Source organism: Cynocephalus volans, chromosome X (genome assembly GCF_027409185.1).
Source record: "Cynocephalus volans isolate mCynVol1 chromosome X, mCynVol1.pri, whole genome shotgun sequence".
Taxonomy (NCBI): Eukaryota; Metazoa; Chordata; class Mammalia; order Dermoptera; family Cynocephalidae; genus Cynocephalus; species Cynocephalus volans.
In genome coordinates, this window is record NC_084478.1 from 12,463,180 (window position 1) to 12,587,815 (window position 124,636).

The 124,636-nt window shown below is 44.7% G+C and overlaps 1 protein-coding gene across 1 annotated transcript; it reads right to left on the minus strand.

Annotated features, from left to right (window-relative positions):
* Window positions 1-51,430: 51,430 nt before the first annotated feature.
* LOC134366637 (H(+)/Cl(-) exchange transporter 4-like) lies at window positions 51,431-102,466 on the minus strand. The gene is made up of 11 exons (XM_063082990.1): window positions 102,326-102,466; window positions 99,666-99,765; window positions 93,789-93,976; window positions 90,954-91,076; window positions 83,937-84,143; window positions 83,737-83,817; window positions 82,112-82,657; window positions 79,256-79,442; window positions 77,899-78,297; window positions 70,624-70,840; window positions 51,431-51,521 (listed from the first exon to the last, which is right to left on the minus strand). Exons 1-11 carry the CDS (start codon window positions 102,449-102,451, stop codon window positions 51,431-51,433), a joined length of 2,265 nt encoding a protein of 754 aa, XP_062939060.1. The 5' UTR covers window positions 102,452-102,466.
* Between the last annotated feature and the right edge of the window lie 22,170 nt (window positions 102,467-124,636).

A 124,636-nucleotide genomic window follows, 5' to 3' on the forward strand; every position in this document is an offset into this window, starting at 1 on the left:
GCCAAGTTTATACATTAATTTAGGGATCATTTACATATTTATAATATTGAGTCTTCTTATTCAAGAACATGGGATGTCTTTCCCTTTGTTGAAGTCTAATTTTGCAGTTGAAGGAAAGCTTTAGGTAGTTTTCTTTGCATTGGGTTGTTTCCAGTACAGGGCAATTATCCATAAATCTATTTGATACATTTGCATTTGGGTTTATGCATGACTACAGGTTTTCATTTCTCTTGGGTAGATATCTTGGAGTAGGATTGCTGGGGAGTGTGGCAAATCTAATGTATTCTTAGACTTTCAACACATGCAGAGTGTTACTTTTTCCATTCTGCATTTATAGTTGTGGGGAGGAGGAGTTAAATACTTCCTCTCTTCTGGTGATTATCAATGGAACCGTTACAATGGTTTTGTTGTGTTTTATTTTTTAACTTCTACTAGGAGTATAGGTCTTGTTTATACAAATTTAGGTCACTGTTCCCAGGACCCCACTCAACAGGTGTGCCTTTTGTGGGCTGTGGAGTGCTTTTTTATCCCAAACTTCATGGGTGGCCTAACTAGCTCTGAGGGTAACTTCTAAGCCCCCAATTGTCCTTATTTCATTCCACTGCAAATCCATGCCTAAGGCCAGCCCTGGGGGGACAGTCAACTTCAGCTTTTTCTCTTGCCGATTAAGTCCTTCAGCGAACATCAATGTATTTCATGTGAGAAGTGCCACCAAACATTCAACCAAAAGCTATGGGGACATAACATATTCCTTCTTCTTGTGCGACTTGATTGCCCACAGCTTTTCAGGTGTATAAAAGGCCTCAATCAAGAATAAATAAATGGCCGAAAATGTAAGGGATTCATAGGTTAAACATTAGACATACTGTTATCTCAGATTTCCACACACCAAATGGTACTATTGAGTCCACAGAAGAGAGATCAAAAGGCAAACCTGGAATGTTCGTCTTCTCAAAGAATATTTATCTAAGTCTTGGAGAGCATTTTAAAATTGGTTCCCCCTGTGAAATGTCAGTCTATCAGCTATGAATGCATGCTCCACAAACACTGCCTAGGAACCCAGCTGGGTGGGTTTGCTCATATAACGTCAAACAAATCTTTTGCCTCTGGGCTTTGTGTTCTGATTTGTGCACAAGGAATTCCCCCTTTCCGATGGAGATTTTGTAGAGTATTTTTAAATTCATTTTTTAATTGAAACATAATTGATTATACATATTTCTGGAGTACAGAGTTGACTATCAACTTACTCCATTATTTAAGGAAAAAGCAAAGAGAGTGTGTCCTGTGTATTTCCTGTTCGTGCAACACACACCAAAGGGTGCTGGAAAGGCTGGTGGCATTTCTTTCATTCTTTCTCCCCACAAGAGAGCCTTCTAGGGTATCTGGGAGCCATAAGGGTGGTGTATGGCATTTGGGCTGGAGGCGAGAGCTGAAAGGTGCCAGTGAGGGGCGGGCCAAGCTCGGCGTTGGCAACCCCTTCCTCCCCCACAATCTGATACAATATTTGGAGATTGAATAAATATTGTTTGCATGCTTATCATTACAATTCATAATTATTCTTTGTGTCCCTTACCCAATTTATGTCTTTCCCCTCCACCTCCCCCTTTCCCACCTCTAGTAACACTAGGTCTGTTCTCTCCTGAAAATTCAATGTATTATGGTGGTCTTTCTTTCTTTTTCTTTCTTTGCTTCCACTTATGAGAGAGAATGTGTGGCATTTCTCTTTCTGTGCCTGGCTTATTTCACTTAACTTAATATTCTCCAAGCTCATCCATATTGCTGCAAATGGCAGAAGTTCATCCTTTTTTATGGCTAAGAGATTTTGTAAAATTTTGATAGCATTCTTTAGTAAATGTGCTTCTCCTGGTGACTGTAATTTGTACAATATCCTCAGCTCTCAAGCATTGGGAACTAGAAGGGAATCACACCCTTTTGCATTTAGTTAGAATTCTTGGGTTCCTTCCCCTTTGAAAGGAGCTGGATGGTGAGTCTGAATCCCACTCAGGCCTTCAGGGCTAGTCTTGGAGAGATTCTCATGTGTTCTCCATGTAAATACAAGAATGGCTTCTAAAATGGTTCCTAGGTAAACCTCACGTTTCCCCAACAAAATCTTTCCCTACAGTAGGTCTAATTAAGGCTAACCTTACATGAAGGAGCTTTGACAAATGATTCATGTAAGTTAAGTGAATCAAAATCACATGCTACTTGGAAAACAGAAACTTGAAGACAGGTTTATGAGGAACGGCTACTCTGAGCAGCTCTCGCTTGAACCAGCTCCCCATCTGCCACCTGGTGGTCACAGGGGGAAGTTGACTTCGCTCAGGGTGGGGGAAGTGGTCCCTTGACCCTCCTCTTCTGCCTTCGGTCTCAACAGAGAGCAAGACACCGTGGCATGCTTTGCTTTGGGAGAGCAGGGTAAAAGGAAGAAAGGAAAAACGGAGTCTCAAGACCTTTTGAACTAAAGATTCTTTTCTCCATTATTTACAAGAAAAAGCAAAGAGAGTGTGTCCTGTGTATTTCCAGTCGGCACAACACACACCAAAGTGTGCTAGAATGGCTGGTGGCATTTCTTTCATTCTTTCTTCCCACTAGAGAGCCTTCTAAAGTATCTGGGAGCCGCGAGGTTGCTGTATGGCCTTCGGGCTTGTTGGGAGAATATAGGAAAATGGTCAGGGTCCCTCAGTTGTTCAGAATCTTGCTGAGCATTTGATATAAATAGGCACGTGTGCTCAGTGTTCCTTGGTTATTGTCTAGTGTAATTGTGCTTGTGCACCCAGGTGTCCTGGGTGATGGACTTAAGTATAAAGGATGAGTGGCTCTGATCCAGGCTGCCTCCCAGTCACAGGATGCCCTGGGGCGGGTGCCATGGGGAGGCCACTGCTGCTGTTGGAGGTTGCTGCTGCTAGTGCCCCCGGGACCCTATGCAAGGCCACTGCCACCGCCAGACCTGTCAGCTACCATGCCAGTAACCTGCTGCTGCTGAAGAAGCTGAGGACTGAGCTCATGTCATCTGCCAACAGCTCGTGGTATCTAGAATCTTTCCCAATTGGGAATCTTTTCCAATTAACTAGCATAGACCTGCATGTGAGGGGTCTGGTGACCCAGTCTGTACAATGGGTTTGAAGGGTCTGAGCCCTAGCTCTAACATTGTAAATGGAGACTTAGTATAACTAACATAATAACTAAAAAAATGAAACATTTTGGCTTTAGTTATGATTTGCCTTGCTGTACAGGCCTGAAGGCGACAGTTGAACGGAGCCAGTGAGGGGTGGGCCCAGCTTGGAGTTGGCAACCCCTTCCTGCCCCACAATCTCATTCTCAGTCCCACACCAGACTCTGAGGGAACACCAGGAGGTGACCGTCACCCTTATACCCAATGAGCTGAGTGCTTTGTGCTTCGTGAACAGCTTCCACCTTCCACATCGTGGGCAACCCGTTGGCAGCCCCAGGGAAGGGACCAGATTGGCCTGTGTGCTGGGAAGTATCATATTCCTGTGGTGAGGAACAGGACGCAGGGCAGGTGTCTCCTGTCCTTTACAAGAAGGAATAAAATGTAGAGATTCTAAGTGACTTGTCACCAGTCAGAGGTGGAGCTGAGATGAAAGTCCTGGTCTTCACACGCAGAGGCCTTATCGGTTCTCGGCGACATTACCAGTGTCACCTGTACCCAGGGTGATGGAGATGGAGACCAAAAGTATTCCTCAAAGCCCATCTTTCCTGAGCAAATGAGAGGCCCAGAATGGGTTAATTCCAGAAGATGACTTCTTCAAGACAGAAGCATTCCTTGGAAAAAAAATAAATAAATAAACCAAACTAGGTTTTTTCTCACTTTTTGTTGTCTAGCCAAGAAAGTTACAGAAAAGAACACAGGTGGTTAATCAGTCACAGAGAGAACATAAACAAACTGGCTACATAATTTTCATTAAAGCAGGTGCAACTTGAAAAAGGTTTAAGCAATTTACCATCAAAGGAATCATAAAACTGAGCTATGTGACATGCAAAAGAACCAATGAGATAATCGTTATGGCAACACTTAGTTCCCTAGGAAGGTGAAATGTGGAACCAACCACTAATTGGGAGAGTAGCCTTTAAGCTTTTAACTCACATACTCTTTCATAAGTAGGTTTAGCTGCACCAAGGGCATCTTGGCCTTAGAGCAAGCACTTTTGCTTTGTTACAATTTTCATATCCACACCAGAGACTTTTCAGTCCTGTGCAAGTTTTCTGTTTTTTTCCCAAGCTTAGCATTTCTATGTGCAATACTAAAAGGTTAGGTTATTCTTCAAACTACAAGGCTTTGGCCTTGCTAAAACTAAGGACTGTGGTCCTACTATGCTCCAGCCTAAACGAAAGGGCTTTGCCCCTTCTAACAGCTAAGGACTGTTGCCCTACTAAGATAAAGATCCTACTAACCTACACCCTGACCAAAGTACTGTGGTCCTTCTAATCTAAGGGCTGTGGCCCTCTTGGGTTCTTCCTCTAAAGGTGTAGAGAAAACTATTTTTTAGCCTAAAAGACTCCATCTGTCTGTCTTTCCTAGAGTTCTCTTGTTTCCTCTTCTAAGAGGAAGGCTGCCCCAACAGAGAAAACCAGGGGAAGCGGCAATGTTGTGTGTGGTTTCTCCATGAAATGTCAAAAGCCCAGCTAGACTCCCACTTTGCCGCAGTCCGTTCAGAAATCTATTTCTGCGAAGCACAATCTTCCAACCTTTGATTGCAAACACCGAATTAAGAAGAAAGCATATGCCTTATTTTTAAAATACCAAAAAATTCCTCCCTGTCATAGCACCAAACCAGAGACATCCCAGTGTTTTTCAACAGAAGGACAAACGCACAGATTGGGCCGTGCAGAGCACAGAATGCAGTGCGACGGTACCAGTGAGCCGGGTGATGCTACACTCAACAGTACAGATGAAATTCAAAAGCGTTATGTTGAGTGAAAGAAACCAGACACCAAAGATACAATACACATGCTTCCATTTATATGATGTTCAAAAACATGCAGATGTAATTTGTGAGAAGAGGAGTCCGGATAGTGGTTAGATCTGGGTGAGGGCAGGAAGTGGTGGCTAAGGACTGGCAAGAAGCAGGAGGGAAGTTTTTAGGAGACAGAATACCCCGTATCTTGAGGTGACAGGGGTGTCTGCCCATGTGAAAATTCATCGACCTGTGCACTGCAGATTTGTATATTTTATTCTTTGTAAATTTTACCCTAAGTATAATCTAAAAAAAAAAGGAATAAAATATAAAAACAAAAACACAAACTGCAGGTTTCTCTCTCTTTGTTATCTCCCATCTGCCCTTTTCTCTCCTCTCTGCCACTTTTATTCCAGTGTACTTTGACTCCGTGCTTAGTGTGTGAGTTTCTGGCATTTTGGCCACAGTACGTATTAAATTAAAACTGTATACATCTACACCCTTAAGCATCATCAGATGGCCACAATATTGAAAGTTAAATACAGAGGGGGAAGAATGGGATCTATCATTGCAACCCAAACAAAACAAAATCACACGAGTGTCTTAAGAGTTTCAGACCATCAATATCTAACCACGGTTCCTTGTTTAAGGAAACCTAAGGAAGGTGCGTGCCAGGTGACCCTGACTATTCTAGCAAAGCCCTCTGGCCCCTGTCACAGAACATTTTTCAATCCAGTGTGGGTCTTCCTATGGTTTTCCAACTTATGACACACAAATTGCAATGACCTTTTGATCCAGGACCTAAAAATAATAATAATAACAGCAATCATAAAAATAAATATTCTGTTCTAGAAAGACTTCTCAAATTCAAGGTGATATCAGACGACTCTGCACTTTTTATGTGTCCCTATTGTAACATTCCCACACCAGCCCTGGTGGTCATGGCGACATGAGAATGTTTGCATTTTCTTCCGTGACAACTGGAGAGTTACTGCCACTTGTACTTCTGAGAAGCCCACCTCCTCACTTTTTTTATTTGGTGGGAAAGACCATCACGGTTTATCATTTTGTCCAAGTTAAGGAGATCCTTGAGACTTCCCGGGAGTCACTTTAGATTAATCATCTCATCGTCTCCGTGAAGAAGTTCAAGGTCTTCACTGGATCGTCCCACAAAAACAGGTCAGCCCAGGCCACCTGGATTTTGCTTTAAATGACTATCATCACAATTCCAGCATGATCTTCTAGACTCTGTGCTCTTGGCGTTTTTAACTGAGGCCGCCTGAGTGTCACTAGGAATGTAAATGATAACTCACAGCTCTGGGTAGTGTCATCTCCATCATCACTGCTCACTTTACATGACAGCAGTCATGCGACTGAGTGTGAGTGTGGGAAAGTCAATGGTTGATTCGTGTCTGAGAAACACAGTGATAGTATCGCCAACCACAGGGTGTCATTCCTCTAAACCTGAATGCATATTCTCTCTTTATATGGTATCTGCTTTTGTGTGATACTTTTTATTGTGGAAAACATACATAACACAGAACTTACCATCTTACCCATGTTTAGGTGTACACATCAGTGGCATTAAGTACATTTATTGGCTGTGCAACCATCACCTCCATCACCTCCAGAACTTTTTCATCTTCCCCAGCTAAAACTCTGTCCCCAATTCCTGCCTCCTGCAGTCCCTGGCAACACCCATTCAACTTACAGTCTCCATAGATCTGACTCCTCTGGGTACCTCATATGGGTGCAATCAGACAGTATTTGTCCTTTTGTGCCTGGCTCATCTCACTCAACATAATGTCCTCAAGGTTCATCCTCCTTGTAGCGTGATCAGAATCTCCTTCCTTGTAAGGCTGAGTAACACTCCATCGCATGTATGTTTAGACCGCTTTTGTTAGCCAGTCATACATCGATGGGCATTTGGTTGGACCCACATTTTGGCTTTTGTAAATAGTGCAGTGAGCCCGGGGGTGCACACAGCTCCTCAGGGCCAACTGCAGCTCTCTGTGCTGTGCACCAGCAGTGCGGTTGCTGGGTCATGTGCTGCCTCTAGGTTTCAGCCTTTGAGGAATTGCTGGACCTTTCACCACAGTAGCTGAACCATCTCACATTCCCACCAGCAGTGCACAGCAACCTCTGCATCCTCACTAACATTTATATATGTGCATATATATTCATTATAATTATGATTATTTTAAATAAAAGTACTAGTTTTTAAAAGGTCTTCAGTCAAATGGATAGAGGAGACAAGGAGGCAAGTGTGCATTTGCACTTTCTCATATGCTGCTATCATTTGAGGGTCACTTTTATCTTTTTACAGGACACAGAGAGGGCCACAGATGGCTCTTATTACAATTGACATGGGATTTCTCTATTTTGTGATACTCTTTTGATGTGAATAAATGCCATCCACTATGGAGAGGGCCAGGAAGCACTGCGTCTGCCAGTGAGGACTTGGGAGTCTAGCTATGCCATGTTCATCTGGGCTCAGCTCCCTCGTCTATAAAATGGGGATCACAATTGTACATGTATCAGTGGGCTGTCATGAGAACTGAAGGTACTAGAACTCAGAAAATGTTTAGAATGGGGCCTGATCTATACAAAGCACAGGGCAAACATGGAAACAACATCTTGTGAGAGCCAGGGATTTGTTGGCCGGTGTTCAGAGCCCGAACTCTCCCTAACAGTCCCTCTTTCACTACAGAGGGCTCATTTCTTTCTTTGGAGACATTTTTCCTCCCGGTTCAAAATTTCCTACTGCTATGAAGACTATTTACTAATCTTCTGAATGTGTGAATTCTTGTACAAGGCTCAAGGGTAAACGTTGTAAATAAGGTATATGAGTCTCTCAAATTTGGTCTTCAGGAAAAACATATCCACACCCACCCCACTGCTTTCCACATGGACAGCACAATAGCGTCCCTGAGCTGGCACCTTTTGCTGCCGACTACAGCATCCCCATCCTGATACCTCCATCAAAGCTCACTGATCCTGTGGGCACTCCCTCAGACCTCCACTGGCAAGGAAGTCCTCCTAGATAGTGAGTTAGTAACCCTGCAGTCAAGCTCAAACCCACTGTGCTAGCGTGACTTCCTGAGAGGCAAAACTGCTGCCTTCATGCAATTAGAAAGGAGACTGGGGGACAGTGGAATACGGTGTTAGAAATATCAGGCTTCCCAGCAAGGAGATACAGTTTGGAGGCCCCTGAGGTCTTCCGCATGGGCAGCTGCCTACATTCTCCACACACCTGGTGACTGAGCAGATCTCACCCGACTCCTTTCTGCAGAGCAACATGGGGAAGCTCCAGGGTTATAATCTTCTGATTGTCTGTGCCACTTACTGCCAAAAATTCCAATAGACAAGAGATCCAAATAAGTTGGTTCACGATGTAAATTTTGCTTCATAGAAGATATTTGCTTTATGTAAAATACATCAGGATATTTTAAAGTTGCATTCTGGCCGGACGGCTCAGTTGGTTAGAGCCTGGTGTTGATAAAGGTCAAGGGTTCAGATGCCTGTGACCAGCCACACACACAAAAAAAAAGTTGCACCCCAAAGAAGCCAATATCTAAAAGAGAAATTGTGAGCAAGTGATGGGTAAGAAATGTAAACAGGCATGGTTTGTTGTGCTTAACATGTAGATCTCCAAGGTCAAGTTCATTCCATTTTTAATTATAATACTATTTTTTGCCTTTCATTAAAAACATACAAATTATAGAGAAATATGCAAATAAGAATGAAAGTTGTCACACTACCCAAATGAACTCCCTAGAATTACACATTTTGTATGCATCTTCTAAACTTCTAAAAAAAAAGCACATCCATATCTATTTGTATAGATCAAAAAAATCAGATGTGTTTTCTTTTGTCACAAATGGTCATACCTTATGTGTTATTGTTTTTCTTTGTTGATATAATACAAAGGTTTCTTCAGACAGTTCATATAGATTAACACATTCTTGGCGATAGCCGTGTAATATTCCACTGTAATCTTGCATGTCCCATCATTTATTTAGGCTTTCCTCTACTCATAGACACTTGTTATTTCCAATTTTCCCTATTGCAAATGGTGCTGCAACTAATATCTGTTTACATTTGTCTTTGCAAACGTATACATATCTTAGTACTAAGTCCTGGAATTGAAACTGCTGAATAAGAAATATGAACATTTCAACTTTTGAAAGATGTTGTCATATTGTACTCCAAAAACTGTCTTACAAATTGATATTGCCACCATGGTCATGGATTGTTTTATTGTTATCTAAAATATTTAGAACACTATTTGAAGGCCAATACTTGTTAGAATACTTAAATACACTTTCAGACAAGAAGGAAGACACAAATATTTAGCACTCTAAACCGTTGCTGATACAATCTATTTTTGTTCCCTCCTGGGTGTTCCTGGCTTGACTTCATGATGACTCTGCCTCCTCTTCAGTCTCTGAGATGAAGCAGCTGCACTACAAACTGATTGGCCTCCTTTTCAGCTTTGCGTCATGGGTTTTTGGTATAATCCTACCAAAAATCAGATCCTGGCGCATACGGGAATTCGACAACAAGGTTGTTCCCGTTGTGTTCATTGGACTTTGGGATGCTTTTTATTTTCAAATACTTAACATCTCTGGTTCAGTAACTGATGTGCAAGTGCACAGCACTCTCAACTCGAACTGGACCATTTCAAGTGAAATTGAGTATGGGCGGACCCTGATATTGTTGGCTAGTATGATAAAGTCAACAGTCCTGCTGTTCAGCTCCACAGCCTTTTGGTTCAGCCGCACCCAGGACCCGTACCAATATTTTATCCAGTCCTGTTACAACATCTCTGCCTTCTTTCTTTTCGTTAGCTCTGTTTGTACGGTTAGTTCAGTGACCTGGAATTTTGCCATGGAATTTTGCGGCCAAACCACCCTTGACTTTCCACCTAACTTTCCGGTAGGAAAAGAAATGCTGAAAAAGAAACGCTGCACCTATGTGTTTCCACTAGGAATCATGACTGCCACCCTCTCAGTCCTCAGAGCCTGCTTGTTTATATGAGGCATGTTTAACAAAATGTCTGAATCAAGAGAGACACATGGTGATGTCCAAATGTTCAAAATCAGAGATCTGATAGGAGGTCTTTTACTTTTTGGAAAGGCTGCCAATAGCTTTTTGAAGAAATTTGGTACCTACACATAATATTATTTTCATCATCTACTCATTTGGAATAAAACATATTCATTTGGTGTCTCAGGGCGTGTCTAAAACTTATTCTCGTATTCTCCTCTTCTGCTCCAATTTACAAATCTATTCCTTTCATTGAAGCTTTTTACTTGCTGAAATCTGGAGGCGAATATCTTCTATACACACACTGTCAAAAACCAGAGGCAGGGAAAGTACTGGTATAATTCAGGTACGCATCAAGAAACACAACCAACTCCAAGATGAATGAAAGTTTAGAATAAGCTCACATGTACACACAGGAAAATGTTATAGTCATGTTTAGGGCTTAGAGATCTTTAAGACCTTATTTTTGGTTAGGTCGGAGCATGGTTCCTTAACCTCAGGGCTATGGACGTCTTGGGCTGAGTTCTTCCGGGGGTAGGGAGGCTGTACGGGGCACTGGAGGATGTTTGCAGCATCAGTGGCCTCTACCCACTGGATGACAGTAGCATCCCCTCTCCTCTCAGTGGCGACAACCAGAAATGTTCAGACTTTTCCACGTGGCCTTTTCCAAAATTGCCCCCCATTGAGAACCACTGGGCTAAATGTAGTCAATGACCCAGACTAATGGATGTTATGGTATGTTGAGAGGATTGTGAGAAAAACTTAGCAACTAAAACTGAACAAGCTCAATACAGCACAGCATTTATATGCCTGGGTCAGTGGCCGCCTTTAACTCAGTGGCCTAGTGGAGGTGATTTTGCTTCGTCTCCTAGGGGACATGTGGCAATGTCAATGTCAATGAAAAATGGAATCTCCAAAGTGCTGAAAGAAAGTAATAATAGATCAGTAATTTCTATATCTACTAACCGATCACTCAAGAATAAGGACAAAATGAAGGCAGTTTCACATCAAGAACTTACAGAAAAGAGACACCTGGAAAAGAAAATAATTGAATCGGGAATGAGGTTGGATCCAGAAGCAACGATGAGCAAAGAAACTGATATGCAGGTGGGTAAATCTAAACCAGCACTGATTATAATTTGTAAGTGTCTGTGTTCCGTGTGCACATATAATGTGTAAAGTAGGAGAAGGATAATGAGGGCCAAAGCTTTTTAATGCTTTTGCTTATTGTGGGCCATTCATCATCTTTAGATTTTAAGTGAATAAATATGTTAAAAATTGAAGGGTAACCACTAAACAGACACAAAGAGAATGAGAAGAAATTGAAGGAGGAAGGACGAAAAGGAAGAAGCAAAACGATAATTTCTCAAAGGCAACACGATTTTCTCTGTAGAAAACCCACGAGAAGACTCCAGAGTCATGATCCCCTTTCTAAGAATCTTCTAGAAAAGGCAGCACGACACAGACAGAAACAGAGCAGTGATGGCCTGGTGCTGGGAGTGGAGGGAGCAGTGAGCTCGAGGGGGCACTAGGAGGCATTTAGGGGGATGGGCACGTTCTACAGCTGGAATGTGGTCGGGGTCCCACGATAATGCAGTTTTCTAAAACTCTTCAAACCGTTACGTCAAGAGACACCTGCGCTCCCATGTTCACTGCAGCATTGTTCACAATAGTCGAGATATGGAAACAACAGAAGCATCCATCAGCAGAGGAACGGACCAGGAAAACGTGGTGTACACACACGATGGGCTACTAGTCAGCCTGAAAGACAGAAGCGAATCCTGTCATTTGCAACAACGCGGATAAACTGAAGACGTTATGTGAAGTGAAATAAGCCAGGTACAGAAAGACAAATTCTGCACGATCTCACTCATCTGTGGAATCTAACAAAGTGGAACTCATGGAAGTGGAGAGTAGAATGGTGGTCACCAGAGGCCGGGGAGTCGGGGTGGGGATGTTGGTCAAAGAGCACAAGAATTCGGTTAGGATGAATCAGTTCAAGACATCTTTCTACTGTACAACGCGGTGACTATAGTTAATAACAACGGGTTGTATTCTTAAATATCACTGACATGGGGTGGGCCAGTTAGCTCAGCTGCTTAGAGCTGGGTGTTACAACACCAAGGTCAAGGGTTGGATGCCCGTGCCCGCCAGCCGCAAAAAAAGAAAAAGGAAAATCACTGAGAGTAGATTTTGGGTTCTCACCACACAGAAAAAGTGATAAATATGTGAGGTGATGCATATGTTAATTACCTGCTGTTAGCCATCCCACAAGTTATACATACTTCAAAACAACATGTTATATACTATAAATATATAAAATTTTTGTCAGTTAAAATAAATAACGAAAGAATGACTCGGAATTGAACACACACACACACAGCCCTTGAATTCCACCTCGCAGATATATCCACTCTTAAAAAATTCTTCTCCATTCTTTTTAACATATACACACGTGCACATTTTTACAGAAATGAGATCACAGCATGCAAATAATTATGCACTTAATCCTATATCACACACACACACACACACTCTGCACATTTTCCTGTTAGTTCATATATTTTCATTTGATGCGTATTAACAGCTGAGTGGAACTCCAGTGCGCTTGGTTCCCAGTGGGCTTGGGATCAAACTGGCCGTGTTCAAATGCTGGCTCTGCCACAGTGGAAACAGAAACAGTAAATGTAAAAACGTTTGGCTTCAGCCTTGGCTTAGAGCAGGTCTTTCAACCTTGGTAATATTGACAGTTGGGGCCAGAGAAATATCATGGGGGCTGTCTTGTGCCTGATGGGATGTTTAGCAGCTTCCCTGATCCCCACGAACTAGATGCCAGTAGCACCCCCCCAAGTTGTGATAACCAAAAAGGTCTCCAGACATTGTTCAATGTCCCGTCGGGTGGCGTGGGGACAAAGTCGCCCCTCGTTGAGAACCAATGCCTTAGAGTCAAAGGGGCTGCAAGTCACAGAGCTGTTTGAGAAAGCCTCGGAGAGAAGCAATATTATGCTGAGTGTTTGAAGTCAGGGCGGGAATCTGAAGAACTGTCACATGTCAGGGACAGAAGGACCTCCCTGGGAATGGAGTTATTTAGATATACCGCGTACACGGCGCTCTCTGTTCTGATACAGAAATGCTTCCCAAGTTGGGCCCAGGTTTCTCCCAAACTGTGCAAGACGGAGGTCTTGCTGGGGTCGTCATTCCATGCTAAATTCAGAGGTCCTGGGATGTAAACTTCTAGTTTGGAAGCCACAGAAAACATTCAGGGCTTATTTGTATAGTATACGGTAGAAAATGGAAATCCCACGTTAGGGAGGGAGGGAAGGGTTAGGGAAGGGATAGGTCGGGCAAAGGGCATAAAGAAATATCACGATTTGTAAGAATGAATACGCTAATAATAAATATTAAAAAAAGAAATCCCACGTTAATGTTGTAAATGAAGCGTAGCAAGCAGACCCACGGTTATATAACCTGCAAAACCCTCGGACAAGCAGCGGTGGCCCGCACCCCAGCGCCACCCGCGGCCTGGGTCTGTGGTGTTTCCTGCTGGCACGTGCATGAAGTGAAAGGGCACCAGACCCCGACATAGGGCGGAGCTTGGGATCTTCAACTGCCACAAACGTGTCCTCTTGGCTGCTTAATTCTGTCCCTGGCTTTCTCCATTTGCAGTACTGGAGTAGTAATTGTTTTGTCTGCATAAGATTGTTGAGAGACTAAATGAAATAACACGTAAAGTTCTTCAACACTTCTTGGCACACGCGAATCTCCCGACGCATTTTTGTTGGTGCTACTGCCACCCTCGCCACTGCTGCCACCTGGACTGTTACCATCATTTATATTACCCAACCTTCTATCCATAGATTTTACTTCTCCTTCATGAATAATGCTGGCCGAGCATCCTTTTATTTCACCTGCAAAATGTTAGGATATGATAATAGATACACAATGTATGTAGTCCTAGAACCATAGCAATCCTCAGGATCCTACATGAATATTCTAGGAACAATCTAGCTAATGAGGTTTTACTTCTCCTTTAATGTACCTGCTGCTTAGCAGGACTGGCATTGCAGGCAGAGGGAGCTGCAAGGCATTCTGGGGTGTGATGACTGTACCGCTGGGGAGAAGGGAGGAGATCAGCCCCAGCAGAGTGAGGGCTGGGGGTAGGGTGCAGTCCCCAAGGCCAGCTTCGGTGGAGTCGGCAGAATTCTGTGAGGTCACTCTGTTCACCCAACAACGCAGGCCTGCGGCTGGGCCAGAAAAGGAACCCCCGGGAAGAAGCCTGTCACCGCACAGGGAGGCATGGCAGGGCCGTGGATGGCTGCAAGGCTGCCTCGGGCCCTACTGGCAGTGGCAGAAGCTGCCCTGTGAGTCCCCGTAATAGGACTCGCTTCCGCTTTCAGAGCAGCAGCCCTTGATCCTGCTTGAGAATCATGACCCCTCGGATCCTCGACAGGAACTGCTCTGAATGTCACCCTCAGACCGAAATATGGCTGGAGTGTTTTAGATGGAAAAGTTACTGCCCAGCCAATTTTGAGACCCTCCTGAGTAAGAGAATCGTGTCTCCCAGAATCTCTAGGGCATGCGAGGGCCGTTGAGACTCTTAATTACAAATAAGCCAAACCAACTTGAGTTAGGCTGTCAGTGGTTCTCAACTGGAATGATTTTTTGTCCCCCCAGGGGACATCTGGCAATGTCTGCAGACATTTTTTGTTGCTACCGCTTAGGGGGTGGGGTTGCTACAGGCGTCTAGTGCACGGGGGCCAGGGATGTTACTAAACAAATTCTGAAAGGACAGGCTAAGGACAGCTCCCACCACTAAGAATTATCTAGCCCAAAATGCCAACAGTGCCTGTTTGAGAAACCCTGGCCTAAGCCAGAGAAGTAAACAAACAAATTGGCACCTATTACAGGAGTCCTGGGGTACTTCACAGAACATAAGGAGAAGTCGAATCAGTCTCTGTAGTGGATTGAATTATGTCCCCCCAAAACTCGATGCAGCTTGAATTGTGCCCCCTAAGTTTTATGTATTAGAAACTTAGCCCCCACTGTAACTGGTAAGAGGGTGGGAAATCCTTTTATGGTTATTGGAAGGTGGAGCCTTGAAGAGGTGACTGGATTGGAGGACCGTGCAGTGGTGGATGGATTAAAAGTGGTGGTCAGGGGTGTGTTTCTGAGGGCTTGATTTAAAAGAAGAGAGAGGAAAGTCTGTCTTTCTTTCTCTGTATTCTCTCTACTTCCACCATCTTGTAGTGTGAGATCCCTGGGTCACTTTCGCCACCACCAGACGGACTTTGGACTTCCCAGCCTCACAAACTGTAAGCAATAAATTTCATTTTCTTTAGAAATCACCCAGTTGGGCTGGCCCATGGCTCAATTGGGAGAGCATGGGTTAAGTCAAGGGTTAAGATCCCCTTACTGGTCATCTTTAAAATAAATAAATAAATAAATAAAATAAATCACCCAGTTAAGTGTACTTTGTTATAAGCAACAAAAACAGACTAATAAAAAAATATTTTAAAAAAACCAACAGACTAATACAGTCTCCAAAAAAGAATATTTTTTTAAAAAATTTTATTTTGTCGATATACATTGTGGCTGATTATTGCTCCCCATCACCAAAACCTCCCTCCCTTCTCCCTCCCCCTCTCCCCCCCAACAATGTCCTTTCTGTTTGCTTGTCGTATCAACTTCAAATACTTGTGGTTGTTATATCTTCTTCGCCCCCGTTTTTTTTTTTTTTTGTGTGTGTGTGTGTGTGTGTGAATTTATATATTAATTTTTAGCTCCCACCAATAAGTGAGAACATGTGGTATTTCTCTTTCTGTGCCTGACTTGTTTCACTTAATATAATTCTCTCAAGGTCCATCCATGTTGTTGCAAATGGCAGTATTTCATTCGTTTTTATAGCTGAGTAGTATTCCATTGTGTAGATGTACCACAGTTTCCGTATCCACTCATCTGATGATGGGCATTTGGGCTGGTTCCAACTCTTGGCTATTGTAAGGAGGGCTGGGATAAACATTGGGAAATAGGTATACCTTCGACTTGATGATTTCCATTCCTCTGGGTATATTCCCAACAGTGGGATAGCTGGGTCGTATGGTAGATCTATCTGCAATTGTTTGAGGAACCTCCATACCATTTTCCATAGAGGCTGCACCATTTTGCAGTCCCACCAACAATGCATGAGAGTTCCTTTTTCTCCGCAGCCTCACCAGCATTTATCGTTCATAGTCTTTTGGATTTTAGCCATCCTAACTGGGGTTAGATGGTATCTCAATGTGGTTTTGATTTGCATTTCCCGGATGCTGAGTGATGTTGAGCATTTTTTCATATGTCTGTTGGCCATTTGGATATCTTCCTTAGAGAAATGCCCATTTAGCTCTTTTGCCCATTTTTTAATTGGGTTGCTTGTTTTCTCCTTGTAAAGTTGTTTGAGTTCCTTATATATTCTGGAAATTAATTCTTTGTCAGATATATATTTTGCAAATATTTTCTCCCACTCTGTTGGTTGTCTTTTAACTCTGTTAACTGTTTCTTTTGCTGTGCAGAAGCTTTTTAGTTTGATATAATCCCATTTGTTTATTTTTCCTTTGGTTGCCCGTGCTTTTGGGGTCATATTCATGAAGTCTGGGTCCAGTCCTATTTCCTGAAGTGTTTCTCCTATGTTTTCTTTAAGAAGTTTTATTGTTTAAGGGTGAATATTTAAATCCTTAATCCATTTTGAGTTGATTTTAGTATACGGCGAGAGATAAGGATCTAGTTTCATTCTCCTGCATATGGATATCCAGTTATCCCAGCACCATTTGCTGCAGAGGCCGTCCCTTTGCCAGTGAATAGGCTTGGTGCCTTTGTCAAAGATCAGCTGGCAGTAAGTGTGTGGGTTGATTTCTGGATTCTCTATTCTATTCCATTTGTCAGTGTGTCTGTTTTTATGCCAGTACCATACTGTTTTGGTTATTATAGCTTTGTAGTATAGCTTAAAGTCAGGTAGTGTTATGCCTCCAGCTTTATTTTTTTTGCTCAGCATTGCTTTGGCTATGCGTGGTCTTTTATTGTTCCATATAAATATCTGGATAGTTTTTTCAATTTCTGATAAAAATGTCTTTGGAATTTTGATGGGGATTGCATTGAATTTGTATATCACTTTGGGTAGTATGGACATTTTCACTATGTTGATTCTTCCAATCCAAGAGCATGTGATATCTTTCCATCTTCTTGTATCCTCTCTAATTTCTCTCAGCAGTGGTTTGTAGTTCTCATTATAGAAATATTTCACATCCATGGTTAACTCAATTCCTAAGCATTTTATTTTTTTGGTTGCTATTGTACATGGGCAGGCTTTCTTGATTTCTCGTTCTGCATGTTCACTATTGGAGAAAAGAAATGCTACTGATTTTTGTGTGTTGATTTTGTATCCTGCTACTGTGCTGAAATCATTTATCAATTCCAACAGTTTTTTTTGTAGAGGTTTTAGGCTGTTCGATATATAGGATCATGTCATCTGCAAACAGGGACAGTTTGACTTCATCTTTTCCAATCTGGATGCCCTTTATTTCCTTCTCTTCTCTGAATGCTCTGGCTAGTACTTCCAACACTATGTTGAATAGGAGTGGTGAGAGTGGGCATCCTTGTCTAGTGCCTGTTCTTAAAGGAAAAGCTTTCAGCTTTTCCCCATTCAGGATGATATTGGCTGTAGGTTTGGCATATATGGCTTTAATTATGTTGATATACTTTCCCTCTATACCTAACTTATAGAGGGTCTTTGTCATGAATGAGTGCTGAACTTTATCAAATGCTTTTTCAGCATCTATAGATATGATCATATGGTCCTTGTGTTTGAGTTTATTAATATGGTGTATTACATTTATTGATTTGCGTATGTTGAACCAACCTTGCATCCCTGGGATGAATCCCACTTGATCGTGATGAATAATTTTACGTATGTGTTGCTGTATTCTGTTTGCTAGTATTTTAGCGAGGATTTTTGCATCTATATTCATCAAGGATATTGGCCTGTAGTTTTCTTTTTTGGTTATATCTTTACCTGGTTTTGGTATCAGGATGATGTTTGCTTCATAGAATGAGTTTGGGAGATTTGCGTCCGTTTCAATCTTTTGGAATAGTTTGTAAAGAATCGGTGTCAATTCCTCTTTGAATGTTTGGTAAAATTCTGCTGTGAATCCATCTGGTCCTGGGCTTTTCTTTGTTGGGAGCCTTCTGATAACAGCTTCAATCTCCTTTATTGTTATTGGTCTGTTCAAACTTTCTACGTCTTCACGGTTCAGTTTTGGGAGCTTGTGTGTGTCCAGAAATTTATCCATTTCCTCGAGATTTTCAAATTTGTTGGCATATAGTTGTTTATAGTAGTCTCGAATGATTCCTTGTATTTCAGATGAATCAGTTGTAATATAGCCTTTTTCATTTCTAATTTTGGTTATTTGAGTCTTCTCTCTTCTTTTTTTTGTTAGCCATGCTAATGGTTTGTCAATTTTATTTATCTTTTCAAAAAACCAACTTTTTGATTCGTTGATCTTTTGAATTGTTTTTTGGTTTTCCATTTCATTCAGTTCTGCTCTGATCTTAATGATTTCTTTCCGTCTGCTAACTTTAGGTTTGGATTGTTCTTGTTTTTCTAGTTCTTTAAGGTGAAGTGTTAGGTTGTTCACTTGCCATCTTTCTATTATTCTGAAGTGAGCGTTTAATGCAATAAATTTTCCCCTCAATACTGCTTTTGCAGTATCCCACAGGTTTTGGTATGATGTATCATTGTTTTCATTAGTTTCAATAAATTTTTTGATTTTCTGCTTGATTTCTTCTTGGACCCATATGTCATTATGTAGACTGCTGTTTAATTTCCATGTGTTTGTATAGTTTCCAGAGTTTCATTTGTTATTGATTTCTAGTTTAATCCATTGTGGTCTGAGAAAATACATGGGATAATTCCAATTTTTTTGAATTTATTGAGAGTTGATTTGTGACCTAATATGTGATCTATCCTGGAGAATGATCCATGTGCTGATGAGAAGAATGAATATTCTGAGGTTGTTGGATGGAATGTTCTGTAGATATCTGCCAATTCCAATTGGTCTAGAGTCTTGTTTATATGTTGTGTTTTTCTACTGATTCTTTGCCTAGATGATCTGTCTAATTTGACAGTGGGGTGTTCAGGTCCCCTGCTATTATGGTATTAGTGTCTATTTCCTTCTTTAGGCCTAATAGAGTTTGTTTTATAAATCTGGCTGCTCCAACATTGGGTGCATACATATTTATGATTGTTATGTCTTCTTGATGGATCAGTCCTTTTATCATTAAGTAGTGTCCCTCATTGTCTCTTTTTATGGTTTTTAGTTTAAAGTCTATTCTGTCAGATATAAGAATAGCTACTCCAGCTCGTTTTCCTTTTCTGTTTGCATGGTAAATCTTTTTTCATCTTTCACTTTTAGTCTATGTGAATCTTTATGGGTGATGTTGTCTCTTGTAGGCAGCATATAGTTGGGTCCTCCTTTTTAATCCAGTCAGCCAGTCTGTGTCTTTTGATTGGGGAATTTAAGCCTTTTTCATTAAGGGTTTTTATTAAAAGGTGTTGATTTATTCCTAGCATTTTATTGGTTGTTTGGTTGTCTTAGGTGTCTTGTGTTCCTTGCTTTCTGATTTACTGTTTGGTTTCTCTGTTTGTTGGTTCCTTAGGTTTTGGATAGCGTTTTTGTTTGCTTGTTTTCTCTTCATGAATGCCATTTTTATTATAGTAGTGGGTTTTGATTTTTCTTGGGTTTTTATGGCAGTGGTAGTTATTTTTCAGGAACCAACCCAGTACTCCCTTGAGGATTTCTCGTAAGGGGGTCATCTGGTAGTGAACTCCCGCAGTTTTTGTTTGTCTGAGAAATATACTATTTGCCCTTCATTTCAGAAGTATAGCCTTGTAGAGGAGAGTATTCTAGGCTAGCAATCTTTGTCTTTTAGTATTTTGAATATATCATCCCATTCCTTTCTAGCTTTTAGGGTTTGTGATGAAAAGTCTGATGTTAGCCTGATTGGGGCTCCCTTATAGGTGATTTGACGCTTCTCTCTTGCAGCTTTTAAGATTCTCTCTTTGTCTCTGAGTTTTGCCAATTTGACTATGACATGTCTTGGAGAAGGCCTTTTTGGGTTGAATATGTTTGGAGATCGTTGAGCTTTCTGGATCTGAAGATCTGTGATTTTTCCTATACCTGGGAAGTTTCCTGCCACTATTTTGTTGAATATGTTTTCAATGGAATCTCCATTTTCCTCCTCTTCTGGAATACCCATGACTTGGATATTTGAGTGTTTAAGGTTATCTGATATCTCTCTCAGATTTTCTTCAATGTCCTTGATTCTTTTTTCTTTCTTTTTGTCTGCTTGTGTTATTTCAAACAGCCCATCTTCAAGTTCAGAGGTTCTCTCTTCAACTTCGACAAGCCTGCTGGTTAAACTCTCCGTTGTGTTTTTTATTTCGCTGAATAACTTCTTCAGTTCAGCAAGTTCTGCTACATTTTTTTTCAGGACATTGATTTCCTTGTACATTTCCTCTTTCAGGTCCTGTATACTTTTCCTCATTTCATCATGATGTCTAGCGGAGTTTTCTTCTATCTCATTCAGTTTCCTTAGACTTACCACTCAAAATTCCTTGTCAGTCATTTCAAGGGCTTCTTGTTCTATCGGATCTAGAGTTTGAGATTTATTAACTTTTGGTGGTGTACTTTCTTGATTTTTTGTATTTCTGGTATTTTTTTTTTATGTTTATTCATTGTGGCAGGGGGTTTCACAGTCCACCGGTTTGAGACTATTGACTAACTAAGATGTTGCTGTGGTTGCCAATTTCGTATGGCTACCTCCGTGGCTGCTCAGTTGGCCTCTCGTGCCTTGTGTGTATGGTTGCCTCGGATCTTGGGCCTCTCGGGGGAGCCACCTTTCTGGTCAGCTTGGACTCTGCTGGGCTGCTGGATCACGTACAACAGGGTGTGTGATCCCTCTTGAGCTTTCACTTCCCCTGCAGGACTTCTCCCTGTTCCGTGTGCTCTGGCCCAGGCTGTTGGATCGTGCAGTGGCGACCGCACAGGGTGTGTGGTTTCTGTCGAGTCTCCGCCTCCCTGGCCGCACGTCTCCCCACTCTGTGTGCACTGGGCTGGGCTGGAATGTGTCTTCTGCAACGCTCGTTTATCAGCTGGGCTTTCAAGACCCTGCGCGGCACCGCCTCTCCCAGGAATTCTACCAGATTTCTGGTAGGCACAGATGACCGGTCGCTCTGGGTGCCTTTGTAGCACTCTGTAGATCTTTCTCAGGATTTATTCACCTTTGTATCCCCCCAGTATGGATCGAGTCTAGCTCCCGCCTGCAGCCAGCTCTCCGGCAGGTTCAAGCGAACTTGGGAACTCTCCTACCATACTGTTCCCAACCAGAAATTGGGTAGGCGTTTTTCTGAACAGGTGGATGCAGAGATGGTATCTGCCTCACAGTAACAGGGAGTTTACCGGTGACGGAGTCTACGGTGTGGTGAAGTGACAGTCGGCCCGCCCATACTTCCTTGCCCTCCCAACACTGGCCGGGGACGCCCCACGCCACCAGCCCCACCAGAGAACCACGGAGAGATTCAGAAGGGGAGCAGGCCCACAGGCCCCCGGAAGCCCCGCGCCAGGCCAAGCAAGTGGGAAGACTCAGTGAAGAACCAAGCAGAGCCGGGCCGGATCTGCCAGCACCTGGGAAAATGGAGGCGGCCCTGGGGCGGTGAGTGAACCGGTGATGCAGGCAGAAGCTGGGTGGGCGTCAGCCCCCCGAGCAGGGCTGGGCCAGGGGTCACTCACAGGTCTGTGCCAAGTCGGGCGCTCACTCTCTGCCTCTGGTTTGTCACCTTCCCTGTTCTCGGCCACTGCTGCCTTGGGCTGTTCTGTCGGTCCCACAGCGTGGCTTGGGCGTTCCCAGAAACCTTCTTTTATGCCGACCTGAAACCTCGAATCCTGAATAGGCAGCTGGTCGCCTTCAGCGCAGCCCCCACCTCCGGGACCCTGTCTGCATCCGCAGCAGCCCTGGCGCCATGTTCCCTGTTTAGATACTCGCTTTTGCAGCTAAGAAACAGTTTTTTTCCTTCTCCAAACTTCAAAGCTGTTGCCTGTAAGTGAGGCAGCCTCTTCGGCCGAGGGCAAAGTCTAAATTTGTGTTTTTTTAAGCCACTCAATTTGTGGCAATTTGTTACAGCATCAGTAGGAAACTAACATACCCCCATGCATTGTTTTCCCAGTGAGCATGGAAGCATCTGGTCAGTTTCTTGTCATTGATAACAGCTGCAACAGCTGACCTTACATGCCTAGGCAGGTACTGTGCTCAGCATTTTACATCCATTTTCTCTCCCTGGCTGCTCACAGTACCACTAGTGGGTCCTCATTTCTTGTGGACTGAGCATGCAGAATCACTTCCGCTGGGACTCATGTCACATGCGACACACGGAGTCACAGCTGATGAGTTCACCAAATACGGGTGTTGCGCAGGTTGGATTTCTGAGAGAAGAAGCCAGTTGCAAACTACTGGAGGTTTTCTTGGATGGTGATGGGCCTGACCTGGAGAGATGAGGGGTGCTAGGGCTAGAAAAGGCAGGGACAGCCTCAGGGAAATCGTGAAGGAAACGAGAGGTGCGGAGGACTTAACCAATGCTTGGACGCAGGCAGGTGGGATCAGGACAGGGTTAAAGGGACCTTGCTAACACCTTCGGAGTAGCTGAGACACACCGGGGCCACCCGGAAGGCCTTCGAGGGACCCCACTCAGAGGTCTTCGTTGTTTGTTGTTGTTGTTTTGTGTGTTCAATAACTTGGTTACATAGAGAAACATGTTGAGTTATTCAAGTTACTGTATTGCTGATGGGCAGTGTTCTAAAAGGAATCCAAAGCAGCAAAGTGTTACTTTAGACCAGGGTTTCTCAACCTCAGCACTGGTGATTTTGGGGGCAACGTAATTCCTTATTGTGGGGACTGTTCTGTGTGGCATGGGGTGTTTAGCTGCTTCCCTGGCCTCTGCCTACTCGATCTAGAGGCAGGTAGCAACTCCCCCCTCCCCCTGCCAAGTTCTGACAATCAAAAATGACTCCAGACTTTGCCAAATGTCCCCTGGGGGCAGTATTTCCTGATTGAGAATCTCTGAGCTACCTCTGTCTACCTGGGTACGATGATTGATCTTTAGCAGCCAAATTTGTGTCAAGCAGATTGTCAGCTTCTGAGATACTGCGCAACAGAGGGCAAGACGATGGAGGCAGCATTGCTGTGTTTCCATGAAGAATGGACGTTAAATATGCTCACATGAAAAGCCCTGAACCACTATGTGAAACTGGGACCATATATTAGTGCAAATGCATTCTTCAGTTCCTAGCATACCATTGATTAATAGGCACTTACTGACTGTCAAGAGTGTCTACATGTGCAGTGGAACAGGAGCAGCACACTTCAGCCATCTGCAGCAGCCTAGACAGCTGGCCCGGCCTTCTGAATGCATGCACAGGAGGTGTCAGGCTGCTTGAGATGCCCCTAGCCTTTTGAGGATTGCTCCTGCCTCTGCTCAGAAAGTCTAGAAATCCGGAGCAAGGAAATCTGGAAAGGCCGATAATGGTGCTGTGTGATCTCCAGCACTTTCCATTCGGGGAGTATTCTTTTTATTTCTTTAAAGTGGAAGCGGCGAAGGGAGAGTGGGAAGGAGGAGGGGCAATGTTGATGTTGAGGATGAGGAGGGGGAGCTGGCTGTGCCAACCTGCAGGCGACCAGCCTTGCGGTGTCCCTGGGTGGGTCTTTGAGGCAGGTGGGAGATGTCCGAGCAGCTCCTGTGCACCAGACTCAGGGCCAGCAGGAGAGACAGCACTTGCCACCACGGACGTGGCCTTTGTGGGCCTCCCGGAACACGGCCAGGAAAGCACAGAGCCACAGCAGGAGACGTGCTTTTCTGCCACTTCCTCTCGGAGTGTGGCGTCAACTGGATTTGCCCTGAAAGTTATCCCTGTCTTAAAAAATTGAGATATCATTCATGTACTATAAAATTTACCATTTAAGGGTGTACACTTTAGTGGGTTTTGGTATATTTCCCAGGTTGTGTGACCATCAGCACTGTCTAATTTTCATCATCCCTGAAAGAAATTCCCTGTCCATCAGCACTCATTCCCCATCTCCTCCCCGGCCCCTAGCAGCCACTCATCTGCTTTCCATCTCTATAGATTTGCCAAATCTGGAAATGTCCCAGGGACCTGTCTGTATATTTCTTTACAACTTCCACTGAATCTAAAATTATTTCAGAATAAAAAGTTTTTAAAAAGGAAATTGGAGAATGAGGGAGCCAAGCAGACATCCGGTTATTAGTAAGTTTTTAAAATTTAGCATGGTGCTGGTAACCCGAAGGTCAGGGTTTCGATCCCCCTATGGGCCAGCTGCCACACAAACAAACAAAATTTAAGTCATCTCCTTTCCTTGCACTCATTTGGATTTTATTCTTTGTCTACACAGTACCTCTCATAGAGTAGGTCCCCAATAAATGTTTCCTGAATGTAATTATGTGTGTAGAGACAGGTTTTATTTCTTGATAATGATCATTTTGTATTTCTGTATTTCACTGAATTTTTTAAAATATTTTCTACAGTTCTCAAGAGCAGTCCCTCCTTGCAAGCCGTCAGAGTCCCCATTTTGTTGGGGTGGCCACTCCTTGTTTTGACTCAAGGGATGTGACCCTTTCTGTACGTCCTGTTGAAGTCTTGGTTGCTCTATGCCAGTGGGTCTCAACTGGGGTGGGTGTGTGGATTTTGCCCGCCAGAAGGTATTTGGCAACATTGGGAGATATTTCGTGTTGTTACAAGTGGGGGCTGGCTCTCTCGGCATCTAGTACACAGAGGCCATAGGTGCTGCTAATTGTTCTACAATGTACAGGACAGCCCCACCACAGCGAAGAAAGATTGTGGCATGTAGCATGTAGGCCTGCAATTAGCTAAGGCAGGAGCACGTGACCCAGAGCTGTCCCATGAGCTGAGAGGGGAGGTGTGTGTGTCAGGCATGGTTGGGGAGAAGCCTCCTTGTCCCCGTAGACCTGCATGGAAGGTAGTCCTTCTGCTAATTAATGTCCTGTCTCCACGTAAACCTGGAGCTGGGCAGCCTTGTCGCTGCTCCAAACACCAGGAGCGAGCTGGCTGAGAAGCCGAGGGTGGCAGAGTGGAAAGACTGTATCTTTAAAACAGTGGATGGATGGATGCATTAAGCTTCTGGAGCTGTCTGCCCTCAGCACGTTTTTTTTTTTTTTTATGTGAAATGAGAAATAACATGTCCTTATCCTTTTAAGCCGTTGAATTGGAGTTCTGTTATTTGCAGCCAGCGAAGACATCACCCCGCAGTGTTCATCATTAGCGTTCTCATTGGGGGCGTAGGCTGCCACTGAGCAGATATATTATCGCTTATTAAATATTCCTCTACTTAGATTGCCCCCTGATATTTATGATTAAATATGTATTATAGTTATAATGCTGCTTATATCCAATTAATTTGTCTGTAGTCTTTTGTGTTTTGGGTTCTTTTGGCGGCTGTCCCGTACAGGGATCAAACCCTTCACCTTGGTGTTATCAGCCCCACTCTCTAACCAGCTGAGCTCACTGGCCAGCCCAGTTTTATTTTTTTTCATTTTTGTCTTAGGAGATTGTTCTAGGCATGGGGTGAATGCAACCCAATACCTTTTATTTATTTGTGTTAATACACTTCTGTTTTGGAATGTTTTAGAGTAACAGAAAAGTTGCAAAGATTGGACAGTTTCCCCATTGTTAACATCTCACATCAGCATAGTATATTTGTCAAAACCAAGAAGCCAACCTTGATACATTACTATTAACCAAACTCTAGAGGTTTGGGTGTCACTAGTTTTTCTTCTAATGTTCTTTTTCTGTTCCAGTGGTGCTTAGAACTGTTAAATTGGTGATATTTGCACAGTTCAACCCAATATCTGTAAGTGTGTCCTCCATCTGTGTTTTGTGAGTATTTTTTAATACAGTTGACAACCTTGTTAGACTTGCTCCGAGGCTTCACTGTAGAGTGCAGGGATTCTACAGGATTTTGGAATCACAGACCCTGGGAAATCTGACACAAGGTAGGGATTCTGTGTTTGGAAAATGGTGTCAACACGTGGAAGCTTTCAGGAGGTTTACAGAGCTCTGGAAGCCCACTTGTGGTTCTGAGAATAATGGAGGCTTGATTTCAAATGGGCAGACACCCCCAGAGATGCCTGCCCCACATTCGCTCTATAAGTGTCACTGAGTGAGTGAATGCACGCTCATGTATTTTACTATCACTAGCCTAGGTACGTCATAAAGGATTCATTCAACAGTGATTCATGAGGAACCTTCCATACTTTCTTCAACTCCACCTGGTCTCATAACCGTCCAAGTGCGGGTGGACCTGACTTAAGACATGAGCCTTCAGTCTGACTCCTGGCTCTGCCATTTGCTGTGTGCTCCAAGGCATGTTTTTTTGTTTTTTTTTTAATTTATTTTATTTATTTATTTATTTATTTTTTTAAATTTTACTTTGTCGATATACATTGTGGCTGATTATTGCTCCCCATCACCAAAACCTCCCTCCCTTATCCCTCCCCCCCTCCCCCCCCTCAAGGCATGTTATTTGTGTTCTGTGAGCCTCAGTTTTTTCTTGGATAAAATGGGAACAAAATATTTGCCTTTGACATTGTTTGGAAGACTCAATAAGACGAGGTAAAGCACTTAGGGCAGTGTCTAGTGCAGAATGGGCATTCACATTTTAAGCTCTCGTCATCATGTTACATAGTCAGTCAGTTTTGTGATTCTTCAATGTCTTTACTCTTCTGCCTATCAAAATGTTCTCCCTCCATCATGACACTTCTGTTCTGAGTTGCTTCCTTATTTTCCACATGGTTGGGTAGCATTGGAGGTTCACCAGTGTCAGAAGTGCTCAGAATTTGTGGTAACTTTTTCCTCTCTACTTGTTCTTTGCATTGTCTTGGTTTTGTGGCTGGGTGAGTGAAGTTGCTGGAAATGAAATGTTGTGAAAGAGAGAGAACTGGTTAGAACAAAGCCATGGAGCTTTTTCTGTCAAAGGCCAGCTAGCAAATATCTTAGGCTTCGCAGGCTGTAGGATCTCTGTTGCATCTGCTCCACTCTGCCCTTGTAGCACAGGGGCAGCCATAGACAACATGTAAGTGAATGGGCCTTGCTGTGTACCAATAAAACTTCATTTACAAAGACAGGAGGCAGGCCAGATTTGGCCTGAGGGCAGTTTACCACTCCAGGATCGATGTCATTCCTGTTTGTTTAACATGTTAATACAGCCGAAGCTTTGGTGTCATAAACTTTCTTTATTCTTGCATATGCTTGGCTACAAATCTGAAAATACCCTGAATGTGTACAGAATTATTAATTTGCAGGTGTGAATGCCATCATGTTCTGGAACTTGGAATTCGTAGCATTCAGTGATGTTAGAGACTTAAAAAAAATTTACGTCATATGATTAGATGTTGTTCCGTAACTGATAGTTCCTTAATATTGGACAGATACTAAGAATATGTGAAGTAGATTCAAGGTCAAGATCTTCAGCCACATCTTCTCGGCACCCTTGTACGATATTCTACAAGGCAGTTTTCAAATGTGTCTGAAAAGCTTTTGGATGTATGTTCAGATGCTCGGATGAACTTACTTATGGGATGAAATGACGTTGGCCCAGATCACTGTGATGTTTGCAGTCCAAGAGTTTCCTTCCAAGACCCAGAATCGAGGGAGGCACGGGCGGCCTGTCCATAGTGACCCCTTGGAGAGTCCCCGCCATTGTGGGGCTCACGTGCCAGTGGTGGGAGATGGGAAAGTGGGTGAAAGGGGGTTAGAGAGCGGCAGCAGAAAACAGTTAACAGTTAACTTCAACATCAGCTTAGGTGTTTTCCCAGCAGCATTCAACTGAAGCTGTAAAAGATCTTCCCACCGTTAGGCTCACTAATTCCACTAAAATAGTCATGGTTCCCAGCTCGAGGCAATTTAGTTCCACAGGGGACATGTGGCAGTGTCTGGAGACATTTCTGGCCATCCCTCCTTGGGGATTTGGGAGTGTGTGCTAAGGGCATCTTGTGGGTAGAGATCAGAGCTGCTGCTAAACGTTCTTCAGTGCACAGCCTGGCCTCTGATGCTGGAGAATGAGCCGGCCCCAGTGTCAGTAGTGCTGAGGCTCTGGGGTTCCAACAGTGAACCATGCTTGGACAGCCCTTGCCCACGTGGGGCTTCCATTGCAAAGGTGGCAGATAGCCATAACTCAGCATGCCAGTGCCAGATAGGGCCAAATGCTGGCAGGATGAGGCTGATGGGGTGTGGGCTGGGGTGTGGGTGGCTGTTTTGTGGAGGGTGTCAGGTTGCCTTTGGGCCGATGGCTGCAGGGGGTACGGAGGGAGCCTAAGGTATCCAGGGATGGGGGCTGTCTGGGAGAAGGAACAACAGGTGCTGAGGTGAGAGTGACGAGGTGGCCTTGGAGGACTTTGCAGGCCTTTTCAGGGACTCAGATTGTGATTCTGAATGAGACAGGGAGCCATTCTATTGGGAAGACAACTTTGTATTGCAGTCTCTCTGACTGCTGTGGGGGTCTAGAGGGTGGAAGCTGAAGCAAGAAGACTGGTCAGGAGATGGCTGCTGTCCCCAGGGCCAGGTGATGGTGGCTCAGGCTGAGGAGGAGCAGCAGGGGCACCCCAGACCTTGACGTAGTTTCTCAGGGCCCTGGACACTGTGTCTTGGTCCTCATCTGATTCAACGTTGCTCTTGAGGCCTCCCCTCAGGATCCTTGCTGGCTTGGGGATGAAGTGTCCTGCCAGAGTGGCTACCAAGGCTGTGTGCTTGGGTCAGCACAGAGCAGCCGGGGTCGTTTGCCTGCCCTCTGCTGAGCTTTGCTGCTGGGGCTGCAGCAATTCCGTGGAACAGGATGCGCTATGCAGCGCACGCGGAATGTTCTTGTCATTTGAGCAGTTGGCTGGGTACCTAAAGACGGCGTCTTTGAAGATTTATATATGCCTTTTGAATGCCCATTTAATGTTATGAGTTCCTGTGTTGAAACAGGTATTTTATTATTACTTTTAAAAAAAGTAGTGATCAGTGATCAGTTACATTCTATACTTGATCTTAGCCAAAAGGCTGAGAAATGATGTGATAAGTTACTTTCTGATGGCTGGGGTGGATTAGAATCTAAAATGGTAGGGCTCAAGTCCATGGGGGCCAACTCTACAGAGCTTTTCACATTTTCCCCCAGGAAAGCATTGTGAATGGTCTTCAGAAGTCCTATGGCACTGTTTTGTTTGCTGTTGATATACTGATTCAAAAAGCATCCCGGATAAATCAATCTGTTACTGATGTGGCCCAGGTTGACCCAAGATTGTCTGTTGTTAATCTCAGTATTAAAATCCAAGGCCCGAGAAACCAAACCTCTCCCCGCCAACATGCATCATAAACCTCCAAAATGTCGCCATGTACATGGCATATTGACAAAAATGTCAAGGATGACCAAGAATAGCTTCTTGCACTCACATGTATTCACAAGAGAAGGACAGAGTAGCTTTTGCATTTCAAATGCCACTGCAGTGGCCAGAACTGCAGTTGCTGTTTGAATAACACTCAATGCTCAGCTTTACCAGGAACTTTAGACCTACTTACTTTCAAGTTGGAAATAAGAACACACGTGCTCATTATACCTTCAAACTGATAGAGAAAATTCTTTTTGTTATGCCATTTGTCACCCAGCTCCTTTTAAAACATAGATGACTATAAAGTTTTACATAAACATGTGACTGATAATATACTTGTTTTTCCTGAGTCATTGTCAGTGTCTCAGCTTTAAACCTAGTGCCAGCTCAGTAAATATTTGACGGAATTCAAAGTCTGCATTTCCCTCAGATGGGCTAATTTTTCGCTTGTTATGTAAAATGGAGAAACACGTCACTTTTTCCCACCCACTTAGAACTGGTTAGTAGCCCTCTTTCATCAGTTGGAGTGGACGCAGTCCCTTTATTGCACCAGTGAAAATAACACCCTGACATTTCACTTCGGGGACAAGTGCTACTTTTGTCTCATTTTCAGAGTTATAAAGCCTTGTGGGTTAATCTCAACCAAGTGGTGGGGAGCAAGAGCTCAGCTGTTTCTTGCACCCGCATGAGCTGTGTGACTGGTTTGTGGGAGAACGCTCTGCAAACCCATGGCTAGTTCAGACAGCCTGGACTCTGCGGGGGCTCTTCATTGTCAGTGCCGAGGTCTTCATTGATGGTGTAGTGGAAAAAGCCAGCACGCCTCTGTGTCTTTCCTCTTTTCCGTGGTCTTTCTTATGTCTCACTGCTGTTGGCTTGTTTTACCTCTCCAACCGGAATTAAAGGTGCCAAGGCATATTCCAAACTACTGAAATAAATGAAAATCAGGAAATTTTCCATGAAGCAAACCAATGACATAAGCATATGAGTTACTGGAATTGGTTTTGTAGAGTGGTTGGCTGATAATGTTTGCAAAGCTGGGGTGTGTAAGAAGAAGTGGAAAATTAAGTTTTTAAAATTTTTTTATTTTTAATTTATTTTTTATTGAATCATAATTGATTATACATACTTGGGGTGTTCAATGTTGACATATGTTGATTAAATCTATATTGCTAGCATATATTTTGTTACAAATTGTACTTATTCTTTATGTCCCTTGTCCAATCTCTCCTCATCCTCCTCTCCTTCCCCCCTCCCCTCTCTAGTTACCCTAGATTTCTTCTCTCCCTCTAAAAGACTAATGGTTCCTCTGTTGATTTGTTGCCTACAGGATCTGTCCAATGCTGAGTGTCGTGTTCAGGTCCCCCAATATTATCATAGAGCAGATGCTCCTTCTGTCACTCTGGAATGGGCTTTGTGGCAAGAGACATCCTCTTCTTTTCTTTGGTCTCTGCTGGTGACTCTCCTTGTGTCAATGCACTCCTGTGGCTGGTGGACCATCTGTGTGGTGGTTGTGGTGTTTAGCCGCTTTCACAGCAGCCTTGGTTACTCTGGTGGCTGTGGCGGGCCACCCACATGGAGGTGATGTGTTTGGTATGCTCCTTATCTCTGGCAGTGTGCCTTGTTGTCGGGGGTTCCAGTCCCTGGCTCTGTGCCTCAGGAGCCCGGGTGGGCCCCGAGGTACTGGTGGTGTGCCTGGTTGGGGGGGTGGGTCTGGTCCCTGGTTCCATGCCTAGGCCAGAACTAATTTTTATCCTTTGCTTACTTCTAAAATGGGGGATCTTCCTGTGGGAACCAGTACTTGAGCTGTGTTGTTGAGGTAAATTGCTGCTTTGCTGCTGATTCCCTAGGGAAGTCTTTTTGTGCAGGTCCAGTTTTAATGGTTGACCTTATAGGTACTTCTGCCTCTCCAGAGACTGGGTGCACCTGGCTTGTGTAGAAACTCTGATCTGGGCCTGAGTCTTTACATCAAACTACACTCCTTGTAATCCTATATTCCTGATCAGTCTTCTCTGAGTGGTCCTATGCTGATTGGGGGGCAGATCAGCTGTCCTTGCTGTGCCCCAGTGTTCCCCTGATGGGCCCGTCTCCCCCACCAGCAGTGCTGCAAACACTTCCCATGGGATGGGCCCTGCACTGGTCCCTTGCGGTGACACACTCGTCTCTGAGTGTCTCCTTTTTTTCAGTTGTTCTGGTTCCTCACTCCTGTGTGGGTCCACAGGAACCCCGTTAGTGGTCCTGCTGTCCTCGGGGCCACCAAGGCCCTCTTCTCCCCTGCCACCTCCAAGCAACTCCCTCCGAAGGGCACAGCTGCAATTTTTGCAGGCTCCTGCTCTGTGAACTCAGCAGCTCCATCTTTAAAGCGGCCGCAGCACGAAATGGTCAGAGTGGTTTTTTCTTACTCTTGTCGTGGCTTCTGCCACCTTCATGCACTCCGTAGGTCTCTCCTCCTCTTCCCCTAAGCTCTAGCGGACCCAGCTTGGCTGTTGTTGCTTTTTTATAGTTGTAGATTGGTTGGTTTGTGGGAGAGAGTGACAATGGGGACTGTCTATTCTGCCATCTTGACCAGAAGCCTCTATTTTTACCTTTAAATCCATCCCTAATTATTTTTCCACTCTGCCACAACCTTAGCTCAAGTTCTGATAATTCGTTGCCTTGATTTCCACTTTGGGATTCTCAATATAATCCAGTTTCCTCTAATTCTTTTCATTTCTGAGATATCAGACATCCTGCCCTTTATTACAGGTCCATGAAACCTCCTTAATATTTTTAATGAAATGGCTAAAGAAAGGCAACCTGTCACCTACCTTACTCAGAGAAGGATGTTGAAGGATGCCAGAAGGTTAAGTCATTGTGCTCACTTTTATACAAAACAGTTAAATCCATTTTTAATTCAGAATTAGCCCACTCTCTCCACTGAAAGGAATTTATACATGTCCCGTCTCTATTCCAGTTAAATACCAATTGCAGCAAACGACCCAGCAAACAGAGGTTAACAGACCAGTTGGATTAAGACAGAAAATAATAACGTCATAAAAACCATTCCTGATATACCCAGGACGGATGCTCCTTGACTTACCGTGGAGTTACATCCTGATAAGCCCATCGTAAGTTGAAAATAACATATGAAACATCATAGCTTAGCCTAGCCCGTCTTGTATGTACTCAGAACACTTACATTAGCCTACATTTGAGCAAAATCGTATAACACAAAGCCTGTATTTTAATAAAGTGTAGAACATACCATGTAATTGATTGAATACTGTATTGAAAGTGAAAAACAAAATGGACATATGGGTACTCTAAGTAGAGTTTCTACTGAATGCGTGTCACTTTCACACCGTTGTAAGGTCGAGCCATCCTAGGTTGGGTGCCATCTGTATATTGAATAAGCTGCACTTGGGGACGGGGGGCCATGGTGAAAAACAACTTTATTGGTTTCCACCAATGAATCTGCAGATCCTGGAGCCCGGTAGAGCCTAAAAGCAAAGCTAAAATGGCTCATCCAATTCAACGATGACAACAGTCTCAAAGCATGCACCTGACTCAGACTAGGAAGCTTGTAGAAGGGGGTGGGGCATGGTTGGCTTCTTTAATTTTTCTCCAGTTTTTCTCCTACTTTCAGTCCCCTACGCCTGCTGCTTCTGGCTACTCCAGGGTGGGTAGGAGCGAAGCAGAAGCGTTCAGGAGGGTAAAGGCCTTACTTGGCTGTGTACTTGCATTGTGGTGGTATAGCAGGTACACAAAGCTGGCTCATTCTCTCACAGGATGCCTTGCTGTGTATTTCAGTGACCCACTGTCTTAGTCCATTTGTGCTGCTATGACAATATACCTGAGACTGGGTAATTTATGAACAACAGAAATTTATTTTTCACAGTTCTGGAGGCTTGGAAGTTCAAGATCAAGGTTCAGTGTCTGGTGAGGTCTGGGTCTCTATTTCCAAGATGGCACCTTGAACATTGTGTCCCCACATGAGGGAAGGGATGGAAGGAAAGGACTTGTCCTCTCAAGCCCTTTTGTAAGCACTAATCCCATTTATGAAGACTCCACTCACGATTTAATCACCTCCTAAAGGCCCCACCACTTAATACTATCACAATGATGATTAAGTTGCAACATATGAATTTGGGGGCCTTTTTCATTCAGACCACAGCACCAGCCCTCCTTTGGTAACTTCCCACTTCTCCCTCCCTTGCTTTGGGGATACAATCTCCAGAAGCCACCTGCCACCTCATCACCCCTTGCAGAATGCTTTTGCCTGGACCCTCTCTCCTAGGCAGGCAGTCTTCCTGAGAGGGGTCCCTACCTAAGTACTCAATCCAGCCACCAGAAATCTGCCTCTTAGCTGAGCAGAACTTCAAACTTCAAACCACTCCTCTGGCAACCCTCTCTCTTCTCTTCCCTCACAGAAATTGCCAATTTCCAGAGTTTAGACATGTCCAGGCAAGTGTCAGACAGCAATCTGTGTGCCGTCTGAACTCTGGGAATCCTTTCCCAGATTTTCCATGGACTTTCACTCTGGTCCCATGGCTATAGCTGGATGACGTGTTTCTACCTCCAATCAAGCATCCAGAGGTGGTTGTGAGGTAGAGGTAAGCTCCACCCACCACTCAGCCTCTTCAGTTTCTTCAGTCCAACTTCAGCCTCCTTCACAGACTTTTGAGGTTAGTGACAGGCTAAAGGCCCCTGGACAAACATATTACCCTATATACCTGATATAGTCCTCTCTCTAGAATGGGGGAACTTGCTACATATTCTCAGTGTTGAGGCCTCAGCTGAAATGGGAAAGAAGAAATGTCTCATTTAATGTTGTATTACACCAGATTAAGGAGTGAATCAGGCTGCCAGCATTCGTCTGGGCATAGTAGAGACATCAAACAACCTTAATGCAGCAATAAAGATTCTGTACTTCAGAAAAACTTTGTTCAATCACAGGAGCAAGAAAGCATCCATGCCCGATACAGAATGGAATGGGTCAAGACCAGTTTGGGGCTCAGTCGGAAGAGCAGCACACTGATGTGCAATGGGCTCCCACATGAAAACCACTCTGGTAATATTACCTGTTTGTTAATATTCCCAGCTATATATGCAGCACCAGGCAAACAGCAAGTGCTTCTATAAGTAGTTTAGAAATGGAGGGATGGATAGGTGATAAGCAAACCCTGAATCCAACACGCTGGGTCCCTTGGTCAAACAAAAAAACCAAATGCTCTTATCAGCTCCTTAAGAAGTAACTGGAAGTTATAATAGAACCCCACAGTATATTCCTTGGAACTTGTAGTAAATATTTAGTCAACTTAATATTAAAATGGGTGTGGTTCTCTTTCCACAGCACAGTTCATCTTCTCTCAGCTAATCCTTCTGTTATCTTCAAAAATCCCAGGTTAAAGAACCCCTCTGTCTATGTTATACATTGACATATGAAGTGAATGATCTTTACCTGACTATTGAAATCAAAATAGGTATACCCAGAGTGTGGGACAAAACAGGTAAGCAACAGCCCTTGCATATTTTGTCTTCACTGGGTTTCTTTCTGTCCAGGTGTGCTCCATTTCACATCTATTCTTCCTAGCGCAGGGCCATCTCAGCTAGTTGTACCTGCAGGTCATCACGTTGTCTATAGTGAGTGTTAAATTATTTCTCAAGAAAAGAACACTTTCTACGAGCAATACAAACAGTGTTTCAAATGCAACTTGATTGAGATTTACCTACAGGTAGTGGTTTCTGACCACTGCATACCCCTGAGAATAATAGTCTTTCTCAGACTTCTTTGAAAGCCATGTTTCTACTTTCATGACTTCAAACAAAACAATGAACAATCCCAAGGGAGACTTTACAGTTCTTTCCTTAACCAATCAGAACTTCACACCTACGATTCCTCCTGATTCAATTATCTCTTGCTGTGTGACAAACTACTCCAAAACTTAGTGGCTTAAGCCAGCAACAATTAGGGGGTATTTTTGTGATTCTGTGAGTTGATTCAGCTGGAAGGTTCTCCTGATCCATTTGGTATTAGGAGTCAACCACCCAGCTGTATTCAGCTGGCATCTGTGCTGAGCAGAAATGTGCAAGAATGTTGCACTTACATTTGGTGCGTAAGTGCTTCTCCACGTGGGTTCTCCACCTAATAGGCTCGGGCTCTCTCATAGCATGGTGGTCTCAGGATAGTCAGAATTCTTATATGGCAGCTGGCTTCTAAGAGGGAGGATGTCAAAGCAGCCATTCCTCTTAAAGCCTAGGCTGAAAAGTCCCAGAATGTCATATTCTCCACATTTTATTGGTCAAAGCAAGTCATAAGGCCAGTCCAGACACCAGAGGAGGGGAAACAAACTATGCCTTGATGGGTGGAGAAACATGCACGTGCAAGAGAGGAATTGATAGTGACCATCTTTGGAGACTATCTACCCCACTTCCTAATATGGACCAAATCCCTCTTTTTGTCTAAGGTTGTCAAGTTACACCATTAAAATAATTTCAGTATGGGCTGAGCCCAAGGCGCACTCAGGAGAGCGCTGCACTGGGAGCACAGTGACGCTTCCGCCGCGGGTTCGGATCCTATATAGGAATGGCCGGTCCATTCACTGGCTGGGTACCAGTCATGAAAAAGCCAAAAAAGAAAAAAAGAAAAAATAATAATTTCAGTACTGTGTGACAGGTTACATAAGAGAGGTAAAGATTTGTTACCATGTTGTCAGAAAAGAGGAAATAATACTACCTTTGGAAGGATGTATCTGGAAATTCTTCATAAAGGTGGTAACGCTTTGTTGTAACCCTCAAACCCTTGAGCTTTGCAGACGTATTTAGGGTACGTAAAGAATTGCTTCATACAGTGCACATCTCTTAGAAAAGAATAAACTGTGATTGGCTAAGAGGTCTGTATGAGTCAGGGCAGGTTAACTAATGCAGCCAACAAACACCTCCCAAACCTCAGTGGTCTCACACTTTAAAGGCTTATTTCTTACACATATCACAGTTCAATGCAGGCCATAAGGTAGGCTCTGCTCCACACAGTCATTCAAGGACCCAGGCTCCTTCCATCTAAATCGCTCTAAATCCCTGGGGGCTGTCTCCACTAAAAGATCTGCATTAGGGCATCCCTCAAGGAAAGAGAAAGAATATGGAGAATCACATGGAGACTGTTGATGGGCCAGGCCTGGAGATAGCATACAACACATTCCCTACCTAACTGTAAGGAATTCTGGGAAATGTAGTCAAGATGTATGCCCTAGAAAGAGAGGAAAGTAGTCAGACCCTGCCATAATCTCTTACAAATGCATCCCTACTTTTCTAAAATGTAAATATCCTCTATTACAAAAAAAAAAATGCTTAATTTGTACTTAAAGCCTGCTAGCAGCTATTTGAGAAGAATTGGATACAAGATAGAATTCAGAAGAAATATCTGAGCAGGGTCTTATGAAGAGCTTTAGCTCTGAAAGATGTGGAAAACTTTATCCACATTCAACTCCCTTCCCAATGTCAACCTAAATAAAAACAATACTGAGTCCCCCAAAATGTAAGGAAGCCCAACCAATTTCTGATTTTTCCCATGGTTATTGGTTTGTTGTTTTTTCAAAATATTTAATACCCTCCAGAATGATTTGTGTGTGTGTGCACACATAGTTTTCCTATGAGATAATCAGATCTAGCCCAGTACCTAAAGAACAATTGCGACAAGATAAAAGGACAATAATTCAGAAAACTATGGTGAATGCACAATTTTCCATAAAGCCGTCCATTTCCACCTCTACCAAAGATACTCCTCAACACTGTCTTTAGGCTAACTCTGACCCCTCTTGTAAATAATATGCTTGAAGAGATAGTGCTCCACAGTTCTGCATTGACAAATTACATAACTTCTGGTATTCTGTGTAGTTTGGAAGAGGAGACTATTTGAGCAGAAAACTTGGGATTCTATTTGCTTGTTTGTTTCTGTTTAGTTCAAGTCCTAAAGGAGACTAACCAAATTGTTTCTCCACCTAGTCTATTCTGATACTTCAGATACTGAGTCTGAGATCTCCTTATCTTTAATAGATTTGTAATCCATTCACAGAGAAGGCAGTGTGTATTTTTACAAAAATGTGGAAATAAGTTGTAGTCAGCACAGGATTGGCTATGCTACAGTAACAAAAATCACAAAGGCTTCACACAACATCTTTGTTTCTCACTTACAGGAAATCTGGTGCAAGTTGGCAAGAGCTTGCCTGCATCTGGTGACTCAAGGACTGAAGCTTCCTCCATCTGCTGAGGCTGCCTTCTCAATATGTAAATTCCCAGGTTGCCATGGTTGGGAAAGAGGGGGATAGAGAAAGCACTCCAGCTCTTCACTTCCTCGGCTCATAAGTGACACATGCCATTTCCATGCAGAATTTATTCAGTAGAAGTTGTCAGATGGCCTCCACTTCCCTTTGAAGGAAGTGGGGAAATATAGGGAAGCACGTTGTAAATCTGATGAGTATTAACCACCTTTGCCTTCTAAGGGAAATAAGATTACCTTCAGGACGTTAAACAGGCAACATTCATATACCATGGATAAAATGAGAAAGCCAGGAGAATGTGTGTAAATGCGTGATGAGAGTCTGATATAGACATCCAGCCCTCCACGAACACCATGCTGCTCTAGAAAATCATTGGCTAATCTAGAGATTAACAGGCATGGACCCTCGGGTCGCTGGCAGTGTGTCAATTTTTCCTTCTCCCTGGAAAGAAGGGATACTTTTATTTAAGGGATACTTTATTATTGTGAGGTGCTGCAAGACTCTTACTTCAACCCAAAATGTAATTTAGGCAGTCTATGGCAAGGAAAGAGAACTGGAGATAGAAGTAGAGAATTACGGAGATAAAGCTTCCTCTGTCCCAAAGTTATGACTTGCTATCTAAAGTATGTTATTAGAGAAAGGGAGGAGGAGGCCGGCCTTTCGGTGCTTCCAATGAGGAGAGTAGTCACAGGCAGATACCACCAACTCCCATCATTTCTACCCCAGGTGAAACAAAGTCACTGGGTCATGCCAGCCATTCGTCCAGCCCTCCATCTCAGAATGGGCACCCTCTGCTCCAACATTGAAAAGATAAAGAAAAATCTCACCAATAGGGGGCTAAAGAACCCAATGTGATTAATATGTGATTATTACCCGATACTGCCATAGGAAAAATAAAAGAAACTGTAGAAAATCTTCTCCTGTGTTTGCCTGCCTCTTGGTAGCTTTAAATATCCATCCAAACATTTTCAAAAACCAATGAGATAATTAGGACTGTCAAGGAGAGCAAGTTATCCCTGATCTTGGTAAGATCCAGAATTACACTAGCGTCATCTTAGAGAAGGAAGCCTAGAAAGTGACTGTAAACTATTTCATTGTGTTATATTTTTTTCTAAAGAAAGGCTTTTTTTTTTCTTACAGGTGAGATAATGTTGGTCTCCGTGGGGCTTGGAAAAATGTGTTAATCTAGGAGAGAGGCAGGCCCTGACTCTGACAAATATGAATATTCTATTCCTTAGAGATAGATATCACTGAGACAGTTGTGTGATTTATAAGGAGTCACCATGGCCTGGACAGAGTAGCCCTTGGTACCATCTATCACCCGAATTCTAGTTTTGTGCTCTCCACCCAGTCTTCTCATTTCTAAGCCAAATTCCCAAACGTCTGGACACCAGGACAGAAGGCTTCGAGGTAGCTGACAACAACACGCCACTCCTGCACAACATCAGTGCTTACATTTGTGTTTCGTGTTATCCCTCAGTCTTTTAGGTGTTTGACTAGCTTGGGTCCATTCCCAAGAGCTCGATATTTCTGATGACATGAACAAAATTGGCTTTCTGTTCTGGAAAACCCAAAACCTAGTAACAACCCCTGCATTACCCAAATGGCCCACCACCTCATCTCGGCTTCCCCATCTCTCTAACTGCACCCAGATGCACCCACACTCTCTCACAGCCACGGGGACATTCTATTTCTAAAAAAAGAAATAGCCTTTCCTTAGAAAAAATATAACACGATGGAATAGTTTACAATCATTTTTGTAGATGTGCCTCTCTAAGATGACGCTGGGGTAATTCTGTGTCTTACCAAGATTAGTACAACTTTTACATAAGCTAAAATCATACAGATTTGTTGTGGTTTGTGATTGAACAGGAATGGACACAAAATGAGCTCAATTCCTTAAACTACCAAGTAGCAATCATATAACCCTTTGCTTGTTAAATTTATCTAGCTTCAAACATGATTGTAACAGTGTTTGCCTTAAATTTGCCCCTGAGGACCACGGGAAAAGTTGTATGACACTGCCGATCATGTATACTGGATTTCCAGGCTGACGGTACCACAGAAAACCATTATTATTGTATTCACATCAAATCTCAGAGATCAGAAGTCACATTGCTGAACTAGGACGTCTGTTTTGCTCCCTTGCATGTAGGACACAAGAAGTCACTGTGGGAATGCATTCAGATTCCTGTCCGCTCAGAAGAATAAGGATTTTGTTCATCTGTGTTTGCCTGCCAGGGAAAATAAGAGCAATTTCAGCTAATTTTCTTCATATCATATGATTTGGAATTTATGCCTTTTACTTGGTTAGCTTATGATGGCCATTTATAGACCTATAATTTTATGTGCCACTTTTGCATAAAACTCACTCCCAATTTGTAAACCCAAGGCCAGTGATGCACAAACCAGGGTTTTGGAGACACATTACACACAATAGTATCCAAGAAATGAGAACATTCATGTCTATGTCGATAGTGTGTTTCCTTACCCTTCCTCGGACCTGTATTTCCACTTGAGTAAGAATAACCCCCACACAAAGGAGCTCCATTCCCTTCCCTAACGTGCCTGCTGGCAAAGGCGTCCTGTATGGAGGGAAGTCTTTGGAATTCATGTAGTTCTCCATGAGGTAATGCCCAAGGTCTATGAGAAGTGGCCTTGCCTGCATCTGGGCTGGCCCAGGGAGTGTGTTCTCTGGATTTATCTCCCTGATTATGTAGCCCACTGTCTTAGGACAGTGCAGTCCAGGCCCTGCAGCTGATATGACATCACAACCTGATGGCCTACATTTCATATGTTAAGTCTGCCTTTAATTTCTCGGGCCACTCTCAGTGCTGTAGGGAGGCCACATTGGGAAGTGGTTCTGAAGAGAAGGACCAGAGAAGAGGCCATTGGATGTTCTTTGCAGTACCCGCTCAAAACTTGGCATTTTCTCCTTTCTCCTCCCTTCCTTCATCTTTCAAGTTCTCTTATCCCTTGAGAAAGAACCGGGTTACTTCATCTGCCTGAGTGCCGGTTGGGTTCTCCAGGGAACCGGCACTGAGATGGAGTTACGAATGCAGCAGGTGGACTGGAGAGTAGCAACTGCAAAAGAAAAGGACGGAAGAAAGATTGGGCCGAGGAAGCTTCCAAACTGTGATGCTGACCTGGCAATTTCTCTATCAGCCCAACAGAAAGCTCCAGAACAAAGATGGCCGTTAGAAGAGGGAAGGAATAGCTAGAGCCTTTGTAGCATTGCCTTGTTCAGTCCTGGCCGGGACTGCTCTAAGAGGAGTTTGACCTTGGCTCTAAGGCTAAGGCTGTTGACCAAACATACTCCTCGAAGCTCGGCTACAAGTTTTTTCTGGAAGCTTGAAGGAGGATCTGAGCGGCACATCTTCGCGTCTGCCACAGATAGCCACTCTTTCATTTGGAAATAGCCCCACTCCCAGTTGCATGTAATTCTAGCTTGGCAAAGAGACAAGACCCCTTGCTTTTCTGGTCACAGGATGAGCATATGTCCCAAGGAGGGACCACGAGAATCAATTTTGAACATTAAGCATGGGGTGGCCAGAATCTCTCTTTCTCTGTGATGATGAACTCTAAAGACCATATGAGGGGTCCTCAAGAAGATTATGGAAAGATCCATATTATCTTTTAATTCCATTTTTCCATGAAGTTTTTGAAGTAGCCTCGTATAAGCTTGGAACTTCCTGGGGATGTCTTGTCACCATGTGGATAAAGCCGTATGAGAATCACGCAGAGGCGTGAAGACTCAAGAGATGGAGCCAGAGACATGCTGATGATAGATAAGACAGCTTTATGGCCACTTCAGATCCTCTTGGCTTCTGCCCTTACTCCGCCCACTGCTGCTAAGATCAGTTCCGTGCAGGCTTTGGCCAGCCTCTCACACGTGCACCTGGCAGCGTGTTCCACCCTCCCTAAGACTTCTGTGAGGCTGCCATTGTTCGCTCTCCACCCTGAGACTTCTCTCTTGTGAGACGCCTGTGGAAGCTGCTCAGCACTCACATGCACAACCAATCACTGTGGGGGACATCAACAGCCACAACCACACTTGACGAACAGGGGACAGAGCTGATGAGCAAATGCTTCCTCATTTCATCTCCTGAGATGCGTTCCATAGGCTCTCCTGAAGATGCCCCAGCAGCGTGATCCAGTTTCCCCTGGTGCCAGCCAACTCATTTTCGCACCCTTCTCTTAACTCTCCCACATCCCCTTCCCAGTGTGACTCCCAAATAAACTGCCCATGGACAATCCTTCGTCTCAGCCTCCTTTATGGAGGAACCTAGTCAGTGACAGACAGCACCATTTCAACACCTGGATCCAGCCGTTTCTGAAACTACTTCCTTCAACTTTTTAGTTCTTTGACCCAATAAAATTACAGTCTCTTTTTTCCTTTTCTTTTCTGTGTGTGTGTGTGTGTGTGTGTGTGTGTGTGAGTGTGTGTGTGTGTACGTGTCTGTGTAAGGTGGTTTGAGTTGGGACTTTGTGATCTGCAACCAAAAACCTCACCAACACAATCCCATTTTCCTCCTCTAAGTGGCCACTGCGCCCCGTCACCAGCGCCACCAGCTCTGTCTTCCCAGCACCTCTCTACCTCCCTGTCAGCCTCAGGAAGATGACGCGTCATCACTGGCTTCTCGTCATCCATCTCCTCCCACATGGATGGGCTGCCAAATCTCCATGTAGATACCAAATCTTTCAACCTATCGGTGTCTTTGAACTTGCAGCTCGTCTCTTGTAGACAGCACACTGAGCCTGAAATGTCTGAGGGACCTTCCACTGCATCCAAACAGCAGATGAGAGAAGCCAGCCTGGAGTTCTGGGACAGAGAACAAGGCTAGAGATTGGGGAGTGATGTTCAAAATCGAGAGTTTCTAGCGACGAGAAGGCCAAGCCTGGAGCCCTGCAAGCCCCGTATTTATGGGGGGGAGGACATCGCTCATTGTTACTCTCCCCAAAGTTACAGGCATGTCACAGAGGCCCGGAAGAAACATCAGCAGCAGAATTTCAGCTGCTACTGAAGGTGAAGAAGGATCCAGAAGGTGGCAGGACCCTCACTGCGTGCCCCTTTCCGCACCCACAGACTCCCTCTGCCTCGCACTGGCAAGGAGCTGGATCTGGGGGGCCAGTGGGTCACTTTAGCACCTTCTGCCACATCTCTGAGTGTCAAGCTCTGGGATATTCTCTTCTGAGATATTTCCATTGTCAGCACCAATCGCATCACTGAAGGCTCTTATTGACTGAGGCAGGAACCTGGGTGTGGAGGTCTGAAAACCAATTTCTGCCCTCTTTCCTAGACTCGGATCTCTCATTTGTTACCTTAGATTTCCCATTTTTCCATTCAAAACCTCTATTTCTGGTGGTTATTGGTCACTTTTATGGCAGAGCAGCAGACCTGACATTTTCATCTAGTTCTGAATTTGTGCACTATTAAGGACTCGGGAAAGGTTCCCCAGGATTTAAGATCCTGCTCAAGCTGCACCAGGAGGGACTTTAAAGGGGAGGGGCAAGAGCTGGCATTCCACAAACCTCATCTAACGTGGCTCAGCACGGACTGCAAGGTGGGCATCCAAAGGAGGATATATGAGGTTAGCTGGAAAAAAAAAAAGGAAGATAACAGCTGGTTTTTGAGAATGCATTTTAATGCTCCTGCAATGTCTGCAGCATTAAAATGAAGTTTCTAAGCAAGGAAAGAATACTTGCTGACAGACAGCAGTCACTACTGTGCCCCCAGAATATTTTCTGGGGCAATGACTCAGAAGACATGCTGTCTTAACCAGTGCGTCCATATTGCAAGTGCCAAAGCGTGGTGCCTGCAGCACACGGTTCATGACATTAGATTGGAGTTTGCTGCTCTTTTCTTCTTCTCAAACATACTGCTTCTAACATGTCTTCAAGGATGACATAGTAAAAGACAAGAAACATCAGTTTGCCAAAACTAAACCATATATCGCAAGTACAAATAGAATCTGATCCCTGGAACCTGCATTTTTGCGGGATTATATACTGCACTAAGATGGTTGGGGGTGTGGAAGGAGGAGAGGAGCTAAACTTCAAAATGCAAAGGGCAAGAACAGTCCTTTCAGCTCCCTGATGCTGGGTGTTTCTTTGGCCCGCATATTAATTTGCAAAGAGAAGCTTTGTAGCCCCCATTTTTCTAAGCCTCAATATATTATCAATAAAAACCTACAGACTAACTTAGCACAGGGGTGTCAGATGGTTCTTACTGCTTTCAACACGGCGCTTTTGCAAATGAGACGGGCAGTTTGTCAAGCCAAAAAGGACTAATTGGGCACTTTGTTATATGGTCAAACCAGGGACTGGCAAACTATGGCCCGCAGGCCATATCCAGCCACCACCAGTGTTTGTACGGCCCGCAGACATTGCTGGAGCAGGTTGGCACTGTGGGACATGAGACCAGCCATGACATCGCCCTTCACCTCTGTTTTCCCCTCTGCTCCCACAACCTGCCTCCTGAGACAGTGGCCGCTGCTGAGGGCCCATACTGGTAGCCACCTACACACTGTAGCCTCTTCTGTCGGCAAGTACTGGGGGCCAAGCAGTCCAGGACCCTCCAGCCAGCTGCCCAACTTGAGGTAGCCCAGCTCCCCAGGAGGGTGAGAGGGTGTGCTAGGACCTGGGTGTCACAGGGGCAGAGTAAATCTCATCAAGCGGTGAGCCTCACCCTACCCCACCCCTCCATCCCCTCCCCGACCTCCTGCCCCCCTTCCTGGAGCCAGGCCCCAACCTATACCGGGAAATCAGAAATTCTTAATATGCCCTTAGGAGAGAGATATACACTGTATATTCATGTACCTGAACCCACACACTTCTGGAAGTTGCATTTATTTCTTTTCTTTTGGGTTATCTGCACATCAGTCTTGGTAATAAGCGGTATTTGAATGCCACCTACTGGGCACAGGTGGCCTTCTCTCACTCGCGTCAATCGTTCCCACTCCAGAAAAAAGGAGGTGACAGCTGCCATTTGATGACATTGCTTGCACTGGGTCGCACAGCACGCCACAGCTGGCTGACGGGCTTGCAGTACAGTGAGAGGTGTTGTCTGCTGCAGTCAAATTTCTCACTCATGGCAGAGCAGCATTTTCCAGCCTCTTTGTTAGGTGGCTGTCCTGTGCACTGAAGAATGTTTGTCAACATCCTAGCTCCACTCATGTAGCAGGTTGAATAGTGTCCCCCCAAAATATACGTTCAAATCCTAATTCTTAGTACCTGTGAATGTGACCTTGTTTGGAATAGCATCCGTCTTTGCAGATGGAACTAAGTTAATCTCAGGGCGAGATCATCCTGGATTTATGGTGGGCCCTAAGTCCAATAACAGGTGTCCATACCATAGAAATGAGAGGGAATTTTAAGCCGCAGGGACATGGAGGGGAAGGCAATGTGAAGTCAGAGGCAGAAATGGGAGCGATGCTGGCACAAGCCATTGAATGTCAAGGATCGCCAGCAGCCACCAGAACCTGGGAGAGAGGCACGGAAAGAAGACTCCAGAAGGGCCCAACCCTGCTGACACCTTGATTTTGGACTTCTGGCCTCCGAAACTGAGAGAGAACACACCTGTTATTTTAAGCACTAAGTCTATGGTAGTTTGATATATGCAGCAACATCAGGAAACTAATATAACCCACTAGATGCCGTAGCATCCTTCCCCCATTTGGACAATCAAAATGTCTCCAGATATTGCCAGATATCCCCCGAGGAGCAAAATGACCCCTGGTTGAGAACCACTGTGTTAGCATGATGCCCTCCACTATGAAGGGAAGGAATCCCTGAGCGTTGTAAAGGCCGCCCAGCCTCACACAGACACAACAGCACACGAAGGCCGTCGACATGCAGGACAAATGAGGAACGCAACTGAATGAGGTAGAAATGCAGAAATAAGCAGCAACGTTCTTTTTCGTTTTGTTCTTGTTTGTTAGACATTCACTCTACACCACCATCGGACACAAGCGGGAGCACTTTTTAATCCATTTTGATCCCTGACAACAAAAGAATTATAATCTTTGTTTCTTTGAAAGGTGGAAGTGAGGTCCCGCTTCCTGGAATTAGAAAGGAGCCCAGCGACCATCACACACACAGGAAGTCCCTGCTGTCACAGAGCCATGTGACCAGGACAGAGTCCAGCAGTGAACAAAGGGGCTGTTCTTGCCTCCTGACTCTCGGCCTCTTCCACTACCAGTTAAAGTGAGATGCCAACTTCAGCTCTACTTCTGGGAACAAACTTGGGCCATTTCCAAAAACAGTGGATGGTGTCGTCGCTGGTTGGAAGCATGGGCTTGAGAAGCAGGCCGCCTGGTTTGGGAGTAGAGCTCTGCCGTGCACTTCCTGTGGGAGCTTCCTCAAGCCCCCACACCTGTCCAGCCCTCATGTAAGTCCACGGTGGAATCAGCTCCGAGTGAGCATTCAGAGACACAATGAACATAAAACGTGCGCGGCCTAGATCTTGCTTGGCATAGTAAGGTGTGGAGAAGTCTTCACTGTTATGATTCGGATTGAAGCGCATTCGGCAATTAGTCAGTGCACTTGCTGAGAACATAGAAGTTACTGGGCTTTGAAGGCACTACTAGAGGAGCAGAGATGCAAAATCTTAGGATTTCAGTTGCCCAAAAACACAGAGTGTTTGGGCAGAAAATTTTCAATTATCTGGATGAAGGATTACCCACAAAAAATAGCGTGGGTAATCAAAAACAGCAGTTAATCCAGAAATAACTGGACTGCCATCAGCAAGGGTCATAGGAATAGAAAATTTTGTTGAATGAAAGGATGTTAAAAATGAATGAATGTTAGACAACTACCCAAGCCGTGCCCCGCAGCAGCCTCACACACAGCAGACACGCAGATGGCCTGGGGACAACGGTCCTACCCCATCCATGGAAATTTAATTTTTATTTGGTCGTCGCCCAGCCAGTCAAGAACAAGGGATTTGATATCAACCAAGTCGACAGCACATTCTGTGCAACAGTCTTAAGGATGGGTCTTCAACTTTCCTGAATACTTGAGCAAAGTCACCAGGACCAGTTTTCCAGAGGTTCTGTGGGGTAGAAACATATTGTGAAATCAGTATCTCTTCTATTTACAACATGCTTGTTGAGGACTCTGTGCTTATTTTATTTTTTAAAATAGAGTTCAAACATTTAACTTTTAATAAGATGCCAATGTTTACACAGAGTGTTAGGATTTAAAAAAACAAGTTGCTATGTGGTCACTCCAACACCAAATGCGAATATGTCTCATAAAAGTCTCACGTAGGCTCGTTCCCAGCACACCTAGGATGGCCAATAAATAGTTATTACCGTGCCAGTGAAAATGGGGTCTGGTTAATGTTTCCCAAGTCGTACACAGACTTTCTCCTCATGCAGCTCAGTTCAAAGGTTATAAGCTGAGTCTGATAAAACGCTGCCCATGTGAAATTAAAATGAAAGCATAGTATGACTACTCCGTGGTAATCCAATAGTTGTCCTCCTTTGGTTTCTCATCTTTTCCAACTCAGCATCTGATAATGAACACTGAGCAGAATTTCCACCTGTTGATAATTCAAAGTAATCAGTTCTCACCCAAGTGAAACAAACTAACGTTTTCAGTTTCTGTGACTTATTAGGATTCAAAATATAGCTATTTCCATGTCTTCTCCTTTGTGAGGTCTTTAGGAAGCACCGAATAGAGAACTTTGAGGCTGTCTGGTTCTAAGTAACAGCAAGTGCAGAGTATTTCCTGACTTACCTCCAGAGCATTTACATTTCCCTAAAAGCCACACAAACATTTGCATTCCCAGGGGATGCACTGAAAAAACACTGAGAAGAAATGCACTCATCACTTTCAGTATACCCTTTATTTGGTGTCTTCCTGCCACACAGTTGTTTAGTAATAACAGAGGGAGGGTAAGAGTTGATGCGCATCGTTACAGAACACTGTTTCCACTATGCATTTATGGTTTTTTACGTTAAAAACTGATTCAGAAACTTTCCAGCAAGTTCTGCAAATGTCTAAAGCCTTTGGTTCTGGAAAAGAAGGGGAAAAAAACCAAACATTATTCCTGAAAGACGATTATTTCCCCTCCACATCCCACTTCTGCTCATCAGATCAACAGGTAAAATGGATTGAAGCTGTGCATTTGGACACAGCAAATACCCTCAGACTCTCTACCCGCGCACTCTCAGGAGGATGAGGGGCAGTTTGCAGCCGTAAGTTCCCCACGGAGTCGGTCTGAGCCCCTGCCAGTGCTTCTCATGCTTCTGCTCTCAGTGCTTCTCCATGGCTTCAGCTGGATTACAAGAAAAGTCTGTGGTTTCACTGACCTTTGACTATCTTTTCACTGTTTCGTGTTCCCTTTTGAAGCTACTTGTTTCAGCTGGAAGGACTTTCTGGATTCCATAGAGCCAGGCTATGACCAGCACTCTTCCATTACAGGCCCACGTGGGAACAAGAGAGAACTGCAGGAAGCGATCTTTAAGGCTTAAAGTCCAGGAGACTCCAACTTCACTTGCAAATACTCCGTGGAAACCCCGACAACACTAACAACAGGATCTGTTACTCAATACTTAAGTGCTGTGAATGAGACAATGAATTTCATTCTATTAAAGGATCAAAGATTAAATTCTCTACTATTGACCGGATATTTCCACACAGAAGTGCTATGTGAGGTTACTTTGGAGGGGGCTAATTAAACACAGAAACAAATTTTCCATAGCAAGTCAGCATGATCTGACTTAATATATTTTCCCACATTAACTAGAAGTTTCACAGAAACCCACTTGTAGCTATATTTTTATCCAAAATGAAAATTCTTATTAGGGTAAAGGAATGATGGATTCTACCAACTAAAAAAATGGGCAAAGGAGTTGAATAGACATTTCTCAAAGGAAGACATACAAATGGCCAACAGGTATAAGAAAAAATGCTCAGCATCACTAATCATCAGGGAAATGTAAATCCAAACCACTTTAAGGTATCACCTCACCCCAGTCAGACTGGCAATTATAAAAAGACAGAGAATAACAAATGCTGATGAGGATGTGGAGAAAGAGGAACCCTCCTGCACTGTTGGTGGGCATGTAAATTAGTGCAGTGCTTACGGAGAACAGTATGGCCATTCCTCAAACTACAGATAGAACTGCCATAGAATCCAGCAATCTCACAACTGGGGATATATCCAGAGGATTGGAAATCATCAGGTTGAAGGGATACCTGCACTCCCATGTTTATTGTAGCTCTATTTACAACAGCTAGGTGATGGAACCAACCTAAATGTCCATTGATGGATGACTGGATAAGGACATTGTGGTACATATACACAATGGAATACTACTCAGCCATTAAAGAGAATGAAATTCTGCCATTTGCAGCAATGTGGATGATCCTGGAGAAAATTGTTCTAAGTGAAACAACCCAGGTACAGAAAAAGAAATACCACATATTCTCACTCATAACTGGGAGGAATCCATAAATAAACAATTAAAAATAAAGAGAGACAGAGAAAGAGAAAAAGAAACAACCATCACAGTAATACACTGAACTTTTAGAGAGAAAAGGACCGTGGTTAATAGAGGGCGAAAAGGGGAGGGGAGGCAGGGGAGGCTAACAAAGAATTGATTAATGGACCCAAAGAATAATTGTGTATTGTTATGATGAATAAGCTAACTAAACTGATCTAACCATCACACAATGTGCACAATTATTGAAAATCAAACATTTGAGAAATTTAGAAGGGTGCCACACCCATCACAGGCCCTGAGGCCTAGAAGGACTTAGTTATCTTGGAGGACATACCTGGGGCACAGTTGCCCTCAGGATCCTGCTCACTGCATCCCAGCTGCTCCAGCTGGTAAGGCTCCAAGTGTGGTTCATGCCACAGCCCTGGAGAGTAGAGGCCTGAAACCTCGGTGTGTCCACGTTGTGTTAAGTGTGCAGGCCAGCAGGACATGTGAGCAGTGGAGGCGTGGCAGCCTCCACCTAGATTCCAGAGGGTGTATGGAAAAGCCTGGGGGCCCAGACAGAGACCTGCTGCAGGGGCAAAGCCACTGCAGAGGCCATTGATTAGAGCAATGCCGAACAGGAAAGTGGGGTTGGAGCCCTCACGGAGAGCCCCCACCAGGGAAATGTCTAGTAGAGCCAAGGCAGCGGGACTACCATGGAGACCCCAGACTTATGGAGCTACCAGAGTGGAACTCCAGCCTGGAAAAGTTGCAGGCACCAGTGTAGCCCACTGGGCTGCACCTGGCAGAGCTGTGGGAATGAGGCTGCCTAATGCTGTGGGGGCCCAGATGCCCAAATGTGCCCAGAATGCAGGACTTGGAGTCAAAGAACATTATTTTGGGGCTTGAAGACATAATGTCTGCCCTGCTGGGTTTCAGAATTGTTTGGGGCCGGTTTCTCCTTTCTTCCGGCCTATTCCTCCCTTTTGTAATGGAAATGTATACCCAATGTCTGTTCTACCATTGTATCTTGGCAATAGATAAATTTCGTTTTGTTTTTCAGGTTCACAGCTGGAAGGACTTTTGCTTTTGGTCTCAGATGAGACTTTGGACTTTGGACTTTTAAGTTGGTGCTGGAGCATGCTAAGACTTTTGGGACTGTTGGGACAGAATGATTGTATTTTTTATGTGAGAGTGACATGAGCTTTGGGCGGCCAGGTGCAGAACGATGGAGTTTGTATATGTTGTCCCCTCCAAAACTCATGTGACAGTGTTGGAAACTGATTGGGTCATGGCGGCATATCCCTCAGGAATGGATTACTGCTCCCTCTGGGGGAGGAAAGATTAATGAGTGAATTCTCGCTCTACTGGTTCCTGCAAGAGCTCGTTGTTTGAAAAGACCCTGGCACCTCCTCTTTCCCTCTCTTGCTTCCTGTCTCCATGTGATCTCCTTGTACCTGCCGGCTGCCTGCCACTTTTCCACCAGGAGTAGAAGCAGCCTGAGGCTCATGCCAGATGCAGCTGTCCCAGCACTGTAAGCCAAATAAACCTCTTTCCTTTATAAATTACCCAGTTTCAGGTATTCTGTTATAGCAACACAAAATGCACTAAAACACCCATGGTGCTAGTCTTGCGTGGAGAAATGATTTCTTCACACTCATCATGGTGGGTGCCCTGATTTTGGTTCAGAAACTGATTGATAAGCAAAATAACAGTCTAAAACTAGGAGCAAGAGATGGGCTGGTTGTAAGTGGACCACTGGCATACTCCCAGTTTTCACTGGGTTCAAATTTAGTTTCTTTTTCTTTTCCAAGAAAGCAAGTGCAAATGTCTTTATTATGATGCAGTAACACAGCAGAAAAAACTTCGGGAACCAATAAGCAAGGACACTGACTTGCCAACACCCCTTTGCCTTTTGGACTCAAAGCTTCACGTGCTTTCCTAAGTGACAAACATCAGCCTCGAGCAGAAGGGGTGAACGTTTCTCGGTTTGGCATTGGTGTTCCATGTCCTTGTACAAACCACATCAGTTACACCCACCCACATGCCCCCACAGCAGTTAGTAAACTCATTAAGAAACACAGCTTGAAATGCATACAGGGTTAAAGCTATAAAATACCTACTCACTGTTTTGTTTTTAAAAAAGGATTCATCCTTCTTGCCCTCCTTTCAAATAAAGCTTTTGTTTCAGCTGCCCCCAGTCCATGCACGATCTTTTCCTGGGATAATAATGTATCATTTATTTATTTATTTTAAAATAATACAGTCAGTGTTTTTCTCAAAATAATTGCCACCTTGTTGCTAATTAAACATGATGGATTCGGGGTCCCGGTTTGCCATCTGGGCCATATGTCTCAGCACGTCCTTTTTTGTGATGATGCCCAGAAGTCTTCTGCAGAAGAAACAAAATAGAGAAAAAAGGTCAGCCTTGCAATATTGACTCAACCCTGTCCCTAAACCCCAGTGCCTTTCCACCTGGGTGCAGTGATAGACAATGTTTCCGAGCCTCCTTTGCAGTTGGGCAGCCCAATGCAGTGAGCTCTGGCCGATGGCCTGTTGCTTTAGATGACAGACACCACTCCCAGGTCTCTGCACATTTCCCCACTCTCTCTCCTCATCTGGCAGTCAGAGGCAGAGGAGCTAGTGAAGGACTCTGAGTAACAGAAGACTGACATGGGAGCCACCAGATTCAAAGACCTGGATCCCTGAATGACTGTGTGGTCTACAGCCCACGCCCGCTGTATCCCACACTGGATGAGATGTGTATGAAAAATAAACCTTTATTATTTTAAGCCACTGAGATTGCAAGCTTGTTTATTATGGCAGCAAACCTACAATGACTAAAATACTCTCTTAAATTTCAAGACTATAGTCAATTAAAAAAGGGCTTACAAAAGCCATTGTCAGAAACTCGATCACACCACAGAAATTTCAAGCATAAGGTATTTTAAGTATAAAGAATTTTAAATATAAGATAAAAATTGATTCTATTTTTGATCCTATCTTACTGGAGGGGTAAAGTTTGACATTCCTCTCTGACCATATCTGTAGATTAAATTGCCTCCCCTTTCAAAATTCCATTGTTTTCAACTTATAAAAACAAGGTCCAAGGTCAAGGGTTCAGATCCCCATACTGGCCAGCAACCAAAAAAAAAAAAAAGTTAACATCCAAAAATATATATATATGTAATAACAGCAAGGTCAGTCAAGGGTTTGGATTCCCATTCTGGCGAGCTGCCAAAAAAACCCAAAAAACAAACATCAATGCCCCTTATCAAGGTTCTTTGCATAGGTCCTCCTAGACTATACATTACAGAACTCCAAGAAACACTGTTCACAAATACTACAGTGTAAACAGTGCTTCCTGTGGATTGATTTGTGTCCCACAAAGTCCCATGTATTAGAAACTTAATCCTCATTGTGACAGTGTTAAGAGGGTAGGAAATCCTATTATGGTCATTGAAAGATGGGACCTTTGGGAGGTGATTAGATTGTGAGGACCATGCCCTAGTGAATGTATTAATCTGTTGATCGTTTAAGGATGATCATCGGCATGGTCCTGACGGCTTTAAAAGGAGAGCCAGTGAGGAGCTTAGTCTCTCTCTTACTCCTGCCATATCCACCATGTCATATCTTGCTTTGCAGTAGAGTCACCACCAAGAACAATGTCCTCACCAGATGTGTTCCCTGGACTTTGGACTTCCCAGCCTCCCAAATGGTAAGCAATAAATATTGTTTCTTTTATAAATTATCCAGTCTCGGGTATTTCTGTCATAAGCAACAGAAACAGACTAAAAGAGTGCCCCTTGGATTGTGCAGTGAACATCTGCACAACTGTTCACAGAAACCCTCACTTCATCATTTTATTGAATAATTAGATTACCACCTGTGGGAATAAATCATGCCCTCTGGGTAAAACGGAAGGTTTGAAAGAAGGGGACATGCACGACTTCTTTGCGAAAAAAGTTCCATTGCCAAATAAGTTTACAAAATACTGATCACTATATCTCCATCTTACCCAAGAAGAGGGAAATGGGAAGAAAACTATGGCAGTCTCACACGGGAATAATGTATAGCTATTAAAATAACAGGTTTCTACTCTGTGTTTATGTAAAATGATGCCATACCAAAAACAACAACAATCAGAAAACACCACTGTAATACACTGCTGTTTATTTAATTAAAGCCAAATTAGCCAAACACATCTCTTACTAATAGATAGTGAATAAGAAGAGGGCATGCAGGTATTCAAATCAGTTACATTTGGTGAAATGGACACTGATCAGTGAAACTATCAGACCAGAATTCTAACTTTTTTATCTCTGACCACACTGCACCTTAAAAATCCTTGAAAAATGTCATTTATTTCTTGCGTTAGTTTCCCCATCTATCACACCCGGGGAGACAGCAAATATGCCCCTTTCCCTCCATCTCACAGGAACATCTTCAGGAAAGAGAAAAATAGCAAAAGGGGCCTTTAAAAGCATTCTAAACAAAAATAATAATGATGACATGGATTACAAAAACACGGAAAGAAAATGTCATGACTCTATAGTGATGAAAACAAACAAACAAAACACTGGAGAGGAACACTTGATAAATCTAGGAAGCAGGATAGAATTAGATAGTCAGCATTTTGCAAGCCCCAATGTAATAATTAGTTTAGTCAATAATTATCAATGGATAGCAAAGCCATTGGGTAAATGTTGCTTGAAAACAGAAAATTCACATGGTCTCAAGTACTGTTCTACTGATTATGTGCAAGGATCACAATGTCCCTTTACAACAGAAGACTCTGATCATCACCACTTCATCCAGGTGATGAGCTTAACATCAACCAAGTCAGAAAAGGTGATTTTACAGCATCACCTGTGTTGGAATGCTGCCAAACACTACTGAAACTAAATTGAATCATGAGGAAGGAATCAGGTAAATCTAAAATGTGAAACTACTGGTCTGGACTTGTCAAAGGAAATCCATGCCATAAAAAACAAACAAACAAACAAACAAGGCAGGGAACTGTTCTAGACAAAAGACCAAAGAGGAAAAACAACCAAATACAATGTGTGAACCTTGATGGGATTCTGGATTGAAATTTGAATATGGACTGGATATTGAATGATATATTGAATTATTGTTAAATATTTACGGTTTGATGATTTTGTAAAAGAATACCCTTATCCTTAGAGGATGTATGTTTCATGCTTCATTCCTAATTGCCAAAACTTGGAAGCAAGCAACATGTCTTTCAATAGGTGAATGAATAAACCGTGGTACATCCATACAATGGAATACTACTCATCAATAAAAAGAAACGAGCTCTCAAGTCACAAAAAGACACAGAAGAACCTTAAATGCCTACGGCTAAATGAAAGAAGCCAGTGTGAAAAAGCTACATACTGTCTGATTCCAAGTATGTGACACTCTGGAAAAGGCAAAACTATGGAGACAGTGAAAAGATCTTTGTTTTCCAGGAGGTGGGAAGAGAGTGAGAGAGATGCATACGGGGCAGTGAACCTATTCCATATGACACTATCATGGTGGATACATGACATTATGCATTTGTCAAAATCCATAGAAATGTACAATACAGAGAGTGTACCCTAATGTAAACTATGGACTTCAGTTCATAAGCATGTATCAGTATTGCTCCAGCAACAAATAGAACACACTAATGCAAGACGTTACCAATAGGGAAAACGGGAGGGACGAGGAGGGGGTATATGGCAACTCTGTACTTTTTGCTCAATTTTTCTGTAAACCTAAAACTTCTCTAAAAATAGTCTATTAATTAAAAGAAACAAGCAAACAAACAAAAACAGAACCTTGGGGGGAAAAGTGGTTGCCTGAAAGGAGAGGCGGGGTGGTGACGAGGGATACAGCTGGAACTGTTGTTCACTCAAGCTGTTTAGGACCACTCGACTTTCACCATGTTCGTGTACTACTTTAAATACTTCTGGGAAACTTATCAAAGTGCAGTAAAATTAAAGATGCCCCATAAAACAAGATGCTGCTCTTCTAAATCTGCCAAGTCCTTGTATTGGTTGGCTTGGGCTGCCTTAACAAAATACCACAGACTGGGGGGCTTAAACAACAGCTATTTTCTTCTCATAGTTCTGGAGGCTGGAAGTCCAAGATCAGTGTGTGGGCAGGGCTGGTTTCTCCTGAGACATCTCCTTGGTTTGCAGATGGCCGCCTTCTCCCTGAGTGCTCACATGGCCTTTCCTCTGTGAGTATATGTCCCTGATGTCTCTTCCTCTTCTTATAAGGACACCAGTTCTATAGGATGAGGGCCCCACCCTTCTGACCTCATTTAACCTTAATTACCTCCTTAAAGGCCCTATCTCCAAATACAGTCACATTGGGGGTTAGGGCTTCAGCACAGAAATTTGGATGGGGCCATGTTTCAGTCCATAACAATCCTTCAAGTTCCTCTCCACTGAACAGTTGTAGTAAAGTAATCCCCTCTGAATGCTTTCCTTCCTACACCATGTGGAATTCTAAAATTGATAACAAGGTGTATGGAACTGATGTAGGTCCACCTGGCTTGTGCTGGTTCAATCCTGAATCAAGACACCCAAAGGAAACAAACATCCTCTCTCTTCCTTGTACACGATGCTGGGTTCTCCGGGAAAAGCCATGTGTAAGTATCACCCTGGCTGATGGGATCAGAACCCAACAAGGGCTCCCAACACAGGAATGGTACTGGTCCAGCTGGCAGCTCCTGGAACCCCTTCTTTCCATCCTGATTTGTCTTAGGAGCTTGGGGGTCGACTGCCATAACAAAGGCCCATTGCATTCACTTGATTAAAGGTAAACATTTCCTCAAGGGCACTATTACCCACTGCTTTGCCAAATCACCCTGCTTCTACAGTCACAGAAGCTTCAGTGAGCCCCTGTCTTATCCATGTCAGAGGCTTGGCGGCCCAGGTAAGAAAAGGAGGTTTCCTCCTGGGGTCAGGTCACTTTCCTTCTAGCTCTGATGATTCTAATTAATTTCAAGGGATGACAAGGAGAGGTGGCTTTGTCACTGGGAGGGGCCACTATATAAGGGCAGGAAGGAGTCCTCAGTGAGTCCCCCTCCTGTGCAGTAGCAGCCATATGAGTCCCAGTCTGGGTCTCCAGGTCTCCCTCTGCTCCTCCATGCCCCACGAAGGCTTTACTCAGGGTTTCTCCTCGTTGGCACTAGTGACATTTAAGGCTGGATAATTCTTTGTCGTGGGGGACCTGTTTTATGCACTGTAGAACATAAAGCTGCATCCCAGGCCTCTACCCGCTAGATGCCAGTAGCTCCAATCCCACCACCACCCTCATGCCCCCCTCATTGTGACAATCAAAAATGTCTCTAGGCCTTGCCAAATGTCAAATGTCTGAGGATGGGAGGCAAAAATGCCCCTGCTGGAGAGCCACTGCCCAGATGGAAAAGTAGTAAATATTTCTAGACCAGTTGGTTTATAGCTGCTGAGCTGGACACCCTGAAATGTCTCCGTTGCCCTTGTGTTACTTCTAGAACCCCACTTATCTCCTCTCAACTCATAACTAAAGGGTTAATATCTGGCAGCAGCTCTAAAATACTTGCAATATCACTCCTGCCTGGGAGTTTTCAAGCAAGAGTGGACCTCTGTAGGTGAATGTATAATGCACCGTCAGCATGGAACATGGAAATCCCACTACCTGGCCCCACATGCTCAGTATTTTATTGACCAGATATTCCAATATTCCAATTATCTTGAATATTGAAGGCGCTGCTGCATATTTCCAACTGCCCCCAGGTCCACTCCCCATTGTTGTTGACCCGCAAAGCTGCTGATGAAGGGCACTGATGTCCTCTGGGGTCAGGGTCAGCTGGCAGGGTCCTCTACCAAATTCCCTTGATGGCACCGTCTCTGCACAGCTTTGCCCCAGTGCCTGGTAGCTCACGGTGCCTCAGGAAATAGGATACCTGTAAGCAGCCCTGGTAGGACTGGCTGTGCAACTGATTCCCTTCAAGCTTGAGCAAAGTGTTTTAACGCTTAACGTCCCATATCCTCATTTGAAAAATAAAGAGAAGCCAAATGTCCATCACCTAATGAAATGATCAACAAAATGTGGTCTATCCATACAACGGAGAATTGTTTAGCCAGAAAAAGAAATGAAGTACTGACACTTGCTACAACATGGATGAACCTTGAAAACATTGTGCTAAGTGAAAGAAACCAATCACAAAAGGCCACATATTGTATGATTCCATTTATATAAAGTGTCCAGAATAGGCAAATCCCAAGAGACAGAAAGTAGATTAGTGATTGCCTTAGGGCTGTGGTATAGCTAAGGGGTGTGGAGTTTCTTTTTGGGATACTAAAATATTCTAAAACTGTTGAGATGGATGCACAATTCATTTTCTACTAAAAATCACCGAATTGTATATTTTAAGGGTATGAATTGTACAGTATGTGAGTTCTGATAAAACTATTAAATAAATAGACAGCCAGATAGATAAATAAATGCATATGTGATGCAAAGTCCCACTCACCACTCAGATGCCAAGAATCCACAGCTAGGAGTGAAGGGCAGGTGAGGAATTCTCTCACTGACCTCTCCCTCAGAAAGTATCATTGTAAAACAGAGGGCAAAGGAACAGGAGATGGAAGTTTTTTTAAAATGAGCATTTGTAAGTGTTGGGATTCCAACTATCCATTCATAATGAAAAAGGAATAGTTGTAAGGCCAGCAGCATTTACCTGTAATAGCCCACGAGGAAAGCCCTGATCAGAAGGAAGATGAGAGCAGGTGTGAGCAGTTCCGTCCACCCGGGCAGGACACCTAAAGGGGCTCTCATGCACTGGGCAAGGGCTCTGCTGCTGACGATCACCCACTAGCGACAGTCCCTCAACTTAACCAGCTGTCATCCTCTGACATTTATTTTCTACCGGAAAGCCTAGTTCAGGACGTTCCCCTCTAGAACTCCTGCCTTGGGTAACAGCACTTAAACTGGATTACGTCCGTGTTCCTTAGTGCATGACAAGCTCCTCGGCTTTTTTTTTTTTTTAAACACTTTTTGAGCTTTCTCCAGTTCTCAGCCAAAATGCTCATAAGATGCTCAGTAAGATGTTGATTAAACCAATGTTGCATTGAAAAAAATGTGACTTGTTAGTGTTTGCAATGTGATGAGAACTCCAGTATACTACACACACACACACACACACACACACACACACACACACACACACACACAAACCCCTCCCATATCTATAAAGCCTGGTCTTTGTTTCCTTATCTTCACCCAGGAGACAGTATCAAAAGATCAGGCACTTGCAGTTCTGGAAACCTCCTCTTAAAAAGCCCGTGACTGGCAAAAGCGAGTCTCGAAACAGGGAACACTGCACCAGGGCTGCTGTGGATGCAGCCAGGATCCCGGAGGCCGGGGCTGCGCTGAAGGCGGCCAGCTGTCCTATTCAGAATTCGAGGTTTCAGGCCGGCATTAAAGAAGATTCCTGGGAGCGCCCGAACCACGCCGCGTCTGAACAGCCCGAGGCTGCAGCAGCCGAGAACTGGGAAAGGCGGCAAACCAGAGACAGAGAGCGAGCACCCGACCTGGCACAGCACTGTGAGTGACCCCTGGCACAGCTCTGTTCGGGGGGTGGGTGCCCACATGGCTCCCGCCTGCACCACCAGGTCACTCACCGCCCGGTGCTGCCTCAATTTTCCCAGGTGCGGGCAGCTCCGCCCTGCTCGGCCATCACTGAGCCCTCCCACTTGCTTGGCCTGGCGCCGGGCTTTCCAGAGACTGCGGACTGGCCTCCGGTCCCACTCCCTCTGTGGTTCTCTGGCGAGGGTGGTGGAGGGGGGCGTCCCCGGCCAGTGTCGGGAGGGCAAGGAAGTACAGGCGGGCTGACTGTCACTCCACCATACCCTGGACTCCGGCCCCAGGTAAAGTCCCTGTTACTGGGAGGCAGATACCATCTCTGCGGCCACCAGTTTGGAAAAAAGCCTAACGAATTTCTGGTTGGGAAGAGTGTGGTAGGAGAGTTCCCAGGTCCGCTTGAACCTGCCGGAGACCAGGCTGCATGTGGGCACTAGGCACGGTTTATACTGGGGGGATACAAAGGTGAACAAGACCCAAGAAAGATCTACATAGTGCTACAAAGGCACCCAGAGAGACCGGTCGTCTGTGCCTAGCAGAAACCTGGTAGACTTCCTGGGCGAGGCGGTGCCGAGCAGGGTCTTCAAGGCCCAGCTGATAGACGAGGGGTGCAGAAGACACGCCCCAGCCCAGCACAGTGCACACAGAGTGGGGAGACGTGCGGCCAGGGAGGCGGAGACTCGACAGAAACCACACACCCGGTGGGGTCACCACTGCACGATCTAACAGCCTGGGTCAGAGCACACAGGACAGGGAGAAGCCCTGCACAGGAAGTGAAAGCTCAACAGAGATCACACACCCTGTGGTACGTGATCCACCAGCCCAGCAGAGTCCAAGCTGACCAGAAAGGTGGCTTCCCGGAGAAGCCCAAGACCCGAGGCAACCACACACACAAGGCACTAGAGGCCAACTGAGCAGTCACGGAGGGAGCCATACGAAATTGGCAACCACAGCAACACCCTAGTTAGTCATTAGTCTCAAACCGGTGGACTGTGAAACCCCGTGCCATAATGAATAAACACCAAAAAAAAGACACCAGAAATACAAAAAATCAAGAAAGTACACCACCAAAAGTTAATAAATCTCAAACTCTAGATCCTATAGAACAAGAAGCCCTTGAAATGACTAACAAGGAATTTCGAGTGATAATTCTAAGGAAACTGAATGAGATACAAGAAAACTCAGCTAGACATCATGATGAAATGAGGAAAAGTATACAGGATCTCAAAGAGGAAATGTACAAGGAAATCGATGTCCTGAAAACAAATGAAGCAGAACTTGTTGAACTGAAGAAGTTATTCAACGAAATAAAAAACACAACGGAGAGTTTAACCAGCAGGCTTGTCGAAGTTGAAGAGAGAACCTCTGAACTTGAAGATGGGCTGTTTGAAATAACACAAGCAGACAAAAAGAAAGAAAAAACAATCAAAGACATTGAAGAAAATCTGAGAGAGATATCAGACAACCTTAAGTGCTGAAATATCCAAGTCATGGGTATTCCAGAAGGGGAGGAAAATGGATATTCCATTGAAAACATATTCAACAAAATAGTGGCAGAAAACTTCCCAGGTATAGGGAAAATCACAGATCTTCAGATCCAGGAAGCTCAAAGATCTCCAAATGTATTCAACCCAAAAAGACCTTCTCCAAGACATGTCATGGTCAAATTGGCAAAACTCAGAGATAAAGAGAGAATCTTAAAAGCTGCAAGAGAGAAGCGTCAAATCACCTATAAGGGAGCCCGAATCAGGTTAACATCAGACTTTTCATCACAAACCCTAAAAGCTAGAAAGGAATGGGATGATATTTTCAAAATACTAAAAGACAAAGATTGCCAGCCAAGAATACTCTACCCTGCAAGGCTATCCTTCCGAAATGAGGGGTAAATACTATATTTCTCAGACAAACAAAAACTGCGGGAGTTCACTACCACAAGACCACCCTTACAAGAAATCCTCAAGGGAGTACTGGGTTTGGTTCCTGAAAAATAACTACCACTGCCATAAAAACCCAAGAAAAATCTAAACCCGCTAGTATTATAAAAATGGCATTCATGAAGAGAGAACAAGCTAACAAAAACACTGTCTACAACCTAAGGAACCAACAAACACTGAATACAAACAGTAAATCAGAAAGGAAGGAACAAAAGACACCTAAGACGACCAAACAACCAATAAAATGCTAGGAATAAATCAACACCTTTCAATAACAACTCTTAATGTAAAAGGCTTAAATTCCCCAATTAAAAGACACAGACTGGCTGACTGGATCAAAAAGCAGGACCCAACTATATGCTGCCTACAAGAGACCCACCTCACCCATAAAGATTCACACAGACTAAGAGTGAAAGGATGGAAAAAGATTTACCATGCAAATAGAAAAGAAAAACGAGCTGGAGTAGCTATTCTTATATCTGACAAAATAGACTTTAAACTAAAAACCATAAAAACAGACAATGAGGGACACTACTTAATGATAAAAGGACTGATACATCAAGAAGACATAACAATCATAAATATGTATGCACCCAATGTTGGAGCAGCCAGATTTATAAAACAAACTCTATTAGACCTAAAGAAGGAAATAGACACTAATACCATAATAGCAGGGGACCTGAACACCCCACTGTCAATATTAGACAGATCATCTAGGCAAAGAATCAGTAGAGAAACACAAGATCTAAACAAGACTCTAGACCAATTGGAATTGGCAGATATCTACAGAACATTCCAGCCAACAACCTCAGAATATTCATTTTTCTCATCAGCGCATGGATCATTCTCCAGGATAGATCACATATTACGTCACAAATCAAGTCTCAATAAATTCAAAAAAATTGGAATTATCCCATGTATCTTCTCAGACCACAATGGATTAAAACTAGAAATTAATAACAAACAAAACTCTGGAAACTATACAAACACATGGAAATTAAACAGCATTCTACTTAATGACATATGGGTCCAAGAAGAAATCAAGCAGGAAATCAAAAAGTTTATTGAAACTAATGAAAACAATGATACATCATACCAAAACCTGTGGGATACTGCAAAAGCAGTATTGAGGGGAAAATTTATTGCATTAAATGCTCACTTCAGAAGAATGGAAAGATGGCAAGTGAACAACCTAACACTTCACCTTAAAGAACTAGAAAAACAAGAACAATCCAATCCTAAAGTTAGCAGACGGAAAGAAATCATTAAGATCAGAGCAGAACTGAATGAAATGGAAAACCAAAAAACAATTCAAAAGATCAACGAATCAAAAAGTTGGTTTTTTGAAAAGATAAATAAAATTGACAAACCATTAGCATGGCTAACAAAAAAAAGAAGAGAGAAGACTCAAATAACAAAAATTAGAAATGAAAAAGGCGATATTACAACTGATTCATCTGAAATACAAGGAATCATTCGAGACTACTATAAACAACTATACGCCAACAAATTTGAAAATCTGGAGGAAATGGATAAATTTCTGGACACACACAAGCTCCCAAAACTGAACCGTGAAGACGTAGAAAATTTGAGCAGACCAATAACAATAAAGGAGATTGAAGCTGTTATCAGAAGGCTCCCAACAAAGAAAAGCCCAGGACCAGATGGATTCACAGCAGAATTTTACCAAACATTCAAAGAAGAATTGACACCGATTCTCTACAAACTATTCCAAAAGATTGAAATGGACGCAAATCTCCCAAACTCATTCTATGAAGCAAACATCATCCTGATACCAAAACCAGGTAAAGATATAACCAAAAAAGAAAACTACAGGCCGATATCCTTGATGAATATAGATGCAAAAATCCTCACTAAAATACTAGCAAACAGAATACAGCAACATATACGAAAAATTATTCATCACGATCAAGTGGGATTCATCCCAGGGATGCAAGGTTGGTTCAACATACGCAAATCAATAAATGTGATACACCATATTAATAAACTCAAACACAAGGACCATATGATCATCTCTATAGATGCTGAGAAAGCATTTGATAAAGTTCAGCACTCATTCATGACAAAGACCCTCTATAAGTTAGGTATAGAGGGAAACTATCTCAACATAATTAAAGCCATATATGACAAACCCACTGCCAATATCATCCTGAATGGGGAAAAGCTGAAAGCTTTTCCTTTAAGAACAGGCACTAGACAAGGATGCCCACTCTCACCACTCCTATTCAACATAGTGTTGGAAGTACTAGCCAGAGCAATCAGAGAAGAGAAGGAAATAAAGGGCATCCAGATTGGAAAAGATGAAGTCAAACTGTCCCTGTTTGCAGATGACATGATCCTATATATCGAACAGCCCAAAACCTCTACAAAAAAACTGTTGGAATTGATAAATGATTTCAGCACAGTAGCAGGATACAAAATCAACACACAAAAATCAGTAGCATTTCTTTTCTCCAATAGTGAACATGCAGAAGGAGAAATCAAGAAAGCCTGCCCATTTACAATAGCCACCAAAAAAATAAAATACTTAGGAATTGAGTTAACCAAGGATGTGAAAAATCTCTATAATGAGAACTACAAACCACTGCTGAGAGAAATTAGAGAGGATACAAGAAGATGGAAAGATATTCCATGCTCTTGGATTGGAAGAATCAACATAGTGAAAATGTCCATACTACCCAAAGTGATATACAAATTCAATGCAATCCCCATCAAAATTCCAAAGACATTTTTCTCAGAAATGGAAAAAACTATTCAGACATTTATATGGAACAATAAAAGACCACGAATAGCCAAAGCAATGCTGAGCAAAAAAAATAAAGCTGGAGGCATAACACTACCTGACTTTAAGCTATACTACAAAGCTATAATAACCAAAACAGTATGGTACTGGCATAAAAACAGACACACTGACCAATGGAATAGAATAGAGAATCCAGAAATCAACCCACACACTTACTGCCATCTGATCTTTGACAAAGGCACCAAGCCTATTCACTGGGGAAGGGACTGCCTCTTCAGCAAGTGGTGCTGGGATAACTGGATATTGATATGCAGGAGAATGAAACTAGATCCATACCTCTCACCGTATACTAAAATCAACTCAAAATGGATTAAGGATTTAAATATACACCCTGAGACAATAAAACTTCTTAAAGAAAACATAGGGGAAACACTTCAGGAAATAGGAGTGGGCACAGACTTCATGAATACGACCCCAAAAGCACGGGCAACCAAAGGAAAAATAAACAAATGGGATTATATCAAACTAAAAAGCTTCTGCACAGCAAAAGAAACAATTAAAAGAGTTAAAAGACAACCAACAGAGTGGGAGAAAATATTTGCAAAATATACATCTGACAAAGGATTAATATCCAGAATATATAAGGAACTCAAACAACTCTACAAGAAGAAAACAAGCAACCCAATTAAAAAATGGGCAAAAGAGCTAAGTAGGCATTTCTCTAAGGAAGATATCCAAATGGCCAACAGACATATGAAAAAATGCTCAACATCACTCAGCATCCGGGAAATGCAAATCAAAACCACATTGAGATACCATCTAACCCCAGTTAGGATGGCTAAAATCCAAAAGACTATGAACGATAAATGCTGGCGAGGCTGCGGAGAAAAAGGAACTCTCATACATTGTTGGTGGGACTGCAAAATGGTGCAGCCTCTATGGAAAATGGTATGGAGGTTCCTTAAACAATTGCAAATAGATCTACCATACGACCCAGCCATCCCACTGTTGGGAATATACCCAGAGGAATGGAAATCATCAAGTCGAAGGTATACCTGTTCCCCAATGTTCATCGCAGCACTCTTTACAATAGCCAAGAGTTGGAACCAGCCCAAATGCCCATCATCAGATGAGTGGATACGGAAAATGTGGTACATCTACACAATGGAATACTACTCAGCTATAAAAACGAATGAAATACTGCCATTTGCAACAACATGGATGGACCTTGAGAGAATTATATTAAGTGAAACAAGTCAGGCACAGAAAGAGAAATACCACATGTTCTCACTTATTGGAGGGAGCTAAAAATTAATATATAAATTCACACACACACACACACAAACTGGGGGGAGGGAAGAAGATATAACAACCACAATTATTTGAAGTTGATACAACAAACAAACAGAAAGGACATTGTTGGGGGGGAGGGGGGAGGGAAAAGGGAGGGAGGTTTTGGTGATGGGGAGCATTAATCAGCTACAATGTATATCAAAAAAAAATAAATAAATAAAATAAAATGTGGAAAAAAAAAAATGAAATACAAGGACTCATTCGAGACTACTATAAACAACTATACGCCCACAAATTTGAAAATCTGGAGGAAATGGATAAATTTCTGGACACACACAAGCTCCCAAAACTGAACCGTGAAGACGTAGAAAATTTGAACAGAACAATAACAATAAAGGAGATTGAAGCTGTTATCAGAAGGCTCCCAACAAAGAAAAGCCCAGGACCAGATGGATTCACAGCAGAATTTTAACACACATTCAAACAGGAATTGACACCGATTCTTTACAAACTATTCCAAAAGATTGAAACGGACGCAACTCTCCCAAACTCATTCTATGAAGCAAACATCATCCTGATACCAAAACCAGGTAAATATATAACCAAAAAAGAAAACTACAGGCAGATATCCTTGATGAATATAGATGCAAAAATCCTCAATAAAATACTAGCAAACAGAATACAGCAACACATACGTAAAATTATTCATCACGATCAAGTGGGATTCCTTCCAGGGATGCAAGGTTGGTTCAACATACGCAAATCAATAAATGTAATACACCATATTAATAAACTCCAACACAAGGACCATATGATCATCTCTATAGATGCTGAAAAAGCATTTGATAAAGTTCAGCACTCATTCATGACAAAGACCTTCTAGAAGTTAGGTATAGAGGGAAAGTATCTCAACATAATTAAAGCCATATATGCCAAACCCACAGCCAATATCATCCTGAATGGGGAAAAGCTGAAAGCTTTTCCTTTAAGAACAGGAACTACACAAGGATGCCCATTCTCACCACTCCTATTCAACATAGTGTTGGAAGTACTAGCCAGAGCAATCAGAGAAGAGAAGGACATAAAGGGCATCCAGATCGGAAAAGATGAAGTCAAACTGTCCCTGTTTGCAGATGACATGATCCTATATATTGAACCGCCTAAAACCTCTACAAAAAAACTGTTGGAATTGATAAATGATTTCAGCACAGTAGCAGGATACAAAATCAACACAGAAAAATCAATAGCATTTCTTTTCTCCAATAGTGAACATGCAGAAAGAGAAATCAAGAAAGCCTGCCCATTTACAATAGCCACCAAAAAAATAAAATACTAAGGAATTGAGTTAACCAAGGATGTGAAAAATCTCTATAATGAGAACTACAAACCACTGCTGAGAGAAATTAGAGAGGATACAAGATGATGGAAAGATATCCCATGCTCTTGGATTGGAAGAATCAACATAGTGAAAATGTCCATACCACCCAAAGTGATATACAAATTCAATGCAATCCCCATCAAAATTCCAAAGACATTTTTCTCAGAAATGGAAAAAACTATACAGACATTTATATGGAACAATAAAAGACCACGCATAGCCAAAGCAATGCTGAGCAAAAAAAATAAAGCTGGAGGCATAACACTACCTGACTTTAAGCTATACTACAAATATATAATAACCAAAACAGTATGGTACTGGCATGAAAACAGACACACTGACCAATGGAATAGAATAGAGAATCCAGAAACCAACCCACACACTTACTGCCAGCTGATCTTTGACAAAGGCACCAAGCCTATTCAGTGGTGAAGGGACTGCCTCTTCAGCAAATGGTGCTGGGATAACTGGATATCCATATGGAGGAGAATGAAACTAGATCCATACCTCTCACCGTATACTAAAATCAACTCAAAATGGATTAAGGATTTAAATATACACCCTGAAACAATAAAACTTCTTATAGAAAACATAGGAGAAACACTTCAGGAAATAGGACTGGGCACAGACTTCATGAATACGACCCCAAAAGCATGGGCAACCAAAGGAAAAATAAACAAATGGGATTATATCAAACTAAAAAGCTTCTGCACAGCAAAAGAAACAATTAAAAGAGTTAAAAGACAACCAACAGAGTGGGAGAAAATATTTGCAAAATATATATCTGACAAAGGATTAATATCCAGAATATATAAGGAACTCAAACAACTCTACAAGAAGAAAACAAGCAACCCAATTAAAAAATGGGCAAAAGAGCTAAATAGGCATTTCTCTATGGAAGATATCCAAATGGCCAACAGACATATGAAAAATGCTCAACATCACTCAGCATCCGGGAAATGCAAATCAAAACCACATTGAGATACCATCTAACCCCAGTTAGGATGGCTAAAATCCAAAAGACTATGAACGATAAATGCTGGCGAGGCTGCGGAGAAAAAGGAACTCTCATACATTGTTGGTGGGACTGCAAAATGGTGCAGCCTCTATGGAAAATGGTATGGAGGTTCCTCAAACAATTGCAGATAGATCTACCATACGACCCAGCTATCCCACTGTTGGGAATATACCCAGAGGAATGGAAATCATCAAGTCGAAGGTATACCTGTTTCCCAATGTTTATCGCAGCACTCTTTACAATAGCCAAGAGTTGGAACCAGCCCAAATGCCCATCATCAGATGAGTGGATACGGAAAATGTGGTACATATACACAATGGAATACTACTCAGCTATAAAAACGAATGAAATTCTGCCATTTGCAACAACATGGATGGACCTTGAAAGAATTATATTAAGTGAAACAAGTCAGGCACAGAAAGAGAAATACCACATGTTCTCACTTATTGGTGGGAGCTAAAAATTAATATATAAATTCACACACACACACACACACAAACCGGGGGGGGGGGGAAGAAGATATAACAACCACAATTATTTGAAGTTGACACGACAAGCAAACAGAAAGGACATTGTTGCGGGGGAGGAGGGCAGGGAGAAGGAAGGGAGGTTTTGGCGATGGGGAGCAATAAGCAGCCAAAATGTATATCGACAAAATAAAATTAAAAAAAAAAAAAAAGCCCGTGACTGTAAAAGTTAAGTTGATTCCAATGGCGCTGGGGAAATAGTTCAGGAGCTGCCTTGAGTTCACGCATACACTGAAAGAAAGCTGAACATCAGCCCAGAAGGAGACGACATCAAATCCAGCAGGCTTCATTAGTGGCACGAAATGTCCTATTTGATTTAAATCAAGGTTTTGAACTTCCAGCCCCTTTGGGTAGCAGTTTGAGTGAATCTAGTGAATTATAAATGGCCAGATCTATGCAAGAACATAACTCAGATTCGAGCAGCTGGGCTCTTCTGAGAAAGCTGCCTCGGCCAGGTCCCTGTGAACCAGCCTAGCAGGCCTTGGAGGAAATCTAACACCATCTCCCATACTCACATTTCTTTTCTAGAACCTTCCTAGGGAAAAATCTCACTCTTAGCCTACAGAGGCTTCCTAGATTCTGGCATCCTGGGGACAAAGACTTCTACAGTTCCTGGTCTGGTTTCAAGGTTACCTTGGGCCCCAGGCCCTGAGGAATCCTGCAGATGATCCAGGTGGGCAGGACGGGCTCGGCTCCCGCCGTTTCAAGCCAGGCAGGCACATGGCAGGGGCGCGCACCAGAAACACGAGCCAGCTTGAGACGCCTGCCCTGGCTGCGAGCCCAAGGAGATGAAACGCCCCGCAAACAAGGATCCCTTGCCAGCACCAACGTATCAGCATCTGTGTTTGTTTAAAACATGTAGAGCGAGAGAGAGTGCGATTTTGTTTTCTCGCAGAACATTCAGAGCCAATTTTGGCACCCAGATCTTCACAGGAAAATCTCATGGGGCTCCATGAGGTGTGAGCGGGCGTTAAGGGCAGAATTTCCTGCCTGGACTGGAAATTCTGATGATAAACGACATTGGATTATTGTTTTAAAGGAAAGGAGAAACTGTTATATACTTGAAACGACACGGGTGATCACAGTGGTATTTGTGCCAAGCACTGGAAACTCAAGTGCATAAGCTGACTTCAGGGGTTCTCAAAGTGGGGTCCCCCGAGCAGCAGCAGGAGCCTCACTGGGAGCTTGCTAGAAACGTACACTCTCAGGCCTCGCCCCAGCCCTCAGGAATCAGTAGCTCTGTGGTGGGTTTTAACCTGGAGGTTTAACCCTCTGGGGCACTCTGATGCACACTCAAGTTTGAGAAGCCACTGAGCTCCTTTAAAATTCAGCAGCAGAAATGATCTCTATCCTCAAACACAGAATTCATTGATTTGTTCCCTGCTGACTGCACCTCCCATGTGCAAGACACACCTCTGGCTGCAGTCAGACCTAAGGAGGACGCTCATCCTGCTGGCTGAGTTCTCTGAGTATATGTGCAAATCTAACCCTTTGCAGAGACTGTGTCCCTGTTAGCAGGACAGCAGGAGGAAAGACAAATGAATAGAATTGCTCATCTGGCTATACATGGACATCCAGTCCAGGGTCACTCGACTGCAGGACCAGTGACATTTTGGGTCAAATGTTTTGTTGTGGGGGCTGTTCTGTACATTGCAGGATGTTAAGCATCAGCCCTGGCCTCCAGTTGTGACACCCCAAATGGATTCTGTTAAGGCCTAAACTACATCGGGTACCAATGTCTCCACAACTCATCCCCCACCTCCTACCCCAGCATATAAAGGAATAAAATGGACAGATCAGCCTAGGTTCCAGTCCACCCTGACTGAGCAAGTTCCCTCCTCTACCCAAGCTTCTGAGCCATGGAACCTGGGGCACACCTCAGAGCACAAAGAATGACCTTCAGGGAACTGCAACTGTGGTACTGTCATGGACCCTTGATCTTTGTGTCACTGGTTTCCTGGTTTGTGATGACACAAAGCAAAAGTAATATGGCGGCAGAGACAATGCCATGGGGTTGGCAAACCTCTCAATTCTCTGACGATGTTTGTTTGGAATACCTGAAGTTGTTGCAGACACTGATATATTAAGGAACAGTCGGAGCATAATATGAATACCACCTCACTTATGCAAGATTTTATCCACAAGAAACTCCAGGTGAATGCAGAAAACTGCACCTAGGTGAACCCAGTGGCACTAGAATATGCAAATGCGCACACACGCACCCCTCAAACATCTATGAGCTACTCCAGCTGATGGGTCCACACCTACTGGGACAGCCTCCCCTCCGATTTCAGAGAGCTCTTCTGCCACCCCTTCACTGTGACACAGGCTGCAGCCTTTCTGACGCCCACACCTCGGCCAACTTCAGGTCTTCTCAAGAAGTGACATATTTATTGGCATATTCATGTATTTCTTGACCATTTAATATGTATAAAATGGCACTACCATTTGTATTATGTTTCCATCGCTTCTTTAAACGTGTCACTGATGAAGTTTTTGAGTGTTGTGCGCCTAACCCCATTTTCCCCATAAGTCCTGTGGTCTTCACTGCTCATTTATGCAGAGCGCTGTGATTTTGAGGAACTCCTATGTTGCGTTAGGACAGAATTGGCCATACTTTCTCCCTGAGCCAAGTACCATCCGGGTGATAGAAAAGCAGCACCAAGCCCCTCTCCTCTGGCTCCTCCCGTTTTTGATTCCACCCTCAGACTCGGCCCAGACAGGAGTGCAGCCTGCAAGCGTCTCCCGCCTTCCTGGGCTGCACTGGCCATCCCGGCTCCAGGTCCCAAAGCTCCTTGTACATTGCCTTCTCAATACACTCACCACGACTCCCTGACATCACCTGGCAAGCACTGGTCCACCCCAGCAGACCGTGAGTTCCCTAAGGGCTGACGATGCATCTTTTTCTCCCGAGTCCAGCCACAGTACACATTCTGTCCACACTTGTCCCGCCACTCACCCACTCCGTTTCACCAGGCACTGCCGGAGCCCTAGTTGCCGGAAGATGTCCACCACCATCTCCATGGGGGTGTGGTCCGTGACCGTGAAAGGGCTGAGGTTGAGGATGCGCCGCAGCTTCAGGGGGTGTGGGCTGTTGGCCGGCAGCTCAGGGGGCTCCTCTGTGAAGTACGTGATGGAATTGCTCACGATGCCCTCCTGCCTCTGTCTGGCATTCTCTAGAACGGGGACAAGCAGGAACAATAAGCCACAAAAAAATTCTGGCCGAGAAACTCCACCCTATAGCCCCACACGGCATCCTCGAATCCTACAGAAAAGGGGTTTAGAGGACAAACTACACATTTTTAATGAGGGGCTTCAGCCAAAGATCTGTGAAACTGGCATCTCTCTTAAGCTATGCTATGCCAGGGTCCCCCTGCTGTGACCAGATCGTTGGTTGCCAAAGTCTTGCAAAATGGGCCTGATCAAGATGGCTCCTTTGGGGATATTCATTGCTTCCCCCCTGCAATCCAGGGCACCCCTAATGGCTGAGGGCCCTCCACTCTTGCTTTCCTAACACTCCTCCATCTGCTCAGAGGCTGAAGTTTGACGGGACAAGAAACCTCACTTAGCTGCCCAATAACCTTAATACATTGGTTTTTTTCATTTTTCTTTTTTAATAAAATCAGTCATAACTGGCCCAAATGGCATTAAGAATCTTAAGAGGAAGAAGGAACCAATAAGACCAGCCCAGGCTCACAGCCCAGAAATGCAGCTCAATCCCAAATATGGCCCTTGGGTGCAAAGAAACGACCTCAGAAAAGCTACATCCCCCCACCCCTTGGATCTCCTGTCTTAAAAATGGGCCATTTTGTGCATTTCTCAAAGAAAGATAGTAAAACTGTTATGGTAGCAATTAGCCTGTTTCTGTCTGTAGGCAAGGCCATGTGAAAGAAAGCTGAAGAAGAGTAGGGTAACAGGAACTCATTAGAAACACAGCTTAATGCAGTGCTAGAAACCCGGGCTATTTTAAATCACGCATGAAATAAATCCATCGGTCTCAAGATATTTCTCCAAGGCGATTTTCCTTCTGTTGGAATTTTAATCTTTCTTTGTTCATGAGAAAAGCTTAGGGAAAGTGTACAGCAAGGCTAGCCTTAGAATGGATCCTGGTTTCTGTAATACCATTTCTTGCCTTCTCAAGACTACGATTCACCTATATTGTTCTTTCAAAAATAAAACTCTAACTGCCTCCTCTAACAATAGAGTACTTTAAAGGAAATCTGGCAGTGTTTGGGGTCAGGCTGAGTCTGAAAGGGGGTCTCTGTTTAAAAGCAGAACAGTGGGCCTGCTGGGCAAATGCCTGCACATTATATGGGTCAGGTGAAATCCAGTTACATCAAATGGAATATGATTCAACCACAAACACCAGACGACACTGATGCACAACATGTTTTCAAATGTAGATCGTGCATGATACACACTGTGTACCTCTCTCCTAAACCAAGATGCTTCCATCTATAAGCACTACGGCAGGGAGGCAGCGGTCAACACATACTTGCTCATTTTTGTAGACCACTGACTCCCATAATGTCCCACATAAGAAGATTTCCATCTATTTTAACAGGTTGAATGTCAGGATTGAATCAAGCCACAGACCCCAATTAAGAACTGATCACATGGATATGCCGAACACTTATAAAACCCAATATGACTTAGTGAACCATCAATCCACTTCTTAAAATAAATAACAAGCTTATATTTCCTCTGAATTTACTGATTGGGTTTAAAGCTCTGATTCTAACAGCCACTACTTCAATGAACTCATGCTCTCAAGTGCACTCCCAGTGCCTGGACAATGCCTAGCACACAGTAGATACAAAACAGATATTTGCTAAATGCACGCATAAATGAATGGTAGGTCTACCAAATGACAATGTATCTGGTGCTACCTGCCATGTAGAACAGAGCCTATTTCACGTGGGAGGCATTAGGAAGGAAAGCCCATGAGCTATTCACTGCCAAGCAAGAATCGTAGGCATCGGCTAGGGTCCGAGCCAGAGATCTGAGCTTGTGCTCCAACACCGGCAACTGCTGCTCTCTCCAGAAGGGCTCTGCTAGGCCACTTTGGAACTCTATTATAAGCACGTATATTAACTTTGGGGTTAGAGGTGCTATGTATAGGCCAAAAGCTGGTGAATGGAAGAAGAACCGGCAAGAAAGCTTTTTGCAACTCTCTACTAGAGTGAACCACCTACTCCCAGTTTGGACCAGAAATCTTTGTCAGTCACCAAAATGCCTGCAACAAAACTATAGCACATAAGTTCACAGAGGACAGAGACTGTGTATTGTCATCCACGGACCCACCGCTCCTAGGATACACAACACATGGTGGATGCTCAAGAAATATTTCTGTATGAAAGAATAAACCAACTCCTCACCCAGGGGATGACCTAGTGGTAGGAAAGAATAGACTCACAGGCCCCAGGGACTCTTGGGAGCCCATGTTGGGAAAGAAACCAAAAATATATAGCCCAAAATGAACATATTTTATAAGAGCCAGGTAGGAAATGCTCTAAATGCAGTAAATATTAACCATGTCCTTGTATGGTGATAAGAAAGTGGATGCCTTTTTAAATTTTTCCTTTTTTTTTCTAATTTCCCCAATATTCTATGAGTGTGTATTAATTTTACTTTTTTTTTTTTTTTTTTGGTGGATATTAAGCTTTTTCTTTTTTCTTTTTTCTTTTTTTTTTTAATTTTATTTTGTCGATATACATTGTGGCTGATTACTGCTCCCCATCACCAAAACCTTCCTCCCTTCTCCCTCCCCCCCTCCTCCCCAAAAATGTCCTTTCTGTTTGCTTGTCATATCAACTTCAAGTGATTGTGGTTGTTATATCTTCTTCCCCCCCTCCCGGTTTTTTTTTGTGTGTGTGTGTATGTGTGTGAATTTATATATTAATTTTTAGCTCCCACCAATAAGTGAGAACATGTGGTATTTCTCTTTCTGTGCCTGACTTGTTTCACTTAATATAATTCTCTCAAGGTCCATCCATGTTGTTGCCAATGGCAGTATTTCATTCATTTTTATAGCTGAGTAGTATTCCATTGTGTATATGTACCACATTTTCCGTATCCACTCATCTGATGATGGACATTTGGGCTGGTGCCAACTCTTGGCTATTGTAAAGAGTGCTGCGATGAACATTGGGGAACAGGTATAACTTCGACTTGATGATTTCCATTCCTCTGGGTATATTCCAAACAGTGGGATAGCCGGGTCGTATGGTAGATCTATCTGCAATTGTTTGAGGAACCTCCATACCATTTTCCATAGAGGCTGCACCATTTTGCAGTCCTACCAACAATGTATGAGAGTTCCTTTTTCTCTGCAACCTCACCAGCATTTCTCGTTCAGAGTCTTTTGGATTTTAGCCATCCTAACTGGGGTTAGATGGTATCTCAATGTGGTTTTGATTTGCATTTCCTGGATGCTGAGTTATGTTGAGCATTTTTTCATATGTCTGTTGGCCATTTTTATATCTTCCTTAGAGAAATGCCTACTTCGCTCTCTTGCCCATTTTTTAATTGGGTTGCTTGTTTTCTTCTTGTAAAGTTGTTTCAGTTCTTTATATATTTGGGATATTAGTTTAATTTTACTTTTTAAAAAACCTAATAGTCCTTATTGTTAAATGTTTTAAAGTTAAAGTAGTTAAACTTTTTTATAACTGTCTTTAACATAGGAGGTTTGTCATATATTCCACTAGAGCTACTCTCAGTGACCACAGCCCCTGAAATATGATGTACATTTTATGAGCAGCCGCTGAGGTTATTCAACTTGACATTCTACTTTCTAGCAGCAATATAAGGATACTTCAAAAGTTCATGGAAAGATTCATACAACCTTTAATTCTATTTTCCCATGAACTTTTTGAAGTACCCTTGTACACAGAGGGCGTAATCCATAGCATTTGTAAGATGAATTTTACAAACTGTGATAGGCCAAGAAATTTTAAAAGACTAGAAATAATCACACATCTGGTAAGCTACTAAGTGGCTTTAGAGCAACGGTTCTCAATTGGGAGCAATTTTGCCCCGACTCCCCACCCCCAGGGGACATTTGGCAATGTCTGGAGACATTTTTGGTTGTCACAATTGGGACGGGGAGGTGCTCCTGGCAACTGGTGGGTGGAGGCCAGGGATGCTGCTAAACATCCTACAGTGCATAGGACAGTTCCCACCACAGAGAACAATCCAGCCCCAAATGTCCATCGTGCTAAGGTTGAGAACCCCTACTTTAGAGTAATTATGTGTTTAGGGAGGTAATACTTTACCATCTTGTTAACTAAAAATGCTTCCATGAAACAGACGTAATTAATGAAAAAGTTTAAAATAAAAACTTGGAAGCAACCACAGTAGCGGTCGGTACGTAGATGAAAGGATAAAAAAGTAAACACTATATAGAAGAAAAAGCATATTATCTTATGACAGGTTATTGTCTACCAAAGCATGGAAAAGTCCCCCTGCACATCCATCTGTATATCTATATCTATATCTACATATTTACATATATGTATATTTTAACATCCGCAGCACAAAGAAGTAGATGGCCCTACTGTTCCCCATGATCTAGTCCAATCATCAACAGCCCACCCAGGCAGACACCTCTGTACCTCTGAATAGCTTGTCCAACAGATGTGACACTTATCCTCTTGTTCAGTCCTGGATGTGGACCCCTTTCTGCAAGTGAGCACCTTCCACGTGCTGAAGAGTCATCATTCAATCATCCACCAGACGAGGAGATGAGGTCCCTCCACTCTTCCCCGCCACCCTACCCTTCCCTCCTTTCATCGCCTCTGTGGCTCCCACTGAGGCCTCTCCGAAGCCTTCCTGGCTTAACTGCACAACTCAAGACTAGAAGAGCCTGAGCCCCGCTGAGTACAGAAAGAGCCTCATACTTGCAAAGAGAAACGAGAGGCCAAGTCCCATTCACCAGGAATTGGAACACGGGTCACGTACGGCCCCATGTCTTAACATGTGGTGACGAAGATGGCCACATTGCCTGGGCAGTGCTAACTAAGCGCCCGCTAGCAGAGACGTAGCTGTGCTTTGGTATTCCAGAGACGGATTGAAAATAAAACATTTTCAACTTCATGTGAGCGGTTGTTACAATTGTAAACATGATGTGTGAGAAAACTCCTCATTTACCTCAATCACCATTCTTTTCTTATCGCAACTATCTTGCATCTGTCTGTAATCTTTGCTCCCAATTCCCCTAAAAGTGACACTGGCTAAATGTGAATGTCACATTTCTATACTCATAAAAGGGCAGATAATTCCTCAAGTACAGGTCATGAATTTCTCCCCTATAGTACAGGGACTCTTCTCTTTCCACAGACCAGGAAAACAGCTCTTGTGATTCCTCAGAGCAACACACTCCTTGCTTTGGCACGAACTGTGTAAATAGCTGCTTCTGTACTATTACGGGTCTGACTGAAAGCACACAGGTACTATTGACACTGCGTGGTGCCTCTTCAGACGCTCCAAACACAGCTTCTAGGAGAGCGCGTGGTGGGCAAGCCTAAGGGTCTTCCCTCACCACTTGACGACAGTTAGTGCTTCCCCCTTGACTACAGTAATGGGTTTCAGCGAAATTAGTCAGCTGTCTCTTAGCAGCTGTGCCTGCAACCACACAATAGATAGTGGATGCTGTGACATTTATTACTTTAGTTTTTAAGTTTCAACCTTTGCTTAAAGGATTTCAGGGACTGAATACATTTTTTAAAGGCTGCTGATTACATTACTTTAAAAGAAACCCAACCCTACTTAAACAACTTTAAAAAACTCGTTATTTATAAGGCAATATTTAGGCCTGAAAGCACCTACCTGTTAAGGGACAGGACTTATATTAAAGCAACAAACAGTGAACACAAACTGAACAGTGAAGCACAAACTTGCTATGGTGTCTAAAATACAAAATCAATTTTTGCTTTGGGGGAGGTAAAAATGTTTGAACAACAAGCTAAATTAGAGGCCATATCTTATGGTTATCTTATAAAGCCTTTGATGGAGATACGTTAAAGATATTTTAAAAGCTACTTAACATTGGGAAGAGGATTTAGCAGTTGAAGGGAAGCACCTTAGAAATAAAAATCAAAGGGCAGGGAGAAGCAAGCAGTTTCGTCTGGTGAAGACATGCTCGCGGTGAGGCAATCGGCAACGAGACCAGGGCAAGTCCCGTTGATGAGCGTTACGAATACTCTGGAAGATGGCACGCACAGTAAAAATCATCACATGCGCACGGAAGCCGGCCATGGGCCCCCGACTACCACAGGATGCTGAATGCCGTGCAGATCGCGGAGCGAGGATGCTGAGCAGATGGCATTGGCCACGTGCCGGTGCAAGGGCTATGCTGGCCTCCGCCCCTCCTGCATCTTGAGGTCCAGCAGGGCTCCATCTCCGAGGCTCACTGCTCCTCCCTGCCCGGGGCTTCCAACCACTCACGCCCAGGCCTCTGGCCCTCAGTGCCCTCTGTCTGCGGAATCCTTCCTCCTGCTCCCCTTCCAAAGAGGCCGACCCTAGGTTGCTGGGGCCCACAGGCTTGCTCCTCTGAAGTGCCCCCACATGGGCATCGCCCGTTCTCTCCTCCACCAACTCAACAGCCTGGCCCTCGGTGCAGCTGATTTCAGTTGGAACACGAGGAGGAAAATAATCACAGAGCGGACTCGAGCGATATCATTTACCCATGTGGCCGCTAACAGCCGGATCACATGTAATGCCATGAAGTGAAGGAAAGCCTGTGCAGTGGCAGGGAGGTGGCAGGGCAGAGACCTCACAAGCACCAGCGGCTGCACAGCCCACCTGAAAGTCTCTCTCTGAGAGCAGCTCGGCCCGGGCTACTCACATCTCTTCCTGAGCTTCATCCAGCACTTCCCCCAAAAGGCGGCATCTGCAGCTTGCCTCCCAGAGGAGCGGGCGCAGGGGGCTGCTTGCAAACACGTGGTCCCTTTCCAGCCACACAAGAGTTGGGTCTGAGCCCTTGTGCTTCACAGAGTGACTTGGGGGCCAGCAGCATCGGCATCAATGGAGAGCCCGTGAGGAGCGCAGTCTGGGACCCGCTCCAGACCTGCTCCATCAGCGTCTGCATTTCCACCAGATCCCCGGGTGACCATGCACACACGAACGCTTGCGAGCCCCTGGCGTGACGCGCATTCTCGCGCACCTCTCTGATCACTGGGGGGCACAGAGCTGCCTCTTGGCTCCTGACAAAAGGCGAGCTGCCCTCTTTACTCACTTATTGCGAGAATCAGCTCCCTCCGCTGGGCAAATCCAATGAGGCGCTCGGAGTCTCTGGAGACCACCACAGGGAAGCCGTTGTAGTCAGTGTCCTTGATGAGCGTCTCCATGTCCTCCACGGTCATGCGGTCCTGGGTGAGCACCGACAGCGGCGGCTCTCCCCGCCGGGGCCGCATGACATCAGTGGCCAGTGTGCAGTGGGTGAACTCGTCCTTCACATCCAGGAAGGGGTAGCCGTTCAAGTGGATGTGGGCCTCGTAGATGCCTTCCTTCCCAAAGGCATTGGCCACCAACTTGCTGGTCACAGCCGCCACCATGAGGGGCACAATGTACTCCAGACCACCCGTGAACTCGAACATGATGACCACCAACGACACTGTCATTCTGGTAACTCCACCTGCAACACAAGACACAAGTGAGATTCCGAAGCCCGACCCCGGACCCTCGGGAGGGCATGATGTGTGGAAATGGATAGATGGCTGTAAATGCTCCTCACACGTGTTCCAAGGGGACATTCCCACATGCCGCCCATGCTCAGGCCTCAGGAACAGATGCCAGGTTCTGTTCAACGTGGCATCGCATCAGGGAGCTGTAAGTCACACCTGGCTGGGGGCTCTGCTCCAACGAGGGACCCTGGCTTGTCCACTCACCTAGGCCCACACGTCTGGCTTTTGGGCGAGTGGATCTGACTGAACAAGCAATCCCATAAGCCTTATAATTTTAGGATTCTTAGGGACTAGAGAGAGGAGAGAGACCCAGCTTTTTGTCCTTTGGTATTCAAAGGGAGAATCCATACTGACTCCTGGTCTTCCAGGGAGTTTAAACCAAGGTTTCTCAACTTCAGCACTAGGGACATTTGGGACTGGAGCATTCTTTGTTGTCAGGGGCTGTCTTGTACACTATAGCATGTTTAGCAGCATCTCTGGTCTCTACCCAATAGATGCAAGTGGCACCTCCCTCCCCAGGTGTGACAACCTAAAGTGTCTTCAGATACTGCCAAGTGTCCCTGAAAGGCAGAATCACTCCTGGTTAAGAACTACTGTTCTAGGTGGTATGGCTGTAAGATGGTGGAGACTCCATCAGCCTGGGCCCCTGAATGACTGGGTGGGAAGAATCTTCTGTTCACCCATGTTTTTTACATATATATATATGTGTGTGTGTGTGTGTGTGTATATAGTGAGCAAGATATAAGACTTGGTGTGTGAGCCACCGAGATTTGGGGGGATTCTCGTTATAGCAGCACAACCTAGCCTATCATGAGTAATGCAAATGTTCAAGTCCACGCCTTCCTCCTCGCCAGTCCTCTAAACCAGCTCAGTGCCCCCACCCCCTCCCTGCCCCACCCGTGGTTGTACCTAGGCAGGCTGCAGCTCCCACCATTGCGTAAAGCCCTGGTGTGACGCAGTCTGCTCCGGGCCTGCACCAGTTCCGGAAGATGATCCAGTCATGGTGATGGTAAGCCAGCTGCTCCACGCCGATGCCCACCATCCTGCCCGCCATTGCTCCCACGGCCATGCTGGGGATGAGGAGGCCCGACGGGATCTCGAGGGAGCACAGAGAAAAGCAGCATGAGGGAAGGCAGCTGAGTCCCCCTTCCCGATCTCCAGGAAAAACGGTGCCCCCTCGACAAGCTTGCATTTTGCTCAGCCTTCAAAGCAGGTACAGCTCTTCAAAATCAGTCAGCTGGGAAAAGGTGGGACAAGTGATTTGACCTCCTTAGTCGGTCGCATCTACTGCAACATGGAGAGAATGCCCTTTTACACTTTCATTTCTTCCCCTGCAAAGTCTGGCCCAGTTTGCCTGCTGTGGATTAAAGAATGATAAGCCCTGGTGCAAATACCATTCAAAGTGAACATCTGTCACTTGAGACACTCGTGACTTTCTCTCTCCCCTTGCCATGTCATGCAGATTGGCTTCTAATATTAAATGCCAAGCCACAGCATGAAAATGGAAAAGGGCCTGCAACTGCTCCCTGGTAAAATTAAGAAGTTGAACGCACCATCGCAGCTGCCCCCGATCTTCCAAAAAGCTTTCAAAGGCTTCCCGCTCTGTTTATAGACAGTGGATACCAGTCAGAGAGAGACGAGGGAGGCAGTTCCATTTTCCTAACCAACTACATCTTCCGAGAAGTATCCTGAATATATTCTAGCCACATTAGCGGCAGCAAAGAAACAGACTATGTAAACTGAATGATCTTAGAAGTAGCGTGTTGCTTACTTTGCTGACTGCTAATGCATTTTAGTTTGTCTGGTGACCGTACATGTGATATAGGACACTCCCAACTACTCTGTGTTCATTGAGACGTGAGTGCAGACCCTGAGCCACAGCTGCATTTATGTCGCCCCAGGCGGTCATCAGTCTGAGGATGCCAGGCGAACTGAAGTTCAGAACCTTGGGTGTGATTTCTAGAGTTTGGAATATTCCTTAGGAAATTGCTCCTATATGGGCTCCCCCTTAGTCCACAGCCATTTAATCCCCTGTAACTTCAAAGTAAAGTCTCAGCAAGCACCAGAAGATGCTCCAGCATCTTCCTTGGGCACAAAAATAAATTCCTTTGCAAGGAGATGATGGATCAGACACAGTCAGGTGTTTAATAAAGTCTACCCATCCTTGTTCTTAAGGCACAGATTCGGGTTTCTGTTTGACCACTACACACCCAGAGACACCGTTTCTTAGACTTTTTTTGAAAAAGACAATTCATAGAAATACCACACAGAAAGCAAAAGTAATGGAACACATCAGGGGCTCTGGGGGGTGGGTAATGTTGTGCTTCTGGTCCTGGGTGCTGGTTACACAAGCGTGTGGGTTTTGTGAAAATTCATTAAGCTGTATGCATCTCTATATGATACTCTTTTATCACACTCTAACACTCTAATAAAAGTTTCATTTTGTTTTTAAGTAAGCAATAGCAGCACTATTCACAATAGCCAAAAGGTGGAAACAACCCAAATGTCCATCAAAGGATGAGTGGATAAACAACGTGTGGGGCAGTCTACAGAGAGGAACACTCTTCAGCCAGAAAAGGAATGAAGGGCTGACACGTGCTACATCATGGATAAGCCTTGAAAACACTGTGCTAAGTGAAAAAAGCCAGTCCCACAAGGACGGTCCGAAATGAATTAATTTAATTAAAATGAACTGTCCGAAATAGGCAAACCCATAGAGACAGAAAGCAGATTGGTGGTTGCCAGGGGCTGCTGGGGCAGAGAACAGGGAGGGACTGCTAATGGACATGGGGTCTCCTATGAAGGGGATGAAAATGTTCTGAAACTTGACTGAGGTGACGGTTGCACAACATTGTGAATGTACTTAATACCACTAACATGTACACTTTAAAATGATCAATTTCAGGCTATGTAAACTTTACCTCAATTTTTTTTAAAAAAAAGCAATAACAACTTAATGTCAGTTTCCATAAAAGAAAGCTCTTTAGGAACGGCTTTCAAAGTATGTCTGACTTTAATGCAGTGTTTAAAAGCAGGAAGAAAGAAGCTGTCTCTTCTCTGGCTTTAGGAACAAAAATGAGGAAAGCACACGGTGTCATCCACAGCTCTTGAGGACACCCCTCAACAGGAGACGATGTGTGCAAAGAGCCCCCGTTGTGGCCCCAGTCCCACCCAGACCTCGAGGCCATCACGTGGTGTGCAGCGTAGGTGCTGCCACACAGTCTCAGAACTCTGGGTTTGCATCTGTCTCTCCCAGAGGCAGGTGCTCTTTACGGGCAGCATTCTGTTTCGAGTGCTGTACACCTTGGACTTAGCACAAAGCCTAGATACAGCAGATGCTCAATGCATGCTCAACGATCCAAACTGGGCCACACACGGGCTTGTCCCACCACCTGGCATCACCCCGCCAGCAGGCAAAGCTGTGGCCACCCCTGGTCTGGGAGTGAGATGAAGTGAGCTCCATGCCCAGCTCTGTCTCCCATATGCTGTGGGTCTGATTAGGCCACTCTGGGTCTCTGAGCCTCAGCTTCCTCACTTGTAAAATGGGATTAAAACCTCATTTCACAGGCTTGCTGGTTATTAAAGAATTGTGTCCTGATGATTGAAAGAATGTCAAGTGCCCAGCACATGAGAACATTCAAGAAAGGTCGGATCCCCTTTTCCTCCCATGACAATTTTGTTCAGGAGAGTAGGGTGCTGTTCCCAGAAGGACTTGGGTTCTTCCCCCCACCAGCACCCACCCTCACTTTCTTACCCTTCACTTACCTTCATGCCAAAGGTAAATATGGTGATGACGATTTTGAAGATCAGCGCCAGGGCCAGCTGCCACATGGCCGTGTAAACGCCAAACCCAGCTGGCCGGTCTGGAATGTCATCCACAGGCCGGGTCATGTTGGGGTCATTGATGTAGTCACACAGCTGGGAGGACTCAAAGGCCCCACAGTCATTGAACATCTCAGAAATGAGCTCACTGGTGCTCTGGCGTGTGTACGGATTGGGGTAGGCAATGACAGCGGTGATGGCAGTCACCACAATGACCTCCAGCACCGGGTACTTCCCTAGCTGGGTGGTCTTGTGCCTCCTGCACCAGGCGATGTTGCAGCGGATGAAGAGGGTTCCCCACAAGCCCCCAAACACCCCAAGCAGGATGAAGGGGAAGAGTTCAGCCATGTGCCAGGGCGTGTGATATTCCACATAAAAGAGAACAAGGTGGCTGTTCCCAAAGCAATTGATGGATCGCAACGTGAAGGCCGCCACCAGGGCCGTGAATAATGACATCCACGATGTCTCCGAGAGAAAGTAGTAACTGATCTGGAATAAAGAAGTCGCAAATTAGTGACTGGCCAGAGAAAGAGCTGCTCAGAGTTCAGGCCCTTTGGTCAGCAGCCACCTGCTGGTGCCCACCGTGAGACACACTGGGACCAAACATGGACGATCGGCACTCACTTCATCAGTCAGTCCAGGCTTGACTATGACAAAATGCACCAACGAAGATACCAAAGGGATCTAATTGTGTCTAAAAGTAAAATGGATACGGAGCAAGGTGGCTTAAGCCAATTTTTTTAAGAGAAAAATAGTTAATCATAATTCTGTTTATAGCACAGAGACCCTCCTAAAAGCAAATAAACTTCTGGATTTGATTCAGGGGTTGGAAAACTCTGGCCCACACGTCAACTCTGGCCCACCAAAAGTATTCATAAGGCACACGAGTTAAGAATGGTTTTTACATTTTTAAATGGTTGGAGGAGAAAAAAATGTTTTTTGGAGTTGAACTACTCAGAAGAACAATATTTTGTGACGTGAAAACTATAGAAAATTCTAATTTCACGGTAAAAGGCCACAAAGAAAGTTAAAAGTGCATAATGATAAACACACACACACACACACACACACACGAACACACATAGGATATTAAAAAAAGAAAATTTAATTTCAGTGCCCATGGGAACATAGCCATGCCCATTCACAAACTATGTGTTGTCTATGGCTGTTTTCATGCCACATGGCCAAGTTGGGCAGTTGCAGCAGAAACTGTGTGGCCCACAGAGCCTGAAATATTTCCCATTTGGCCCTTTACGGAAAACGTTTGCCAACCAGCTAACCCCTGGAATGATCCATTCGCGTTACCAAAACCAAAAATGCTTAATTCAGTTGGCTCTGAGAAACACTGAAGACAATATAAATCTTCAAAAAAAGTCATGTTGGCAATTTTAAAAGCAATATTTTTAAATGGCAGAAATTGTAGCTCCTTAATTAACTGCAGGAATCTTATGCAACCCTTCTTTGAATGTACTCCTCACAGGGCAGGAGACGAAGGCTCACTGCTGTGCCAGTCATCCACGGGTCCTTGCCTCTCAGCCCCACGCATTCCCTCTGCTGCCCCTTCTCACCTCTTCCAGACTGAAAAGCACACCCCCGATCGGAGCACCAAAGGCCACGGAGACTCCCGCCGCAGCTGCGGCTGAAAGCACCTGCAAGGCAAACAGTTACGTATGAGCTCCGGGCCCTCCGTGAACACCAGCGTGTGCAGGCAAGACCACGGAGGGCTGTGGGCAGAACGCTTTCCTGCAGCGGAAGCTGGCCAGCTCACCTTGCGCCTCTTGCCCTCGTTTTTGCTGTACTTAGAGAAAAGTCTGCTGAAGAAGTTGCCACAGCAACAAGCCACGTGCACCAGCGGCCCTTCTTTCCCAAGGCTCAGGCCGGATGACACTACCAGCACCAGGGCGACCATCTTAATTAGCAGGGTCCACTTCCCCAAGTAGCCCCTTTTGATGAAGCCGCTCAGAATGGTCCTGATCTGAAACAGAGGATCGAGAATGAGAGGGAATGAACTGTTTCAATGCACGGCCAGGAAAATAGCTGTAATTCCTCTGAGAGGCATTTTTTTTTTTTTTTTTTTTTTAAATTTTATTTTGTCGATATACATTGTAGCTGATTATTGCTTCCCATCACCAAAACCTCCCTCCCTTCTCCCTCCCCCCCTCCCCCCCGACAATGTCCTTTCTGTTTGCTTGTTGTATCAACTTCAAATAATTGTGGTTGTTATATCTTCTTCCCCCCCCCCCCCCGGTTTGTGTGTGTGTGTGTATGTATCTGAGAGGCATTTTTAAAGTTTTGATTCACAAAGTCATGTGGAAGACAGGCTCTTTTGGTTTTCCATTTGTCTATATTATATTAACAGAAACTTACATGAATATATAATTTTATATTAACAGAAACATTGAAAAATTCAATGCAAGTAAACTTTAAGAATTCCCAAAGTACTAAAAGATCACAGGACTGAATAACTCACTTCTAAGGTCTCATTTTAGTCGTGATGTTTTGTCCTGTTCACATTACCCTTTGCTGTGTTGAGAAGAGATATACAAGGGGTCTTCAAAAAGTTCATGGAAAGATTCGTATTATCTTTAATTCCATTTTTCCACAAACTTTTTGAAGTATCCTCATATACCTATGATTTTAACCGCTACCTTTTGACTCTTGGAAGATATCCCAGAGAAATGACAGGGAGAGCTGGCCAGCTACATGACAGAGCAAACAGAGTGAAGGAGTTTAGAATACGCCACCCAGAGTATGCCACTCTAGCAGATTGACTATTTGAGTTACAGGCACTCAGAAAACAGCAGGTGCAAGATCTCTCTGACCTTCATTTTGTTTCTTAAAAGAAGGAGATGAAATTCACATGTGAAAGATGTCCTTCCTGTACGAGAAGGAGAGTGTCATTCTTATCATCAAGGATGGGAAGTTGAGGCCAAAGCAATTCTGTACAAACCAACGTTGTTAGACTAGCCCTTATCCTCCTAGTCACGTCTCTGTCAGTACCCGAGCCCAAGCCCCTTTACCCTGTCACATTTTCATAGTTGACTACTCTTTGTCCAATGCAGCATATAAGTGCACAACTCTAACTGCGTCTTCAGGTCTTCATTTCCTTATGAAGGGTCCCATGTCATATAAAACATATTAAATAAATGTGTATGTTTTTCTCCTATGGATCTGTCTTACATCAACTTAATTCTCAGGCCCAGCCAAAAACCCCTAAAAGGGTAGAGGTAAAATCCTGCCTCCCCCACAAGAGCAAAACGTCAGTTGAACTTTAGGTCAAGGGTTGGCAAACTATGGCCCGTGGGCCAAATCTAGCTTGTTGCCTATTTTTATATGACCCACAAGCTAAGAATGGTTTTTACATTATTTAAAGTAATAGAAATATCACATAAAGTAAGAAAAAATTACTAGCCCTTCAGTGAGAATAGTTGCTCCATCCTGCCTCTTGGCCCATAGGCCTAAAATATTGACTCTCTATCCTTTATAAGAAAAGTTTGCTGGCCCCTGCTGGAGGCGATAGGTAAAATGGGTGTTTACTGTCCAATTCCTTCAACTTTTCTATATGTTTGAAAATATTCTTAACACAGCATTGGAAAAGGAAGAAGACGCTCAGCATTCTAATAACGCACCTTTGGGGGATATACAGATGTTTGAATCCATGGCAACCCCTTTTCTTTCGCCTAATCCTATCTCTTGTATTGAAAAGGACTTTGACTACAGGGAGCATTGTCTTGCTCCATTTTCAGACCTGCCGCATTTTGTAAATGCCAAGTAATGGCTTTCTTCCTAAAGGCGTGCTTGAGCATTTTGCCTAAGGCTTTGAGAATTCAACTCAGTGCCAATCTCAGTGACTAACTTCATACACTGTGGTCCTCTCCCCCAAAATTGTGTCCTTTAGGATACAGAAACATTACCATGGCTACATAACCTCTACCTCCAACCTCTCCCACAATCCGCTAAAATGGGGTGAATGTTTATGAACGAGCTGGCAATTTACAAGCCTGTAATCACAGATAAATTAGACGCCAAGTGAGTTACTCCATGAATTTCGTGGTCGATTTCTTTTCCCATTGTGTAATACATAACGGGACAGTGTTATCGCTTATCAGTGCCATTTACATAACTTCAAAGTGTCTCCTTGTGGACACTGCTCTGCCAAGTATTCAATTTCTCAAGTAGCTATTACAGTCCTTCACAACCTCAGCACTCATCAGAATCACTGGGAATTAGGAAATATTAAGAATTGGCTCTCCCCAGAGAGATTTGATGTAATTGGCCCCAGGTGCATCCAGGGTATGAGGAGTTGTACAGCCTCCCCAGGTGAATCTACAATGCAGCCCAGGTGGGGAACCACAGTTCCATTCCGGGAAAATGTAGCACAGGTAGCCCTAATTTCTCAATATTTAAGAGACGGACCTGAAACACTCTTGGTTCTTTCACAAATTCCTGCTACTGAGCATCATGTCACCTGTGGTGACTTGGGGAGGGTCATGAAGTCAGTGAATCTTCAGATTGTTAAAGGGGTGTGCACAGGACCATTTTCATCTCAGGAGCAGGCGAGGGAAAGAGCCCATGCGAGCAGGTCGTGCGTGTCTTCCTGAAGAACTCAATGAGCTCCTCCCTACAGGACACGCCAGAGGCCTCCTAGCTGCGCAGTCAGCTGGTGTTTCTTGAATGAGCCTTTAAGTGATGGCAAACTAGTGGTGGCGAAACCAGGCCTTAACAGGTGGTGGTTGGCCTAATGGATCCTGTGCTCTGGGGATCTCAGATCCCTTTATTTAAGGGATGTTTTATTATGCCTGCCACAATCCTGCCCTTTTGTGTTGCCTTGAATAAAATTCTCTATAATTTTTTGTCAGTTAGTTAATGTGGATTTGGACCCCAGGGTACAGTTTAAAAGCATAATAGCACTTAGAAAATTACAAGCATCTAAATTACCTGAGCGTTTGCCAACCATGGCATGTGGTAAGTTGAACAGTGTAATAGGTATTTTCTAATTCTCTAAAATGATTTGACAACATTCTCATGATCAAATTAGGGACTAAAGAGGGAAAATTCATTCCCAATAGATGCCAAAATCCAATGACTTGCTTTAACTTGGATTCATTGAGACTGAAGCAAGCAGGGCTTTCACAAGATGTATTGCAGTGGATTTGTGACTTGGTATTTTTAACTTTAAAACCAGAATACTTTCTGTTAAGTAAATATTTGTAAGAGTGTTCATTTCTTGTAATGAACGGAAACATCAACTCAGAGTAAGTTCTGAGAAGACATGATTTCATATACGAGGATACTTCAAAAAGTTCGTGGAAAGATTTGTATTTTAAGTCTATTTTTCCACGACCTTCTTGAAGTCCTTGTATAGTTGATAGTGGTTCTACTGATAAAGTGAACAGAAGCAGAAAGAGAGACTCTTACCCAGTTCTCTCTAAATTCCCAAATCCAAGAAACTATGAGTGTTCACTTTTAAATATGCTTTACAGAGCTTATACCTAAGAAGGCAGCACCTACCCCACTTGGAGTATTCAAGACACATAAAAAACTTTTCTCTAAGTTTGCATTTTAAAAAATGTTTCCAAAGAACCTTAATTTTAAATAATAAAAATGTCATCCAGTTTATTTTTATTTATTTATTTATTTTTATTTTTTTTCTCCAAAGGTTTATTTTTTTTTTCTCCAAAGGTTTATTTCATTTTATTTTTTTAAATTTTATTTTGTCGATATACATTGTGGCTGATTATTGCTCCCCATCACCAAAACCTCCCTCCCTTCTCCCTCCCCCCCTCCCCCCAACAATGTCCTTCCTGTTTGCTTGTCGTATCAACTTCAAGTAATTGTGGATGTTATATCTCCTTCCACCCCCCCCCGGTTTTGTGTGTGTGTGTGTGTGTGTGTGTGTGTGTGTGTGTGTGTGTGAATTTATATATTAATTTTCAGCTCCCACCAATAAGTGAGAACATGTGGTATTTCTCTTTCTGTGCCTGACTTATTTCACTTAATATGTTTTGGAATCAAATGCTACGAGGATGAGCAATTTTTTAAATGTATGTAGGCACATTGCATTCAAAGTTTGTTTTTAAATAATTTGGTTAGTATCTTTGCCAAAATGAAAGAAGAGCTCCATGTCTCAACTGAAGTCGGTGCACATATTTAGTAGGGCTTTGACCAGGAGGAGCTTCTTTTTATCCATGAACTGAAATTTACTTTAATCACTTTTTTAAAAATTTACTTTTATTTACTTAAATTTACTTTTATTTACTTATTTTCCTCTCTACTCTGCCCTTTTCCTCCAAGAACTGGGATAGGTACTGCCTTCTTCGGTTAAGAATTTCAAGCTCTACTATGAAAATTTTGCTACTGCTGAGTCATAATAACTAAACTTAGGTTATTTGGTTCCTGATACTTTAAAAGATTGTTATAAACTCTTTTCTAAATGGAGAAATGAACCTATTACATCCATATTTACATATGGTTAAAAGAAATTACTAAAACAAGCACTATGTACCCACTCCCAAGTTTAAGAAATAGAAGAGTGGGTCCCTTTGAAAGCCCCATGTTCACTCCCCAGTAGAAACGTCCTCCTTCCCTTCACCACTTCCGATCATTTCTTTGCCTTTCCCTATGGACTCCTATTATAGAGAGAAGCATCCTTTATATATTCTTCTGCAACTTAGTTTTTCACTTGACATCACGTTTTTCAGTTTCCTCCACATGGATTTGTTCCTGGTACTTTTGTTATATAAGAAATTTCAATGCTCCTCTGGGAAGTTCACGTCTTTTGAGTCCAGCTGTCACCACTAAAGATGCCCACTTCAAGTGAACACCAAGTCCGGCCAGCCCTCAAAGACAGAGCTCATACTCGAGCTCCAGGTCTGTCTGTAAGATCACAAGCTGAGCCTCACACCTCTGGTTCCTGGAAGAGGAAGACGGGACAGCCCATCATGCCTTTTATTTCTGCTTTATATTTTCCACCAATTCCCCACTGGCCATCTCCTTATTTTGGAAATATTTGAGTCAACAACACGTATCGGCGGGTGGTGGGATCATAAACTAAGACGCCAGGGTGCCTTACGCTTTAGATGTCAGAGAAAATGCAGTCAGCTCTGCTATAATACTTGTTTAGAAAATGCAAATTTGTTCTAATGCTATCTATACATTAGGGAAGAATTTGAGCATAACACAAATTTCATGTCTGTTTATGCACAATATGCTCGGGGAGAAATACTAGGTGAATGCAGAACACCGTACCCAGCTGAACCGAGCTATGTAGGAAAACACAAAACATACATACACACATGCCTCAAACATCAATCAGTCCACACGTGTGCTGGGGAGCCACACCCGTGCACGCCGCTGTCACAGCTTCCCCTCCAGGTCCAGATAACCCTCCTGCAGCCCCTTCACAGTAACTCACAAGCTGCAGCCCTTCTGACACCCACTTCCACAGCCAACTTCAAGTTTTTTCAAGAAGAAACATACTTATTGTAGTATTGACATATTTCTTTGCTATTTAATGTGTAAAACTGTGCTGCTGTTTTTACTAGCCTATCTTTTTTATATGTATCACTGATGAAGTTTTTGAGTATTGTGTTCCTAACCCATTTTCTCCATAAGCCCTTTTTTTTTAAATTGCGTGATTTTGCATGGCATGGTGATGTTTAGGAATGCATATGTCACACTATAGCCGAACTGGCTGTACTGAGAAAATAGTATGGTAATACAGCTTTCTTTTGGGTTCCTGAAGCAATTCGTTAATATAAACCATCAAAAATTTAGCATGACATATTAAGATTTTTCCCTATCTTTCCTGAAACAAGACCATATTGAATTTTTCTTTTCACCATCTTTCAATGACTCAGCCCTTCCTGTAACTGCCTGGACCAGCATCAGTGGTGGAGGGCACCACCCAAGGGTGGGGACATGTCGCCACAACTGGTGCACAACTATATCTTCAAACTCACCATCTCTACCGCCTGTGGGCCTTGCTGCAGCACCAACTTGAAGAACTGAATTGCATTGATTCGAGGGATAATACAAGAATTTTAAAAATTATTTCTGGCTAAAATTGTCACTGTCTGGGCTCTTTGCGAACCAGCTCAATTATCATTATTCTGCCCAGTAGATCCTTGTAGGTTTCAAGTTCAGTCTCAGGCATTCGCCCTGATGGATGAGCTCACTTCCCTCATACTTTGGTTACATCAAAGCGCTGAAAACTATTTATAAGAATGCTAAATTCACAAGGGTAAATTCACAGTGCATGCGGTGAAAGTGAAATTAAGTTTTGTAAAGATTGCTATTACCTGGTCATCAGAAGAGCAGAATGTGGCAAGTGAGTTTAATCATCAGTGAACTTTCTCAGCAACAAACCTCCGCTATTGCCCTTTTTTCACATTATATCATAGGCGCACTTCCGAGTCATCCCATTGCCAATTTATGCGTGTGGTTAATGAACTCTGATTCCACAGGCCTTAAGAGTTATGCCAGGTTTACTACGACAATGGTTTAATCATCTGAGAAGCGATAAAGCAGAAATCTTGGATACAGAGTATGAATCCTGAACTCACAGTTGACCAGCTTGGTGACCTTGGGCAAGTTCCTTAATCTCTCTGCGCTAGTTTCTTCAACTACCAAATGAACAATAATAGTACCTTTCTCATAGTCTACTGTGAGGAGTAAATGAGTTAGTAAAATGAGTTCATGCTCGGAACTGTGCTTGTCACAACAGTGCTATGGAAGTATTTGCTATTCTTCTTATTGGTACAAAAGAAATTCAGCCACGACTCACCTCGGGTATGCCAGAGCCACAGGCATATGGTGCAAACACGCGCACCAGCGAGACGGCCAGAAATGCAAACAGCAACTCCCACAGGATGTATATTAAGTAATTCAGGATGTAAGCACTGGCACCCTAAACAGACACAAAGGAAGAGGACATGAGCCATGGCAAACCTGAGCAACATACCAAAGCCACCCCTCTGTCGGGAGAGCAGACTCTGATGGGATCGGGCAGGCCCAGTCCCTGTCTTGTAAAAACAAAAAGGCCAGAGTCGGTTTTATCGCCTGTCGCCATCGCTGAAATGGGTACACACAACACAGCACCGGTGTTCCTCCAGGAGCTGTTCACGTGCACCTTCCACCGGCTGACGTCTCAGAGGCAACGGAAGCCGTGAATGATGCTCGATTTTAATCACCACTTGCACTAGAGCTAATGAACGGTGTGATGCAGAAAATTCTATCTTCAGAGCCTGGAAGGCCTGTCTTTCTTGTCTGCGGTGGACTGGTCTCTCCTAGCTTTCATAGAGGCCACGCTCACACCCCAGCAAGCAACTGCACTGGCGATGAGCAAGGGTGGGAGCTGTGGTTTGGAATGCTGCTACTCAGGTGAGCTGCCTGGCCCAGCGGCCTCAGCATGTCTTTGGAGCTTGCAAGAAATGCAGAGTCTCAGGTCCCATATGAGAGGCACTACTTTAGGGAAAACTTGATCATCTCCCTCAGAATACTTCACTGATTCCAAATTATCTGGTATGTGGGGAGCATTTTTCTGAATCAAAGACATAGTCTGGGGTCTTTACAGTTGAGGACCTGGTCTGCTGAGTGGAGTCTGCATTTCTTTAGGCCTCAGCTTCTTGCTACCATCTGGATGACTCAAGTGAGGGCGGAAGGAAAGAGAGGTCACCTACAAGTCAGGCCATGGACACAGCCAAATGTGTTCCTATTAAATGCAAAACACATTCCAGAAGACTGCTCTGGCCTTTACAAGCACATATATTCACACCCTATGAGGTGAGAGTTCGGACAGAGGATTATCTTTCACCCACTTAAATATGTACTTTTTTTGGAGGCTAAAAATAATTTCTCACTCCTACTAACAGTAACTCTTTGAACCAAAGTATAAATATTAAAAGTAGTTGAAAAGATGGATGGCCATATTGCCCCAAAACACATATTGCAAGTAGGAGAGAAGAAATAAAATATGGCGCCCAGCCACCTCTGCCTGCCTACACCCATCGGCCCAAGTAGAGAGTTTCTTTTCGGAAGTGACAGAGAGCACTGAGAATGTGTGAGATTTCAAGATCTCTGTCTACTTCTGAGATTTGAAGAAATTCATTTTCTATTCCACTGAGAAAGGGGTTTAGCAAAATGGCAAAGTGCATTCCAAATGTCTTCAGCTGTGCTAAGTTGGTCAGGCAAAAAAAAGTGGGGCAGGGAGGTGACGGATAAACAGATTACATGTACTTTCCAAGAACAGTTCTAGCTTAAACGGTCCTCACATCACCCCTAATGTGAAGCTTGGCTCCTAGCTCCCCTCACCTGGATTTCTGATCCTTCAAGGATCCAGTCATTGTGGTATCCACTGAATTTGGTTAAAAGTTAACCCTTTCCTGAGCTTAGATTTTTATAAAGATGTGAAACTCTAGGTGCCTTGAAGGCAAACACTAGGTCTGTGGTTCACCACCACATCCCCTGTGCCTGGGACATTCTCTTCACCGAAGGCCCGGAACATCCTTTGTAATGAGCTCATAAAATGGAGTGGAAGATAACTGAAAGGACAATAAGGTACCAGTTCATACCCACTAGCATGGCTAACATCAAAAGCAGATAATAATAAGTGTTAGCAAGAAGGAGAGCAAATGGGAACCCTCATGCACTGCTGGTGGGAAGGTAAAATGGTGCAGCCACTGTGGAAAACAGTCTGGCAGCTCCTCAAAAGGTCAAACACAGAGTTGCCATCTGACCCAGCAATTCCACTCCTGGGTATACACTCAAGAGAAATGAAACATGTGTCCACAAATGTTCATAGCAACATCATTCATAATAGCAAAAAGGTGAAAGCAACCCATGTTGATCAACTGAGAAAGTGATACATAAAATGTGGTATATCCCCCCACAAATGTGAAAAATTAGATTTTAAAATTAAAAAGTGGTATATCCATATAGTGAAATATTATTCAGCCATAAAAAGGAATGAATTATTAATTCATGCTACAACATGAAGGAGCTTGGAAAACATTGTGCTGAGTGAAAGACGCCAGACAAAAAAGCCACACATTATATGACTCTATTTACTTGAAATCTCCAGAATAGACAAATTTATAGAGACAGAAAATAGAGCGGTTGCCAGGGGCTAGTGGGTTGGGGGGCCACGGGACTGACTGCTAATGGGTACAAGGTATCTTGGGGGTTGATGAAAATGTTCTAAAGTTAGATTGTGATGATGTTTAATTGTAGACTTTAAATATGGAATGTGAATTATATCTCACTAAAGCTGTTATTCTAAAAAAAGATAATTCATCTTTTCTCCTCAAATAAAAGGTATAAAAATTAATGCTATTTCTTCAGCATGATCAACAAACTACGTTCAGTAAGAAAAATAAAGCCAAATAGAAAGCTTTTAAATATATATGTATATAGCACATGAAACAGTGAGGAAGGGTTTTCCAAGTGAAGTCTGGGTGGCTGCATTAGAGCTAGAGAAAAGCAAGTCACACTAGTATTACACTGTGGACTGTCATCGCAACAGACACTTGAAGGTGAAATGACACTCACGAATCACCCTGCAGGGTTCCAAAGGCATGTGGAATTGCGTGAGTCCCCAGGACGACCCTGCCCAGACACCCACCTCCGACTGATTCACCAGCAGCTCCGACCATTTCTGCCACTGTGGACACTTGTCTCTGTCCTCAAAAGTGGTTTCATTGGAAGTCCAGCAGCACTGCTCGTGGCTGTACCAGAAGGCAGACAGGCAGACACCTTCCTTCAGGTCTGTCATCCAGTCAACGGCAAGATCGATGACCCCAGCCAAGATGCCTGGAGGAAGCAGCACAAGGTTTTGCCACCAAATGCGAACCAAACTTGGGAAACCCATGCTTATTAGGACTTTCCGGATTCTTTAAATTCTGGGTAAGGGATCGTGGGTCCATACAAGTAGATAATGACTTTAAAGGCCGATAGAAGTGGGATGAAATAGAATGTGCAGCAGAAAGAGAAACACCACGTGTCCTCACTCATAAGTGGGAGCTGGAAAATAAATTTAAAAAGAAAGAAGGAAAGACACAAGGATGCCAATAATACTTTTGCAAAGGAGAGAACAGGACCGAGGTTACCAGAGTTGGGAAAGGGGGAGGGGAGATGGCCAAGGGAGGGACTGGTAAATGGCCACCCAAAACGATGACATGGTGTCATGCCGAGTGTACCAATTATCCTGGTCAGAGCATCGCATGTTGCACACGGCTACAGATATTCAAGGCTGTGCCCCACACACATGTACAGTCACTTACGTCCCAACGAAAACATAAATAATAGACTGTGCAGCTCAGCGGGCCACAAAAGGCTGCCTTGCATCTCTTTCCAGAATAACTCATTCTAGTCTTTTCCAAAGGCAAGGAATGTTCTCCGGCTTCTTAACTTGTGAAACTTTTACTGAATCCTCACGACAGTATCGGGTTCACACCCGCATCACCCCCAAAGGCATCCGCACCCCCACATAGGCGCACCACGTCCCTTGTCCTCTGCTCCGTGCGCAGCGGCCCGCCTGGGTCCCAGACACCCTGCGTCCTCAGGCCCTCCCTCTTACAGTTCCCCTTTCTCTCTCCTGTCCCTGCCACCTCCCCTTTCTGATGGCTCCTTCCCAGCAGCCTTCAGTGTGAACACTGCCCGGCCCCACCTTCCCCTCCAGCCACCGGCCAGTCTCTTCCGTCCGCTCAGCCTCACTCCGCTCTGTCCACCTGGAGACCCGCAGCTCAGGCAATGGCCTTTGCTCAGTCTTCATCTTCCAGGACCCGATCAGCAAACTACAGCCCACGGGCCAAATCTGGCCACTGCCTGTTTTTGTAAATCTAGTTTTATTGGAGCACAGCCGTGCCACTCAATGAGGTGCCATCTGTGGCTGCTATCATGCTACAGAGGCAGAACTGAAGAGGTGACACAGAAAGTGGGTGGCCCACCGAGCTGACAATATTTACTCCCTGGCCCCTTACAGAAAAAGTGTGCTGACCCCAGTTCCAGATCTCTCAGCATTCTTTGACACTGCTGACCACTCCATCCTTCTAGAAACACGCCTGCCCTTGGTTTCCACAACATCATCCTCCCCTGGTTTCCTCCTTGTTCTCTGGTTTTCTCTGTCTCCCTGATCTCGGCTCTACCCAACTTCTAAAAGGCACATTTCCTCCAAGCTTGAACCTAAACCCTTCTCTGATCTTCCACTACGCTCTCGACCCTGGCCACCTGGTTCACGTCCTTCTATTGCCACTGAGCTGTAGCTGTGCATATCTAGCTCTGCCCTCCAGGCACGTAGGAGCTCCTGCCTACTGTGCTCAGTCACCACAGAGCCCAGCCGCCAGCTCCACTGCCCATGGCAGACATCACCCATCGATCTGACACACTCTACTGGATTCGCCTTCACAACGCTTTTGACATGCCCCTGTCAGACACCACTTATCCACTATGCCAGACTCATGTGCAATCACCCTCAAACACCCTTTCTAACAGAGCCCCAGGCAGTCAAAGCCAATGAGCAGCAACTGTCAAAGGACACGCGTCTATTTGGCTTCTTGGGTCTGTGGGACATCTCCACCCCAGCTCTCTGCATCCAACGCTGAGCGACAGTATCTCCCTCCCAGGCCCAGCTTTGCTCACAGCTGAGAGAAGGGCCCAGCATCCAGGTACTTGTGCAAACCAGAACCCTGCGTACACATCCCGCTCCGGGCAATCACCACATCCTAGCAACTCCACCTCCAAATCTCTCTTGAATCGCTCCCGTCCCCTCCTCCCCATGGCCTCTGCTAACATTCAGGCCACCGTTTCAGAATCATTTCTGTCTGGGCTGCAGCCAGAGCTCCCTTTCGGGTCTCCATGCCCAACTTGCCCCCCTCCGGTGGGTTCTCCACACTGTGGTCAAACAGGCTTTCAAAGCTGCCAATCTGACCCACGCCAGTCCCTATGGAAAAGCATGCCACGGTTTCCCGTTGCTCTTGGGAGAACGCCCAAATCCTCAACAGATTGCTGTCCCTGATGGCAGGCACCTCGTATCTCTCCAGCCTCATTTTTTTTCCATCACTAACCCCCACCCTCTGCCCAATCCATGTTTCTGGAACATGCCAGGAGCTCCTGTCTGCACCATCTCAGCAAGCGTTACCCTCCCTCCACTGGGCAGGGTCCTCCTTATGTTCCAGATTCCAGCATTTATATCCCTCCTTTGGGAAGCCTTCTCTGAGTTCCTAAGTGTGGCCCAAATGTATTTCTCGGGCCTTGCCCCATCTCCATACCTACTGTATCGTGATCTCATGGTTAGCAATATAGGTATATATACGTCTGTACTTCCACAGGCTATAAATCACAGGAAAAAAGGTTTCATTGTCTGGTTTTCATGCCACAGAGGGGGTTAGATCAGTCGTCCAGAGCCTGTGTCCACTGTAAGTGGGCAAGGAGACTACCTGCCTTGTCCGTTATTGTACCCACGTCAGGTATATACTTGGAGCTATATGTTCACATTGAGTGGATGACTGCAGTAAATAAATGGAGGAAAAAATCAGAAAACTCAGGTCCCTTCATTCACTCAAGGGATATGTATTAAGCACCTACTTACTATGTGCCAGTCACTAGTCCACATCCTGGGGATACAGCAGCGAACAAAGCAGACCCAAGTCTCTGACTTCATGGAGCTGTACCTCACGGAGGGGACAGAGACACTAGACAAGTAAGTAAGTAGCCAGAGACTCCACTAGAAGGTGATAGGTGCTAGAGAGAAAATATAGCTCGATTCAATGGTACAGCCGCCTTGGAAAACAGTCTGGCAGTTCCTCAAAAAGTTAAACACAGAGTTACCATTTGGCCCAGCAACTCCACTCGGAGGCATATACCCAAGACGAAAACATGTGTCCACATAAAGACCTGCACACAAATGCTCTTAGTGGCATTATTCAAAACAGCCAAAGAGTAGAAACAACCCAAATACTAATCAATGGATGACCAGATAAACAAAATGTGGTTTGTCCATACAATGGAGTAGTATTCAGTAATAAAAAGGAATGAAGCACTGATACTTGCTACGATGTGGATGAACCTTGAAAACATTGTGCTAAGTGAAAGAAGTTAATCACAAAGGACAACATTGTACTGTATGATTCCATTTATAAGACATATACAGAACAGGCAGATCCATAGAGACAAAAAGTGGATTAGTGGTGGCCTGAGGCTGAGAGGGGACTGGGGCTGGGGCTTTGATAGCTACAAAGTACAGAGGTTCTTTTGTGGGTGATAAAATTATTTTAAAATTGATCGTGGTGATGGTTGCACAACTCTGTGAATATACTAAAAACCACTGAACTGGACACTTTATATGAGTGAATTGTGTAGCATGTGAAATATATTTCAATAAAGCTGTTACATACACACATATATACATACCTAGAGCAGGAAAGGGGGATGAGATTCAGAGGGAAGGATGTAATTTTAGAGAAGGCAGTCGGGGAAGGCCTCAAATGAAAGATAACATTTGAACAAAGACCCAAAGAAGGTTGGGGAGGGGTCCAGCAGATATCTAGGGGCAAGACGCAATGATCACCCCAAATTCCATCTTTATTCATTCATTCATCATCACATTATCCCACACCCAATCCTCCTTGCTGATTCTGGTGCTGACTGAGCCTCAGCTTTATTCTACGGTACAACAGCGACACCAAGTAGCAGCTCCCGATAAACGCCCTGCAGAGGAGATGCCGCTGGGCCTCTCCATCCGGGGTCAGAATAGAGTGGCCAGGGCGCCACTGAGGGGACGGACAGCCAGCCAGACAATTGGTGCAACCAGGCCAAAAGAACACTTGAGCCACTTCTGTTTCCACTGTCCTCCCATTCTTGCCCTCCTTCCGTACTCATGCGCAGATGCGCCCAGGGACCTTCCTTTCTCCAGCGGTTCTCACCCCGGCCTCCATATTCGAATCACAGAGGGGAGAAGAGGGGGCTTTACTCAATGCCAGGGCGCCCCCTCCAGAGAGTCTGTTTAATTGAAGCCCCGGCAGTGCTACATATTGTTTCACTCCCCAGGTGATTCCTCCTGCGAGAACTGACAGCAACTGAGTTGATAGTGAGACCAGCTGGTCAATATCAGGTCAGCTAAAGATAGCCCAGTTGCGCTCCTCCACTAGCCAAATGAATCTAAGCTGTGCCATTTATTCCAGCAAGACACCAGAACATCTGTTCCAAGTGTCTTCATTTACCCTATTTATTTCTCCTTCTTAGGAGCCAAGAATAATGATACAGTGTAAGGTTTGATAAATCTATTCTAAGTAGGGCCATCGAAATCCAGAGCAAACTCCATCCCCTCCCCCCTGCCCCGCCCCACCCCCGCCTCCTTCAAAGGTCTTCACAGAAGCGGTCAAGCAAACGTGCTGGCAGAAGACCATGTATCTGCCAAGACTAATTCCCTTCCCTGGTTGCCGCCACTGGGGGGTGGGAGAATAGAATTGGGGAAATGAAGAGACAGCTGCTGTGGCTAGTAGGAAAGGGCTGCTCTCAAGCATTCCTCTTGGCTCCTTTTTTCTGGAATGCCGAGGCGGACGAGGCAGATGGGGCCCTTCCCTGGCCACCGAGCCTCTCCTACAATTACCCATGAAATAAATGAAAGGTCGCCTGGAAATCGGAATCACCTGTAATCACAAAATCATGTGTCTCATTACTGTTCTTTCTTAAAGCACTTACTATATTCTGCCTGTATTACAGTCACTTCTCTGATCAATTTTCCTGCCATAATGATTATGTTGTTACATGTAGGGGATTTTTATTCAGGGGATCTCTTCAGCATGCTCAAATTTTTAAATTCTTAGACATAACCCTCCCAGCCTCCTCAAAGGAAGTAAGTTTGGGGACACAATTTCCATGAAGAGCTGGTGCATTTGACATTAAAACGACAGGTTTCCCCTCCAGATATTCGTCCATTTACTCTGGAAACATCTACTACTGGCAAACACGGTGTTGGGATTATAAAAAGGAAGGACACGGAGTCCCCGAGAGTCAGAACGATGTCGGGGCTGGGGATCTCCCAGGGCCTACCTCAGACCCTGTGGGTGTCTAGCATGGTTTTGAGTGCCCTACGGGGTTTACAGGTCATTCCAGGGCCGGCCAGTAGTAGCAAAAGCCAGTCTCATGTGGTGTTTGATTATGGCAGCTCAAAATCTTTTCATATTTCGTTGGCTTCTACATAACCAAGGACAGCAGAATGCAGAACGTGTGCTTTCAGTACACTCCCGCATGCTCATAAACCTTTGCACTATGTGGAAAGGGCCAACCAGCTCTATAATGACAGCTCTCCAGAAGCTTAATCAATGACACATTTGATGGAAACTATATGGTCATGTATTCTGCTCTTAGACATTTCCAGTAAGAAATCTCTTGCACGGGGTAAAAGGGAAACGCTCCACATTCCGAACATCATCCCAAGCGGCTGGGGCTCGGGGGCGTCAGCGTCCGCAGCTCGCCTGGGAGCGCTGCGTGCCCTGCGTACCTGCCAGCAGGCCGATGAGCAGCATGACCACCCAGCCCGACCAGGCGTCCTGCAGGCTCCTGATGAACCCCCATATGGACTCCTTGCTTTCGCTGGTTATCTGGAAGCAGAGCAGACACAGCAGGTGACGTGCACACATTTTTCAACTCATGCTTTTCTCCTTGAAACTGTTTTCTCAGGAAACAGGGTGGTAATTAAGAGAAAATGAAGGTCATTCAGCAACCAAATTCCCAGTTACATTATTCATTCAGTTGTGTGCCACATGACACAATGGGCTTCCTAGTTCACAGAGCTATGGAGGTGCCATCATAGTCTCCAAGAAACAAGAGTAGCAAAAACTGCACTTGATTAGAAAAACATACTGAATGTGATCTGAGCTTTCATTATTTAAAGCCATTCTGAACGAGGCACTGACTGGGTATCACTATCTTGAATATGAGCTACTGTTTTAACTTACTTTATCAGGTCTGTTCATTAAAAAGCCTCTTCAACAAAGACTGCATTTCCTACTTTTGTTTTCAAGGTTTAATTTTAACAGCAAGAACTGTGAATTAACAGCGTGGATCACAGTTGTCATGGCAGATGGACACGTCTATACACACTGTAAGAACACCCCTTTGCCTCCCTGTGTTCACAAAATCCTCCGAGATCACCATTCCCCTCACACCCGTTTCGAGAGGTGGTTGGCAACCATTTTCTATATAGGACTAGACAGTAAATATTTGGGGCTCTGCACGTCAAATGGTGTCTGTTGCAACTAATCAACTCTGCCACTGTGCACAAAAGGAGCCATAAAGAACATGTAAATGAATGGCCATGACTAAGTTCCAATAAAACTTTACAAAACGAGGTGCCAGCTGGCTTTGGCCCGAGGGTCATAGTTTGCTGAGCCCTGCTCTAGAGGGAAGGCTGCCCTGTCCCCATGCTCCTCCATGTTGGAGCCAAGAGGCTGCGCCATCTTCTTGACTGAACCTCACTCCTGCAAAGCTCTTCCTCCTTTCACTGCCAACCTTCGTGAAATGGCGTGACACAGTCACACTCTAGACATCCCTCCGCATCTTCCTCTGAAGAGGCTCTCCCTGAGGTCGCCGACAGCCCCCATGTTGTTGGTTCACCATTACCCCTCCATGGAGGCTGACCTTGGGAGCAGCCCCTCCTCAACACTCTCTACTCTTCTCACTTGGGACAACTCTCGGCTGGTCCCCTCCCTCACCTCTCCCTGCTTCTCCTCAGAATTTGTCACTGGCACCCACTTACCTCCGCCAGACCTCCTAACTCCTGGCATTGCCCAGGGTCCTGACCGCCTCCTTCTGTCTCCCTCCACATTCCCCAGCCACCCTGGCCACCTCTAAAGCTTCAGCACCCACTCTCATGCCAGGGACCCGTCACTGTGGCCCTGACCTTGCCCTGGAAATGCTGAGTTCCCTCCACCTGCCACCCACCCACCCCCAGCTGCAGGCGAGGTGGGCAGCTCAAATTCAAAGCGTCTAAAACAGAACCCACTGGTCTCGCTCTGAAATCTGCCGCCCCCCATCATCAAAGGCATCAACCCCATCTGGCCACAGCCCGGTATTCCTTGACTCCACTCCCCACCTGACCCCAGCCCCTCCCCTAGTCCTGTCAATGTCTCTCTGAGGTCCCTGCTCCCCTTGATCCACCTCTACTTCACGGCCTTTAGTCAGACTTCCCGCTTCCTCCCGAACTCACTTCCAAGCCTTCTGTTTCTCCCTTTGCCATGCATCTTTATTGTATTCTGTCGCCTGCAACACAAAATACAAACTCCTCCCCATGGCCTACTCAGTCACTCCCAATGGGCCCCATTGCTCATGTTTCTACAAATCTTTTTTTTTTTTTTTTTTTTTTTGCAGCTGGCCGGTAAGGGGATCAGAACCCTTGACCTTGGTGTTGCAAGGCTGCGCTCTAATCAACTGAGCCAACCGGCCAGCCCTTACTCTCGTTTCTAGACTCATCTGCTTTCTTCCCCTTCCAGGAATCCCCCACCAGACCCCTGGAGCTCCCTGAATTGCCCAAGTGTGCCATGTTCTTTCATGCCTCTGACTTAAGAAAGGGCCACTCTGGTGTTTACATGCTTTTCCCTTTGTCTGCCCAGTGAACTCTTAGTCTTCCTTCAAGTCCCAACTGAAATATCAGCCTCTGAGAACCTCTTCTCTAACCGTCCCTCTTAGAGGATCCCATAGCACTTACACGTAGCTTCACTGCAGCCCATTAAAATATATATCGACTGCCAACTAGACGCCCGGCCCCATAACATGTGCTTTCACACACACAGCCTCACTTACCCTTGAGGAATAATCACCTCTGTCCCCACAGATGAGAAAATGAGGGGCTCAGAACTGGCACCCCCAAAGTCACCTAGCCCAATGGTGTCAAGGGCAGGAAGTGCGCCAGATTCATCTGGTTCCAGAGTCCCCTCCTTGTGCTCCGCACCACATTCCCTCTATATGACACAGACTCCCACCCCCAGCACTGGGAGCTACAGCCATCTGTCCACATCTCTGACCTGGCCCCACTCTTCTTTAGAACCTAACCTGGTACATGACACATGAACCTGAGCCCCCACTCAACAACTTCCGGATGCCAGCATGCCACAGCCACTTGCAGGGTTCCACTTCACCTTGTCCCTTCGCAATGCCACCTACCTTTCTGTGTCGGTCTGTGTCCCGTGACTTTTCCCTTAGCCAGTCGATGATGTGGAAGTCCTCATATGTCCCCACGTCGGGGAATGGCTCATCGAGAAAATCCATCAGGTTTCCACTGCCACTCATCGCTCCTGCATTGACCAGGCTAGTTACACCTGAGAGAGAAAAACGGTCAAGGAAAAGGTGAACAGGACATCTACGCGGACATGGCAGAAGATAACCCACGGGCTCTATTTTCTTACACAACAAGAAGTTATCTCAGCATAGGCATCTCTGCTGTAGTAACATATATACACAGACAGTTCTCATTATAGGTAGAAGATGTGTTCTATAAAGTCACTTCAGACACTACATTAGCAAAAACTCAGTGACTGCTCCTAAGGGAATACAGGTTTAGGGCCCTGAGAGCCTCTGCTCACATTCTCGTCAACCTATCAAGACATAACCCTGTATCTTGTGTTTCTGTCTACAGACACTGTAGTTAATAGACAGTGCTCAGTCATTAACATTGAACTCATGGCCAACAGCACTACCACTCACGTCTGGGTGAAGCTTCTCCGACAAACGTATTTTCTCCATAAAACACAGCACAGCCTTCCTGCGCGTGGGAACACTAGACAGCACTTCATCACTCAGTTTCAGGGCCATTTTAAACAGCAACATTACCAAGCAAAAAGCGCAAAAATGTGGCACTAAATAGAACACAGAAAGGACACTTGTTTAAAGCATGAGACTGAAAACAAGAAGGCAGAGCATTGCCTTCTTCGATCTCAGTGAGGAACGTGTGCTTCTGGCAACTCAATATTTTGCCACTGTGCACGTGCACATGTCTGTGAATGACATTGAAAGCACCACAAGTATTGATTCGGAGGCTACAATAAATTTGAGTGAGCAGGCAAACTTGCAAATACCAAACCCAAAAATGAGGAGCAACTAGATACATTTCTGAGAAGTCCCACATCCTGCAAAAGCAAGGTGTCAAAATGAGAGGGTCGAGGGCTAATAGGATTGACGCATACCACTCAAAATCAAATAATTGTAGCCAAACTGGTAACTGGTTCCCCTGGGAGATAAGTGGACCACTCGGGCAGACAGTCTATGTGGTTGTCATCGCAGATATTCAAAATGCACAGCACCAGTGAAGACGCTGGTGGGAGCCAAGGCAATCTGCAGATGGCAGCGGCCCTCTGCACTCCTGGCGCCACCACGGACATGGATAAGGGAGGTAGGAAAAGCCGTCACGAGCCAAGAGCCAGGCAAGGCTGGAGGCACACTGCCCTGGGCAAGGAGCTCTGGGCACAGACGCTCATTTTTAATTCTTCTTAAAATACAGTCAGAAGGGCTCTTGCTGCCAGGGTAGTAGCAAAGGTGAATGTCTCTTCCTTTCCTGTCTGAGATCACAATTCCACTCGCACTATTCCAGCTCCCCTGCCTGGAAAATAATTGCAAGTGAACCAACACATCTGCCAGGCTCTCTTGCCATCAGAGCCTGATTTACAGATCCCCTCAGAGCTAATCTGGAGCAGGCCAGTGCTCACCACCAGTTAGCAGAAAGAAAAATGTGCTCCTACAGAGACCGGAGGTTGAAATATGCACTAAATAAAAACTACTTTGGTAAAGAGCATGGGAATTTGAATTATAGGACGAGGGCCACAAAAGTGCGGAAATAGATGGTTAAAAAGATGAGTGCGGACTTCTCATTGCTTTTGTATTTCTATATCTGGAGGACTCAGTCATGACCTGATGTCCCTGGATTTTAATCAAATTGAAAAGTCGCTATGGGCAAAGTAATCACCTTCCAAGCAATAAAATGGCCACAGTGATTGATTTGTTGACCGTCCGTGCAACTCGGCTGCTTCAAAACTTTAAAAGTTTGAGGTTTGAGCAGTGCCAAGTCCAAAACTACACCCATTGATGAGTATCCAGGGAAGAGTCGCATTGCATAAGGCAGGAGCAGCCAATAACAGAACCAGTAATATAAGGGAAGGGGTCAAATTAGAGCACAAAGATTTCATTCTCATCTCTACAAAAACAATATGGTAATAACCTATTACATGTGGTAAAGAAAATCTCTGATGGGAAAAATAAGATGACAGGCTATTGGCCCACAGTGGGAGCTCTCATCAGAAAAACCCAGCTGGCATATAGAATAATTGCAGAGACCTGGATATTGTATTTGCTGCTTGAAATTTAACCAAACCTCTAGTCAAACAACTACTCCAGGCAATAATGCTTGAGATAAAAATTCGCTCTGGAGAAAAATTACATCTTTAAACTTTGATGGAGCATGTTATGATCGTGATGATTAGACACATAATTGGTAGAGGAAAGTAAACATGATATAATCTGCAAAGCCTCGGGGGACTTTCCTGGGGACCTGGAAGGAAATGGTGATGTCATGTCTGAAATTGGAGTTAAGAGATGACCAGAACAGAGACAGTGCAAGAAGAGAACAACCGGGTGGGAAAATGGGAAGGACTCTATTTGGGATCCACCTGGGAGGTGAAATGGATGAGGAACTAGAATCCAGCCAGGCAGGGGAGCCACAGGGAGGGAACTCCAAGGATTTGCTAACTGAGAAATAAACTGAAGCTCTGTATGTTAAATAAAGTACAAGGAACAACCCCAAATGGATGCACACAGTCATTTGCAACTTACAAGGGAGCCCTTGAACCACCCACCTGTTTTAATTTCTTTTCTCCAACAAGAATATTTCTGCTGGCAGATGACACTTGCGCTTACATCCTGAAGGCCATGGGTTCAGGAAGAAAAGCATCCTACAGCCTGGATCTAAGATTTCTACTTGGCCTGGATCATTTAGGTCAGGGCTCAGGAAACTGCAGCCCTTGGGCCGAACCCAGCCTGCTGCCTGGTTTGTAAATAAAGTTTTACTGGCACACAAGCATATCTACTTGTTTACATATTATCTATGGCAGCTTTCACGTTACAACAGCAGGGTTGAGTAGTTATGACAAAGACCATATCACCCACAAAGCCTGGAATGTTCAACATCTCGCCCTTTACAGAAAAAGTTTGTTGACCCCTGATCTCTACAGCAGACCACAAAAGTGGCCCATATTCTCTAGCCCTCCCTGTCTCCACTGCCTTTTCAATGCGACTTTCCTGCTCCACTTCATTAAGAGGGAGTCTATTCTCTACTCCTGTGTCATGCAATAGAAGTGACAGTACGCATGAATTGAGCCTAGACCCCAAGTGGCGGTGCAGCCTCTGCTCTTTTCCTGGGGCCTCTGTTTCCACCATGAGAAGAAGCCTCACTAGAAGGCTGGAAGATGAGAGGCCACAGGGAGCTGAGTTGGGTCACCTCAGCTGATGCCATCCCGGATCATCTCGGCCCATCTGACCACAGATTCCTAAGTGAGCCCAGCCAAGATCCGCAGCTTTGGCCCAGTCAAACCACACAGCAGACCCACAGACTTGTGAGGACAAAGTGGTTATTGTTTTAAGCCACTGAGTCTTTCAAAGAGTTGTTATACAGCAGCATCATAACAATGGACAACAGACAGAACGTACTTGGGCTCTGGGAGAGGAGAAAAGACGACAGGGAAGAAGGAGTGGAGTAGCAAGGGGTGACGAAGCTATCAGAAGGGTCAGGATGGACCAGAACGCTCCCTAGTCGACGCCGGAGGCATCCTGCCTGACAATATAACATCTCTCTTACCACAGCCATTATTTACATTTGCCTACAAACGGACTCTGGAAGACGTGCAGGACACCTAGGTCCTTATCCAATCTCTTAAGGCAAGAAAGTCTCTGTATGTTTGTTCTCCCAGCACGAAGACCCCAAGAGGCTAGGGTCAGCCTTCAACAGCAGTTGCTAACGACCGAACCTGTCCAGTGAAACCCACTTCAGCCAGCGCCAGTGATGACAAGGCTGTGTTATTATGACGTCATCAATGATGCAATTTGTGACTGATTCTGAAGGCAACTCTGATTGGGCTGGCTCACCTTCAGAGCAGGGATCTCTACCATTTAAAGGAAACCTGGGGCTGACCAGTTAGCTCAGTTGGTTAAAGCACGGTGCTGATAACACCGAGGTCCGAGTTATCTGCTGCCAACGCCATAACACCATGGCTCAGACAGTATCAATAGTCTTATCACTCTCTCCCCTGGTACTAGGGTTTGACTGGGCTCAAAGGAGCTGGGGCTGGAAGATTCAACAGCTAGAGACTAGAATAGCTGGGGCTCCCCAGGCATCTCTCTCTCCATGTGGCATCCCACATGGTCCCTCCAGCACGGCAGCTTTGGGTGGCAGGACTTCTTACCTGGAGGCTCTCGGCTCCAAAGCCAGCGTTGAGAGAGAGACCAGGGAGAAGCTGTGTCATCTTGCATGACTGAGCCTCAGAAGTCAGGCAGCGTCTCTTTGCCACAGGCTGTCCCTCGAGACAGTCACAATAGCACACCCAGGTTCAAGGGGAGAGGAAGTAGACTCCACCTCTTGATGGGAGAATGGCAAACCTCTACAGGAGCATACAAAAATCAAAAATATTTTTCTGGCTTTTTTTGAAAAATACAACTAACCACTCAACTTACGAAAAATCTTGGCAAATACAGAAAAGTATCAAAAGGAAAATAAGGATTACCTGTCATCACACTCTAGATAGTGAACTGCTACAACCTGTTGCTATGTTTTCTACATAGATATATTTTTTAACAAATTGGGGGTATAATACATCTGGTTCTTAAATATTATGCTTTTTCCCTCTATATTTTGAGCGTTTCTCATGAGAGGCAAAATTGCATAGTGGTTAAAAACACAGACTCTGGGACAGCACTGCCTGGGTTCAAATCTCACACTCTGCTGCTTACTAGCTGTGTGGTCTTAGGCAAGCTGCTGAAAGAATGAGTGTGGTGGACGGCAAGAACCACCGGTGCTAAACAGTAGCCTGAACACTCAGGTGACTTCATCCATGACAGGACACTGCAAGGAGAGCCTTTCTAGTGTCATACGCTGGACGTACAGACCACCTCCTTTCCTGTCTCTGCGAGCTACTGCACATCAAAGGTAATGCTGTCACTGACCCAGGCGCTACAGGACGTGAGGACAGCCTCCACATCCCCCATCTTGAGACACTGTAATGACATCTTATGATGTGACCCTACCAGACCAGGCTTCTTTGATAACCAAGGGCACACCCTGGACCCAGCACAACATTGCTGCTAAAGAAGTTAGATGCATGGTCCAGCTCACCTGGTCACCCAGGTCACTGTGCTTCTGACCGACCAGCTCTAATTTGGGGCTTCCATGGCCCCTTCTCAGTTTTGATTAATTTGTTAGAATTACTTGCAAAACTCAAGTAAACACTTTTACCACTTTATTATATTAAATATGATAAAAAATACGGATGAACAGCCAGATGAAGAAATGTGTAAGGCGAGGTCTGGAAGGGTCCTGAGTGCAGGGGCTTCTGTCCACACGGAGTTGGGGTGTGCCACCCTGCCAGCACGTGGATGTGTTTGCCAAAGCAGAAGCTGTCTGAATCCTGTACTTTGGGGATGTTTATGGGGGCTTCATCACATAGGGATGATTTTATTAACTCAGTCTCCAGCCCTCTCCCCCTCCAGGCTTCTAATCATGGCTTGGACTTTCTGGTGACAATCCCCCATCTAGGAGCCCACCAAGAGTTTCCCTGTTAGGACAAAAGACACTCCCATCACCCAGGAATTTCCAAGGGATTAGGAGCTCTGTGTCAGGAGCTAGGGCCAAAGACCAAATATAAGAACAAAAGATTCTCCTAGCACCCCCATTGCTCAGGAAATTCCAAGGGTTTAAGGAATTCTGTGCCAGGATCTGGGAAGAAACCAAATACATACTTCTTCATGTACCACAATATCACAGTTCCTGACTCTGCTCACCTCGAATCTTTCTTCTCCAATGAGATGCCCAGCATGCAGGAGACAGATGAATAAATTTACCTTTGAGCATCATTTATAAGAGTGGTTCTTAACCCAACTTCAAATTTACATTATCTAAAGAGCATTGTATTTGTTTGTTTTCTGTTGCTTATAACAAAATATCTGAATCTGGGTAATTTGTAAAGAAACAAAATTTATTTCCTACAGTTTTGGAGGCTGGGAAGTCCCCAGTCCAGGGGACACATCTGTTGAGTGCAATGCAGTGTGTCACAAGGTGAGAGACATGGCATGTGCAAGAGAGAACTAACCTGCTCTGTCACTCTCCTGATAAAGCCATCAGAACCAGGCCATTACTCACGGATGGATCAATCTATTGACGAGGGCACAGTCCTCACAATCTAATCACCTCTTAAAGGCCTCACCTATCAAATACCGTGATTGAATTTCCCACCCTCTAAGCACTATCAAAGTGGGGATCAAGTTTCTAGTACATGAAACTTGGGGGGACACATTCAACTCATAGCAAGCATTTAAGAAATGCTGCACCATAGACCAATTAAGTCCGAATCCCTGCATGATTTCCCCGGCCAGGATGGAGATACACTGGCTTACACAACTCCATCTTGCTCACAATAACCAATGAATATTTGTTGATCATTTCAACCTCTTTATGAAGCTTGGGCAAGTATACCTTGACCCTGGAAACTAGAAACGTTGGGGTTTGTAAAGGGGAGAGAAGGGTGTAACAGCTACAAATGCCCCTGTATTATTCCTTTGGAGAGGGTTGGGGAGTGGGGGTGGGAGTAAGGGTTTATGTTCTGCTGACCAAAAATCCTTGCTATTTGTGTTGAATAGCTTCCTTCGCTCAGTTTCCATAGCTTTCTGTCTGTGTCCCACCAGCGAGTGAATCTGCTGGGTAGAGGCGATTTGTTATGTATTTGCTCCCCTGAGATTAACTCTTGGCACTGAGCATCTCACGTAGCTCTTGCAGTGCTCTCTGTGTGTGCCTGGGCTACCATAACAGTAGCACAGGCTGGGGCTTCAACAACAGATATTTATTTTGTCTCAGCTCTGGAGGCCAGAAGTCCCAGGTCCAGTTCTAGCAGGGTTGGTTTCTGATGGAGACTCTCTTCCTGACCTGCAGATGACACACCTTGCTGTGTCCTCACAAGGTGGAGAGGAGAGCTCTGATGTCTCCTCCTCTTCTTATAAGGGTACTAGCCCTGTTGGATTAGGGCCCCCCACCCATATGACCTCATTTAACTTTTATCACCTCTTCACAGGCCCTATCTCCAAGTATGGTCACATTGGGGGTTAGGGCTTCAATTTATGAATTTTGGGGAGACACAATTCAGTCCGTCGCATTCCACCCCTGGCCCCCCACAACTCATAACCATCTCACATGCAAAATGTATTTATTTCATCTGGACAACCCCAAAACTCTTAACTCATTCCAGCATCATCTCTGAAGTCTAAAGTCTACAGCCTCATCTAAATATCATCTGAATCAGATATGGGTGACACTTGAGGTATGATTTATCCTGAGGCAAGATTCCTTTCCCTCCGTGAACCTGCAAAACCAGACAAATTATGTGCTTTTAAAATATAGTGGTGGGACAGGCATGGATAGACACTCCCATTGCAAAAGGGAGGGATAGGAAAGAAGGAGGGGGTGACGGGTCTCAAGCAAGTATGAAACCTAGCAAGGCAAATGCCGTCAGCTCTTAAGGCTGGAGAACAAGCCTCTCTGGCCTGATGCCCAGATTTCCCGGCTCACTGGTGGGGCAGCATCACCCTCATGGCTCTAGGGGGTGCCCCCGTTGTCTCTGCGAGGGCCCTGCCCTCTGCAGCTGAGGAGGGAACAGCCTCGTTCCCTGGACCTGTGGTAAGAGCAGCAGCCCCGTGGTCTCTGAATCGCCTTCAGTGTCATTCTTCAGTTTTCTTAAAGAATAGTGCATGTGCTCATCTGAATATCTCTGTGGTCACATCCTGTAGAGTCCCAGAAGTCCAGCAGCCTTCTTTCATTCTGTCCCAATTTCTCTGTCCCCTGCAGTTCAAGCTGGCAGTCTCTCTGCTGGTATGATCCCATCTCTATTCCTGGCTTCTGCTGAGATGGCTGCTTGACATCATGGGGAACCACTTCATGGAGCGACTGTCCAGCCACCCCCTTAGCGTTCTCTCCAGAACAAGATTCCTCATTTTCCACATCCCTCTCTCTGTCCCTTTCTTCGTCCTCCATCCGTCCATCCCTCCTTCAGTCCATCCATCCTTCGGTCCATCCTGTCATCCCTCCCTCCATCCATCCTTTCTCCTCCCATTCCTCCAGTCCTCCATGCGTCTGAGCATAGTACACTCCAGGGTCTGTGCTAGGTCCTGGGGGACAAGACCTCTGTGATCCTTGACTTCGTGTTGTGCAGAGTCTAGGGGGGGGGCATCTGAAGACACTTGCCCTTCCGTGAAGATTCAGAGCACAGTCTTGGGATCAGGATTGCCTGGGCTTGCGGGGAGGCTGCCTCTCCAGGGAAAGGGGCTATGGGTGCCTGGAGGGAGAAGATCCTTTGAGTTAAGTTCGTTTCTGGGCTTTGGCACTGGGCTGCTGTTTTGGAGGATGCAAAGCTGAAAGACCTGTGTCCTTGCAGTCTCCTTCTCTGTGATTGGATTGCTGGGCTACAGTGTCCAAAAGCCAGGCAGGTGTGGCCCTTTGGCTTTCCCTGGTTTCTGGACCTGAGGGTAATTCCTTACTTCTCTCCTGTCCCCTCTGCTGTCATGAAGCAGGCCTCGGACACTCGAGGTTACGTCAGCAGAAGGAGCTCACTGTGGAGTTCTGATAAGCAGTGTTCCAGTGATATGGGTGGCTGGGCAGTTCAGCACAAAATGACACAGGTCCCAGTTACCTGACGGTTTTCTTTGCTGGCAGTGGCAAACTCTGCTCAGCTGGCCTCAGGCGCCCAGTGCTGCTGGCTCGCTCTTAGGGATGTGCATTGACAAGTTTGAAAGAACAAATACATTTGAGAAAAATGTTGGGCCGCGTGTTCTAAGTGTCGCTTTCAATTTTGGAGGCAGCGGGCTGTTGTGCTTTTGTTTTGACTGTCCAGTGGTCCTGTTGGCCTGACCTCGGCTCCCCCTGGCCAGGGCTCAAGGTGGCACTTCTTCCTGCCTCATGGCCATGTGCATCAGCACAGAGTAGGAACGCCCGCGGGCTGAGCGCCCTGCACCCAAATGGAGCATGTTCCCCCACCACAGGATGCGCGACCTCCCTCTTCACAGAGCAGGTGCCCACAGTGGGCCGCACGCCCTTACCCAGCAGGAGCAGATCGCCACCTTCCCACCCCCGCGGACCGCGCCTCCTCACCCCTCAAGGGCAGGTCCCCCCACGGGCCACGCATCCTCATCCAGACACTAAGATGTGGAGCCCTAACCGTGCACAGAGCAGGTTCCCACCCCGAGGGTCGCGCACCCTTCCACCGCACGGTGCAGGTCCACCCGCGCCTTCAACCCACACGACTTGCATTGAAGAGGGACATCAGACGTCATAGCATCACAGAGATGGGTATCATAGAGGACATCACAGACAGTAGCATCACAGAGAAGGGTTCACAGAGGGACATGCTGGGTTACAACATAGAGAGCAGTATCATAGAGAGACTTTATACATAATACCATAGAGGAGGGTGTCATCAAGGGACATCACAGGTAATATATGAGAGGGCCGCATTATAGAGGGACTTCACAGATCCTACCATGGGGGCGTGTCATAGAAGAACATCATTCATAACATCATAGAGAGGAGTATCATAGAGGGACATTGTTTATAATACCATAGAAAGGTGTCATAGAGGGACATTATTAATAATACCATAGAGAGGGATCTCACAGAGGGACATTATTGATAGTACTATAGAGAGGAGCATCATAGAGGGATATCAGTGATAATAGCAGAGAAAGGGTGTCATAAAGGGACATTATACATAATACAATAGAGAGGGGTGTCATAGAGGGACACCATACATAATATCATGGAGAGGAGGATCAGAGGGAAATCCCAGGTAATAGCATCAGAGAGAGGGGTATCATAGCGGGACATCATAGTAGGATCATACAGAAGGGTTTCGTTCAGGGACATATTACGTAATATCATAGAGAGGGGTGACCTGATGGGGCATTATGGATAAAAGCATCATACAGAGGGCATCGGAGAGGGACATCACAGATAATAACGTGGAGAGGGTGATCATAGAGGGACAGTATAGATAACATACAGAGGGCAATCAGAGGGACATCATAGATAATGGCATAAAGAAAGGAATCATAGAGGGCCCCCAAGCGGGACACAGGCCCTCACCTGGACAACGATACAGTTTGGAGCCCTCGCTCCACATTCAGCAGCAGGTCCCCACCTCGCCGACGGCGCAACCTCACTCAGCAGTAGCAAGTCCCCCCACTCCTCGTGGGACTCGCACCCTCATCCTGCATTGACCGGGTCCCTACCGGGGCTGTACCTCACTGGACACCGATAAAGCCTGGAGCCCTCAAACCGCACTGAGCAGGTCCCCCTACCGACCGCTCGCCCCCACCCTGCACGGATGGAGCACGTCCCCACGCAGGTCGCGTGCTCTCAGCCCGCAGGAGCAGGTCTTCCCGCCCCGCCGGCCACGCACAGTCACCCCCACACCTGTAAGGTCTAGAGACCTGACTCTGCAAGGTGCAGGTCCACCACGCGGGCTACGTGCCCTCACCCGGACACGGATAAGGTTGGAGCCCTAACTGCGCACGGACCAGGTCTCCCCTGGCAGTCCGCACGCCCTCACCCTAAACGGAGCAGGACACTCCGTGGGCTGCGGGTCCTCCTCCCGAACGGAGCATGTCACACCCCCTCTGGACCCGTGCCCTCACTCCGCACGGACCAGGTCACCCCCGTGAATTGCACGCCCTCACCACGCAGGAGCAGATCCTGCCCCGAGGGCCTCCTGCCCTCGCTCTGCAGGGAGCACTACCCCTCAGCGGGCCACAAGCCCTCACCCGGACGCCGATAAGGTCTGGAGACCTCATCCCACACAGAGTAGGACACCTCGCGGCAGCCGGTCCTCTCCCCAAACGGAGCATGTCCCACCCCAGCGGGACCCGCACCCTCAGTCCGCACGGAGAGATTCCCCGCCACCGGCCGCAGTCCTCACGTTTACACCGATGTCTGGAGCCCTCACTGCGCACAAAGCAGATCCTCCTGATGGTCGCCTGCCCTCACGCCGCATGGAGCGGGTTCCCACGCAGGCTGCACGCCTCACCCCGAGAAGATAGTTCTTGAGCCCATCCCCCCACAGAGCAGGAACTCCCGTAACCTGCGCCCACTCACCCCGCACTGAGCAGGTCCCCACCACAGGTCACACGCTGTCACCCGGACAGATAAAGTCTGGAGCCCTCAAGGTGCACCGAGCAGGTACCCTGGCCACGCACGGAGCTGGTCCCCCTCGAGGGCTACACGCCCTCACCCTGCAGGAGCATGTCCCACCGCCCACCCCCCTCATCCACATGAACTCACCCCACACGGAGCAGGACTCCCGCGGGCAGCACAGCCTCACCCCGCACGAAGCCGGTAACCCTGGGCTTTCACCCAGCATTCGGTGCGTCATAGAGACGCATCATAGATAATATCATAGAGAGCTGAATCATAGAGGGGCATTAGAGATAATATCATAGAGAGCGAATCATAGACGGGCATGACACATAATATCATAGAGACAAGAATCATTGAGGAGCATTTTTAGATAGTATCATAGAGAGCAGAATCATAGAGGCGGGTGACATAATATCAGAGACAAGAATCATAGAGGAGCGTTATAGATAATATACCTGGAAACGGCCTTCATCTTCCTCTGTCGGCCGGGTGCACAGGTGTCCCCATATGGAGAAACTACCTGTGTTCAGTGGAGATGTGTGCCCTTGATGTGAGCTACACCATGATGTGAGGCTTTTGCCGTGCTTTAACAGGCGTGGCTAGGAAGGAAGCAGTAAGGACCTTTGGGTCAATTTGTTGAAAATGATGAGCTGTTCTTAGTTCTTCAGGTGTTTTTCCTGGGGTTTTGTCCACAGGGTTTGGTTTATATGTGTGTTTTATAAGTTTTGACTCCCTCCCCTCTGTGCTGTCTATGATGGTCAGATCTTAATTTGTATGTTTTGCCTCTTCTTACACTTTGGGCTATAAAGGAGAGCAGGTTCTGTGTTTCAATCTGATTATTTCCATAGTCAAAACCTGGAAACAGCCCCAAGGTTGATCAGTAGGAAAATAAAGCAACAGACGGTGGTCTGTTTATACAGTGGAATGCTACTCGGGGGTATAAAGGCATGGACTACGAGTCACACAGGAGTACACGTGCATCTCAGGAGCATCATGCTGAGTGACAGGCGGCTGACACACACGAGACCTGCTGCACAGCTTCATCTACGTGGGCTTCGAGAATGGGTCAAACAACGTGTGGTAGGAAACATCAAGATAGTGGTTGTCTCTGGGGTGGGGGTTGATTAGAAATGGGCATGGGGCACCTTCTGGGGTGATGTTAACATTCTGGATACGCTTGAACAACTAAACATTTTAGCAGAAGAGTATGTCCCTGTTCGTATCCAGTCATAAAATTATCGGCCCATGAACAGACCAGGAAGATGTGCAGCCCATTCTAATCGAAGGAAGAAGAAAAACAATAGCATGTGCAGAGAGACTTTCAAATAAGAAAGATGCAGAGCATGAAAATTTTATTTACATATTCTGTTTGTCTAAAGTTTCCAGTCCTAGGACTGTAGAACGTATATTTGGAATTAGAGTCCTTTTTAAACTCTTACTGGCAAGAGCATTTTCTTCATAAACAGATCCAAAGAATCCAAATAGTAGCAAATGTTAGATGTTGTCTTAGGCCATCTGGGCCACTGTAACAAAGTACCATAGACTGAGTTGCCCAAACAGCAGACATGTGCTTCTCACAGTTCTGAAGGCTGGAAGTCTGAGGTCAGGGCACCACCACGGTTGCGTTCTGGTGAGGACTCTTCTGATTGCTGACTTCTCATTGCATCCTCACCTGTCACAAAGAGAGCAAACTAGCTCTCTGGCCTCTTAAGAAGGCACTGATCCCATCCATGAGGGCTGTGCCCTCAGGACCCAATCACCCTCCAAAGACCCCACCTCCACATACTATCACACTGGGGGGTCATTTCAATACGGGGATTGGGGTGGGGGACACAAGCATTCAGTCCATAACAGATGTCAACTTCTTGGTATCCTGTTACACCTCTTTTCTCTGTGTAACGGATACTAAGAAAACGAATTACGCAAATACTCAAGCACTATGTATGCACTGAGTCCTGGACAGACTGCACTTTGGTAATTCTCCATCAGGAGGAGTGAAACTGAGTGTGGCATCCACCTCCAAAGTTAGCCTCTCCCTTTTATTGTAAAGACAAGGAAGTTTTACAAGAAAATTCAGTTGATTTAACCATTATAAAAACAAGGACATCAGCAGAATTATGGCTAACAAATGGAAAACTAGTAACATCATTGAAATAAGCCAAGTGACATTCCATAATGCAATTTACAAAAGGTTAAGTCAATCTGCCAACAAAAGCTTGATCTTAGCAAACACTGTTTTTGCCTACAGCAATTTCCCCAGCATTTTTACATATCAATCAAGTAATTGTCTGTCCTTGAGGCCGCAACTTTGTTGTGTTAGAGTTCTATATCTTACAACAGAGACTTTAGCCTGGGGAAAGTTTCCTGTCTTTTTCAAGGTTAACATTTCTATATGTAATCCCAAAAGTTTAGGCTAAATCTGAGACTAAAGGGTTTGGAAGCCCTGTGAAATACATTTGCTTTATAGTATACTCAACAGTATCCTGTGTATAAGAAAAGTATTTTTCTTCAGCAACATCTTTCTAAATTTAAGTGAAAAAGAACCCAAAATGATATCTAAGAAGTAGAAGGTGGTGTAGATGTCAATGTGTAAGACAGCCACGACCTACAGGGAAGAAGGAAAGGGACATGCCTCGTGGAACTTCCAGTCTGTATATTCACCTTGAAGTGGCAAAATATTCATTCTAAGTAGGCTGTGGAACACATGTATTATGATCCTCAGAACAACTACAGATGACTCAACAGATAGAGTGGTTTATAGAATGTCTTCTCTACATGTGGTTTTAATAGCTTTCCTTTTAGTCCCAGTAGTAAAGTTCGTTGTGTGTGCTTTGCACTCAAATCTTTGTACAATCTCTGCTCATTTGCTTAGGAGAAATTCCTTGTCATGGGAGCACCAGAGGCAAAGTGGAGTTTTGACTTCCACATGACATCTAGCCCTCCACACTGGCTTGCTGACATCATTGGCCTTTTTGGCCATCTCATTTCTTATTACAGAAGCCCCATCTGAAGCTATGCCCAATCACCATTTCACCATGTGTACTATGTCCCAACAAGCCCATGACTCAACCGGGAGGTCATTTCCCATGAATTAACCATGTCTTTCCTAATGTGTTCATTGTCGATGGCCTTTCACAATTACATCTCACCCAGGTTGGTGCCACCTCTCCTGACACCTGCATTCATACACTGCCATCGCTTTAAAATATGTCATTACCTCCCTGTGATATGCATTAAATACAATGTGGGAGGGACAAGAGAGACTTGAGATGGACTCTGATGGTCCACTGGTAAACATACTCTGCCCCCCAAGGCTAACAGAGAGACAAAGAAGACACATGACCAAGAAAAGACACCGAAGACGGTGCTATGGCCCAATGAAGAATGGGCACTGCCATGGTGGCCGTGCCTAGCAACTGGGAATTTAGAAGGCGGGAAGAGTGGCTGGTGGAAAGCTGTGACAAGTGGAAGGCCGAGGGAAGGGCCTCAGAATCGAGACCGGCCCAGAGTGTGGCTCAGAAGCCAGTGACAAAGGGCTGGGACATACGTCTGTGAGGAGCTGTGTCCACCCCAGCCCCGCCACCCAGCATGCTGGCTGTCCTCCCCGCAACTCGTGGCTCACTTGGAGACCACATCACTGGTTAGTGGAGTCTTAGTCCTTCTTTGCTGTGTAGTTTTAAATTGGGGTAAAGTGTACATCACAAAGTTTACCATTTGAAATATTTTGAATGTACAGTTCAGTGGCATTGAGGACATTGACATTGTGTGCCAGCATCACCACCATCCACCTCCAGAACTTTTTCATCTTCCCCAACTGGAACTGTCCACATTAAACACTGCCGACCTTAACTCTGTCCTCACTCCCCCACTCCCAGACCCTGATACCCTAATTCTACTTCCTGTCTCTGAGTTTGACTCCTCTACATACTTCCCATAAGTGGTATCAGACACTGTTTGTCCTGTGTGTCTGGCTTATGTCACTTAGCATGATGTCATTGAGGGTCATCCATGTTGTAGCGTGTGTCAGAATTCCCCTCCTTCCTTTTTAAGCCTGTAAGTAGGGGTGACATTCCACTGTCTGGATACACCACGTTTCACTTATGAATCATCCACGGACGGACACTTGGTCCCACCTCCTGGCTGCTGTGAATAGTGCCGCCATGAACGTGGGCGTGTGAATATATTTTTGAGTTCCTGCTTTCACTTCTTTTGGGCATAGACCCAGAAGTGGAATTGCTGGATCATATGATAATTCTATGTCTACTTTTTTCAGAAATCGCCATATTTTCCACAGCGGCTGCACCGTTTTTTACATTCCCGCCAGCAATGCACAGGGTTCCAGTTTCTTCACGTGCTCAGCAGTACTTGTTATTTTCTGGTTTTGTTGTTGTTTTTAATGATCCTAATGGATGTGAAGTGATAGCACATTGTGCTCAAGATATTTTAAGGCAGGTAGAGTTAAATGAGAACAGAGAAAATGTCAACACAGATACTGAGGATAAAAATATGTATGCAACAATTAATAATACGCTTGGAACTACACTTGTAAAAAAATAGCCCTCTGATTTCCGTCTGTTTGATTTTTCATTCTACAAATATTGAACAGCTTCTCTGACAGCCTTTTCTTTCCTAGCCCCGTCCCCACCTCCACAGTGGAGGTCATCCCTTGATCCAACAGAGGCCACCTGAGATAAGGAAGAAGTTCTCCCACCAGTGCCCAACCCAGTCCCCCTTCCCAGAGGTAAGAACTTTTACCATTTCCTGCACCCATTCTCTATCATAAGCAAACATGTTTTATAGCTTGTATAATATATATATGCACATATTTTTATAATTATATATTTATTTTCTAATATATATATGAACATGTATTATATAAAATATATAATTAACTTTTACAGAAATGGACCTTCCTATACAAACTCTTCTGCAACTGAAGTTTTTACTTAGCAAAGTATTTTGAACAGTTTTCCTTGCCAGGACACCTCCCCTTGCTCTGTCTCTCTCAGTCTGTCTGTCTGTCTCTGTGTCTCTCTTTCTTTAATGGAAACCATGTGTGTGTATGGTACATAAATAGTGCCCAAAGGCATACTGTGAGCAGGGCATTGCCCTCCCATCCCAGACCCCACTCCCGGAAACTGCCTTCAGCGGTTCCAGGTGCTGTCTTTCCAGAACATTCCATGCATATTCAGATGTATGGTAAGAAGACATGTGTATCCTTTCATATTTACACAAATTATAAAATACACATTGTTCTGTAACGTTTACCCTTGGTAATGGATCTCTCTTCCTCAATGCATGCGTGTGCATCTACACAGACACACACACACACAAACACATTGACACACCTGTGTATATGTGTGTAAATATGAGTGGGAGGTGCCTTCACTGGTTTTCTGGTCCCACTGTTGCACCTGCAGGTGATTCTCTGCCCCGCAGCTCTGGGAAGGAGGAGTTTCTTCATCTCTCTTGTGCATGGACCTCTCTGAGTTGAGGACAAAGTGACTTCTCTAATGTGGCTTTGCCATGCCAGCACTGATGAATCCCTCACCTTTAGAGACAGAGTCTGTGCTCCCCATCTCTGGGCCATCCCTGGGACGTCAGAGGGAGCCCACAACTTTAACTCATTAATTAATTGTCGTTCCCTTCCAAACAGTGTTCTCCCAAATGCACTGTACCGGAGACTGGTGGGCTCAGTTGCCCAGTGTCCCTGGGTGGCAGCGTCTGTGCCAGCGGAGGCTGTGTCGTGCCATCTCTTCCACTCACTGAATTCCTCTCTCTAACAACAGATGCAATTACCTTGCACATTTAAATGCTTCCTGCCAGCCCACATGTTCCAGCAGCCCGCCCCCAACTGGCAGTTCCTAAAGTCACCTCAAAAGGAATTCTCAAAGTCAGTTAAAGTCACTCAGCCCCACTCTCACATTCCTACCAAGGTGCCAGTTCAATTGTCCCTTCACAGTGATGTATTCGGGATTATGTGGCCATAAAGAATGATTGTTATAAAGGTGGCATCTGCCAGGAAGGTTCTGGCCCTGGTAGGGCTTTCTGATTTCAGCCTGGAGTGAGCCTTCCCTGCTCCTGCACGGGATGCCCTGCAGGCTGCTGTGACATCTTCCCTGCCTCGTGGGCATTGGCCCTGTGCCTCCACTGCACCTGTCCCATCCAGGCTCCCACCTCGCCACTCAGAGGCCCAATGGATCTTCCTTGAGAGGATGGGGGTCTGTGAACTATTCCTCTGGACCCTTCCCAGCACCCAGGAGAGTGTTTTGCACATAGTAGATGCTCCACAAATGTCTTCCCTCTGTACATACCTTCTCTTCGTAGAAGGACACCAGTCACATTGTTTAAGGCTCACCTTAATGACCTCACTTTAATTTGATTACCTCTGTAAAAACCCTAGTTCCCAGTAAGGTCTCGGGAGAAATGTAGACAGGAAGGAGGGAAATGTGATGGGAAGAGACTTGCCACATTCTGTCCCCAAAGAAGCAGGTGGGACAAGGGGAGAAGCTGCACCTTACCAGGAAGGTGGCACAGATTGGGAGTCAGGAAGCAATTCTATGTGGCCAGAGGAAATCGGGAGCCATCACCACACCTAAAAAGTTCCATCTGTTTGCTCATTCGCTCACATGTGTCTCCTGTGGCCAAGCAGTGCTGGAAGGGCCACGGCATAGTGGTAAACAAGACAGGTAACGCGAGGAAGACCAGCAAGAAGGATGGAAGGAAGAAAGGAAACAAGTAAGACATTGCAGATGGTCACAAATTAAAGCCAGGAGGGAGAGGGGAGTGATGGCCTGGGAGGTGCCATTTTTGGAAGATTGGTGAGGAAGGGCCCACTATGAAGACGACGCTAGGACAAAGGCTGAAAGCGGCGCGGTGAGGAAGGGAGCTGTGGAGTTTGCTTAGGTCGTAATCTGCAGTACGTATTACGTGACCAAGAAGAGATGTCAAGTGGCAATTAATCTTCCTAATGTGCATTCTTCAAAGTAGGGCATTTGGCTTATACGCCAACTGGAATCCCAAGGAACTAACAAGAGTCAACCCCTCCAATCAGTTCAATTCTCAGTGTGCTGACAAAATTCAGTTTTGTCCTACTGTTCTTCAGTAAAAGGAACAAGGGCTCTTTGAAGAAATGGTTGATTCCTTGTGGTACCAGCAAGTAAGGAAGTGCTCAAAAAAGAATGTAGCCATGGGGAAGGGACACTGGAGCCCACAGGGAAAAAGCTCACTCTGGAAAAAAAAATTAGTGGGTGAAAAGATGGAAGACAATGAATTCGTATAGTCTCAAAGTAATTCCCCCAAGATATTTATTAAACACAAGAGAAAGATTAAATACAAAGGAAAATAGCTTTACACGAAAGAAATCAGCAGATACTCCCTCATCCAAGTGATGGGGCCCAGCATCCCCGTCATGAGACATACAGACATTGTGAGCAGCTTGACCTCATGCACTGGAAAGGACACACATAATTTCTGTGTTATTCCAAAATGTACAAACTCTTTCCAATCATGAAGAAACATCTGGAAAACCAAAATTTGTGCATATTTTGCAAAATATCTGACTACTACTATCTAATAGTCTCAAGGAGATGAAAGACAAGGAAATACCGAGGACCTGTCACAGGTTGGGGGAGACTAAGGAGATACAACAACTAAAGACAATGTGGGCTCCTGGATCCTTGACCAGAAAAAGGACATCAGTGGGAAAAGTTATGATATTCAAATAAGATCTGTAATTTAGTTAATTGTATTGTGCTGATGTTAATTACCATCATGGTTATGTCAGATCTGAACATTGGGAGTAGCTGGGTAAAGGGTATATAAGAATTCTCTGTATGATTTTGCAAGTTTTTGTAAGTCTAAAATGAGTTTCAAAAACAAGTTTTCAAACTCAAGATTAGTATTAACTTTCCAATGAAAATTCTAGGTAAAGATGTTAAAACCTCGCAATTGTCTGGCCTGCCCAAGTCGACCCCAGTGGTTTCAGAGCAGATAACGACGGGATGTAGCAGGGAAAACAATCTTTTGGAATATTGGATTTACAGTCCGCTGAGAAAATAAGCCTTCGGACGTTGAGGATTCTTCACCTGGGCCAACCCATAAATGTCCATACCGGCCTTGGTTTCTCTCCTGGTGGGTTGTTGGTTGACCTGGGATGACAGTGATCAGCAGTAGAGGATCTCCAAGGCAAGCTGCAGAGCTACCCGTAATGACGGCATAACAGAGACCCAGGGGGAGCTTTAATTTGAGGAGGGGGAGAGGCAGAGATGAGCCATAGCACAGCGTTCAAGAGAGGCCAAATCTGGGGTTGTGCCCCTCTGTGGGCAAGACCATTTTTGGATTCTTTTGAGCACAATGAACTGGAAATATTGTGACCCCAAGAGAAAGATGCCGATGGAAGATTTTCGTGTTCAGCTCACTTGCTTCTAGTGGCAATGGCGGATGGTACATTATCTTGCTGCTCGTCCTCTATTGAAGGTGGGATTCTTCAAGGCTCTGAGCAGCCACCCCCTCCCCTCCAGTGTTGGGGTGGGGGACTAGCGGATCTTATTCCGGGATGGGGGTTTGCCACCAGTCAACCTCCACTGGGCCATTTGGGAGAGGCAGGACACAGGCCATGGGTGGGGAAGGTTGTGACTCATATTTTTACGCAAAATAGAATTTGAAGATCTATGTTGACCTCTAATAAGTTTTACTTCTAAATTTTACAGGGATACTGATAGACAATATTTTCTCAATATTTTATACAAACATATATATGAATAAATACGTTTTTTATATGTATTCAGTATGAATACACAAGTAGTATATGTTCATTACAGATAATATTTTCCCCAGTGTTGTATAGAAGTGTGTGTATGTGAATGTATAAGTGAATATATATTCATTTCACATACACGTAACCCAAGCAAGCATACTTTTGAAGAGGGTGATTTTTTACAAAGAATACTTAGAGCACAATTACTGACACAAACTTTAAGAAAGCATCTTCCTCTTTCTTACTTTAGATAGAAAACCTGTTTCTTAAAAGGGCCATTGAGACGTTCTCCTTAAAGAACCGGTGTCCATAATGAGCCTGTTAAGCCCAACTGCTTCCCAGAAGAAGGAAAGATCAGGGGATCTCAGGCCCCACATAGGAGATTGACTTGAACAATCTTATCTGATAGGAACCCAGATTATGTGGTTTAGACTCTGAAGGTGAATGGATTTTCAAATCACCTCTTCCAGGGCCTTAATTGGTCTCAAAGGAGAACATCTTATAGCCCCTGAGGGATTAAAACACATTTAGCGGCAGGGTCAATGCCTTCCAACGCTGTGGAATTCAGTGGACTGTCACTGTAGAAGAAAGACACAGGTGGACACAGAGAAGGGCTCCAGGAAGAGAGAGGTGGTGTCTTTTGTAAGGAGTAACGAAGCAAAGTTCCCGAGTGTTCTGCTGGAAGAATCCGGGGCTTGCCATACCCAGAGATGGCAGCCAGTGATTTAAGCAGGCGCCGGCTGTCCCATTATTCTGTGGTTTCAAGTAGGATGAAGTGCTAACAGACGAGCTTTTTTAGAAGTCATGGGAATGAAGTGAGTGGAGGAGTTTGCACCTGTCTGATGTAGTTTTAGCTCTCAGAAAAGGAAATGCCAGTAGACACAACCATGGCTTCGGTAAATGGATGAATTTTCCTAAAAGGGTGGTTCCTAATAAATCCAACCAGCAGTAGAACTTAGTAAAAGAGCCCATTGGAGTGATCCCCACTGAGTGACCACCTGGAACCCCCTTCTGCCTCGGTGCACCCGCAGACCTCGCCTCACACCCCAGCTGTGGCATTCAGCGTGTTGTGTTGTGATCCATGTGTTGACGCCTCCTTTCCCCATTGATGCAGAAAGTCCTGGAGGGACCACCTTTATTAGCTGGCACACGGTCAGCTTGCAATAAATGCAGATAACAAAACCATAAGTACATAGTATGATCTTATTTTATCTCTGGGATCAATAATGGTTTGTCTGAAAAATGAGATAACTGTGTTGCATTTCAATGCTGCTTCTTCAAGCAATGAAAATGGAGATGCCTTCAGACATTTTTCCCAGGAGTTACGTTCTGCTCATTTTGCAGATGATCAGCTTCAGGGAAATCTCTTTCCCGGGTTCCCTCAGAGGGAGCACCACGGACTTCCCCGTCGGAGACTCCATCCTTCACTCCCTCCTGCTGCACATGGAAGGGATGCATGTGGAGAGGCTGCCTTAAGATAAAACCCGTAAAGACTCACACTTTCACCTTCTTTTCAAAGGTCAAGGGTTCGTTTTATGTGACATCTTTTCACTGTTGAAAGATCGGAATGCACAAAAAAGAGTGAAGAAAATAAGTATTTTACCACCCAGAGGTGATATTTTGAAGTACTGCCTTCCAAACGTTTATCCATATATACGTGGGTGTCTTTTAAAAACAAAACTGGGCTCCTACAACTACAAACACACACACGGACATATATTCTTTTGCATCCTCTCCCCACTTAAAATACAGTGAATATTTTCCTGTAATTAAAACATACGTATATACGTTGTATATAGTTGAATAATATGGTATATCATCTGGAATTATGAAATGTACTTGTGTATCCCCTCTTGCTTCATATATTGTCTCCAGATTTTCCTTTTTCCCAGTATAATAACACTGCACATGAGCACTGGCACCAGACACTTTGATCCCACACCTCTGATTTATGCACTGCAATCTATTCCAAGAATTGAGAGATTGGGTCAGAAGACACAATGTTTTCGTTATTCTTGATAATCATTTACCAATACATTTCTATGTTTGTATCTTTGTTTGCTCCATCATTTTTTCCAATTAAAAAAGTAATAGACTTTAACCTTAAAACATAAAAAGAAAAATCACTAGCAATCCTGGTATTCAGATGCCTTGTTTTGTATCTTCCCAGCATATTTTATGATAGGCAAAAATAAGATCATACTATGTACTTATGGTTTTGTTATCTGCATTTTGGATTCCACCCTACAGGGACATTTTTGCTTGTTCTTCAATGCTCTCCTGCTTT

Coding starts and splice junctions, on each gene's coding strand:
- LOC134366637 (XM_063082990.1), bottom strand. CDS start 102,451: ATGAGTGGCAGTGGAAACCTGATGGATTTTCTCGATGAGCCATTCCCC. Junction 79,443..82,111: donor TATTTACCTTTGGCATGAAG/GTAAGTGAAGGG, acceptor TGCTCCCTCGAG/ATCCCGTCGGGCCTCCTCAT. Junction 78,298..79,255: donor GGGAGCTGCAGCCTGCCTAG/GTACAACCACGG, acceptor CTTGTGTTGCAG/GTGGAGTTACCAGAATGACA.